The sequence below is a fragment of the Natrix helvetica genome (assembly GCF_964273705.1).
Source record: "Natrix helvetica genome assembly, chromosome: 1".
Classification (NCBI taxonomy): Eukaryota; Metazoa; Chordata; class Lepidosauria; order Squamata; family Natricidae; genus Natrix; species Natrix helvetica.
Window position 1 is genome coordinate 280,385,670 of NC_138548.1, and position 144,179 is coordinate 280,529,848.

Here is a 144,179-nt window from a genome sequence, read left to right on the forward strand (position 1 = left end):
ATACAGATTCATGCAGATACAATAGCCCTAATAAAATGGTGTATAGTGAGCAGGGTCTTAAGGAATCAAAGAAGATAATGGTGCATGCACATTGCTCTTTTTCCTACTGCCGTTACTTTGCTACAAATAAGCCAGTACATACTTTTGTACTTGAATAAATGCAGACACACAGACTGAGGATCTTGTAAGGAGAGAAGACAATTGGACATTGATGTATTTTCTATGTCTTTTCTCTATGCTAAAATCAGCTTGGTAGTGGCAACTCATAGTATTTTCTTTCGAATATGAGGCTGAGAATTAATATCATTGAGTCTTTTTTTCCAATTTGGATTTCATGAAAAAGAACTTCCTCCTCTCCCTCATTCATCTACTTCCATGGCACCTGCTAATAGCATCAGGAAGGTTTCCATTTCAGCCTGCCATGTAACTAGCCCCATTACGCAGAACACTTTGTTAGCAATGCAACTTCCAAGAAGATCTGGCGTAGGAAAATTTAGAGGTCAGAATTCTCCATTTCATACACCAGAGTCTAAAGGTAGCAGAGCAAATAGCAAGACTAGAATGGTATCTAATGAGACATGCTTAAGGTCCAGAAGAACTGATAGCCCAACACTCTTTTTCCCCCCAAATGACTACAAGGATTGTTACCATTAATTGCTGATTTCTTCCCAAACTCAGTTAGTCAAGATTCTTCTTCATTGCTGCCCTTATCACTGGGGATCCCAGAGATTAGATTTGCCTTCTCATTCTTGAGTTTTCAAACATCTATAATGGCTTAGCGTTCTGGCATGGTTTGGGGATATGTTATGTGGTTTCTTCCTGCAGGAGGGAAAGACAAAAGAGGGAAATAATTATCTAACTGAGGTTAGAGTGGGAAGTTTGTTATCACACAACTTTATTAATAGTAAACAGCCTCTCTTAGTTTGAAAAATATGGGACAATCCCAGGGAAGAGTTGTAATAGGAAGTGGTTATTTAGCAAGTTATAGTCACACAGCAATGTGTTTGTATGGGTGCATGTTTTATTAGGGCAATATTAAGATCTGGGCTGCCCAAATCAGACAACCATTAAATGGTAGCAAAATATTAAAAGTTTTTTTTTAAAAAAAAAAACATATCTTGCCTACTATTCATTAGTTGTCTATGAAACTTTGAACCCAGTTCATCAAATACATCCCGGGACGATGCTGTGATGACATGAGTTTGACACTCCTGATCTAAAATCTCCAGTCTTGAACAATATGGTAATAAATAATAGTTCAAGAAGAAAAAGGTAACATTGGAAAGTTCTTGTTATAAAAATGCTCCTGCTCATAAAAGCTATAAAGAAATAAAACCAGTCAATTCCATCAACATTATTTCAACTTACTGAGACCAGTCATTTTAGAACTCCCGTTGAATCTTATTTATGACCTCACACAAGAATACAAACTGCTTTTTTGATGTCACAGCTGAATCTTTCCATTATTCACAGGTCTGTGGTTTAACAGGAGGTAAGCATGGAAAGAGACTATCTGCTTATCTCTAAAGCATATGATTTATGGACAAAATGTTGAGCACATAATTAAGGTTCTCTAAAGAAATGAAATGAAGATATGAGATTAGATTCTAAACCTCCCAACCCCTTGAGCTGAGATATCTTTTTAACTTAGCTCACAATAAACTTTAAAAAGTGTGAGTTTTTACTGCATACTAAAATCTTTACAGGATTAATTGAAACAGCCTTCAATGAAATACTGTTCCAAAAATTATAATTGTAGGAAAATAAAGTTATTTTGAAATGGGTATAGGTAAAAATATGTAAATCAAATCCTATGTGAAAAAAACAAGATCCTTTCAATGTTCCTCTCAAATACAGTGATATATTCCAATTATATTGTTATAGCCGAAAAAAATCGGATTCATTTCGTTACCACTTAGAAAATAATATAGAAACTTTGTAAATGGTTTAAAATGGATTGAGCTATGCATGTTTCTTAGTCTTCAGCTCATTTAAGCTCTCTAACATGCAAACCTAATGGCTACAAACACTGGGCTCATTAAACACTGATTTAAATATCTGCTAGGTTAAATCAATGAGAATGTTTGACCTATGGCAAACTGTGACTTGCTTTCATTGTAAGTATACTTTTGAGATGGATAGGAAGGCACCAAAGAATCTAATTTCCCTACATTCAGATTTCAGAATATTTAAATCTTTTGTAGGGCAGGGAAAATTACAAACTGGACTAAACAAAGGAAGTATCTGCAAAAAAGTTATGTGATGTTTATAGGCATAGGTAAAACTATTTTAAATAAATGAGCAATAGACAATGTTGTTGTTAGTTACGAAGTTGTGTCCAACCCATCGTGACCCCATGGACAATGTTCCTCCAGGCCTTCCTGTCCTCTACTATTAACTGGAGTCCATTTAAGCTCATGCCTACTGCTTCGGTAACTCCATCCAGCCACCTCATTCTCTGTTGTCCCCTTCTTCTTTTGCCATCAATCTTTCCAGTGAATCCTTCCTTCTCATTAGGTTCTTCTCCAGTGAGTCCTTCCTTCTCATTAGGTGGCTAAAGTGTTTGAGTTTCTTCTTCAGGATCTGACCTTCTAAAGAGCAGTCAGGTTTGATCTCCTCTAGGGCTGACTGGTTTGATCGCCTTGCAGTCCAAGGGACTCACAGGAGTCTTCTCCAGGACCATGGTTCAAAGACAATATGGTATCATAAATAGATTTAAGCACAAATGATAGAAAAATGAAAATCTATAATATCCTATTTGGACTGCTTTGCATTCAGTAACCATTTCCATGAATGATTGAATTGAGCAGTGGAAAGTTAAGAACAATGAAGGAAAGAGCAACAACAAATGGAAATATGAAATTAATTTAGAGTTAACAACAGCTTTATATTTTTTTACTTTGCAAGTAATGATCGAGAATTGAATCCAGAAACATTCCTTGGTTGAAGTAGCAGGACTTAATTTCATGAAACACAAACACACAGAGAGACTTACTTTTTAGATGCTAACAAGCCTTCTGGTTTGGCCACATTGTTCTCCTTCTTTATTTCATGAGGGAGTCCTACTGTTAAATCTTTATATCACTTAAATATTCCTTGCTTAACTCGGCGAGCAGAGTCCGTCAACAGAATATTGTCACGTATGACCTTCTCAACTAAATGACTTGAAAAGTGATGTTTTTTAAATCTATTCCCGTGGAGCAATTGTATTCTTTTCTAAAATGATGTTGCTGTCTTCTCTTTTTAATATTGTGAAGCTATTTAGGATCATTTTTCAATTGGGCAGCTTAGAAATTTGATAAATAAACTCAGTGCCCAATATTCCCATCCTATTCTCTCACAATTTCCAAAATAACTGTTAGTAAAACAAGTTTGGTTGCAAGAAAGACTTATAGCTACAGGATCAACTCTTCTCCCGGATCTCTACAAAGGACTCAGTCCAGGGATTAATTTTGTGCAATTGATATAAAGTTTACAATGAGCTAATCCCTTTTCCAACCCCATATAGAATAACAGACATAATCCTTTCAACATTCCCATTCAATTGGGATGAATATACAAAGATGTTAAATATTCTGGAGGCTCCAATATGGACAACTTTTGAGACTAGGCAATACATTGTTAAACCCAATGTCTGGGTTTTTAAAGCTGTATTGATTTCTAAATAAATTATTTTGTTTTGATATATTTTGTCCATCTTAAAGCTGGTCAAGATGAAGAAGGAGAATAATGTAGAAGCAAATGTGATGATACATGAAAAGGCCTACAGCAAAAAAATGAGGTACAAATTAATGAAGAGACAAACAAAAAATGGAATTTCTCCATGGCAGAAAATTGAGAATAAAAAGGTATGAGATATGTTCTCGGATTCAGTATTCAGAAGCAGAAGGTCTTTCTTTTTAAAAAATTTCTCTACTAACATTTTAAACATTTATTTGTTAGAATTATACTCTGCCTTTCCTTCAGGAGTATAAGGTAGCATACTTAGCATATGATCCTCGGTGGCGCAGTGGTTAGAGTGCAGTACTGCAGGCTATTTCTGCTGACTACCAGCTGCCTGTAATTTGACAATTCAAATCCCACCAGGCTCAAGGTTGACTCAGGCTTCCATCCTTCCAAAGTGGGTAAAATGAGGACCCAGATTGTTTGGGGCAATATGCTGACTCTCAGTGACGTGCGGTGAGGTTTATGACTGGTGAGGCACTGACACAGTGCTGAGTTTCAAATATTTTTAGACTTGTGGACTTCAACTCCCAGAATTCCACAGCCAGGCATGCTCAGTTCCAATTTAAAGCGACAGCATTTGTTTTTCTCCTTTGCTCCTTCTTTCTTTTTCTTTTTCTTCTCCTTCCCCTCCTTCCTCCCTCTCTCCCTTCCTCCCCCTCTCTCAAACACACACACACACACACACAAACACACACAGAAGTTGGATTGGACTATCTCTCCTACCCCTTCCCTCTTCACTCACTCTCAAACAAACCCCCCCCACAAACATAAAAGTTGGATTGGATATCTTTTCCAGTGGCTTGAAAGCAGCTCCTCTGCCATCCCCCCCCCATTCCCCTGCTGCCTTTCCCAAACACCTCCACCATTGCAAATGCAGCCTGCTGTCTGGGTGGGAAATGCCTGGAACACAATAAAGCCCACCCACCACCTCCTGCTGGCAGGCTGGGGTGAGAGGAGAGGCAGAGAAGCCGGAGGGGAGCCGAGCCGAGCCTTCCAAAAGAAAGAGGCTGGGGGGAAGTGTGTGTACTACAGCATGGCTCTTTGCCTGGCTTCCTGCCTCCTCCTGTGGTCTCCTCAGTGCTCGCTTGTGCTCTCCCTCCCCAAGTGTAGTTTGATTGCAGGTGGAGCCACGTTGCCTTTGCAAACTTGTAATCAGTGGAGCTAGGCTAGATTTTTATATAGTTTTATCCAGCTGTGTGTGTGAGAGAGAGAAATGAATGGGGGCCTGGGGAGGAAGTCACTACACTTGGGGAGGGAGAGCACCAGTGAGGTTAAGCAGAGTCATCCACGGTGAGGCAGCAACTAGCTCAGCTTTTTCCTTTTACTTTTTTTTTCATGATGAGAGTGGTGAGGCTGTGCCTCACTTGCCTCACCTGACTGCACATCACTGCTGACTCTGTAAACCGCTTAGATAGGGCTGTAAAAGCACTATGAAACAGTATATAAGTCTAAGCCCTATGGCTGTTGCTATCTCCTTCTCTCAAGTTTTTCTACAACCATCACACTAGTTAGGCTGGGTTGAAAGAGAGTAACTGGTGCAAAGTCACTTCTTGATCTCCTGTGGCTGAGAATGACCTGGGGTGTCACTGAGGCCAATCTAACCCCTCCACCATTTTTATTCTGACTATTGATTTCTTGCACAAAATGCTGCATCGTATTTATTGTATTAGCTTACTGCCACTTATCAACAGACAAAAGATGATAGCCTTTTTCAGAATGAGTGGGAAGTATTATATGTTCTTCTGTTTAATTTTCCAGTGGACTTTCTCTTGTGTTATCTCTCTCTGTCTCTCTCTTTTCAACATTATGAACATAGATGATATTTGCATGTTATTCTAAGTAAAGGAGTGAGGGGAAAGACAAAGATTCCAATTTCTCTCATACATTCCATTAGAAATGATTACAGGTAGTCCTCAACATCCAACCACAACGGAGCCCAAAATTTATGTGGCTAAGTGAGAAGTTTATTAAGTGAGTTTTGCCTCATTTTACAACTTTTCTTGCCACATTTGTTAAGCGAATCACTGCAGTCGTTAAATTTGTCATTTGATTGTTAACTGAACCTGGTTTCCTCATTGACTTTACTTGTCAGAACGTCACAAAGGGTGATCACGTGACCCCAAGACACTGCAAAAATCCTAAATATGAGTCACTTGTCGAGCATCCAAATGTAAATCATGGGACTGTGGGGTTGCTGCAACAGTCATAAGTGTGAAAAATGGACATAAGTCACTTTGTTCAGTGCCATTGTAACTTCAAATAGTCACTAAGTGAATTGTTGTAAGTTGAGGTCTACCTGTAGATCATATTTGATACCACTCAGTTTCCAATCAATAGAATATTTAGGATCACACTAAAGAGAAAAAACTGCACCAGTCGTATATTGCAAGTCAAGCATTGTAGATTCTGTGATTCCTGATAAAAGCTGAAGGAAAATTGGCGTTTTAATCAACTAACGTTAGAGCCTTCGTCCATACCAGTGAATCAAGTCATTTCCACTTTTATAGAAAGGCAGTTATCATTAAACTAAACTAGATCTACCAATGGCTTCTAAGGGAAAAATGATATCTACACTCATTTTCTATCCCACTGATCGTCCTTCACCCTTTGAAATAGTACATTACAGAATTTTGTCTTCATCTGTCAATGTCTTCTAGAATGGCATCCACAGTCTTCAGGAAAGAAATGAAAGCACTCCAACATTAATCCATCCAGAAACTTCGAAATCCCTACCGCCGTCAACTGAAGAGGTTGCTGAGGATTTCAATATTGAGTTGACACATTTTAATGATCTGGTGGTCAGGGGCAACCCAACAACCTGTTCTGAATACATGCCTTATTATAGAACTGATACCAATCTTGTGGAAAGCCTTTCCTGCATAAACTCAGAAGTGAACCAGAATAGCCCAGAGGGAGAAGATAGAGTTCAAAGCAATTGCTGTGTTTTTAAGTTAAAATACAAAGAGTCCACAAATGGAAGAGAACTCGACACTGAATATTTCCCATATTATCGAACATATCAAGAATATTTGACCAGCTCAAATCCCTCTGAAGAAATTAAAAGCAGAGAGCAGAATGAAGAGGCTGACACTAACAGTGATGAAAAAATAAGGAGCGAAGCTGCCTCTAATGCTGAGGCTGAATGCACTAATACAGTAAGTTGCACGAGAATGGCAAAACTTATTTATATTTGATCCAGTGGTGTAACTTTCCCAATGTGGTGATCTTCGGATGTGTTGCAACTAAATTTATTATTAAATTTATTCTGGAATTTACAGCCAGCAAAATTGCAAAATTATATTACAACTGCTTTTTTTTTCAAAGAAAAAGTGAAAATTACCAATATGGAAAGTGTATTTTCCATTCACTTGGGGAATTAGAATTAAGGCATCTAATTATTTTTTACAGATAATTCTTCATTTTCAAATTTGGTAGTGATTACAATATTTTATATTTTTATAACTATCACAAATTCTTCCAATTCATTTAAACAATTGAGCAGTCTTCTTCCAACATGGGTTAGACACCTTTAGTTTGGTAATCCTACTCTTTCTATAAATGTTTTGAAGACTCTGCCCCATTTTAATTTAAAAACACATTTTAGGAACTAGTTGTTAGTTCACATAAAACCCATTTTGACAATTTGTCCATTTTTTTTTGTTTTTAGGACTTTCAGGAAAGCAGTATAACAAATGAAGATACTGGCCAATGCCTTGAGAATTTTGATTTCACTGAAACCCTTTCATCCACTAATTCCACAGTAGATTCTGGTGATTCTGAGAACTTTCTCTTAGAAGAAATATTAAACCGGACTCAATTACCTTCTTATTCCAATGGCTATTTTCCATACTATCGGACTTATGGGAAATTAATTGTTACTCCAAAACACTCCATTAACTCCAGCCCTAGTGGCAATACACTGGGATAGTTTGGGACGAAAAGGGAAGATATTAGAAAGGGAAGCAATTCCAGCTGTCTACTCTGTTGACTCCAGTGAGACAGAAGTCACAGGCTTCTGTGTTTGTTTTAAAGATGTTTGCCTTATTACAGGCCTAATTATAATTAATATTTAAATCTTCATATATGAAACTGTTATAGAATCTCAGGGGATTTTTTTTAAAGAACTTAGAGAGAAAGACATATGAGTGTTATCTTGAATGATCTTGATCTCAAAATGGAGGATTTTTTGCAGAACAGAGTGGAACAGTGAAAATGAAAAAAAAGCCCTTTCTTTATCAGAGACTATAGAAAGCAAAATATCACTTAAGAAGGGAGATGGGTTTGTTGTCCTGATTGGGCATGTTCTCAGATAAGGATGATTTTGGTTTTTTAAATTGTTTAAAACAATATGGGATTCCTCATATTGAAAGATTCCTTTCCTCTATATACACTCCAACCGTGGAAAGGAAATATACTGTAACATGTTTTTAAATAATAATAGAGTTCAAATGTAAAAGATGGAAAGTGAGATGCTGTAGATGGAAACGAATGTGCAATACATAATTCAGCAGCAACTGATTTTATTTTTGTATTGTAATCTACATTATTTAATCTCATATATCATCAATTCCACCAGAAATAGTCCCTCAAAGCCTATCCTTCTCTGTAAGCCCAATTCTACCAAATAAAAAGGAAACCAAAAAGAATTTTCTGTACATCAGCTACTTATTTTTACTGACAAATAGTCTCTGCTTCCATAGAATTTGAAGAGTTTTTTCCCTATTTATTTTAACTTTGGCTATCATAAAGAAAATTAATTTTGGGGAAAGGGATCTGGTTTAGCTCCTCACATTCAACCAGAGGCTTGTCTAGGTCTCCCAATTTTGCTTTTCCATCAACTGTTAATTTATTTATTTATTTCTTAGATTTTTAGACCGCCCCTCTCCCAGAAAGGGACTCGAGTCCCTGGAGTAGGTGTATTCAACCATATCCTTTAGGGCAGTACTCAAATTTGGGCTTCCTGCAATTCCCCAAATGGCCAGAATTGAGAATTGAAGCTCACACATTTGATGTCGAGGAAATCATGCTGAATAGAAGAAAGAAGGCTTTTCGTTACATTTTTATTCACATTTGTTTAGCTGAGTTTTATCCATGGGATTTGCAAAATGTGCAGAGGAAATTTGGTGGGAATTCTAATGAGGTGAGACTGAAAAGGTATCAGTAGTCCTCAACTTAAAACCACTCATTTAGTGACCGTTCAAAGTTATAAAGGCATTGAAAAAGTGGTTTCTGACCGTTTTTGCACTTACATCTGTTGCAGCATCCCCATGGTGACATGATCAAACTTTGAACACTTGGCAACTGGAACGTATTTTTGATGGTTGCAGTGTCCCAGGGTCATTTCCACGAGGGAGGTTTACCCCTCGTGGAAATGTGCCCACCAGGTAGCTGTGATTATCCGGGAGGACTTAGAGCCGAGGGAGTCCACTGTACCACAGACGTCTGGGTGTGAATCCCTTGTTGTGAAATGGGGCCCGGGGAGGCAGTTGGGCCTGCTGATAGTATACCTGGCTCCCCGCCATACATCAGCGACCCTGCCTGAGCTCCTCGAGCTGATCGCATCGGTGGCGGTTGAGACCCCCAAACTTCTAGTGATGGGGGATTTTAACCTACCATCGGTGGGAGAAGCATCAGAGGGGGTTCGGGAGTTCATGGCTTCCATGATAGCCATGGACCTGACTCAATTGATTCAGGGCCCGACACACGAGGGAGGTCACACCTTGGACCTTGTTTTTGTCTCTGGCCAGTGGTTGAGTGATCTGGGGGGGAGTGAACTTAACCATCACTCCTCTGTCATGGTCAGATCACTCACTCCTCCGAATTGACTTCCCTGGTGCTACCCCCCGCTGCGGGGAGGCGGAACCGGAAAGCACGAGATGGTTCCGCCCCAGGCGCCTGATGGAACCAGATAGGTTCCAAACGGAGCTTGGGCCACCTCCTGTAGTCCTGACACGCCCTCGGGTAGAGGACCTGGTGGCCGCGTGGAACAATGCGACTACCGGGGCCTTGAACCGGGTGGCGCCTTTGCGGCTTCTCCGGCGGCAACGATCCACCCTGGCTCCTTGGTTCACCGAGGAGCTAAGGGTGATGAAGCACCGCAAGAGATGCCTAGAGAGTCGTTGGAGATCCTCCCGATCCGAATTTGACCGAGCACAGGTATGAGCCCATTTAAGGACGTACCTAGTGGCATTGAGAACGGCCAAACGCCAATATTGCGCCGCTCTCATTGCATCCGCAGAGAACCGCCCTGCCGCCCTGTTTCGGGTGTCCCGCTCCCTCCTGTTTCAGAGGCCGCGGGAGGCCCCTTTACAGGGTAGGGCAGAGGAATTTGGGAAATATCTGCAGGATAAAGTCGCTCAAATCCGGAAGGATTGGGTCCCCTTCAGCAGCCCAGTGGAGACGTCCGTGGCGAGTCTTGAGAAACCTTTCTGGGAGGAGTTTGACTTGGTTGTCATCGAAGATTTGGACAGATTGCGTGGACGACTGCGACCTACCACATGTTTACTGGACCTGTGTCCCTCCTGGCTTGTACTGGCATCCTGGGAGGTTACACGCGACTGGCTCCTGGGCCTAGTGAATGCTTCGTTGGGTGAGGGGTCTCTTCCGGCCGCCTTGAAAGAGGTGGTGGTGAGACCCTTGCTCAAGAAGCCTTCCCTGGACCCTACGGAGCTGGCCAATTAGCGTCCTGTCTCCAACCTTCCCTTTCTGGTGAAGGTTGTAGAGAGTGTGGTGGCTTCTCAGTTCCCACGACATCTGGAGGAGAATGATTATCTAGACCCGCGCCAGTCCGGCTTTCGCCCTGGGCACAGCACAGAGACGGCCTTGGTCGCGTTGGTTGATGATCTCTGGAGGGCCAGAGATAGGGGTTGTTCCTCTATCCTGGTCCTATTAGACCTCTCGGCGGCTTTTGATACCATCGACCATGGTATCCTGTTGCACCGACTGGAGGGGTTGGGGGTCCGGGGCACCGTTTTGCAGTGGTTCGGCTCCTACCTCTCTGGCCGGACGCAACGTGTGTTGACAGGGGAGCAGAGGTCGACCCTAAGCCCCCTTACTTGTGGGGTGCCACAGGGGTCGGTCCTCTCGCCACTCCTGTTCAACACATACATGAAGCCGCTGGGCGAGATCATCCGTGGTTTTGGGGTGGGATATCATCTGTACGCTGATGATACTCAGCTGTACATTTCCACCCCGAACCACCCCAACGAGGCCATCGAAGTGATGTCCCGGTGTGTGGAAGCCGTACGGGTCTGGATGGATGACAACCGACTCAAGCTCAACCCTTCCAAGACGGAGTGGCTGTGGGTTCCGGCCCCCCGGTTCAACCAGTTAATCCCATCTCTGGCCATTGGGGGCATTCAACTCGCCCCCGTGGAGCGGGCGCGCAATTTGGGCATCCTCCTGGATGCCAGGCTGTCCATGGATGACCATGTGACAGCTGTGGCCAGGGGGGCGTTCCACCAGGTTCACCTGGTGCGCCAATTGTGCCCCCTATTGGACCGGGACGCCCTACGCACAGTCACTCATGCGCTGGTGACGTCTCGCCTGGACTACTGTAACGCTCTCTACATGGGGCTTCCCTTGAAATGCACTCGGAGACTGCAGTTGGTCCAGAGTGCGGCCGCGCGGGTGATTATGGGGAGTACTAGGTACTCCCATGTGACACCTCTCCTGCGCGAGCTGCACTGGCTTCCTGTGGTCTATCGGGTGCGTTTCAAGGTCTTGATTACGATATTTAAAGCGCTCCATGGCTCAGGACCTAGTTACCTGCGGGATCGTATTCTGCCCCATACATCCCTACGACCCATCCGCTCACACAGAGAGGGACTTCTCCAGGTGCCGTCCACCAGACAGTGTCGAGGGGCGGTGCCTAGGAGCAGAGCCTTCTCTGTGGCGGGCCCAGCCCTGTGGAACAACCTCCCTCCGGATATTAGGACCACCACTGACCTCCGCTCCTTCCGTGTAAAGCTCAAGACCCACCTATTCCAAATAGCTGGCCTGGCTCAACCATAACTTCATAACGCTCCTGACGGGTTTTTTAATTCGGTAATTTTATTCAATGGGATTTTAAATTGTGTTTTTTTAATTGTTTTCACTCATTAGTCTACCTCCTCCATGCACAAGTATATGTCCTTGTTTTATGTATGTATGTCTGTCATTATCTGTATTTTATTTGTTTTGATTGTACGCCGCCCCGAGTCCTTCGGGAGAGGGTTGCGGCTAACAAATAAAAATTATTATTATTATTATTATTATTATTATTATTATTATTATTATTATTATTATTATTATGTGATCACCTTTTGCAATCAAGCAAAGTCAATGAAAAAGTCAGATTCACTTAAAAACTGTCTTATTAATTTAACAACTACAGTGATTCACTTAAAAACTATGGCAACAAAGATTGTAAAATGGGGCAAAATTCACTGAACTGCCTTGCTTAGCAATGGAAAGTGTGGGTTCAATTGTGGTCATACGTTGAGGACAATTTATCACCCTCACTTTAGGCTGATAAATATCTATATTCATCTTCTCTTTAGATTATTTTCATAGGATTGGGGAGGGGGGCAACAAACATATTCTCTCGTCTTCAGCTTCTATAGGCTGTCCGTCTGCTTCAGTTCACTAAAACCCAAGTAAAGTCATAATCTCATGCCTTGTTCGCATTCAGAAATGGCAATGAGGGGAAAGTTCTTTTGGGAAGTCTAAGTCTGGTGAAGTACTGCACAATTGAGACTGACCCTGAGTTGGAGCACCTACAAGTGATATATGGAAATCTTCCCTAGGGATTGTGATGACCCGGACAAAGCATGAAGGCCACACAGCCAAATGAGAGTTCAAACTCCCCTTTAATGCTCCAAATTTCCCCCAAATGCTACCATGTTCTTGGCAAGTCCTAGAGCAAAGCGCGCACACACCTATACAGCAGCTGCTGGCTGCGCGCACTCTATCACAGCAAAGGAACAGGGAAATGAGTCCACGAAACAAGAAACAAACAATGAATCCATGAAGCAAGGAAGAAGCACTGAGTCCATGAAGTAAGGAAGAAGGTATAAAGTCCACGAAGCAAGGAAGAAGGTACTGAGTCCACGAAGCAAGGAAGAAGCAAGCAGTCCTGCTAACTCCAAATATCTGCAACGGCACATAAAACTCTACCAATTCAGCATTAGTTCCTGACAAATGCCCCTCCCCACAGCATCTCCTTAAATCTCAGTCCCCGGGTGTGCTTTGTGAAGAGGGGTGGGGCACTCTCCTCCCGAGTTGTCGGATTGGCTTGCGCTGTTCCTGCCTTCTCTCTACTCTCCGTACTTGGAGATCAGGAGGGTCCGGTCATTGCTCATTGTCTGAGCTCTGTCGCTCCTCATTTCCACTACTTGCCCTCTCTCAGTCATCCAGCCTCTGTTCCTGCCTGCTAATAAACCATCCCAATCCTGAGGGGCCTGCTGTCTTGGCCTGCTCCTCCTCCCCACATTCCTCCGAAGCCAATGAAGCCGCCCCCTCGATCTCTGTCAGCTCTAACTCCGGCTTGTCATCCTCCACAGATTTAGGCTCTGACTGGAGCATGACAGGAATTTTATAACCCTTAAATGCTCCTTTCCCTTCCTTTTCAATAAGCAGGATGTAGCACCAACTCTCCACCCCACTCCACTTTTAACATATGTGTTGGTCATGTTGAAGAATGGAGATCTTTCTCTTCCTCTTGCTGATTAACCTTGTTCAGAGGTGGTTTTTTTTTTACTTACCTCATCCTGCTTTTGGGGTCTACCTGAAGATTTGAAGTTAAGGGAATATTGTCCTTGCTAACATTTAATCAGGTTATGACAGGTAACTGGTAGAATGTGCTGGAGTAATTGAGAGTTAACTGCATCTCATTTGGATCTCCATTGGGACTTTGAATCAGATTTCAAAGATGGAGTGGAAAATGGGGTGACATATGTTGCCCTTGGGATAGAGGCTTCAATCTGGAGACCAAGGATAAGAGATGCTTTGATTTCTTTAGAACCTGAGTTACTAGGTACATGGAGAGTGGAGGAGGGCTAGCTTATACAAGCACTATCTTTCTGGCAACGTCTGCCAAACTTTCTATTTTTGGGGGATAAACTCAGATTATTCTCGTGGAAGCTGCAATCCATTGTGTGAAGAGCTTTGCCCAAATTTAAATTCTTACTAAATACATTTGCTGTTGATGTGAACCCTTACTTTCCCTCACCTTTGAAACATTAATTTCGGTAGCTAATATTTTCATTTTAGGGCAGGACAAGACATGACTTCTTCCCTTTCTGGATTGCTTATCTCTATCCTTAATTTCAACTCATCTTTCCATTCCTTTTTCTGCAATTTCAACTCCTATTTGAAAAGCAGGATTCTTCATTGCCAGATTTGTCAATGAAATGAGTTCCAAGGTTCAGACATTTTGGAAAATAAAAAACTAAATGGTCCCATAAATGATTATATATTAATATAAAGTACAAAAATAAAATATGTATACTTTAAGAAAACTATAAAGTTTATACTCTACAAAATTAGCCTTATTTATTAATTTAGCTATTATCAAACAGCCTAAGAAGTCCAAATCAGTTTGCATCTGGTTTGCAAACTATCCTGCCATCCAAATATTATATTTGGAATAACATCTGCATAAAATTTCATTGTGTGCTGTAAACAGATCATTTTCTGGGCACACACAATATGTACAAGTAGTTTTAAGTGCTTGCCCATCCTTGTAAAAGAAAACATGAAGGGGGGACGGTTGGGCCAATATTGTTAACTAGTTGTTTTCAATTATTGATTCCAAACCCCTTAGAGCTGCTCCAAAATTCATCATACAGATGAGCTAGAAAAGCAAATATTGCCTATTCTCACAATATATTTCATGGAGCTAATCGTTCATGATTTTATTACATGTTCACCCTTTTTAGTAACCCTTTGTCATTTACAATATTTGAACCCTTCCTAAAAAATCTGCATAGCTTCAAATACATAAGGACAATTTTTGAAAAAAAATTAAAACCTATGTGAAGACTGTACTGTATCAGGGCAGCTCACCAAGATTCATTATGATTTATGAGAAAGATTGTGCAAATCAATTCTTGATAATGAATAGCAATAGAAATAGTACTTAGGCTTATATATTGCTTCATAGTGCTTTACAGTCCTCTCTAAGCGGTTTACCGAGTCAGCATATTGCCCCCAACAATCTGGGTCCTCATTTTACCAACCTCAGAAGGATGGAATGCTGAGTCAACCTTGAGCGTGTTGAGATTTGATCTGCCAAACTGCAGGTAGCCATTGATTAGCAAAAGTAGCCTGCAGTACTGCACTCTAACCACTGTGCCACCGCAGCTCTGATCAGAACACATCATCCAATTGATAAAAAGTCTACATCTGCCCAATAATCTTACAGGAGTGTTTTGTTTTAACTAATCAATAAATGCCTATCCTATGATGAAAGTGAGAATGATCTTGGAAGACATGGAGGAAGGATTAGAGATGCTGCCTAGGGAATGATTAGATAAAAAGGAGTTCATTAGTAATGAACAGAAAAAGAAAGTTACAAAGGACTCATTCTAACTGCCAGGCAATAAAAAGAGACAGGAGAGACTTATACTTTCAGACTTGCAAGGTTCTGTTAATGTAACCTCATAATAAAGTCAGATGAGCTAACTTTTCTAAAGGTGTGCCAAAACTGTGTACGTGTGCGCTATTGTGTGCATGTGCATGCCCGCACATCTGCACATGCCCCTCTCCCACCCCACATGCACAAGCAACCCTCCCTGCACATGTGTGCGCAACTCCCGCATGGGGGGGATTTTCACCCTCCCCAGATTCCGGAGGCTTTCCTGAAGCCTGGGAAGGGCAAAAAATGGCCCAATGGGAAATTCGGGAATGAACTTCTAGTTTGCCCGTTGCGCCTGTTTTTCGCCCTCCCCAGGCACCGGAGGATATCCTGAAGCATGGAGAGGGCAAAAAATGCCCCAACCGGAAGTTCGGCAACATGCTATTGACATTCTTAATAACATATAATATCATATAATATATCATATAATATATCAATCAATCAATAGTATATGCATAACCTGCTTTGAAATAATAGCAGCAGCAACAATAATTTATTATCATTGTAAGTATTGCAATTAAGCACTGAGATTGGGTGGAATGTGCAAAATGCAGTAGAAACATACAGTTCAAAAGAAAGGCAACTATTTTCATTGATACTAGGAAGAATGAAAAATTGGAGCATTCCTTAACCCCTGCTAAAAATATCATGTCTTTGAGAATGAACGAAAACTTGACAAAACGTATAGACAGCCTTTCTCCCCCAAAATTAAATGTGTTTATCCTAGCCTTTGAATAGCATCATCATTTATATTAAACATAATTTATGTTATGTTAAATGGGCACTAGAAAATTAAGTAAGTTTGTTTTCCTTAACACAGTGATCAGCAAGATCATTGAGCAATGATAGCAAGAGCTGAAGGTTCAACCTCTTCACTTTCAGCAACCTTGAGCCAAAGTTCTCAACTTCTCTCTCCTTGTTTACTGTATGTATTTACAAAAACCTTTTAAAGAATTGGCAGTCCACATCAGAAGAATTGGCAGAAGTCAACTGGTAGGGCTGCAGCCCTGGGTCTTTGGGGCTGGATTCCAAGACCAAGCTCTTCTAATGAATTTCTTTGCAGAATTTCTTCACCAGCTTTCTATGATCAAAGGCAGATTAAACAGTTTGGGAGGGGGTTTAAACTCCATTTATTTACCTAGGCATTTTAATTAGTCTAGTGGTAAATGTTTTTAACTGTTTTAATATTTACTGTTGTGTAACATATGGAATCATTTGAATGTTTTAATATTTGGTTTAAAGTGCACTTTTGTTTTAATTGCTTTTCTGGAAGCACCCTTGAGCCATTAAGGCCATACATATGTTCAAAAGAAACCAACCAACCAGCCAACCTGTTCTCCCAGTTGTAGCAGGAGTGATATCAATGTAAACAGAGGAGGCTGACTCCGCTTCTCACTTCTCCAGGTTTGTTATAGTTGAGGACTATTTTCAATGCTCAACTCTTGATTCAGACTGAGGGGTCTGAAACCAAAGAATTATTTATGTAATCAAAGACTCAGAGTCCACCAATCCCATAAAGAGAAATGCTAGTATTTCGTAGATTTGAGTAAAACCTACAAACTGGGGTTTTGTCTCTTAAGAGATTTAGGTCTGTGCCTTCGTCTCAGGTAATTTGATTTTCTCGAGTTAGAGCTTAATCCAAGCAAGAGAAGAATTCAGGATTTTCAGAGTTCACCTTCCATCCCCATTCTTGAGACTATTCCACATTTAATCCCATACTGTACATTTGTTATTTTATCTTCTGCATAGCACAGTTACTAATCAGTAGTTCCGTTTTCAGAACAAGCAGGGCAGGTCCACCCTGCTATGCTCTTCAGTTGAATTTAGGCTGGCCAAACTGTCCTGAAGATAACAGATAATAAGACAACAAATTCTTATCCAAGGAAGTCAGTTGCACGTGCTTAGCATTCATACAACACCTGTTTGCCCATTCCAGTATAGATTATGACAGAAGAGATGGTTTATGCTTAGCATACTAGCTATATCCTAAAACAGATTGGATTTGCCAGAATACAATCCAGGAAGACTCTTGTAAAGAAGTCGGAGCAACTGGAGCCAGCAACAAAAATGTTGCAGTGTATCCTCTGTTCCTAACACAGAAAGAGTGATGTGAGATTCTCATAATTTGGTGAAATATGGCTTCCATCTTAATTGGCCAATGGTAGGTGTGGTTGGGAGTTGTAGTTTAAAGCTACATCTGAAGATTAGTACCCTATCTGTTCCTCCCCAAGATTTTGGATAGCCACAACTTCTTACAGGATCCTGCAAATAACAATGAGCAGACTTTTGGTAATTAATTTTTTTAGAAGGACAAAGTGCATTATAGCTTTCGCCTTTTGCTGAAATTTCCTTCTCAAAATCCCAATTTTTAAAATCCTTTCTCAGTCTGTAGGTTAGGCAAAGATTTGAACATTATAATGCAGTTTTATCTTTTTCTGCTCCAACAATATCAAATAAAAATATAATGTGTAGGTATGAGATAGGTCTAAAATTAGCTTCTCTGCACCTGGAGTTAAATTTATTGTTAGTTTTCTCAATTAGGAAAAAAAAGAAGCAAAACTACTGAAAGCTCTACAATATAGAAGAAGCTATTCATTTCGCCTATAGTTGTACAATGGAAGACCAGAAAAGTAAACAAGAGAGTGTAGTAAAGTTCCTTATTTTATTATCTAAATGTATTTTTATTCATATTTCCCCACTTCATTGTTTGTTACTTTCCATAAAATTTATGAAGGAGAATAAAAGCCTCAAAATTTTCTCCATTTGTTATGTTCAATCCAAAAGAATATCACCTATCTTTTTGCCAAACAAAATGCCTCACCGAGGGAATGATAAATATTTTGGTAAAGGCGTGCCAGATTTACTTTTATGTTTCTATCTGAAATATCTACAATTATTACTCTGAGACCTCAATATTTCAATATGGCCCTTTCATGTGTGCAAAACAATCCACAATTACTTAGGAACACCTTATGTTGTTTTCATTGATCTTATTTAATCCTTTAATTTCAGGATTCCATGAAGTTCATTCTTCAAAACAAGCCTAAACAAAATATACTGTTTTAATAATGAGTGGGACATAGGGTGTATTCATATTTTAATAATGAAATTATTGGTGTGTATTGGTGAATCATCAGCTATATTTCTCAAGAAGTTAGATCAGACCATATTTTGAGACATGTTAAAAAATCCATAATGTCTTTTGTTTCTGTATTGGATAATATTGTAACTAAACCTATCTCAAAGTGGTAGACTTCAGCTTCCCCAGCCTGGTACTGGCCAGAGAACTCTGGGAGTTGCAGTTCACACATCTTAAAGTTGCCAGGGTTGGAAAACACTAATTTAGAAGCTCTACGGTTTTCAAATCGAGAAAAAAATTCCAATAAAGTACGGCTTTCCTATCAAAAAAATACGATACAATAATACATATGAACTTTACCACCAATATATAAACTTGGGGTACTGAGTTTCAATTTTGATATTATCCATAGACTAGGTGTAGAAATTGTCTTGTAACTTGTGTTGAGATATAGTATTTGTAATACAAGGTGGCATTGCTCCATATTTTATATCATATTATTATATATTATATTATATATATAATCCACCCACCCCCAAATCCTACTTGTGGGATGGGGATTCCTGGGAGAGCTAAGTGAAGAATGTTGTGGGTGTATGCAAAATATATATATATTCCCAGCAGTCACCCAAGGTGTGAAGGTCATCCTAGCTGCCCAAGTAAAGCAAACAAGACAGAGGCAGACAATCAATTTAGAGATAATAGCAAAGCCATCAATTCATATTGTGGGGGTAGGCAATAGTAAGTCACTCCTGTATTTTTACCAGGAAAATCACATGTCATAGAGCCAATCACTTTCTCTCAACCTAGGAAGGAGGTAATGGTAAACCATTTCTGAAAAACTCTGCCAAGAAAACTGCAGGGACTTGTCCAGATTGACTCTGGGAATCAAACGTCATTGAATGGAAAAAGAGAGATATCAACATGGAAGATATATTAGAAAATATTCCTTACTTAAAAGAACCTTTAGTGCTAGAAGGTGAAGTTAGATCAGCATTCCAGTCCTTAGCAGGATGGAAGATTACAAGGGTACCCATTGAAATATGACAAGCAACAGAAGAAACAGTCAAGATTCTAACTAAATTATGCAATGAAATTTGAGAAAGTCATCAATTGTTTGGAAGTGGTCAATCTACATTCCAACACACCAAAAAAAGGAGATATAACGGCATGTGCAAACTACCATACAATATCCTTAACTTCACACACTAGTAAAATAATGCTTAGGATCATCCATCACAGCTTTGAGCCCTACATGCTCAAGTTGGTTTTAGAAAAGTCCAAGGAATACAAGACATTATTGCTAATTGGGAAAGCCAAAAGAATAAAGTATGCACAACACAACTATTAAAAAAAACCATTGACTGTGTCAATCACATTAAGCTGTGGCTCTAATGTTGGAAAAGGTGAAAAGCAAGAGGATGTTCATCAGTCAAGTAGATGGGCTCAGTTACAGTGGTAATACCTGCACTGTTGGAAGACCTGAAAGATCAAGTACAAGGATGGATTGTCCTGCAGAAAATCTACGTTGTCACTCGTAATTAAAAATGGCACATAATCATTGATATAAATAAGAAAGAGGAAATCAGGAACCATTGCAATCAAGATAAAGCTTGTTGCTTACGAAAACAGTAGATGCCATTGATGTTCATTAGATTTACCAAGTCTTTGCCAAAGAGATTTTAAGAGCAAAAGAGATTCACATACTCTAATAAGCTCTATAACGGTCTGTTTGGATTTAGTTTAGCTTTGCATATTGATCTATACAGCCATGGTCTATCAAATAAACTGTGGTTTAAAATGATGTAGTAAGTCAGGAGAACTGTGGCTTGGAGTATTTACCAAGGTGTTAAGTAATTAAGCTCCCTGTTAGGAGAGCGAGTATGCAGAGAAGCGTAATGAGAGTGATATGGAATAACATGCACAAACAAGCATACAGAGACACTGAATAGTATAAAAATATAGTAGTTTACTATGTAGAAATATAGAGGTATTCAGAGTCCAGTTACAGTCCAAGTCATACACAGTTCAGTCATTCAGTTATCAATATTTTCACTTTAACACACAAAGTATAACTAAACAGTAGCAAACCACAATATCGCAAAATACACCTGACCAGCTTCTAGCAAAACAGAGAGAGAGCTAACAGTCATTCTGGCTCCCTTTTATGGCTGCTTGAGGTAATAAACCAATTACATCTCTGAATCATTTAAAGTAACAGTAAAGTCATCATAGCTTATATACATTGCCAAGCCAAGCCTAGGGTTACATCCCTAACACAAGGGAACAAAGTTCTTCCAGCACAAACAGACTCTACCTAGTCAAGCTAATCACTGCGTTGCACAGTGAGAAAGAGTTGTGCATTAGACTTAGACTGACATTTAACTGAGCAAGAATTGATTCCAGTAGAGTTTAAGGTAGCTTTCATTCTTTGGCACAACTGCTGAGAGTAACATAGGGAAGTCTTAGCTTTGGAATCATACACGACTGAACCACTTAGCTCAGATTGTTGTGGCTCTCCAGGAAGCAAGAAGATATTTTACTCTCACTCTGAACAGCAGAAACAAGTTTAACTCTTTTGTATAAAGTCAAACAAGCTGTGTGAATGATAATGACAAATATTTTTAAAAGCTTGTTTTTATTATAATAATAGATTACTTCCTTCTATTACTCTCCCTCCTGAATATCTCAATCAGCTTTTCCTAAACTATTGCCTTCCAGATGTGCTGGAGGATAACCCAATCATCTCCAACTCTGCATAGCTGCTAGGGTCTGTAATGTAACATATCTGGAGGATAGGAGGCTGTGAACGGGATATGTGCAATGCTTCAGTGTACTGGGGCTTGAACATAGCACCTGCTTCCACTCCTTAAACAAAATGATTTCTCAGCATTGTATAGCAGCTGGGAAGAGCAGGCATGAGGCATGAGGAAGAAAACATGGCTCCTTGAAGGAGTTAGAGGTCAATGGTTTGTTTGCATTCCAGCACACTCTGAAGCACCTTTTTCAGCTTCAAATTGTTTCACAAGCCTTATTAATTTATTTCAATTTTTATAGAATGTCCTTTATTAACAGAGATGGGGTTGTGTGCAATAAACAGTAAAACACAATCTCAAAACTCCATGAAAGGGTATTAAATATGTTATAGAACAAAATGATCTAAAGTACACTTATAATAATATAATTTTTTTATGATTTTCCCTTTCTCATAAAATTCTGGATTCCCATTCTAAGCAAACTTCACTACCGCTGTTCTGAATTAATGGCATATATTTTCCCTCTAATCCTTCCATAATTGTTCCTGCTTACTAATTTTTTCTATCATCTCCACTTTTGCCCTCCTGTTTCTGGGAGAGATGATCACGCATGTTGCAGATATGTGAGTTTATTCAAAGGCAACTTTATTTTCAGTAATGTGTCCAGGAAAAGACAGTGTGTCTGCTGTTTCCAATCATTAAGGACAGATTTGGGGTGGGTGGGTGACATACTTAAACCATATATCTACTAGAGCATATTTCCATTCCAATAAGTACTGGGGTTAACCCCCCAAGCTTCAGTATTTCCCTCTTAACACCTCCCCTCCCAAGTTTAGAAATTAAAAGCATAAAGACAACTGCAAAAAATTATATTAAAGGCCAGCCTTGCCTGTTTTAAACCAGTTTAGACAACAATCCTTAGACAACAATCCTATGCCCATTTACTTGGGAGGAAGCACTGAACTCTACAAGACAAGCTGGGGCAGTACGTTTATGATTGTGCCTCACCTGCTGAATCTGATTTAATGACTTGGCTTTGAACTCTTGTTAGAAGCTCAGCTTTTGGCATTTTGCATTTATCACAGAACAACAGAACTTGACATTTAACAAAAGAGGCTTATAGAGATTTTGCCTTTTCATTTCATGCAAAAATGGAAATGATTCATTCTAAAGGAGTTAATTTGCTCCTGGAATTTTCCGTCCCAAGCTGATTTTAGAAACTCGCTAAGCTGATTTTTTAAATGTGTAACATCATTTTATATATTCATTTATCCCTGAAATGTCTACATTCAGAGCATTTCTGGCTTTCTTCACTGATAGCTGCTTGAATATTTAAGTGAAGTACATACTGACATATTCAACAAAACCTCAATTTATAATAAAATTTCCCTTTCGGTTCTTGTTCACATGAATGATTTAGGCTTTCTCCTGAGAATGGTCATGCAAATGGATACAATTTGTATTTAGATCTGAGCCATTCCCCATATACATCTGTATGGAAAATCTGGCCTAATTCCCTATAACCCCCATTAGGAAATAGAGTTATTAAAATGGTACATGACCTTTATTCCCTTGAATGTATTGTATGAAAAAAGGTATAGTTACCACAATAAGAGAATATTTGTTACTCATGGTTGAACTGTAGAGTCCTCTCTGAGCTTGGCTGGTTTTTTGGGTTTTTTTTTTTTTTTGCAGACATTAATGCACTGATGATGTTACCTAGTTTGGTAATGAAATGTCTGCAAGAAAACAACTGAGCTCAGAGATCTCAAAGAACACTATAAGTTATAATTATCCACAAAATGCAGATAAGCAGTACATTTTTGGATTAAATAAGATTTACTTTTAGGGCCAGGTAGGAATATAAGACCACACATTTGTGTTTCCATTTTCTCCTTGCTTGTGTTGTTATTTTGGAGAATGAATCATTGCATCCCCTAATCATAGTATGATTTGCCCATGCAACCATTTTTACATGCCATTAGACAACTCGGGACCTGTTGGGTCATCATTTCAGAGATAACTCCTTACACACAAAAAACAAGAATTGGTGGTTATTTTCTAGCTGGCAGGTGATGTTTGGTGGGAGGGGAACCAAAAGCCAGGGAATCTGCCAACTGCTTTTCTTAAACTTGTCCTGCTTTAGAACAGTAAGGATCGCATTAGTCACCAGTCTCATTATTGTGGCTTGGCAGTCAAGGCAGTGCAATATATTCCAACTCAAGGACTGGAGGATAGCATGTTAACATGGACAGCTGGCTGTGCCCATACAGAAAGAACTGCCAGTTTACACTTGCTCAGCCACAAGACCAAATGGAATCTGCAAGAACAGTCCTATTGAGCTAAGATGGATGGCAACCACACAAAAAAGCAATTGCCTGCAGGTTGCTTAACCCTTGTTATTTTGTTTTATTTTGCTTTCTAAATAAACTCTGGCTCTCAGGGTTATTGGGAGAAAAATTACAGTCTTATGTTGATCAGTCTTCCTGACACTTAATCATGATATTCATGACACTTAATCATGATTATTGCACACTTGAAAAGAGACAACTGAGAAAAACACACTTTTCTCCCACTGCACTATACTACAGCGAAAGATCACATCTCAATAACCTCAGTATCAAGGCCTTCCATCTACCCACAGACTCCAGTTCATGACCATTCATAGTTTAGTTGTGTAATACACATAGGGTGTATTACCAAAACTTAGATAAGCCAAGGCAAAAACTACCTTCTGAATTTTGGATCCTGTCACAGTTTTGAACTATTTACCACATGAAGGGAAAAGGTGGCAGTGATGTTACCTATTTTATTTGTTATTGAGGGCCTGCCCCCATGATGTCAGAGAAGTAAATACCTATATTGAACTATCAACACAAGCTGGATATTCTTGTGTTATTCTGGCTGCCTTGTTGCCCAATGGGAACTCTCTTGGGGGTCCTTGACTTTGTCACTTGGGTGATATTTAGTTCAGATGTCTTTTGTTGATGAGTTACTTCAATCCAATATCCTGAGGGAAAGATAAGGAACAACTGTGGAGTTCAGGACCTTCGTGGTAGCTATGATTTTGTACGGATAATCTCTGGTCCTTCACATATAGGTAGACACATGTTGAACCTTATCTTCTCCTCAGAGCAGTTATGCTGTGATCTGGAAAAGGAGGACATTGTTGCTAGTCCATTGCATGGTCAGATAACTTCCTCATCCAACTGAGATTGACTGCCACCTGAAAATTTGGTAGAGTTGAAACACCCGTTAGGAGGATTCACCCTCCCCCCACTTGGGGCAGCTCAAATTCAAAAGAAAAAGTTGAAGCTCTGTTTTCTTACTTCAACATCCTTACTCCCAAAGGGATAAATGTCTTATTGAAATACTGTTAGCTGAATGACTAATCTGTAAACCAGTGCTTTTCCTATAATACATATTCATTCCTTCAATTAAAAAATGCACATAAAGAGTTTTTTTTTTCTTTTTTTCTTTTAAAAAAGATGACATTTAAGCACATACTGCTGCCTAAAGGAAATACAAGGAATGACGCAGAGTTATGGAGAAAGAAATATAGGCTCTCTAGAAAACTAAACACAAGAGGATTGGTACATCTGCATGTCATTTCTGAAAACAAACATGATCCATTTCATTATGATAATTACACTGCCTTTCATTATTCTACCTATGTGTTCAAGTGATATTTTAATTATAAGTCTCAAAATGTATGGAGGAAATCTTAAATCTGCATATATTTTCCCTCAGACTTTGACTGATAACCTTTCCCGGAGTGTATAACACTTTATCATGTGTTTTTGAATGGTAATGTTCTCGTAAATCAATACTTTTACATAAAACAGATTCTTCACTAAAAACTGAAGTATCCTTCAAGGGACAGAAGATGGGAAGAGATCAAAACCTATCTAGATCAGCAGTCCCCGCCCGTCCATCCCCACCCTAGTGGCTAACTAAATTTTCTGGGATTTTCACATTCCCTCACCTCAGTAACTAATATTCAGCATAAGCTTTAAATTTTGTGTAAGAAATTATGGATGGGGATGGGGATAGGATAGATAGAGAGGAGATTAAAATATTAACTGCTTTGGCAATATACAATGATAAATCTTAACTCTGTGTCTATGTCTGTGGATAAACATTCATTTAAAAGTAAGGTAAACTACACCATTATCCCTAGCTCCAAATTTCTGGAAACAACAGTCTCTAATTGTAGCAGATGACCAGGCTGAGCCCGAAGGAGGGGTCAAACATGTCATCAGTCTCAAGTCCTTTTGCACCCACAAGAAATCGAAGTCCAGCCCACCTTAAATTCTACTGGCTCTCATCTACTGTCAATTTGCTTGGACCATTCTGATTTTTGTAGAGAGCATAAGCTTGCAATAAACCTTTATATTCATTTGAACTCCCCAGTGCTTGACACTAATATTATGAAAACTTCAGGCTAACACTCACTAGGATAATGTAGTACAACTACCTTTATCCACAGATTCATCTAATCCCCTTTCAAAGCCATCCAAATGAGCAGCAGCGCTGCATCTTACTAAACCCTACATTTTGACAATGTATTTATGAAGAGGTAAATGTTTCCTTTCTATCCTACATTCTCCCATTCTGCATTATTAAGTATTTCAGGTCAGCAATCTTTTGAGAAACACAGACTGTAAACAAGAAGTGAAACTTTATCTCCTTACATTGTTGGCGAGGATTTTTTTTTTTTTTTTTACAAAAACAGTAATTTCTTTTCAAAGAAAAGTAAGGATATATCCATTTTCCCCAACCTATTTCTTGATATATCTATTTCTAAATTGTATTTTACTATGTATTATATTCCCTTTGGTAGATATATAGGTCCTTAGGGGCTGGTCTCTATAAAATTCTCTTTTCCTGTTACAGATAGGTTTGAATTGCCCAAGTTGGCACAAATTATTTTTATTATTAAATTTCACTGTTAAGGTGATTATCAGGGCATAGCTAGGCCCATCTTAGTCCAGCTGAAGAATGTGAAGAAACGAAAAATATTTTTTCTGCTTAGCTTGAGTCTCAGCCAGTCTTCAGCTTGTGTGGTTTCACTGAAATGGCTGTTAGTTGGTTTTTCAGCCAGGTTATCTCAGCTGCTGTCCATTTCTGGTTGGAAGGGGAAAGCTTGTTATGCTGTTGGCACTACGTCAGAAGCTGGTGTGGCTACAGGGCTCTGTCTCTCTGCCCACAGTGCAGCTGCTCTTCTGAACCAATTCCCCCTTCTTCCAGGCCTTCAGTTCCCTGCTGCCCACAGGCTCTGACCCTGCACACTCATCAAGCCAGCTTTATCTGGGGTATCTTTTGCTTTGATCTTCTGTCAGCCGTGACACTCCCTTTCCTGCACTCCAGTGCCAACTATGTAACCCCTCCTCCTGACACACCCGTATCCCAGCCTGCCAGTCTCCTCTTTTGTAGCTTGAGAATAGGTGTGGTACAGCTAATTCAGGTCCGGCCCGAAAGTTCTGGAAAGGAAAAAAGAATGGACTTATGCAGACTGCTGTCAGCCTCTCTTCCCCTGCCTTTATCTTAGCAGAATTGTTTCTTCCCTGCATAATTGTTAACCCTTTATCATGCCTCTAATACTGTAACCTTTTCTCATAGGGGAATTCTTCCAATCTCATGATGGTATTGGTTGCCTGTTTCTCTGGACTTTTCTTGCACAGCTTCTGACTTACGTACAGAATTCTTCTGTTTGCCATGATACTCTGGCATACAGAGGAATAGGGATGGCATATATATGTATGTTTTTGTAGATTTTCACGGGTACAGGTATGTAGGTTTTGGTGTATTCGGGTCTTTTCCCGTGTAAGATTGAGAGTATCTTGGCGATGTTTCGACGAGGTCCCATTCGTCATCCTCAGGCTGATGCCTTCAGCCTCGTGCCTGTGCGAGCAAAGCATGATCGGAGCTGCCGTCCCTCTATAAATACTGGTGGGGGTGTGTAGAGTGCTGGCTTTGTTGCTGTAAGCGGATTGGTTGGCTGTGTTGTAACATCTTGATTAGTTGATGGAGTTGATGTTTGCAGATTAGTCAGCTGTTTCATAACATCCTGTGTGGCTGAGGTACTGGCTGTGTGCCTATTGTTCTTTTGTGTTGTAACGACCTGGGTAATGGGCTGTGTGTTGACCTCCTGAGCTCTATTGTAGTGATATCCTGAGTCCTGTGCTGCAACCTCCTATGGGGTTGGCTGCATTGTAACATCCTAAGCCTTTGTGTTATAACCTCCTGAATTCTGTGATGTAATGTTCTGAGCAGATGGCTGAGGTGTAACATCCCGGGCTTTGGTTTGGCTCCAAGTTTGCGGTCTGGCCATGTGTTCATGGCATGTGTCAGTTTGCTTTGTGTGGGGGTTGGAGGGATGTGCAGCAGTTGGTGATGCTGCCATGGTTTGGCTTGTGGATGGTGGTTGCATTTGGTCTATGGGATGGGTTTGGGTTTGAGTTTGGTGAGGGCGATTGGTGGTTGTGTCCTGTGTTGTCCTGGGTCCAGTGTCGGTTTTCATGGCTGGGACTAGTTTGTTGGCTAGGGCTGGTTTCCAGATGTCTGGTAGTCAGGAGGTATTGTCACGTTTATTCATGTTGTGAGGGTGTTTCTCTATTTCTGTGGCTTCCATAATTATTCTCTTGTTGAAGTGTTCAGTTTTGGAGATTAATCTGGTTCCTTCAAAGATTTCATGTCCTGTAGCTTTAAGGTGCTGGAAGAGGGAGGAAGTTTTTTCTTCTTTTCTGACTGCGTTCTTGTGTTCTGCGATGCGTGCATTTATTCTCCTATTAGTTTGTCCAATGTATGTGGCTGGGAAGATTTTGCATGGTATTTCATAGACTCCTTTTGTTTTCTAGCTGGATCTTGTCTTTGGGGTTTCTTTACATGTTGGCTATTTTTTGGTCAGTACCGAAGGCTGTCTTGATATTATGTTTGTGGAAAATTTGGCTGATTTTATCTGTGGTGCTTTTGATGTAAGGGAGGAGGGCGATGCTGTTGTCCTGTTCTGTGTCTCGGTTCTTGGGGTGGTGTCTCCTTTTGGATTAGGTTGGTAATTGTGTTTCTTTGGAATCTGTTGGCAATTAATACGTTTGTGAGAGTGTGTAATTCAGTTTTCAGGTCTGGTGACATCTGGAAACTAGCCCTAGTCAACAAACTAGTCCCAGCCATGAAAACCGACAGTGGACCCAGGACAACACAAGACGCAACCACCAATCACCCTCATCAGACTCAAACCCAAACCCATCCCATAGACCAAATGGAACCACCATCCAGAAGCCAAACCATGGCGGCATCACCAAATGCTGCACCCCCCTCTGACCCCCACACAAAGCAAACTGACACATGCCATGAACACATGGCCAGACCGCAAACTCAGAGCCAAATCAAAGCCCGGGATGTTACACTTCAGCCATCTGCTCAGGACATTACATCACAGAATTTAGGAGGTTACAACACAAAGGCTTAGGATGTTACAATGCAGCCAACCCCATAGGAGGTTGCAGCACAGGACTCAGGATATCACTACAATAGAGCTCAGGAGGTCAACACACAGCCCATTACCCAGGTCGTTACAACACAAAAGAACAATAGGCACACAGCCAGTACCTCAGCCACACAGGATGTTATGAAACAGCTGACTAATCTGCAAACATCAACTCCATCAACTAATCAAGATGTTACAACACAGCCAACCAATCCGCTTACAGCAACAAAGCCAGCACTCTACACACCCCCACCAGTATTTATAGAGGGACGGCAGCTCCAATCACACTTTGCTCGCACAGGCATGAGGCCAAAGGCACCAGCCTGAGGATGATGAGTGGGACCTCGTCGAAATGTCGCCAAGATACTCTCAATTTTACATGGGAAAAGACCTGAATACGCCAAAACCTGCCTGTGTGTGCGTGTGCGTATGTGTGTGTGTGTATGTATATGTATATGTATATGCTTTGTATTTGTATGGAGCATTTATTCCCATGGACTGTAATTAAAGTAATACTTTTAAAAATATGTCAGTGCAATTGTATTTTAAAAGTTCTCCCTTTTCATTGAATTTACAGTAAATTATCTCCAAATGTTTTGCCGTGGTTCACAAACCCCGAGCACTTCCGCCTGCAAAGCACAAATTATGCTTTGTGGTAGAAATTAACTGTTTTTTTTAATACACACAGCATCTGCCAGGAGCATTTCTTGTTAAAATTTCACACAGGGACATACTTCTGGTTTTGCGATGACTTCTCAAGAAAATGTAGTGTTTCATTTGATGATGCATAATCTGAAATAATAATAAAATATGGGTATGTACAATCTGAGATGAGAAGGTTGTGTGATTATATACAGCAACAATCTCGTGTTAAAGCTAAATTAAATGCAAAAGGTAGTTGCAATAGGTATGAACTGCTATTAAAAGTTTTAAACAACCAATTGAAACTTAACCACACAGAATCTTATTGCTCACCTTTATGCCGATAAAGAGTCCCTGGTTGTTACCTTTATAGTCCTATACGGCACAGGGTCAATTCACTTGTGGGACCACTTCTCCTTGAGGGATTTACCAGGTTATAGAGTCACCACACTCCAGGTCCTCTACCTTAAATGTTTTCACCTGATAGGACTTAGCTGTTTTTGGCAAATCATATTCATTTTGTGATCCTGCAAGCATTTTAAAAGCATCACTAGGGTAACTGTTCCATTCTCATTCTATATTTATCTGCCATTATTAAATACAGTATACCAATTTTGAGGTGATTCTAGTGTCCGCTATATTCGTTCTTTCTCAGAAGCTCATGGGTACTTTCAACCATCTATTAATTTTACTATCAATATACATTATCCAAGTGTGCATATATGTGTGGTGGTTTGTTTGTTTTTTAAACAACACTGGCATCATTATTTATTGTAGCATTTACTTTCTCTATTAAAATTGCTCAGCAATTAAATGGCCTTTCTAATTGTTTTGTGATTTTTCTGTAGGATATTCTTTTTCCTCATGACTGTTTGCCAGGGTCTGTGAGTAAACAGAAACATTTTCCTTTACAACAAGCCAGTTTCTCTTTCTTCAGCCATTACCTCAGAGTACAATCATGCCAAATGTTGGCACTAAAACAATCCCATGCAAAGAAAGCAAACAACAGAATAAAATGGATAGAAGAATGCCTGAGAGATAAACATGGACAAAACTGTAATTAACTCTCCAAAACCTCCCACGAAAGTTGAATGAAATACATCAACAATTTAAAAACAAGATTTGTGTTATGTTTTGGAAATCTGTGACTCTAAACTTGTGAATGTTAACCTATGTTGCCAGAAAAACTTTAATTCACTTCCATTTTTCTTTTAACCAAGAGATACTGAGAATCTAGCTGCATATCACATTTGCATTTGAGTTTTGAAAATATTAAATAGATGGCTATTTTTAATCAGGACCACTGCATGCAGAAAGCACTATGGTCCTGAAAAGGACTTATTCTGGACACAGCAATTTACTACTGGCACCATTAGGGCAATAGGAGCTTCGTTTTCAAAACTACAGCACAATGGATTGGATTGGGTTTTTTAATCAGAAGCGTGGAAGAATTAAACTTACCCTTTCTTTACATTCTGATCATACCGTTGTATTTTAAATGCTATTTCATTTTTACAAAGGGCAAGGCACTGTGGGCAATGTTTATAACATTCTGAGTAATTAAAGCCCTGGGTATTTTAATTACATGCACTCATTGTTTTAGCCAAAAGTACTGTAGCAATCCTGCCAGCGGCATTTGCAGAAAGAATGATATAAAAGATTATGATGCAAACCACAACTGGTTGATTCCCCATCATTTTTACATGTGCCTTCTATTTTTTACATCCATTATTTTCCTCATCTTCCCAGAAGCTACTGAGACCAGGAACCATCTGTACACTTCAAGTAACCATTTCTACTTTCCTCTTCTTGAAATATAATGAGAGGCAATTATCCTCAGGACAGCAATATGAGAAAAATAGGGCCAATTCTCCAATTGTTGTAGCTGTATTTTAAAAAGGGGGGGGGGAAAGCAAAGTAAATGGAAAGGCGGTATTATGTAGGGGATGTTTCAGGGGTTAGGTGGCTAATAAAAGCTCAGTTGTTTCTCTAACTTAAAAAGTGCATTAACTGCTGTTTTTAGTACGATGGGAAGCAAAATTTACTATTTATGAGCTCCAATCACAATTAATAAGTGCTAATTGAAATCTTGGAAATGAACACTGACACTAGTGTTTTGACTATAATTATCACAACTAGCTCCCATAAGGAGTAGACCAAATACTCTTTATTGAATTGCAATTCTATTTAGGCGACATGCAATTTTGCAACTGTTTGGAAAGGATCTTTTTCTTTGATGTGTGATCATATTGCAGTATGATGTAATCTTTTGCTTGTTAAAGCAATATGTTCATGTTTTATCTCTTTGAAATCTTTGTGTTTCTCCTTAGAAAGAAAAGATTACTCTGAATTCTGCTAGGCACAAAAGGCTATATTAATCCAAGTGTGTGAATCTATACAAGGAATGCTGCCAAAATTTGAAACAAAACAAATTCTTTAGTGTTTTAACTGTGAAGGTAGCAACTATGTCCTTGGGATGTGAATAATCTTGTTGCATTAAGCCACGGGAAGACAGGAATATTTCTGATAGATGAATTGGGGCTGTAGTTGCTATCCAGGTGGCTTGCTTCTTCCATTCTTGTCAAATTTCCAATTGCCAACTGACTTGAGAGGTTCTAGGAAAGCTGCTCCATTATAGCAAAAGGTGTTAGTAATGAAGATAAATGCATTGTTAAAATGGAGGTTCCAAAACAGCTAGAATTCAAAAATCTTATATTGAGGACCTGGAGTGAGCTCACTCTATAACCCGGTAGGATGATAGATACTCTCAAGGAGAAGTGGTCCTACAAATAAACTCACCCCGTGCCATATAGAACTATGAAAGTAATAACCAGGAACTCTATCAGCATAAAGGTGACTAATATCATTTTGTGTGGTTAAGTTTCAATTGGTTGTTAAAACCTTTAATAGCAGATCATACCTGAAACTACCTACTGCATTTAATTCATCACATTTTAATTACATTTACATTTGAATTTCACTTACTTGTTTTGTTCTGCCAGAAACAAACACTAATGTTGAAAGACAACCCAATGACTAATTCTCTGCTCTGTGAACGCATTTCTCTCGATCTCATCTTGAAAGCTATTGTTTCCCTCAGCACCTCCATTCTCTCCTAGGCCAACTGGAACTAGCACAGATCAAGTTTTGTAACAAAGCCCTCCAGCAGGTAGATTTTATTGTTTCAGTTTTCCATGAGCACAATAGTCTCCGCATAAGGTAACAGTGGCTGGAAGAACATAAAATGCTAACTGAAAGGCTACAATTGCCATAGACTGAGAGGATCAAAGAAGTAGAATAAGGTCTTTCAGAATCCCAAGTCATCTCGGTTGGACCTCTTGCATAGCAATTGCCATTTCTTCACATGAGATTTCCCTCCATTGTCAGCTATGTGAATTTCAACTGTTAAAACCTGTTTCATTCTCCCAGAAAGTCTAAGGGGCATTAATCCCTAGCCAAGAGATTGTGGAAAGTTGAGGTGTTCCTGGAATGTGAGCATTTCTGGAAGCAGGAATATGACCTGACCAAGAGATAATGAAGCAGGTTTTATTATTCATTCTGAAAGGAGATACAATACAATACAATACAATACAATACAATACAATACAATACAATACAATACAATACAATACAATAGTAGAGTTGGAAGGGACCTTGAAGGTCTTCTAGTCCAACCCCCTGCCTAGGCAGGAAACCCTATACCGTTTCAGACAAATAGCTATCCAACATCTTCTTAAAGACTTCCAGTGTTGGGGCATTCACAACTTCTGGAGGCAAGCTGTTCCACTGATTAATTGCTCTGTCAGGAAATTTCTCCTCAGTTCTAAGTTGCTTCTCTCCTTGATTAGTTTCCACCCATTGCTTCCTGTTCTACCCTCAGGTGCCTTGGAGAATAGTTTGACTCCCTCTTCTTTGTGGCAACCCCTGAGATATTGGAACAATGCTATCATGTCTCCCCTAGTCCTTCTTTCTCTTAAGCTAAACATACCTAGTTCCTGCAACCGTTCTTCATATGTTTTAGTCTCCAGTCCCCTAATCATCTTTGTTGCTCTTCTCTGCACTCTTTCTAGAGTCTCCACATCTTTTTTACATCGTGGCAACCAGAACTGAATGCAGTATTCCAAGTGTGGCCTTACCAAGGCATTATAAAGCGGCATCAACACTTCACGTGATCTTGATTCTATCCCTCTGTTGATGCAGCCTAGGACTGTGTTGGCTTTTTTGGCAGCTGAGGATAAGGAAAGCCTAGCACCTTGCTAACCATATCTTATGAAGTGGAGAAATCAGAAGCATTTGCTCTGTGCATGTGAGCCTGGAAAAAAGAAGCACTCTCTTAGACAAAGAGTAGAACGCTACACAAAGAGGAGTCAGCGGAAATCCTTCCTGCCCCCCCCCCACGCCCCATGGTCTTAACATAACTGAAGTGTTGGTGGCATTGGATTTGGACCTCAAATAAGGTTTATTTTGGAGATATGAAAAATGTGGGTAAGAAATGCTGCCTAAAGAATTCTGGATTTTTATGAGCATTATATTATTTTGTTCTTGATATTACATTGGTACGGAAATATTTTGTAGTAACTAATTCTTGCACTGTTCCTGTGTGCCAAAGCTATCAACTACCAAACCTGCAAAAATCAAGAAAAAACAGCCAAGAGTTAGAATTTTCTCTATCTCTTTGTTTCCGTCTAGTGACTATCTACATTTTTGCATCCCAGTCTGATAATCCTACTTTGTTTCTCCTATCATGTTAGAAAAGGTACCACCTTGTTACCAAAGGTGTTAAATATTTATCTCTATTAAACCATTTATATTTAATTAGAACTTTTAAGGAAAAAATTAACATATTATAGCAATTATGAGAAATTCTGGACTAGCAGCATTAAGAGGATTTAACTCTCTTTGTGCAGTTTTCCCTGATTAATAGCAACTGGAAGATTTGATTTTCTCAGAATTACATTCAAATATTGTTTCTTTAAATTCCTAATATCTAATCGCAAAAGCTTTTCACATGTTTCTGTTCCGAACTGTTAACTTGTTATGAAAGGCATGGATAAACTCAAGATAAATTGATCTTGCTGACAGCAGATGGCAGTGTGATAACATTCTTCCTTTTAGAAAAAATTAATATGTAATTCATGTCAATATTCACAGAGGATTCAGAGCATGTGGCTGAAAGTGAAAATTCAAAACATTAGCTGAAGACCTTTAATCTGTCATCATTGCATACTATGATTTCTTTTCCTAGAGGTGAACCATAAACTAAGGTTATAGATCCACACAAAGGTAGGAAACTAACACCTAACCCTTTCTCTTTTCCTGGTTTTGAGAAGGAGGGTTGGAGATTAGTGGCCTGTGCTAGCTCAACAAATATTTTTAAGGAGATCTTGAATTCTTAATTATTTGTATGCAGACAAGTATAACTAGAATTTTAAACACAATTCTAAAAAATATACACCTGTTTCAGGATGTATACATATATGTTAACTAACTACTTAACAGGGTGAGTTACTATAAATTTCTTAAAAAGGTCTACCTCTTTGTACCCAGCAGCCTGTTTCAACCCTACAATGAGTTCAGTAATGATTTATTAGTAATAATCGGTGGTAAAAAAGCATAAGCTTGAATGATGCACGTGCACAGAAAGTGTATTTAGTATTACAGTCTTGGAGCATTTAAGACTAGTAAACATTTTCTTTCAGCTTGAGGTTGCTCTGTAAAAAGTCCTTATCAGTCAGCCTGGGAGAAATCAGAGAAACTTTTAATTCAATTAAGTAATAAATTAAGCCTATTCAATGTATAATCTGGGTGCTTTTTATTCTGTCAGATATACTTGTGAAGTTATCCTTGCCCTCAGATGCCACAGCCTAACAGTAATAAACCCCTGAGATTAATTTGAGACATGCTATGCATTTCCCAGTTTTGTTCTTAATTAAGAAAGTAAATAATAATAATAATAATAATAATAATAATAATAATAATAATAATAATAATAATAATAATAATAATAATAATAATAATAATAAACAATAAACAATAAGCAATAAACTACACAGCTATGGATGAAGCAGGTAACAGTGATGCCCATTGTCATCGGGGCACTTGGTACCATGTCCAAGAATTTTACAAGATACATCAACAAATTGCAGCTTCCTGCAGTGGAACTGCAAAAAACTGTGCTACTCGGAACATCTTATATTTTAAGCAGGTACTTGGTTGATACCTGGGACGCTGGCAGCAAACTGTATCAACCATTAGCACCAGTCACTGGTATTTGTAATGCATTTTTGAATGTTCAGTTGGCTGAGTTTCATGTTTAATGAATAAAGTATATAATACTGTAATGATAATGTAATAGTAGTAGTAGTATGTAACACACTTTACATCCATGAAATGACATTGACAGGTTGTACTGCCATGAAAAATAGGGGACAGGCAGTGGTGGGTTCCGGAAGCCCCAAAAACCTCAAATAGTGGTAAGGAGCGCGGGTGGGCAGGTGCCCCCTCCGGAGCACTGTACCGGAACAGTACCTGGTGCTCCCGGAAGGCACCAGTACGCCCATACTGGGGTGTACTGGTTGTAGCCTACAACTGGGGGCGGGGGGCTATTGCAAGTCCATCAAACTGTAGAAGAAGAAAAGTGAAGTTTGAATGAGTATGTAAACCAAAGTACAAAAAACTTGCTACAGGCTGTGAAAATGGAGAACAGTATAAAAACAACAGAAACAAAGGCAGAGTATAAGGAAAAACAGCTGGATGAAAGATTAAATAGATGGAAAACCAAAGCTTTGCATGGACAGCATTTGAAAAACATTGAAGGAAAATGTGATGACAACTTGACATGGACATGGCTTAAGAGGGGAACCATCGAGAAAGAAACAGAAGGTTTAATACTGGCTGCTCAAGAACAACCACTACAAACTAATGCCATGAAAGCGAAGATACAAAAATCCACTGACAATCCAACCTGCCGACCCTGCAACAACGAAGTTGAAACTGTTTCACATTTAATATGTGAATGCAGCAAAATTGCACAAACTGATTACAAAGCTAGACATAACCAAGTTGCTAAATTAATCCACTGGTCATTATGTAAAAAATACGACTTACCTGTATTCAAAAAGTCATGGGAGCACAAAGTGGAAAAATTTACCGAAAATGAGAAGGTAAAGATCTTGTGGGACTTTCGAATACAGACGGATCATCATTTGGAACACAACACACCAGATATCATGGTTGTAGAGGGCAGAAATGTACAATGTATTGACATCGCATTACCAGGAGAGTGGAAGAAAAAGAACTGGAAAAAAATCACGAAATACCGCAACCTGGCCATCGAAACTACCCGATTATGGATGAAACATGTAACAGTGATACCTATTGTCATTGGGGCACATGGTACCGTGTCCAAGAATTTTGTAAGATACATCAACAAATTGCAGCTTCCTGCAATAACACCAGGAGAACTGCAAAAAACTGTGCTACTCGGAACATTGTATATTTTAAGAAGGTACTTGGTTGATACCTAGAACACTGGCAGAAACCTGTATCAACCATTAGCATCAGTCAATGGTATTTGTGATGCATTTTTGAATGTTTAATTGATGGAGTTTCATGTTCAATGAATAAAGATGACGATGATGATGATGATGATGATGATGATGATGATGGTGATGATGATGTTGTATATAATACAATGTCAGGTGCAAAGCATCAGGACCATTCATAAGATTGCAGCATAAATGATCTATTGAAGTCTATTCACAAAATTCTAGTCAATTACAATCAGCACTAAATTGACACTATATAAGAGTCAATGGAATTCAACCAGAGCTGGACTTGGATTGCTTTTGGCAATGTAAAAATTCTAAACTGATGATGCATTTAACTCCACCTTCCAACTTTGCCTGCTCTTCTCCTACACCACGGGTGTCAAATTCGCCGTATCACGTTGCCATCACGTGATGTTTTGTGACATTTTCCCCATCCGCAGAGCTGGAGTGGGCATGACCTGTGTGTGATGCATCCGGCCCGCGGGCTGCCAAGTTTGACACCTCTATCCTACACTTATTTTTGCAATTTCCATATTTAGTCAGGCATGGAATGAAGAATGGGTGCAATGTTGATATCACCTCCAGTTATTACCCAGCCTCCCCAGCCTTCCTGTACTCATGCCCTATTGTGTTATTTATGCCCCAGTCTTTCATTGCTCATATGTGGCCTGTGCCAGGCCTCCCAAGCCCTCCCAGCCCCACTGTACTCATACATGGCCTGCACCAGCCCTTCTAAGGTCTCCCCCAGACTCCCAACAACACTCCCCCATGCCCCTCTATAGCAGCATTCCACATCCCTATTCCTTACCTAGGATTCCTTTTAATTCCTGGTTAGTAACCCACACATCTTGTGATTATGATGGCAACCAGGTTTGCTATCACTAAATGATATGGTTACATGACATCACACTTTATAACCATGAATCTAGTCCCAATTGCCATCAGAACCCTAAGACTACCTGTATCATCCCATAGGAGGTGTATAAACCAGAGTGGCTGCTGTTTATCATAACATAATATGGCCATGTAGTGTTTCATCTTTGATGACAGATAGGTACTTGAAAGCAAATTGATTTATATTATAGAACTTGTATCCATGGCTTTAAAACAGCTATTTCCAGTCCTATATGTCATATCAGGTGCAGAGAGTAATCATATAAATTTGCTTTAAAGAATGAAGATGGGTGTTATGTTTGCATTCCTACCTGTACTGTAGAATCTTTTTAGAATCAAATTTAAAGATGGCACAGGCCTATAATAGAAGGTCTTTTTATATCTAGGCTAGTAAGTCTACCAACTGAGTCACTTACAAAATACAACTGAAGAACAATAAGGGAATACTACTACTACTATTGGTTAAAAAAAACCCTATGTGTGCCATAAGGCCTGATCCAGATGGTTATCAAATCATTAACTTCATAAACTCATAAACAATATTATTTATGATATTCTGCCTGGAGTTAGATATCACAAAAGATTTAGGGCATGGCAATTAGAAATCTCTGGGAACAGTGGAAACAGTTTAAAAGCATTAGCAATAACAAGGTGTTAGGAGGTGGCTGCAATTTTTTTAAAAAAACTATTATATTTTTAATTACTTGTTTTTATCCAAAATAAAATAGCTAAAATATAACTTCCAAACTGTTTTAACTTTGTATAGTCTGCTTTTGTATCTTGGTTGAAAAGTATTTTATTTCTGTAGATGTTTCAATATAATTGTTAAAATCATATTTATGCAATTATGTTAAATTACTCACAGGTAAGGCTTTCCTATGCAAAGAAGAATTATCTCCAGTTTAATCATTCTTTCCGACTGAAATAGGTTACCTTTGGGAAAAAGTATATGATGGAGATGATCATGCTATGAAATTCATTATCCCTGTTAATGTGTCACAGAATCTGTATCTGTTGGGCACAAGGAGCTGTGAATAACACGATGAATTGCTTGAATAGTTTGTTTATTGCTACTCGCACAGAGACAGAACCTTGCCAGACTAAAGTATACTCTACATAACCATCAGCTATATCCTGTGAAGGTTTAGGAAGAATCCTTCAAAGGCCTTTTTCTGTTTACTAAGGGCTCAAGTCCGATTTGTCTCTTAGCTCCTTGGGAAAGAACCCCTCCCTCTTGCAACTTAGTGTCAGATTCCATGATAGAATGGTAAAGAATAACCATGAGGAATGACAGTTCTGATAGGTTGGTTGCTTACTGTAAAGTCCATGAGGCACTTCCCTCTTTCATTCAAAGTACCGTATTATTTTAGACCTCTCTGGATCCTGAATGCACATACTCCACAGTGAGATACCAAATGTTTAGATTGGAAAAGAGAGATGTACATTCTCTCCAAGAAGATAGGAATTTTGTCTTTTGTGACAATTACGCAAATTGTTGTATCTCATTTTTAGTACAAATTTAGTACAGGTTGTTATATCTCATTTTTTTTGTTATATCACATTTTTAGTATCTATCTGGAATGAATATGTGTATGTATGTATGTATGTATGTATGTATGTATGTATGTATCAGTGACGTGCAGTCAGGGGAGGCAGGGGAGGCAGAGCCTCACCACTCTCGTCATGAAAATAAAAAAGAATTACTCCAGGAAGCCGTGAAAGTGGCTGGGAGAGGCGCGCGGCTTGCTTTAGCCTCCCTGGACATCTCAGCAGCAGCCCCAAGTGTGCCGATCTTGCCATTTTTTACATCGGGCGAGCCCAGGATCCTTGCAAGGGGAATGGGACCACGTGTGCAGGAGGCTCCTCAGCTCCAGCCTCAATCAGCGCAGCCGCGGTCCCCTTCATCTTGCCTCAGGAAGGAGGGGAATGGGACCACGTGTGCAGGGGAAGGGGATCGCGGCTCTGCTAATCTGAGGCTGTGTGCTGAGGAGCCTCCTGCACACGTGGTCCCATTTCCCTTGCAAGGATCACAGGCTCGCCCAATGCAAAAAATGCCTAGGTACCATGTTTCCCCGAAAATACAACCTGTCCTGCGCTCACTGACCTAGCGTTATCCCGAAAGCACCAAGTTACAGGAGCCGGGGGTGGGGAGAGCGCTCACGTTGCTTGCCGCCTTCAATATACCGCTAGGTTGGGGAGTGGCGTTCTGTCCGGCCAGAGGGGAGAGTTGCCGGGCGGCTGCTCTCTTGTGAACTGGCTCCCGAAGAGCCGGGCACAGCCTCAGGGGCGAAGTAGCCATGAGGTAACTATGCTCACGAGCAGCCTCCCGGAAAATCCCCTCTCTAGCCGGGAAAAGCGCCATTCACTGACCTGAGCAGCCGCCCGGCAAATCCCCTCTCTCTGTCCAGCAGCCGGCCCACCATAGAGAGCACTCCTAGAGCGGCCGATGCTGGAAGTTTTGGAGTTTGGAAGTTATGCACGGAGCGGAGCGGGGCGGCGGCGGGCAGCAGCAGCCAGCAGCAGTCGCCTGGGACAGCTGCGCAAGGGCTTGGTGAATGGCGCTTTTCCCGGCTGGAGAGGGGATTTGCGGGGCGGCTGCTGAGGTCAGTGAATGGCGCTTTTCCCGGCTGGAGAGGGGATTTGCGGGGCGGCTGCTGAGGTCAGTGAATGGCGCTTTTCCCAGCTGGAGAGGGGATTTGCGGGGCGGCTGCTGAGGTCAGTGAATGGCGCTTTTCCCGGCTGGAGAGGGGATTTGCGGGGCGGCTGCTGAGGTCAGTGAATGGCGCTTTTCCCGGCTGGAGAGGGGATTTGCGGGGCGGCTGCTGAGGTCAGTGAATGGCGCTTTTCCCGGCTGGAGAGGGGATTTGCGGGGCGGCTGCTGAGGTCAGTGAATGGCGCTTTTCCCGGCTGGAGAGTTTCCCTGCAACTCTCCCCTCTGGCCGGACAGAACGCCACTCCCCAACCTAGCGGTATACCGAAGGCGGCAAGCAACGTGAGCGCTCCCCCCACCCCCGGCTCCTGTAACTTGGCGCTTTCGGGATAACGCTAGGTCAGTGAGCGCAGGACAGTTTGTATTTTCGGGGAAACACGGTACCCAGGCATTTTTTGCATTGGGCGAGCCCGGGATCCTTGCAAGGGGAATGGGACCACGTGTGCAGGCGGCTCCTCAGCGCACAGCCTCAGATTAGCAGAGCCGCAATCCCCTTCCCCTGCACACGTGGTCCCATTCCCCTCCTTCCTGAGGCAAGATGAAGGGGACCGCGGCTGCGCTGATTGAGGCTGGAGCTGAAGAAATTTCTCCGTTTGGGCTGCGCCCCTGCGATCGGAGCAACCACGTGGTTTGATGACGTCACCAGCCTCACCAGTCATAAACGTCACCGCACGTCACTGGTATGTATATAGTATGTATGGGTATATATGAGTATATGTGTGTGTCAGTGACGTGTGGTAAGGTTTATGGCTGGTGAGACACTGACCCAGTGGTGGGTTTCAAAATTTTTTAGACTTGTGGACTTCAACTCCCAGAATTCCACAGCCAGGCATGCTCAGTTCCGATTTAAAGCAACAGCATTTTTTTTCTCCTTTGCGAAAGAAGATTCCTTCTTTCTTTTTCTTTTTCTTCTCCCTTCTCCTCCTTCCTCCCTCTCTCCCTCCCTCCCCCCTTTCTCAAACACACACACACACAAGTTGGATTGGACTACACACACTTTCCCCCAGCTCCAGAAGGATCCAGCCCAGCTTCACTGATTACAGGTTTGAAAAGGCAACATGGCTCTGCTTGCAATCAAACTACACTTTGAAGTTTGAATTCCTCCCCCTCCCTCCGACCCACACATACATTTCCAGCTGTTTCAGAGAGGATTTCAACTCTGCTCTTGCCTTGGGTCCTCTGAAGAAGCCCCGCCCAAACGAGCGCCCTCTACTATGAGGCAGGAGAACTGTGTGCCTCACCTACATAAGGAATTTTTAGGCTTTTAACCCTTGCTTAACTCTGCTCGAGTGATTATAAAACGCCTAAAGTAAGACTAGATGAGGCATGCAGTTCTCCTGCCTCATAGTAGAGGGCGCTTTTTAGAGGCTTTTTTAACAGTTAAGCAGAGTCATCCATGGTGAGGCAGCAACTAGCTCAGCCTGACCTCAGCTCTCGCCTTTTTCCTTTTACATTTTTTTTCTTTTCATGATGACAGTGGTGAGGCTGTGCCTCCCCTGCCTCCCCTGACTGCACGTCACTGGTGTGTGTGTACATTACTTGATTTATGAGCATTATGACTTAGTGACCTTCTGAAATTGTGACAAACATCACCAGAGCTACTTACAATACAATTTCAAAATTCTGAGGACTGACACCTCCCTCCTGCAGTCACATTATCGTATTTTGGATGCCTGGCAACCAGCCCTGATTTACAGTCATTTGCAGGATCCAGCAGTCATATGACCTCAATCTACAATTTTTTAGCTGGAAATTGGCATTTATTTCAAGTTTCCAGTAAAAAAAAAGTGTGCATTGGTCAAGATGAATTTGCTTAATGGCCACAGTATTTGATAAAAGAAACATGCAAAAAGGGCTTAAAATTGGGCACAGGACACAGGTAGCCTGCTTAATGACTGGTATGTCTTACAAGTGTAATTCCGAGCTCAATTATATAGTATAATTATAGAGTGTAATTATAGATAGACACACATCGACAATGCTAATTATGCTGTTTTAGACCCTGTGCAGGAGTGTGTGTAAACACACACACACACACACACACACACACACAGAGTTTATATTTCAAAATTTTGAGATTGCTTTTCCAATTCTCAGCATTCAGACAAGAGTTATCATTACTCGTAGAACACCCAGTGGTTTAGTTCTTTAGGAATCTGTCTTCAAATATTTCTATCTATGTACTTTCTGTGCTATTCATTTATTTCATATTCTCTTTCTGTATTAAGGGTCAAATTCTGATGTGAACGAAAATTTAGCATAAATAGTAACAATGGTGGAAGATACACAGGAACAAATCTGATAACAATTGAAGTGCTGTTAGTAACATGGTCCCAAATCAAATTAATCATGCATGATAACCCTATGGAGATGAACAATGGTCCTGCATTTGAATCTTTTCAAAGTAATTGTGACTGAGAAACAGAGGAGTGTAGAACATGCATACATGACATTTGAAATAAAAACAATTTACAATTATAAGTCTTGGTCACATCTTGGAACAAAAGGAGGGAGCTAAATACAGGAATAAAAAGGAAAATTCTCTTCTCCATGAAGCTATATAATGTGAGTGCCTATCTGAGTAGTTCTACAAGTGTTAGTATTTAAAGTAATGGGTTAGTGTAAAACAGAAGAAAAGGGACAGCCGTGGTCCAGAGACCAGGCATGTGTAGTGATGTACAAGCTTTTATGTGTTACAAAACAATTTAATGTTGTTTCATCTCAGTCTGGCTAGAATGCATATATTAAGGAGCTGAAAAAAATATTAAACATATAACCAATATAGCTAAAACATCTGGAAATTGCGGGTTGCAGACAAAAGAAGCTATGGGTAGTCCTTGATTTACAACCACAATTGAGATTGGAAATATTGTTAAGCGGTTTGATCATTAGGTATGGTATTGCATGAATATATCCAATTTTCTGGTGTGTTAAGCAAATAGCTATGGTCATTAAGTGAGTCATATGACTGTGACTTACGACCTTCCTTGCCAGCTTTCCCATTGACTTTGCTTGTCCAAAACCAGCTAAACTGGTCAGAAATGGTGATCGTGTGACCGCAGGATTGTTTAAGTTCTAGCTGATTGCCAAGGGTCTGAATTGTGATCACATGACTGTGAGGACCAGTCATATGTCACTTTTTTCAGCATTCTAAATGAATGTTCATTCCTTTGAATGGTTGCTTAAACAAATGGTCTTAACTTGAGGACTATCAGTATTAAATCTCACATAGAACTCTAGTAGCTGTAATTTAAAAGTATCCTAAATTCTATACATTTATAAAAATTAAAATATGGGGATAATAATTAAAAAGATCAGTGGCATTAATACATATATTTCTCATACGTATATGTTATATTTTCCTATCAGTTTAAAATAAACTTCCTTTATAACAGAACTCCAACTCAGAAGCATGGAAGAATATCTTGCATTAAAGTTAGTGAGCTGGGTACCAATGTCATTAAACTCAGTGTTACATTAAAATGTAACGGGACTTAAAGCATGATTAACTTTTTTCACTTTGATTTTCATTAAAGGATTTGATTAAGCTTTTCAGCCCAAATAACCCTGAAACCAGTTTATATGTATAAAAATCAGCAGCACCAACAGCAAGGAAACACAAATCTTGAGTTTACAAGTTAACAACCCGTAAGACTGTAAACTTGGTCAAAGGGGGAGGATAGAACAAAGTTCAGACCCCAGTTTTATAATGAAGTATGTCATATATGATGGTAATCTGGATATAACTTTTGACAATGAAGATACTGAAGTGGTGGGTATCTTCTGCCTTTGACGATCAGCTATCAACAGCAAAGGAACCAACAATCAAGAAATATGACATAGACAAGGGTTTGATTCAGCACCAATGAAAGTCTGGGAAAAGCTATTCAGTTGCCAAAAATGTTATATGTACTCTAGGCTATAATCTACAAAAATCAGAATGACACCAGCATCATTTTTCCTGTGACAGTCTATGGAAAGAGGACAGAAAGATTATTCCTGTTTTTTGAACTTTGGCATTACAGAAACGTTTAAATTTTGATACTAGAGAAAACTCCTGAGAGTACCATGGAGAGCTAAGAAAACAAATGAATCCATTATTATTTAATCCAATTTGTGATTAGAGCTTTCCCCCCTCCCTTCAATTCCTATGAAAATACTATTAAAATATCACATCTTCTTAATGTTTCAGTTACATCTTCCGTATCCCAATAAATCTTCTTTTCATCCTTTTTCTCCTATCCTTTCAGCTTCTTGGTGATTCTCAAAATCTGCTTTAAAGGGTCCTCAATTCAACAGAACAGTTTTAAAGAATGCAGGCTCACTCTTTTCTAATAGCAGATACTGTTCCACCACTGGATGAACGCAGTTCTATTTCAGCCATTGTAAATTCAACCTAGGGAGGAGTATCATAAAACTTTCAGGTTATAATATTTTTTCATCACCATTCTTCTGAAATGCTGTAGTCACTTGGATGGTTTTCACTCTGAACAATTTAGTTTCCACATATACAATTTTGGTTTGGTTTGGTTTGGTCTGGTTTGGTTACAAAACCAAATATACAAGACATAAAGAGTTCATTATTTTCTACATTGACAATAGATTACTTATTTGCCTTTAATTAGTAACATGCTAGAGTGACTTCTGGAACCTGTGGTTCTTATTGTACTGTCCCTTTAAGCTTTGTGACTATGAGGTCACTTTGTGCTTTGAAGGCACTTTTGCAGGGAAGAGCAACAGAGACTGGAATCGAGTTGGTTGAGCTCTGAGCTTGTTGAAAGTTGTCAAAGAAACCACTGCTCTGCAGTCATAATAGGATAAAAAAACAGATTTAAAAGAGGCACATTGAGACTCTCTTCTGTTGCTTGCCCGGTGCTGAAGGAGATGAATGTAACCGCATCACCCAAGACTAAAACTGAACAGGACTGCTTAAGATATGGTAAAACGGGCAGCTTTCAGTTGGATGATTTTATAGCTGGATGGGTAGGAGGTAAGTGATTCATGTGGGAATAATGTGAAAAATACAACAAAGGAGCATTAAAAAGGGGCACAGATTTAGTTGGACGTTGAACAATTCTGAATGTAACATTTTGCACACATAGAGTTCAGTGTATTTCTCAGCCATTTGTATGGTTCCGTGAGTATAATTTACCCAATTACCAAAGAAAACATCTTCTGAATTAAGCAGTAATTGCTTGTTATGAACATTCAGTCCTATGATCTTTCAAAGGTACTAGATCCATAAATCACAGTTGGTTCAGGAGAGGAAAACACAAGCAGGATTAAGTTTAATGGAAAATTACTCCGGTTCCTTCCCCATTTCACTCATGCCTCTAATAAAGATTCAATAAATATCTCCTAATTAATTGAACTATGGAGTCAGATCCTGATGTTTAGACAGCTGGTCTAATATTGGCCAGTCAGAAACCTCCGTACAGCCACTCCTTTCATTAACTGTTGGTTTGACTAGAGATCAAGATAAGAAAATGTGGAAAAATACCAACATTGTCTATCAATTTCACTGCTGGTCCCCAACCTATTGACAATCTAATGCTGTTATGGATTCAAATACTCTAAACTCCATAACTCCTGGAGAATGGCAACAGAGAGATCACTTGGCAATCACAATTCATCTTCTGTAGTTCAGGTCTGTGTTGAAGGAAGCATTACAAGCCACTTATATACTCATGATATGATCTCCCAGCCATATACTCATCTATTATGAAGTACATTCCTTCAGAGTTAAGGTTATAAATGCAACTAGCAAGTGGCAAATATTGTATAGGAGGCGATAGTTCCTAAATTCCCAAATGATATCATGGTTATTACATAACTGAAGATAAGTTGTATATGTACAAATGATACAGCAGGTCTGAAGTCACAAAAGGCTTTGGGGGTGAAGACAGCATCTGTCCAAAGATCTAAGTATGGCAGATGCAATGGTTCTACTTCATTCCTGTGCTTTTCAAAATGCACAAGGATTCTGGCATTTCCATTACAATCCATCCTTACCCCTTCCAAATTTTGCTCTTTTATTTCCTCTTCTTGCTAGAATAGATTCTGCATCCTGTGTTTGTAACTTTTTGATCTTAACATATAATATACTCAGAGTATTAATAGGACAGAATTCAAAAAGTAATACTACAAGATAGCATGCCATGATTAAGGCATTTTCGGTTTGGAAATCCGTCCTGTAAAGATGTGTCACCCATGATACATGGTAAGATTATATCTCAGGTGATTCTGACAAGTTTAGCTAGTTTACAGTCAATTTTTAATTCCTTCCCTTTATAATTTTAGTTTAGTGTCAATATATGAACTTTTCCAAACAAATTAGTCTATTTGCAACACTAGATTCCATGGGGAATGTGAAGTTGTACTCCTCCACTTTCATATTAATGTCTTCAATTTCATATTAAAAAAAATAATTTAATATTCCACGGTGGTGCGGGTTGAGAAATATGACACACTCCTAAATTGTAATTTGGAAATCACTTCTATTTTTCAGTTATACACATCCTTTTCTGTTATCAGTGATTCAGGGGAGATTTTTGTGTAATTAGATCCATACACATATGGAACAATTAAAGGTAATTTGCAGAATGCTAAAATGGGGCAGCATCCATAGAAGACTTTTTGGAAAATCCCATTATTTCCCTGGGATGGTCAAAATGCCAGTACTCATGGTGTCTAAATGTGAATTAAAATTCCCATTTATTATATTTAGAAATAGGAGGTATGGGTAACTTTGTGGCCAATCCTTGCATTTAGGACCTTTACAAATTGGTAAAGCAAAGGAAAGCTAAAGTAAGATCATAAATACAGTTGCAGTTTCATTTAGTGACTGATTTGGTAAAGAACTGAGTTGCCATTTGTAGTCACTAAACAAGGACTACCTTCAATGTTAAGTTAAAATTATCTATTACTAACTATACATCTTGTTGAGATATAGCAGCCTTTTATAACATCTGCTTTTCTGTTATTTAGGCTTGATTTTAATATTATGGTCTAGTGATTCCATTTTTTTTCAGAGCTTCTATTTTCTAGGGATTTAACTATGCTAATTTTAGTCTTGACTATCTACTATGTTTTCTGAATATCTGCATATGTCTTCTCTTCAACTCAGAATTATACATTGGCACCATCCATGGGGTATATTGAGTTATATATTGTGTTTCAATGGTCTATATATAAAAAAGTAGAGTTGCACATGCTGACATGATAAATAAGTTCCTGCATAGATTCCATTACTTGATGAACTTACTACCTTAATAAAATAACTCTGGAGGGAGAGACAGTTATTAACACATGTGCTTGAATAAAGTTTATATATATAAAAATATATGGCCATGTTCATTTGATTCTCTTAATCTTTTCACCTGGGAATTATTGTATCTTGTTCAACATGCTTGGTGGTTATCCTTATTACTGGTAATAATAATTTTCCAGTAATAGTAATAATAATTTACCTGTAATGTACTGGTAATAGTAATTTACGCTCTTTATCTATAAAGTCTGACATTAAGAGCTTGTCAGTGCAATTTAAATAATCAATGCAAGACTCATAGTTGGCTTGTGGCTTCATGATAGCAAGCAGTATACCTCATTATTTTATAGTCCCGGTAAAACAATTTTTTTTTAAATTGCCAGTTGCCTTTGGTTGCAATTTGTGTAGAGTTTCTAGCAGAAATTGTCAGAATATGCTTAGTTTGACTGCAGTCAGTATAGAAGATAATTGGGAGAGAAATATGGAGGGTGATAGTCTTAGCAAGTGAAAAATTACTATTTTTTCTGTTTCTTCTATTAATTAAGTGGATGCCCCATATACGCCCATAAGTATGGAAAGTAGGGATTCAAAGGGTCTTTTGCTTTTGGGAGGGAGAAGAAAATAATCTTTGCATTTTCAAATTCAGGTTATATTGCACACAGCAGTCTCGACTGCTCCTGATCTGTATTCATGCTGGTTTAACTTTAAGCTGCTTTAAGACAATACTGTCTACTCTGAGATACTTTGTCAACATTCTTGCAGGGCAATCAGCACAGACAGCAGCTTACCATGCCCTTTCATTAGACCAAGAGTCTCCAAACCTGGTGACTTTAAGACTTGTGGACTTCAACTCCCAGAATTCCTCAGCTAGTCTTAAAGTTTCCAAGTTCGGAGATCCCACAGTGTTAAAATACATATACATACAGGCATAATAACCAGTCTTGTATTAGACCCTGCTTATCTGGGTGTTGAAATTATAGTTGGGTTTATCCTTGTGTTATGAAGTTAAGCAGTTTTCATTGTGTCTTTTGATTGCTAGTTGATGTGCATTGATGTACTCTGCTTGTCTTCTGCCTGTCTGTCCTACACAGTGGTTGTTAAAATTCTTATATTTTATGTGGTACATGACTCCTGTTTTTATTTCTTGGACTACTAGATCTTCTGATTTACTTAATATGTTTTGTAGGGTATTAATTGGATTATGTGCTAAAATGATGCTTTGTGGTTGTATAATCTATTGATAATTTCTAAGATGTTTTAAAGGTATAGCAATGTTACCTTTTTCATAGCTCCTATTAGTTGTGCTATAGTGGGTTGAGTGATCAGGCACTTTCTGATAAAGTTGGGTGCTGCCCATTTTGTTGGAAGATATTGTATGGGTGGCCTGTTTCCTTTTCTGATATTCTGTATTGTTGCTAGAGAAATCCTAGAAGCTCAGCATTCAGACAAATCAGTTACCAAGCAGAGATTATCCAGATAAACAATCAAGGAAAACACAATATTCTAATCAATGAATCATCACCACCAATGCTGGCTAGGCAACTTACTGTATAGAAATAGAAAGCAAGTCCTATATACACAAGCACTGATGATGTTACCTAGTTGACTAATGAAACATCTGCAACCAAAGAACCTGTCAATCTAGAAAGGTCACATTTCTTAATATCCGATGACTCCTTGGACAATAATACTGTCAAGCTGTAAAAGGCTGTGGAATGAATGCTTTGGAAAATGTAAATGACCTATTTCCTTTCCAGTACAGATAGCAACAGTTATACGATCAGTCATTAACAGCAAATGTCATTTACTCATATAGCCAGAAATAAACCTCTTCTTTACAGAATATACTTTATGATAGAAAATAAGCCCTCCCCAAAATAATGCAACACAGCAGCAGCCATGAGGTGACCATGCTTGCTGCCTCCTGCACCTCAAAAATAATAAGATCTCCCCAAAAATAAGGGCAAGTACTTATTTCAGGGGTCAAAAGAAAATAAGACCCTGTCTTATTTTGGGGGAAACTAAGTGTGTGTGTGTGTGTGTGTGTGCGCGCACACACACACACAGAACCATAGAGACAACATAAAAAGAAGAAACCAGCTCACAAGTTTCCTAAGAACAGGTCTTAAAAGCCACATGTCGTCCCCCCCCCCCCCACAATAGCAACTTTTCTTTCTTTCATATTTCTTAGAACTTAGGCGGAACCTACTGCTTGGGGGCTGCCTTGCAGTGGCTCCTATGTGCTTCTCTACTGGCCATCTATAGTTCCAATTGTTTCATCGGTCACATAGTTCTGACAGTGGGAGCCGAACAAGGAAGAATTGGGATTGTTATGGCAACACAAATGCTGGGAGTGAATAGAAAAAAATTCTTTTGTTGTTTTTCCCCCCATGAAACTCTATAATTATTATTTTCAATTTCAGGAGCTGCAGGTGTTATTGTGGGACATCCTTTGGATACAGTAAAGGTTAGTGTATGTATGCATGTAATTGATGTAATTCTTGCACATGTAAAGAAAAACCATTTAGCATGAGGAAGAATTGAGATATTTTCTCTGGAAGGGTATATTTTGTGTGATTAACACCACCCATAAAAATTCTGTCCTGGTTTAATTACAGAGCACATTCATAAAGCTCACACGTAGTATGTGATTGTGCACATTAATACTTTTAGATGGATTGGGGGAATCTGATACTAAAGCAAAAAATTAGGATTATTAAGAAAAGTACTGGCAATGCAGAATGCAGTTAAGTCCAGAGTGATCTTGCATACGTTTGAGTAAATTAAAAGGCCTTTATTTTCCCCCTTTCTGCCAAAGGGATTAAGTTTATGTTACATTGAAACTGGGATTTTTATTTGGAAGCTTATTCCTTTTGGGAGGTTATTGTAATTATGTCAAACTTTTTTTTTACACTGGTAGTTATAATTTAAATATCCCCATGAAGAAGTTGACTTCTGAATAAGTATGTTCCATCAGAGTTCAGGTTCTTGATTTAGCACCCGATCACCAGCCGTTTATTTGGATGTATTATGATACAACTGAAGAATCACTTTGGTGCGTTTGGATGCGATTAGAAGGAAACTTTTATTAATGTGGGAATAAGTCCTGAGATTGTAACAAGCAGTTTATTTTCTTCATTCATGGCCTCATACACTTCGTGGTGCGCATTGATGCAATATGTAACAATTACTAGGTTCCCATGAATAGGATTGGGGTTCTGTATGCTTGGAGGATTTTAAAGACAAAAGTGCCAAAGTACAGTGTTTGGTTGAATGCTCCCCTTTCCTGTAATAACTGTGCCAAAGAACTAATCACATTTGTGTATTTACAATTTGCTGTGCTGTCCGTGAATTTGTCTGGAAGTGAGGTCTGAAGGAATATGTGCTTTCCAGTTCTGCCAAATGGATGGCTTTACTGTCATTGCTGGTAGTGCGTGCTAGGAGTCAACAATAGACCTTGTGGGAACATTTTTGCTACGTTTCCTACTTTTGCTTGGGCACAGCCAAGAAACAAGCCACACATCGTTCAATACAACTGTCAAGCTGGCCCCTTCTTTACTATTGGATGTTGATGCAGCTTGGGAATGGCAACTAGGCAGCTTTGTCCCATTTCCAAATCAGCAAGGGAAAGGGAAAGATCTTAAATGGTGAATGAAGAAGCGGAGTCATAGAGCAATTCAGTACTTACTGATTAAGTAGCAAAGGTGCATCCTGAGGAATAAGGGAAAGAGAGCGGAGAGCTGTGCTGAATAGCTCAGTGTATTTGAATGTGGATTATGTCCTAGTACAGCAAGTCTCTTCAAATCAACAAATAAGGCATAGAGATCATGCTCGAAGTGAGTACTTTGACTCTTTGCAGAAAACTTTGGGCCCAGTTAGAAACATGCCAGGTTTCAATAAACAAGAGAATAACACGATGGTCAGGGAATAAGGAGGATTTGGAAAGCAGGTTAAGTATAACCTGGATTATAACATGACTACACTGGATTGGTTTGGAAGGGGGGGATGAGAGTGAGTGGGGCGTTCCGGTTTCACAATTATTGTGCTGTTGATCTGAGGAATAACAAACCTGCTTCCTAAAAAATGTACTGCTTTTTTTTGGCATAGACCTCAGTGCAGTAGTTAATGTTTACATTTCTTGTAGGTCATCTGTGAATACCCTACACAAACATTCTGTGAGGGATTCCTCTCCCACATAAAAAAAAAAAAAAGAGGTGGTGGAAGTGATGGCAATAAGTTTACTTTTTCCAATATTGTGTCATTGCAAAAGCAGCCGTGTGCAAATAACATTGATCACTAATTAGTTGAGTTAGTGCCAGTATTTGTCTAGCCTGAACCTAGACCACCCACTCTGAGGAGCGAAGCCCCTTGGCGCTGTTTCTCCCCCTTTGTTGCTGAGGTTTCCTGGCTGCTTCTCTCTTTCAGATATCTGGACAGCAAGAAAGGCATAGCCCACATACATTCTCCTTTATAATGCAAGATGAGGGTTCAGGGATAGGGCAACAAACTGAGCGAAAACAAAAGGAGACAAGTTTGCTTCGTAGCTCTTCAATATCTCAAACTGATTTGGCTGCTTAGTACATTTTCCTTATCACTACTGGCCTCCTGCTAATGAGACTTATTAGTGGATTTTCTCTTCATAGATACATTGTGGTATTTCTTGATAAGGTCCAGGGAGACATTTATATGTCTAAAACAACCTTTTATCCTGCATGCCTGCCTGCCTATCTATCTCCCCCCCCCCCCCACGGAATTCATTTATTTTATATTAAATTTGCTTATCAGCACAGCTATCTAGGTCCAAAACACTGTATGTATTTGGATTAGTATGGTGATACACCTCAGTATAGATATTGCAAAACCAATGAAATGCACATCTGTTAGGTCAGTGATGGCTAATCTTTTTATCGTCATGTGCCAAAAGCGTGTGTGCATGAACCTATAATGCAATGCATGTACAACCCCCTCACACCCTGCACATGTGCACACTTCCCCTGTGATCCCATGTATGCATGACCCTATGTTCCCGCCCATGCATGCATGTGTGACCCCACACATGTGCATGACCCCCCCGCATGTGCATGCATTTCCCGCATGCACCCAGCACATGCGTGGCAGAGACCCGAAAACCAGCAGGAGACGCGGACACATAGGCGGTGGACCTGAGCTGGGGCAACGGCTCACGTGCTTGCAGAGAGGGCTCTGCGTGCCACCTGTAGCACGTGTGCCATAGGTTCGCCATCAGGGTGCTAGATTAATCCTCCCAACTATGGAGGCTATGTGGCAATTTTGTATCTATCACAGTGATACAGTGGTCTATATGTAAAAAGGGGGGGGGGATAGAAGTTTACAGGCTTTGCCATGACTGCTAGTGAAGTGATTTTGCTGAGAAAACGATTCTTCTTTTCTTTCCCACAATTTATCCCAGGAGTCTAAAATACATAGGCCTCCTTTTTATCCTCACAATAATTCTCTAAGATAAATTAGGCTGAGAATTGGTGATGAGCCCAAACTCACCAAAAGAGTTTTATGGCTGAATAGGAACTTGAACTGGGTCTCCTATTCTAAATCAAACTTTTCTAAAATAGCCAATTTTGCACTCATTGAAAGGATCGGCCTTAACTTGCAATTATTAGACATCCAGAATAAGGAACTTGTTTTCAGAGCGTCCCAGGATAAATGATTCTTGACTACAGAGGTCGGGGAGACATTCTGATAATGAAACGCCTGTCTAACCCTTCCAGGCTCAATTTCAGACAATATTATTGTGAACTGCCCCTAACCACTGCAGAAACTGGGATGCTTAAGAGAGAAACACTTAGATGCCAGCCAATCTTCTCTTCAGTAAGAAAAAAGAAACAAAACATTCTGGCAGTATTCTGCTTGCTGAGTGGCATTTCTTCATCCTCTGTGCTGTAATCATTGCTGATATGTCTGGAGTATTTTCTTTCAAACCTATGCCCCATGGGAAGCTGGGACTTGGAGAGCCAGATTCTCAAATGATGAGAGCACAATCATTATCATTATTGTTATTCTGTATATGACAAAAGAAATAGGGGAGATATGCATATGCAAGAATGTCAGCCGTGGCAAATAATCTGGCAGGTCTCATTTGCATTCTATTTGCAAATCTGATAGGGCTCATTGCATTCTGTTGTTGAGTTGAAATATCAGTCTGCAAGAGCTTCAAGATTTTTACGTGATTCTTGCGTTTAAGACTTGTTATTTACAGCTGCACTATAACTTTATACCTTATTGATCATGTAACACAGGGATGTCAGACTTGATCTCATTGAGGGCCACATCAATGTTGTGTTTGACCTTGGGGGGGGGAGTGTGCATAGGCAGGGTGGGTGTGTCCAGCTTGACATCACTCGTGTCATGGGTGCCTGTGGTGCTTCAAGCTCTGTGCCAACGAAAACAGGCTCCCGAGCTCCATTTTTGGCTGTGACAACTTCCTGCAACCTTCTGCCAGCGAAAATGAAACTTGGGAGGGCTGCAAACTCCATTTTCACTGGCAGACTGGTGATTTGCAATTTCTACGGTTGTCCCATGGGCCAGATCTAAGCACTCTGTGGGCCATATTCGGCTCACGGGCCTTGAGTTTGACACGCCTGATCTAACACAATAGATTTACTCCCACCATTTATGTTAACTTTATAAGCTTCCACCTGACACCGTTTTCATTTTTCCAGCCCTCGCTAACTCTGTTTTCATTTTTACCAATTCATTTTTAAATAAGACTGTACTAATAATAAATACATTTCTTTGTGTTACAAATAAAAGCAAACATGGTATTCAAGCATATTATCAATTCAAGCTATGAGGAAGGGCATACTAAAGCAATAATGTAATAATGGGAGATGAATTTCTCATAACCACTTTACTTGTATTTCTTTTGATAATGTATCCCACTCAGCATTTGATCCTTATCTTTTTCTTTTGTATGAGGGCATATATTATTTTTCTGCCCAAGTAAGGCAATTATTCATGTTCACTTTTGGAATGAGCTGTTCACAAAGGTTTTCTATTCTTCCTTTCAAACCATGAATCAATACATTAAACAGCACTCATTTTGGCACATGGCTTTGGCGTGCCTCCTTTGTTAGAGCTCTTGGCCATGAGCAAAACTCAATGGCAGAACATAAGATTTGCCTACAAAAAGTTGCAGGTTCAGTCTCAGATTATGGCTGGGTAATACTCATAGCTAGAGGTCCCCTGCTAGTTACTATAAAAAGTAGCAAGTTGGAAAAACAGCGATCTGGTTCAATACAAATAATTTCCTATAGGGCCAATCATAATTTGCAGTTATGTAGTGGAGAATATATACTGTCTTTTTCGGAGTATAAGACACACCTTTTTCCCTGCAAAAAGAGGGTGAAAATCTGGGTGCGTCCTATACACTGAATACAGCATTTTTGGCCTACTGAAACCCCACCCTTTGCAAAAATGGACGTGCAGAGGATTTGGAAGCCATTTATACTTGTTTTTGCCCCCCCCAGCCCCCAGAAGCACTCTACCAACCCTCTGCATGTCTTTTGTTTGGCAAAAAAGGGCCTTTTGCTTGTTCCCCCCCCCAAATCCCAGAAGCACTCTACAAGCCTCCCAAAGCTCAGCATGCCCCCCCCATTTTTTTTGCAAAAAAATGAGGTGTGTAGAGGTTTGAGAGGCCTGCAGAGTGCAAAAACTTTTTTAAAAAATTTACCTCTTCAAAATCATGGTGTGTCTTATACTCCGGTGCGTCTTATAGTCTGAAAAATACGGTATATATTCTCCACTTTCCTTTATAGTATTCATACATACATACATATACTTACACATACACAAATGGTATCCAGACCTGTTTTTCCAACACAGAGATGACTACCTAGATAGTTTCAGACCATCAGGCGTTTTCAAGGAAGCTGTATCTGTAAATTGTAATTAAATGTAATTAATCTGTATATTCAATGCAGAAGGGTATCCATGGAGTTCCCAAACCCTATAATTCTACAAAATTCTACATCGCAAGAAGTGACATTGTTTTACTAAACAACTGCAAAGATAGTTACCAATCATAAGATGTGTTTAAAGATATTTAAGAAAGCTGAATAGATTATTCTGAATCAGAAGTGTGCATAAAGAATTTAGGAAGATGACAATTATAAATCAAACAAATTTGCATAATACTCAGAGTTCATGTTTTTCATTTGCATAGTATTCTGACAGTGAAGATTAAGCTATTATATACACTTTTTATCTTTGGCAGACACTTGATAGAATGCACGTTTTTCTTTCATTTCCTTGTTTTTTTCTCTTTTGGAACACAGCATAGATTGGAGTAAAATACAACTGTTCTTTGTTAAATGTGAGCTCTCGGTAATTGCATTTCATAATTGTATTTTTCTGTAGACTCGCTTACAAGCTGGGCAAGGCTATGGAAACACACTTAACTGTATCCGCACTATATACAAAAAGGAAGCTGTAAGTATGCTCTTGTGTCTGAAACATATCTATACAGAGAACAAGTGAAGTTTTTGATGTGCATTAATTTATAAGCATTGTCGCCAGACAAATAATATTCAAGATAATGAGATTCCTTGAAACCAGTATCACTTGTACAAATGTTTAATGCTGAGATTCCAAAACTGTTTGAATCTATGACAGGAATACAGTCATCTAAAAGATTCAGAGAAGGTTTCAACTAAAATTCTAGGTCATGGGTTAATACCATCTCCCTATATTAATAGAAGACATCACCTATTAATATTTTAATCAACAAATTCATGTACTGATAGCACATCAGTACTCTGACCACATAGCAAGAACACTCAAAATCAATTCTGATTTGCTATTTTGCTTGTATATTGTCTATCAAGTAAAACATTTATGGTCCTCAAAATCTTCAAAAAGTTTGATATAAGTAAATCAAATTAAAAATTCTGAAGAACTGAAAACAATTAAGTTTTTAAAAATATGATATTGACAGCTTCATTCTCCTAAAAAACCTTTCATAATTAACTTGGGACTTGAAAATACTGTGTTTCCCCGAAAATACGACATGTCCTGATAATAAGGCCTGCGGCACCTTCGAAATGCCAGGGAATGGGGTTCTGCACGGCTTGAGTACGCTCTGCCGGCAGCTCACCCACACCCATAGAGCGTATGCCCAGAGTGGCCACTGCTGGAAGACTCAGTTTGGAAGTCGCCGAAAAAGACATGCTGGGATGGCAGTGGCGGCAGCAGAGGTGCCCTGGCTCTGTAGGGAGAGCTTGGCCAGGACATCATGAGGCTGGGAGGTGCGTGAGAGAGAGCTGAATGGCAGTGGAGTCATTCACTGGCATTTCGAAGGTGCCAAGCCATGGGAGCGGGGCGGCGGCGAACAGGTGCTCATGCGGCTTGGCGATACTCTAGGTCAGTGAATGGCGCTGTGCCCGACTGGAAAGGGGGTTTGCTGGGCGGCTGCTCGTGAGCGTGGTTACTTCATGGCTCTTTTATTGCGCTGCTGTGACAGCGCAACACAGCCATTCACCCATGAGGCTGTGCCCGACTCTTTGGAAGCCCGCTCGCAAGAGAGCAGCCACCCGGCAACCCCAAAACAATAAACCCTCCCCTCATAATAAGGCCCAAGCCATATTTTGTAGGTAAAAAGAAAATAAGACCCTGTCTTGTTTTCCGGGAAAACATGGTATATATTGGGCACTTATACCACACCTTGTTTACATCTATTGGGATTTCTGAATGCCCAAAACACATGAAGGAGCGAAGTATAGTTTGCCTGTTTATTAATATTTTTAATATTTGCTTGTTCCCTGTTCTCTAGGAAACTCGTGTAGTTTTACAATATATTCTAATTCCATGAATATTGTATGTAATATAACCTGAGTAATCTATGATAGTATACAGTTACACACACACACACACACACACACACACACAGAGTGTTTTCTCAGCTCTCTTCTGACATTCCTACCCATGCAGTAAGTACTCTGGCATGCATTTTGCAGTGCAGGCTGTGGGTGTTTAGATGTAATCGAGGGAATATGATGTTTCCCCTTCACATGCCACTATTACTGGGTGCAAGCAGTCTTTCAGGTTTCAGATCCCTCCTGCTTTAGTTACAATAGTTTTGACCAAATCATGCAACTGAAACAGAAGCAAAATAGAATCCACTCAAAGATATTAATAATAACGGTGTATGTGGAGCAGTTGTGGTACAGTGATTAGAATGCAATACTGAGGCTAACCCTGTCTACAGCGTGGAGTTCAATCCTTATGGGTTTCAAGGTTGACTCATATTTCCATCTTTCCTTGGTTGGTAAAATGAGGACTCAGTTGTTGGAGGCAATATGCTGACTCTGCTTAGGGAGGGCTGTAGAGTACCATGGAGCAGTATAAATCTAAGTGCTATTGCTAAGTGATATGTGTCTGTGGAATAATGTCACATGTGGAAAGCCCCTATCTTTTCCTCACTATTGAGTAACTAGAATTTTAGAACAAGAAGCATAAACTATCGTAGAGCTGAAGAGCATCCCAAACTATTCTCCTGATAGTGAGCATCCCCTCACTATTTTCTGAGGCAGTCTGCTCTACCATAAACAGTTGACAGTGTTAGAAACATTATTTCTAAACTTAAGCTGAATTGCCCTTTCTTGACATTTGAAAGTCGGGGGCAGCAAATAAATTCATTCCATCATCCATGATTTCTTGCTTCAGATATGAAGATACCTATCTTAGCAATCCTTAACAATCTCTTGAATATAAAAAACACAATCAAGCTTCCCGCATAATGTAAACTCAACACACTGTAGTTCAATAGTTAAATATACAAACTTATCCTCTTATCGTATCATGAACATTCATAAAACATTTCCTTTTCCAGTTTAGAACTATCATACAGTGTATCTATTGTGTTTTCGTTTTCGCTTTATGCAAAAGCCAGACTTACTGATAAAAGGGGAAATCAAAGTCTTTTATTTTACCTTAAACAGAACTATTACTTGTCCATACATTCTATGCATGTCTGGGTTTTCCCCTCTGATATTAAAAGGCATCTTTTTCATTCTGTTTTCTTTTCTAGTGCATCTCATATAACTAATCTCACTCTTGAGGTGAAACTCTCCTGATGTGCTCTACAAGTTTCTGCTATCAGATTTTCTTTATATTAGGTAGTTTGTTCTTCCTCACTGGAATGGAGTTGTACCTTCAGTATGTACTATATGATTGTTTGATCGATTGACTGACTGACAGGAAGATAGATTTTTCTGCTTAAACAATAACAAAAAGAAAAAGCTCATCAAAACAAAATTAAAACATAGAAAAATAAAAGAAGTGTAAAAATGAAAGTAAAGAAACAAAACAACTTTTTCCTATGAAGTTGTCCTGAGAAAATGTCCCATGAAAAGCAATGGAAGGAACTAGGAGCATTCAGTCTTGAGGCGATTGTGAGGGACTCCATAACACACTTTGAATACCTGGAAGAATTCACATAGAAGACATCGGACATCTCTATTCTTTCAAAGCATAAGACGTGGAATAGATTATCCAATTAAATGCTATAAAATAAATTCTTAGAAGTAAAATCAATTCCCCATAAAGAAGTGGACTCCCCTTTACAAGTTCAAGTAGAGGCTAGGCATCCTTCAGGATGGCATTACTTTAATTTGGACTTTGCTTTTAGCAAGGCAGCTGGACTTGATGGCTTTAATCGTTCCTTCTAATTCCATGATTCATACCTCAATGACTTCTAAAGATACAATCTGCTTTTCATTACTGATGCTGCCATTCTTTCAGAAAACTTGGAAATCTGGTACCATATGGCATCATTTTGCATTTCTTAGTGATCTTTGGTATTCTACAATACTCTATAACACTCTATGGGCATAATTTATTAAAATATTCTCAAAATGTTCCATATTTAGATTAATGCTTTTAAGTGTATACATCAACATCTGATTATAACATTAACCCTCCCTTTCCAACTGACCTATTCTCTTTTAATATGTTATATGTTATTATGATTCAATTTCTATATTTGATTTCTACCTGTCATTCGACCATCTTCTGTACTTATTACTCATCTTATTTCAAAAACATTGCATGCAGTTGGGTGAAAGAGAGGTGTTGGAAACCACGTGTATTTATTATGTTGATTTTTCTTGCATTTTGGGAGTTCTTCCACTGTCACACTGGTTTTATACATATTTCACTTTCTAACACTTGAAATCATGCTTGGGTAGTTTTTTGAATTTCATTGCTCTTGATCAGCTCACAAAATTCATACCAAATGCACTTTTCTGCTCCTTGTAAGAGATAATTCTTCTTATGGTAAATATTTTTCATCACAAAAATATCCAAGAAACAAAACTTTTTCAAACAATATTATTGTGTAGTCCTCTACTCAGAGTGTTTCCCTGTCATCTTAGAATATGCCTATAATAGTATATTCAGAACCTAAGGTGACATTCTGGACAGCGGGATATTCTCTTGTCAATTAAGATCATACCCTCCTTGACAATTTATACAGATTTTTTTTTTTTTTGCTGTTAATGAAAGACTGAAGACTATTTTAACTAGGTGACTATAAATTAGGTTTTAAGGTAAAGCAATCCAGAAGCTGAGATCTCTGTAACCTTGTTCTGTTCTCTTTCAATAAATCTTATTAAAAGAAACTCTGGGAGAATCTTGCTTTCTATGAAAGTGGATTGCCAAAAGCTTGACAGTGGCCTTCAACAAGAATGTCAAAGAAAATGATTTCTGGAGTACTACAAAAAGAATTACAAAAAGAATTCAGAAAGATCTGCTAACATTTCAAGTAAGAATTCCTGGTGCTTAACAAAATTAACAGAAGTCTGTTTTTGTGCTTTCTGGTTTTAATACCTATATATTTCTAATAGATAGTATTTGTAATGGCAAAATATATTGTATATAGAGATAAGCATATGCATTTTCCCTTTCTTTTTCCCATCCACTTCCTTTCTTCTGGATCTCTTCAGAAGAAAGCACAACTGATGAAGAAAAAAAGGAAAGTTAGAGAAGCACAAGAACATATATGATGATGCCATATAGTACAAAAAGATAGTGACTGTGTAAAGATCATCATTATGGACAATTAGGAACTTATATATTTTCCACACCTCTGTTGTTGAAAACACTATAGTTTCTAGCCCTCAGCACCTCTTCCTAAGTATGTCAGTGTTTTTATGACTTACGAATCAGAGACCCTACACAAAAACGTATGTTCTTATGTTCAACTTCTGCTTTGTCATAAAAATTAATGATGCTAGGAAAGTTCTTAGATAAGTTCTTATTGATTAACAAGTTAATATACAATGCCCCAATACAATGCATCCCTCAATATAATTAGGGGACGTCTGGATGAAAACCAGAAGTTCTCTAGTAACTACATAATCTGCCTTTTTATTAGAATCCAAGAAATCTGTTTCTTATATCCTCTATATTGTTCCTTTATGTAGTTCACGGTAAATTAACTCATAATTTTCTATATTTCATCAATTTTCCACATACTTTTTGTTCCCATTAAGTCCAGCCTGTTGACAATGGAGCAGACCAGAGCAGAATTTCTTACGCAACACTCATAGGCTACTTATTTCTGCTAGATATGGAAACTAATTCAGTTAACAAAACTCCGCATTGGTGACAGGAAGGGCATCTGGCCATTGAAACACTCTGTTAGCTCCATTTAGTTGCCCACACTCCACTCCTAACTTGCAAGGATTATGGGATCGTTAAATGAAGATGATGATAGAAACTAACCCAGTGCTATGGTTCTACCAGTTCTCAACTAATCCTTTCAAGATCTTTCTACTCGTTTACCTTTTGAAATAAATTTCATGTCTAACTTTGTATATTTATTAAACTACTTTTTTTTTCCATTTTTAATGTAAACAACACATTCTGTTTTAGATGTGGGAGGAACTGTAATTAACCAATTATTTTACATTGTTAAAGTGCATTGACTGCAAAATTTATCTAACATTTGTCATTAGCAATATTCAGTTCTTAGATTTTATGTTTTGTGCCCTTCAGAGTCTCCTCTAATTTGCTAATTTAAAATCTTAATGGGATACAGATAAGATTTTTAAAAACTAAAATTATAAGGCAATGTCTTGAATGTGGAATACAAGTTTTCTAGCAAGAATAAAAACCTATTTAAAAGCTGTCATTTGGCTCTTAAAGGCAATGAAACAAATGTAATTTATTTAAAGTTATTGGCTACCCAACTCCAGTGGAGCAGTATTCACATCCTATTTTACTTTTCTTGCAGGTTACTGGTTTTTTTAAGGGAATGTCTTTCCCATTAATCAGCATTGCTGCTTATAATTCATTGGTATTTGGTGTCTTCAGCAGTACCCAAAGGTTTATTTGCCAACATCGTTATGGGAATCCTAACCATCTTCCTGCACTTACAGATATAACTTTAGCAAGCATAGTAACTGGGGCTTTCTCAGTAGGAATTGGTTGCCCAGTTGATCTAGTAAAAATAAGGCTACAGATGCAGACACAGACTTTTCCTAAGGGTAAGTCCAGAATGTACCTTTGCTTTTTATCATACCAGTTTAAGAAACTTCCTTTTTATCACCTTGGAATTCCTAAATTTAGGGTAGAGTTAGGGCAACTGGATGGAGCTGAGCATTTACTGGCCAGATGCCTTCCTGACCTCATGCGGAGTTCTCAGCAGACACTTTTCTTCTGTGCCCTTGATCACAAGAAACATCTGCCACAAGAAACATCTGCCACTACCTAGGATTGAATTCTCAGCTTTTGAAATGGGAGGCAAGCATCTTTCCCACTAGGCCACCACACTATTCTTTTCTCATACCAGTTATGTATAATATTAGGATAGGATAGGAAAGGATAGGATGTAACCTGTCATGACATCAAAGCCAAAATTTATATATTTCTATTCAATGGCAGGACACAAGTCTGTATGGGCAGAATTTGCATCCTAATATCACAAAACATGTGTCATCATTTTAATGCAACCTTACTTTGTTTTACACGTTGATTATTCCATACAATTATTCCTATAAAGCAATAATACAGCTATCTCTGAAAGAATTGACTTTAGCAACCCTCAGTATATAAACAATATTGTTGAACGTATTAAATAAAACTTTATGTCATAAAACACAGTTGCAATACAATTACACTTGTCCATTCAGTATGAATATTGTCACATTGGGTTAAAATCACATATCATTTATTTTTTTAAAAAAGTTATGTTAACTTGTATTTTAAAATATTCACCTTTTTTAATAATATGAGCCACCAATAGCATTGTACAAAACAAATGTTGATGGTCCATGCCGAGGTCAATAGTCTAGCATCATTTTTCAGAGATCACAACCAGATTTCTTTGGAAAGCAACCAAATAAAACATGAGAGAAACAGACATGGAAAAAACTAACATACCATCACTTGCATGGGTACAATTAATACATAAAGTCAGAATGAAATTTGTTAGTTAAAAGCAGTTCTAAATCAAGTGAAAGGGATGAAAGGATGAAATGTGGGTATTTGAATTCCATGAATGATTTTCCTTTTTTTGATTTCTGGTGGCACCATACTAGTGAACCTAGATCTAGGAAGGGCCTTAAAATAGAAGCTATCAGCCATCAATTTGCTGTATACCCGCTGGCCATTCTAGTCCTTTGGCATTACCTCCCCTCTTGCAGAAGTATCCCTACCCTTTTAGGTTTCTGGAAGGCAGTAAAGACCTGGCATCCAGTAGTAGGTTGCAGGCGGTACAGCTCGGTACCGGCGTACCAGAGCCTGCCCGGAGCACCGGGTATCGTTCTGGTACAGTGCTTTGGAGGGGCGCCCAAACGCCAGAGCTCCTTACCTGTCCGTTAAGCCTTTGGTGCTTCCGCGCATGGCATGCACGGCACCTGTGTAATGCTCCTGGAGCATCGTGGAGGCTTGCGGAGGCGTTGCAGGCAGGTGTGATGCATGCGTGCACATCCATGTGGGCGACGCTGGGCCTATTCCAACCGTACCAGTTGGAATGGGATCCGGAACCCACCACTGCTGGCATCTCTCCCCCTCCTCCCTCAGCCCAAGGATGCTAGGATGGGAGTTGAGCTGGAAGTCTGGTTGGTCTGGTCTTGGGAAGAAGGGTACTTAAGTTTTCATCCTTGTTTATATGGATTGTTGTGAGTTGCTTCAAATAATAATATGAGATAAGTGGCTATATGGGCAAGTAAATAAAGTAAATAAATAATCAAACCAGCTTTCAGTTATTATAAAGTGGTGATTTAAAACTCCAATTGCCTCAATGGGTTAGTTAGGCAGGGGGGGAAAGCAATAGGTAAAAAGAAATCAAAACAAATCCACCCCCTGCCCCCTAAACCAATATACATAGCAAATCTCTGAGGAATTATTTGTATCTGATCCTGAAATTTCCTTTTACTTCTTCTCTAGCCACCCTGGAAATGAAGCACAAAGCAACTGGCATTTCAGTACAGGCTGCCTACCGAGGTCCAATTCACTGTGTCGCTACCATTCTCCAGCAGGATGGTTTGTCAGGCCTCTTTCGAGGTACGACTGCCATGCTTCTGAGGGACGTCCCAGGATACTGCCTCTACTTTATCCCTTACGCATTGGTTTCTGCCTGGATCACTTCAGAAGAATGTCTTTCTCCCACTCCCTTTGCAGCGTGGATGGCTGGTGGCATTGCAGGTATGAACTTATTTCTCCATGTGTTATTTGGCTGGGTTCACATTGTTATATTGGGCCTTAATATGGTTGGTTTGCTCTTGCATTGGAATGATAAATAAACAGACTGGCTGTAGGCTAGCACCTTGGGTAATCTAAAACAAATTAAAATATTATTTAACGCTCTTAGCGCAGCATTATGTATGCATGAATGAATGCAAATACTGAGCTTAACTTCATTATACCATAAAATCCAGTTCTACCAAAAATTGCCACTTGTTTTAGAAGACTCTGTTTTGGGAAGAGTGCACTATTTCCTTGAAAAGCAGTGCACTCTTCCCAAAACAGAGTCTTCCAAAACAAGTGGCAATTTTTGGCAGTCCTGGATTTTATGGTATAATGAAATTAATAATATATATATGGAGGGAAATGCTTTTCAAGGGTATGTATGTATGTATGTATGTATGTATGTATGTATGTATGTATGTATGTATGTATGTAATGTTTTTCTTTCATTTTGCTTGCTATAATTGTCTGAAACATAATGGTCTTAAGTACAAAAACACTAGAGGGGCTTCAGCAAGTGTAAGACATAATATAAGCTAACATAGTCTTATATTATCGTAGTGCTTTATAAATTCTAGTATTATTTATATCCTTTTATAGTTATTTATCTTTGTTTATAGCACTTATATTATTTATTGCAAAATTTAATTGTAATTTTATAGGATTTTTTTTGCAGTTTATACTTGTACTTTGCTTTTTCGCTTTAATAATTTTATCTTTATTTTATTATATTATTATGAATTTTTATATTCATTTCTACTTTAGCATAATTGTTATTAACTATAAGTTGATCTGTGACCGAAAAAATTGATTGATTCAGAGTTACATGAACAGAATTGAGTGAAAAGATAGTCTACCAAGTCACATCAGAGAATCTAGATGCAAAAAAAATCAAGTTATCATTCTGGTGTGTACTATTCCAGTAAAATTATCAAAAATATTCAAGGATGTTTACACTGGCAAGGGTACAAAATGAAAAGATGATAGTTGAGATTTTGAGAATTGTTAAAATACATAATCAGATCTATTTTTCTTTTACTAGAAAAGGGGAAGAAGTATCTCTGAGGTCAAGGTTGTAAATTTGATTTAATGTTATCATAACATGCATCAACTCAATGTAAATAAAAAATGATCTATTTTTTTAAAAAAATTTTCATGATTAGCTAATTTTTTAAATACAGAAATGGGGAAAATCACAGACTTTTAATGTTTTTTCTCTTGTAACCATTTCTATTCAGGAATTTAATTTATAAAATAACATGAAACTCTTTTACCGTGTCTGCCAATTTACTTTGAATGATAAATAGGAGTTCTACTGAAGTCAGTATTTAACCTGGCCAATTATTTTCAAACCTTGGCACTGGCTCACATAAAAGCAAAGCCAGTTATTGGTTAACGTGAATAGATTTTTCCAACATTTCACAAGAATAGCACAACCTAACTGCATTCCTCTAAGCCAGTGCTCTGTAAAAACATTCACGGACATAGAGCAATGTGCAAAACATAGATTAATTTATAACATACACTCCATTTATCTGAAACTCTGGGTGTTTGAGGTATGCAAAATTCTAAGATTATACCATGTTTGAGTGCCACTCATTTATTTTGAATGTAAAACTTTTATAGGTAGTCCTCAACTTACAACAACAATTGAGCCTAAATTTTCTGTTGCTAAGGCAGGTATTTAATAAGTGAGTTTTGTCCCATTTTACAATTTTGCTTGTCACAGTTGTTAAGTGAATCACTGCAGTTGTTAAGTTAGTAACACACTTGTTACATGAATCTGGCTTCCCCATTGACTTTGCTTGCCAGGTGGTCGCTACAGGTGATCACATGAGCCCTGAACACTGCAACTGTTAAGTGTCTGCAATTTGACCATGAGGATCTTGAGGATGCTCATTAAGTTACTTTTTTCAGTGCCATTGTAACTTCGAATGCTCACTAAGTGAATGGTTGTAAGTCGAGGACCATCTGAATATAAAAAGAGTTGCTTCTTTTAAACTTTTTCTTTTTTTAGGGTTGATTCCTAAAAAAATGTTTAGGGTTGATCCCACATTACATCTACCATTCAACATCTAGGCATAGTTCTATATATCTGGAATGCATTTGTTAACTGGAAGCTTTTCTAGTTGGCAAAGGTGGGATGACCCTACACTGTTACATTAATAATAAATCATATAAAGCATGGAGATGTAGTATTATTCTATCCCAGGGGTGAAAAATTAATTTTCCCAAGGGGCCACAAGGGAAACTGAGACTGTTGTCAAAAGCCCCACCCTCCACCCCAATGATGCCCTGCCTCTGACAATGACCACTCCCAAAGTTAATACTTCACTCGCCTGCCACCAACACCCCTCTGCCAACGTGAACGACAGGCCAACCCCCAATGATTTCCTGTCACTGTTGGCTGGACTGGAACAGCCTATAGACCAGATGTGCCCCGTAATCCATAAAATGTCCAGTAAGAAGAACTTTTCCTTCATTTCCCATTAGTCCCATTATCTGTTCCTATGGGAAAGAGATGGCAGCATTCCTGCAGATATTTGGACCATCTCAATTATTCCATGCCCAAACCATCATTCTCTAACAGACGGAGGTGGAGCATTGTGATTCCATCACAATGTTTCTGCAGGGAGACCCTACATAATAATGTAGTTAATCCTAATATAATTGTTGAGAAGAAACATGGTTGTTTGGTAGGAAACAGGCCATAATTAGGAGTGGCAAAACTTTTGATCCTCAAAATACTTGGACCTCAAATATTATTGTGTGAACATTAAAATACTAAATTACTAATATAGAATATATTAGACTACTGAACAAGGCATTTGTATTTTTTCAAGATTGGGCAATTTTTAGTACTATGTCTGCACTATTGCTTTGCGCTTTGTTCTCAGACTATGATTATGAGATCTTTATATTGCAGAGCCTGACCAAAATATTACTCTCCCCCCCATAGAAATGTTAATTTTATTCATGTAGTTAAGCACTAGTAGCCTGGTTTTTTTTCCCCAACTGACAAAACTAGGTACACCAAAAAGCAATAGTTGCTTTTATGTTTTGTCCATAGGCTGACTGTGAAGTTTCTAGTTCCTAAATATGGGGAATACTAATCCTTCCCAATACCTGTCACCGAATTTATAGAAAAAATGGTCTAGGGGACAATGAAATTGATCTAGTTTCTCATTTTTGTCTGCCTCTTCCGACCAGGAAGTTGGAGCACTTGCATCATGACATTGTTGCACATGTATCATTCTCACACTATCTGAGTTTAGTTTGAATACCAGTGTTTTGAAGAAGTTTGAAAATACTTATCTCTTGAAGGAAGAATTCCAGAATTTTTTTGATAACAGAACCTAAAATAACTACATTTTAATGGGTTTTTTTTTTCAACAGAGCCCCATTAGGGCATGTTTTCAAAAATATTTTCCAAGTCATCACTTTGGTCATTTGTTTAAATAGGATGGGCTTCAGGGTACCAGTCAATTTGTACTACCAATGCATCCATTTGTAAGGCCTTCAGTAAGACTTCTGAGTTCTTAATGTTTTTTATAGCTGGAAATACACAAAGCATTTCAAGTGCTTTTCTAAAAGTATGCTTAAACATTTCAGGTTGTGTCCCAGCAGAACACAACCAATACAAAATAGTCTGATCAAGAACCTGGAGCAAACAAGGTTAAAGTATTGAATGGATGGTCTTTCTACTAAAGCATTATCTAAAGAGGCATTTTTGAGATTCTAGAGAAGTTTTAGCTATATTTCAGTGTAAATTAATTTTCTCTATTAATTATACAAGTAGCTTTTGCTTAATGACCACAATTGGGACTATCAATTCGATAGCTACTTTGTTTCCCTGAAAATAAGATCTCCATGGATAATAAGCCGAATTGGGCTTTTGACGGCATGCACTAAAATAAGCCCTCCCCCCAAAATAAGCCCTCCCTGAAAATATTGCAATACAGCAGCAGCCATGAAGTGACCACACTCGTTGCCTCCTGCACCTCAAAATTAGGCCAAGCGTTTATTTTGGGGATCAAAAGAAAATAAGACCCTGTCTTATTTTCGGGGAAATACTGTAAAAGATGTAACCAATAATCAAACCATCACTTCACTATGATGGACTCATCTCCTGTAAGAAATGCAGGAACTAAAAGGGAAATATTATTAATTTAAATTTTAAAAGATTGAAAACTTTAATAAAAACAAATTTACATGATCCTAGTCTAATGCCGGGGCACATTGATGGCAGGAATATTTCCAAACAGCAAGTAATTAATGGTAATGGACCTCATTACTCCACAGTCATTAAATGCATCACCTACCACCATTAAGAGAGACATCATATAGTTGCAACTTGCAATTGTACTTCCAAGTTCTCCATTGATTGTTTGCAGAAACCAACTGTGAAGCATGCAAGTGGTAGTCACATCACTGAGGGTCACTGCAATGGTTGCAAACTGCTCATCAATTGCGAGGTGCCCAAATGGTAATCACATGACCATGGAGATGCTGGATGGTTGGTTGTGAAGTAACTTTTTCAGTGCCATAACTTCGAATGGTTGCTTAAACAGGGTAATCATTAAGCAAGGATTACCTGTAACAACATTTCGCCACTCGTTCCCCACCTTAGCAAAATTGCTTCAAAAAGAATTTCTCCAATTCCTTCGCCTCACAAGATATTAAGCCAGCTATTCGGTTTCATAAATGAATTCAAAATGTATTGTCTATCTGATGACTAACATCTACCAATTTCTCCCTAGGAATCATATCTTGGGGCACAGCAACTCCTATGGATGTTGTGAAATGTCGTCTCCAAGCAGATGGAGTTTACGTAAACAAATACAAAGGAGTCATTGACTGTATCTATCAAAGTTACAACAGTGAAGGTCTAAAAGTAAGCACTAACCTTTTGAGAATGCCACCTCAATATTGGCAACAAACTTAATATGAATAAATTATCCATGGGAAGTAGGGGAGCACGTGGGGTCAGAATGATAAAAAGCATCATCACACCACTAACTTTAGGCATGCATGAATATCGTGTAGAAAAAAAAAGTGATACAAAAATGCTTTCATTAAACTGATCCCTTTACCTTTCAACCCACCAATGGATATTGATAAATATACCGTAGATATACCAAAAAAAAATTCAGTAAAATTATACCATAACATTTCTGGTCAAAATATAATGAGTAGAATTCTGGCCATTTTCTCAGGTGTTTTTTAAAGGTAATTTAGATATATGTACTTTATATGGATTTAATTTTATTAATGTTTTTCTGCTTTATATTTAGACCTTTTATTGTAAGCTGCCTTGATCAAATACATAAAAATGGAGGGGAGGGCATAAATTTAGTAATTTTAAATATAAATATATTCAGAATCTGCAGCTATGGGACATTGGTGGGTTTCATAAATTTAGCAATTTTAAAAAGAATATATATATATATTTGTGTTACAACCCCTGGTATGCCTAAATATGGGAGGAAGGTCACTACTCCCTCTTTCTGTCCTTCGGCTCATCACAGAAGACCATGCAGGCAGAAAACCATATTTTTATTTTTAATGTTGCCTTTTTATATTTGTGTTGTATTTGTACTGATAAATAAATAAAGGGAGACTAGTATAGATCTATTTCGAGCTAATTAGCTCATGCGTACTTACCACCCGCAACGCTCCAGCTGCTTGGCAGAGCATCACACAGGCGCCGTACGCTCTGTGCACATAAGCACATCGGCTCAAATACAGGTAAGGAGGGCGGGTGGGCCCTCCAGAGCACCGTACCGGAACAGTACCCGGTACTCCCAGCAGGCACCGGTACACTCGTACCAAGGTGTACCGGTCATATCCCACCACTACTATGAGATCAAAATAGCTAAATGGAATCAGCACCACTAAGAAGTCTCATTCATTATGTCATTTGAAGCAATATTGCCATACCATGTTACTCAATTGATTTATTCAATTGCTGCATCTCAAGCAAAAATGTATTTCAAGGTCACTGACACACAAACAAACAAACACAGCACTTTAGAAGAATAGTTGCTGCACTTTAGGCAAATACTAGCAGACAGGAATACAATTGAAATGCTTAGTATAAAATGCTTACCTGAAGGGCTGAACACATCCCAAGAAGCAATGGTGTTGTCCATAGAGATTCCAAAAGTCACAGGATTCCAAATCAGTAATCAGATGGTTCAAGGATTAAGAGCCACAAACAAGAAGCAAGAACACAATTCAAGAGCTGGATAGACAAATGGTTGTTTAAAGAAGGACTCAAGCACAGGAGCTAACTAAATCTGCAGCACTGGCTGCAATTACTCATGCCTTGTTCCTTGTTTTCCTTCTCATTGAGGAAAATTGCTCTGCTTACTTCTTTATGTACTAACACCTGGGGCTTATACCTCATCATCAGATTGATCCAGTTGAACAGGAGATGCCTATGAGCGATCAGGGTCAATTGAATCCTGGCTTATTGATTCCTGAGGCTGACAATTCTGAAGCATAGGCTCAGCTGGAATAATATCTCCAGAGTCAAGTTCAGACTCTGAATTGTGGCTCATAACAACATATGAATTTTGAAGATGGCAACAAAAATATAGGCAACTAAAAGTAAATCAATAGGGATTTCACATGTGGATTCTCTCTTTTTCTTACAACGTGTTACTGGTAGTAGATCAGTGGTTCCAACTCAGTCCTCCTGCTATGTTGGAACAATTCCTGGAATGCTCAAGAAAGTCATCCCAGTTAGCTGAAGACTTCATACAATTTCATATATCAGCTCACAAACTCAGGTACAGCAAGGAGGGGGGGGGGGAATGATCTATTAGAGGTCTTCCTCCTATGCAAACAGCCACTAGTATTTTGAGCATTATCGTTCATTGAGATAGTTGGTATCACAAAATAGCATGATTCTTATCAAGAATGGAATGTGTATCACTCTGAATCCTTGCCCAACAATCCCAAGAAGTACTGGAGGTAGGTTACGGGATTGCTTTGGAAAGCAGCTTCCAAACCATGATGTGCACAACCCTTTATTGAAGCAAAACACCCTTTCAAAGCTTCTGTATTGGGCAAATGGAAAATGGAAAACTGTATTGGGCAAATGGAAAAGCCTGATGTAGGCTTTTGAAGCCTACAATGGAATTGTTTGAAGTAAAGCAATGGAATATAGTGATCATAATTCTATTTGTCTTTTAATCTGACTAATGAAATAAGACTTCTTTTTTTGTCCAAATATAAACATAAGACTTTTCTGTTAGGATGCATATCATTTTCCAATATAATTTCCCCCTGATTTTACCTTCCGTAATTAGTGGAAGTAATTGGTATTTCTCTTTGTATATAATGTGTCCTAAATATTCCAGTTTTCTTTTTTATGATCTTCATAAATTAGGCTTTCTTTTTGAGGAAGTGCCTCATTTTGTATACATTCAACCATGGTATTTTAAATAATCTATAAATCCAAGTCTTCTGATAGCAACTGGTATGGTATGCAACTGAAAATACTGCTGCCTCCTCCTGAATTCCCACAGGAGAGAAGAAGAGGGGGGGAGACGGACAGATGACCGGATTTGTATATGGAAGACAAAGGTGCCAATCTCATCCTGATCACTTTGCAGCACCATGGTTTTAACCTGATCCTTTTTGAGGGCAAAACATTGCTTTCTGGCTCATATTTTGGTTACAGTGATTCATCAAACAAGTCACAGCAACAATATTTATGATGTGGTTTACTGAGTTATTTCTAATATTATGTCTACATCTGATTTATACTTGCTCTGTCTTGAGGACAGCTGCTTCTCTTTTTTATCTTCACTTCACTTTCCCTATGCCCTTAGGACCTCACAACCTTTTGATAATTAGTCTCTACTGAAATCAGAAACATGGAGACATTGCTTCTTACAATTTTGAGGTAGTAAATTAACCCCTGCACACATACACACAACACTCAAGAAACTCTAGAAAGCAGGCCCTAAGCATATTTTTTTTTTAAAAAGAGAATGACTAAAACAACTCTCCTGAACTGTAACACCCTTTCAGACATTTACCTCCTCCCTGAAAAAAAAAACCCTTGGCCTCCTTCACATGTGTGGTCAAGTCCTTCTTTTTGCTCAGCTTGCGTTGTTAAGTGTGACTCTCATCCCCCCCCCCAAAAAAAACCCACCCATCCCTAATCTAAAGGATATTTTAGAGAAAAATCTGACCAAGTTATTGCTGATATATTCTGCTTTCCCTTTCATTTTTAATCAGTAATTAGGGATGGCTGATTCCCCTTCCATTTATTTGGATTTAGATCAGCAAACATTTTTCCTTCAAGCACTAATGCCGGGGCGGGGGGGGGGGGTGAATCCAATCTGTTTTGGGCTCTGTTTGCAATCATATTCATGAGAACATTATATGAACATGACCAGAGCAAGGAAATAGGAAAGAGTTTACTTCCATCTATGGAGGGAAGCATTATGGGTGCTAGCTCAATCAAATTACTGTAGTGATAGTCTATAGAATAAAAATCAGTCATCTTGTTTGCATTTTCACAATAGTAAAGTATTACATAATATTAATGCAACTCTTTTACTTAGAACTCTTCCCATATATTACTATCAAATATTACAGTGTGAAATCTATGCTGATACATAAAAAGAAAGGCAATTGATTACGTTTTGCTGGAAATTAACTTAGCTATTATGATCTGAAAGTAAATATGACATGAATACACACACACACATACCCTTTGGGTTCAAAGACGGCACTTTATTGTGCAGTTCATCTGTGGACAGAAGTGGCTTTACAGTCAAAGTCTGAAAGCACAGAATCTATAGCAAAATGGGAACACTGGAAGGCCATGGTTATAATAACTATGGGTGTTATTCTGTGATGCTGCGTACCCTTTTTTATCAGTTTTAGGCAGTGCCTATCTCCAAAGCCAGTTCTACAGGATTAATATGTGACACAGTCTGGTAAAATACTTTGTCTTGTTCAGGCTGATAGTCAGGTCAAAGAGAATAGCAGCATCTGAGAATTCGTTTTTCCACACCTATGCACCAGGATCACACAGTCATCAGTTTCCATTTAAAACTGTTAGTTATAGAAACAATAAAAATATTATAAAATAATGTTTAAAGAAGAAATACATGCTAACAATAACATGAACACTATATTAAAGTTTCTGGGCAGATTTCATTGATGCTGGAATAGCATTATTAGATGTCCACTGGTTCTTTCTAATAGGAGTATTTCATAATCAGAATGTAACTGAAAAGGTTGTCAACACTACGTACCTTCATCATCTTCAAAAAGGTCTCTTGAAGGACTTTTCATCCTGATGTCATTATTGAGCTATCTAATCAATATCTCCGTAACTAATCTTCCTTCAATTCTACAGTCTCGTGAGTTCTGAAACCATCTTTTTATATATAAATGTTAAACTATTTCAGTTTTGTGCATTGGTGCCAGAGATAGGTTGCTTCTGGTTCGGCCCAGATCGAGTGAGCCGGTAGTAGTGGTGGCGGGAGGCATGTGCAGAAGGGTTGCACAAGCGCGCCTGAACCGGTAGTAAAAAAATTGGCAACCCGCCAATGTTCCCTCTAATTTTTTTTCAATGTGAGCACAAAAGTATAGTGTTTGAGCGGCACATTTTTATGCCTGAGCAGCACCTGAATTTTTTTCACAGGTGTCACCTAAGACAACAACAAAATCAGTATTATTTGAAACTCAAAGTTATGTTTATTCAAGGTACCCGCTTAATTAAAAGTGTTATATAGTATCACTTAACAACGCTCCTGCTTAGCAACCAAAATGTTGGGTCAGAAACTCTGGCATTTGAAGCACGCAAGTCTTAAAGCTGTCAAGTTACAAGATCCTTGCATCCCTAACCCTTTAGGGAAAAAAAACCCCAAGGGGTCTTCAAACTTGACAGCTTGAAGACTTGTGGACTTCACCTCCCAGAATTCCTCCTCCAGTCATGTTGGCTCAGGAACTCTGGCATTGAAGCATGCAAGTCTTAAAGCTGTCATGTTGCAAGATCCTGACACCACTAACCCTTTAAAAAAAAACAACCCAGGGGTCTTCAAACCTGACAGCTTGAAGACTTGTGGACTTCAACTCCCAGAATTCCTCCTCCAGTCATGTTGGCTCAGGAACTCTGGCATTGAAGCATGCAAGTCTTAAAGCTGTCAAGTTGCAAGACCCTTGCACCCTTAACCCTTTAGGGGAAAAAAACCCAGGGTCTTCAAACCTGACAGCTTGAAGACTTGTGGACTTCAACTCCCAGAATTCCTCCTCCAGTCATGTTGGCTCAGGAACTCTGGCATTGAAGCATGCAAGTCTTAAAGCTGTCAAGTTGCAAGACCCTTGCACCCTTAACCCTTTAGGGGAAAAAAACCCAGGGTCTTCAAACCTGACAGCTTGAAGACTTGTGGACTTCAACTCCCAGAATTCCTCCTCCAGTCATGTTGCGGCGACGTCATCTGCGTGGATCTGCTCCATCTTCGGTTTTTTTCACAGGGGGCAGGGCTGCTGCTGAAGATGCCGACGAGCCCCTGCCACCACCAGAATAACAGCTGCCTCCTCTTCCTCCTCCTCCTCCAACAGCACCACCACATTTGCTGCCCGGCGCTGCAGTTGAGGTGAAGCCAAAGCTCCTGCTGGCGCCCCTGCCCGTGGCAGCGGCGGCGGCGCATCCCCCTCCACTTGGAGCACCTGAGCTGGGCACCGCGTTACCCCTGCTGCCCCCTCCTCCTCCGCCGTGCTTTTGAGAAGCCATGAGGCCTTTTTCCTCTGCTGCGCCCCCTCCGCCGCTTTCCTATTGGCTCCCGCGGCCTCATGGCTCCTCAAAAGCACAGCAGAGGAGGAGGGGCAGGGGTAACGCGGGGCTCAGCTCAGGTGCTCCAAACAGAGGGGGAGGTGCCGCTGCCGGCGGGAGCTTTGGCGGCTTCACTTCTCACTGTCAGGAAATCTGCCGCAGCGTCGGGCAGCAAATGTGATGCTGTTAGAGGAGGAGGAGGTGGCAGCAGATATTCCGGTAGCGGCAGGGGCTTTGAGGGTTTATTTTAGCCGCAGCGCCGGGCGCAAGCAGCTAGGATTGGCCGCCCACAAAGGACCTCCCCGGGCTTGCTTTGCTGAACTAGCGTCAGTCGCCCCGCACTCACCAAAACAAGTCCGGGGAGGTCCTTTGCAGGCAGCCAGTTCTAGCCGTCTGCAAAGGACCTCCCCAGCCTCCGGCGCCTGTGAGAGTACAAAACACTGCGCGGCAGTTGGAAACTGCTGCGCGGTGTTTTCTTGCCACCTGCGCGGCCGCGCAGCCGCACACCTTAGAGGGAACAGTGGTTGGTGCACCTCTATTTTTAAACCCAGAATCTTATGATTGTTTCTCTCAAAGGTGGTATGTGTGTGTATACACACACTTATAAGCAAATGGGAAATTTACTGTGATAGGTCTGATATGAGAAACATTTATTCACGTTTTTACAAACACTGAATTTTTTTCCAAGCTTCCCAGAAATGTTGACACATTTCCTCTTTTACATTAAAAGAACTGTGAGTTGTGAAGATAAAATTTTGTAGCAAACTCTTTTTCCTAATAATTTGGACTATGGGTTTATGATACTAAACCAGATGGATTTACTATATTTCTTAGAAAAAAAGAAGAAGAAAAGCTTTCGGAATAGGATGTTGAATCACAGCGTAGGAGGAAAAAAGTAAGGTTAGCTTGAGCCAGTACCTGAGAAATAGGTTATGGGAAGAATCCACACAGTTGGAAAACCAGAGCACAATGTCTGCAGACAGTGTAGTGTTACAGTGATTTTTGATTTTTACAGATGTACTGTAATAAACTGGAATCAAAGCAGGATTCTACATCTCACATAAGATCTGAAGCCAATCCTAAAATGGGGCAGAACATTGATAAGTAAAGTTATTTAAGGAAACTGAATTTTATGAAATCTGAATACTGCTCAGACAACCTAAGCCTGAAGACAACAGCCTTGGACTTCCCTATATTGAAAAAAAATTGGAACCCTAGAAGAACTTGTTATTGCAGAGTTGATAAAGGGAAAGTAATAGAGAAAGGTACCATCAAGCTTGCATTCCAATTTGCAGTACTGGCAAATAGTCACGTATCCACTGTATTTTCAGATCCTTGAGTGTCTAAGCAATTGGAAACCTCACTGTGGGAACCTTTGATGTACTACCCAGAATCTATCAACTGGCTCTCCTTGTATTCTTTGTGTAGGATTATAGGTTGCATGCTTTCCCCTTGTAATTGCAATATTGGATGTTAAAAGGACAGCTATTTAATGTCAATAGATACAATGCAGAAACTTGTGGGAAATCATTTAGCTGAGCCCACTCTTTGTGTTTCTTATAAAATAATGATGAGAAAATAGACCTTTGTCAATATCTGGTTTTTCTTTCCTGTTCAAATAATTTCTTCAAAAAATATCTGACAGACATAACATTTTCTTTTTTCTCACCATCAGGTCTTTTTCAGAGGTCTTACAGTGAATACAGTGCGAGGATTCCCTGTAAGTGCTGCCACATTCCTTGGATACGAACTTTCACTCAAAGCCTTAAGAAAAGAAGCAGAGACAAATCCCTGAATTCTAGGTCAGTCTCACACAACCTCGAAGCACTTCCAAATATGCTCCATCAGTACAATCATCTGAAAAAGATGAATGATGGGTTGGATATCATGGACAGTATCTGGTTGTTCTGCATCTGTACAAACCATGTTTTTGGCACTAAAAAAAAACTTTTAAATTGTTTGAAATTCTGTTATTTGTGGGGAAAGACACACACAAAGGTCATTTAACAGGAGGCACACTGCCCGCCCTCAAGAAAATTTTAAAAAGCAGTATATGAAGGTTAATGAAAAGCAATGCTTCTACTTTCACAATTTTAATTTAATTGGTGATACTGTAATTAATAAAACAGACAAATTATTCTTGAAATGAATCCTTTTGTTAACAGTATTTATTTCTTCATGCAATGACCACCATTTGCTGCACACGTCTGCCATTGATGGGACAAGCTGCTTAAAAAAAGGAACAACCCCCCCCGCCCCCCAATACTTTTTTCTCTTGAACTAGATCCTGGCAGCCTTTTCCATTTCTTGAGACAAACAGATACCCACTGTTCCTTCGATTTGGGGAAAAGGATGGAAGTCAAATGGTACTAAATCTACTCTGATATGAATACCATATCCAGAGTGTGTCTACTATCCTGCATCGGGCTTTCGGTGACCTAAGATAGGCCCATGGCTGTCCTGAACACCATGAACTCCCAAGCCATCTCAGACCCCCCCATTCCTAGGAAAGGTGGATTAAAGTTTTTCTCAAAACTATAAGTCTGAAGAACTCCCATCACTAACCCTGAACTAGCTGTTTACATACTTTTTTCTTCCAAGCAAATATTTTTGGTTCACACAAAAAAATAACAATCTTCTATGAAACACTTTAAATGTTTTGATATTTATTATTTGAATTGTAGAAAGCAGCAGCAAAGTCAAATCTCATTTAAAAAACCCAGACAAATAAGACGCTTGTCTCCTCCCACTACAATGTGAGAAAAGACTTCAATGGAATACAATTGATAAAACTGAGCTTCCTAAATTCACTCTCATCCATATTACCAGTGATGCCATATAATATGACACCTAACAATAAAGGTTTTAAAGAAAATTTGCTTGAGGACTTCTTATGGATTAGATGTGCACAAACAGGTTGATTATACCTTTATTCTTACACTGCCTACAGTTGCAATGCATGAAATATGTGGTTTTTTAATGACTGTAATGAGCTTGCCCATTATGGTTGTAACTCGTTACAGTCTTAAAATGGGTTGCCAATGTGCCCGACCCAATTTTACAATTTTTGTTGTTGCAGTCATTCAGTAAATGTCATTGTAATTAAGTGAACAATGGGTTTACTGCAGTTTTGCTGAAAACTAGTATCTGCTGGTGTCACTGTGGAATGTTGCAAGCTGCTGTAAATGTTTTTTATGTTTTTACAGAGAAGATCTCAATCTGGGTTATCATTTTATTGTATGTTTTTATTACAAGTTCATCTCATGTAATGTAACACTTAGCATACTATCTATCTTTATCCAATCCACTTTCTGATCTCATCAGGTGTTTTAACACCTAAAGCTAATTATTTGCATTATTCTGAATTTCTTTTTGATTTAATGATTGTTCTAGCTGTCACAAATAATAGATCAATTCCAGCTTCCACTTTTTCTTAGTGATTATAAAGCAGAGTAATTGCTAGCTGTAAGTGTACTAACTAAAACATAACACTGACATCTACTGGTTTCCACCTATTACAGCACCCTTTGTTAGAGTGGCAATTAGAATTGGCAATTTTAATACTTTGTTTTACTATAGTAAAAAAAAATGAATGCACTAATAGCTATTGAAAATAGGTGATAAATGAGAATTCCCTTTAACAGAGATGATGAAACAAGATAAAGACACTATACATCACATTTGGCTGCTTATGCAAATCTGTTTGATATAACCACTTTGTTGTCTTGCATTTGGAACTTTTTGTTAAAAATTACTCATGTTTTTACTGTAGCAGCATTGAAAAATAGCCTAATTACATCAATAATATGGCAGTACCCTCCTGTGGCCTAACACAGCATTACTATTTGTAACAGGAAAAGAACAACAGAAAAACAACAGAAGTCTAGATGAATTGTTGAATAGAAGAAAAGTTAGGAAACATTTACGAGTATTCTATGCCAGATTAAAGCAGTTTCGAATATCTGCATTCCCAATATCAGCAGAATTGAAAAGCTAAGATGGTTTATTTGAAAATAGGGCAGAAGACATATTGAAAATGAATCAAAAATGCTTCCGACCTCAAATGATCACAGCATCTTTCAGATTTTATTAAAGCAGTTGTGTCCGTCCGTCCGTCCCCCCCCCCAAGATTCCCATTTGAATATCATTAAAAAAGCTGCATCTCTTTTCAGGTCATGTGTTAATTAAGTGGTCCCAGGCTACTGAACACTTTCCCCCTTTTCTCCTCTCTCTTTTGAAATTGGAGGTGCAAGGCTTTTTTAATTGCATCTGAACCTGAAGTAGCTTGCCAAGGAGATAATTTGCATTATTTTTGACATTTCAAGCTAACAGAAGACAATTACTATTCAAAGAACTTCTGGAGTTTTCTGAAGTTGAAAACAATGGCAGGGTGGAAGTTCCCTCAGTTAAAGTATTAGAGGTCAGATTAAAGAGACCTAAACATTGTAGAAGAGGTAGAACTGTGTATATCACAGGTAACTCATCTTTAAGTTAAATGAGAAACTTAAACTTAACATCCTGAATTTAAATGAGAAATTCATTCTCACTTTGTCATGCTGAGAATATTGCAAGGACTCAATGTGAACAGCCTGGTAAGTTAGCAACTGCTAAAAAGCAATGGATGCAAGGCCAATCTGACTTGTTTGGCTATTTCACATAGATGGAATTGTAGTCATAGGGCTGGAAGGAATCTCAGAGGTCTTCTAGTCCTTGTCTTAGGCAGGAGTCCTTACTCCATCCCAGATAAATGGTTGTCCATTTTTTTTCTTGAAAACCACCAACAACACAGCACCCATAACTCTAGGAGGCAAGGTGTTCCATTGACAGACTGTTCTGTCAGGAAGTTTTCCTTACTTTCTGGATGGATCTCTCTCTGAACTTCCACCCATTGCTTCTTGTCCTACCCTCAGGTGCTTTGGAGAATTATTCAATCCCCTTTCCTGTGACAGCCCTTTTGAGTATTGGAAAACAGCTATCATGTCACTCTTAACCCATGTCTTTGTTAAGTTAAACATTCCTAAGTTTAGCCTCCAGATCTCTCATCATCTCTATTCCTCTTCTCTGCACTCTTTCTAGGGCCTCAGCGTATTTTCTGTGTCGTGGTGATCAGAACTGGATGGAGTATTTCAAGTGTGGCCTTTACTAGTACAATACAGAGTGGTACTATCACTTCTTGTGTTCTGCTATCCCTGTTGATGCAGCCTAGGACTGCATTGGCTTTTTTTGTAAACGGCAACAAACTGCAGGCTCATACTTAAGTGGTGCTACCCTCTCACAGGTATTACTGTTGAGCCAGCTATTACCTATTTTGTACCTATGCATTTGGTTGTTCTTGCCTAAGTGTAGGATTTATTTTTCTCACCACTGAATTGCATCTTATTCGATGCATCATTGAATCAGTTTCTGTGCATTTGCAAAGGAATGTTTGGATGAGTAAAATGTTGGGTCAGTGCCACCAGTCAGAAGTAGGGTCTACAGTGCTTCCTTCAGATGCATTGAAGGAGTTCTTTCCTCAAACTGTTATTGAAAGAAAACATACATTTAAAGATTTCCATAGCCCTAAAAACTGCTGAGTAGATTCACTATCCATATACCCATGAATGAGGCAGCTACTATAGCATCTTCCTCTGCTGGATATAGACAAGTTTTGGCCTATTTAAAACAAAGAGATTTCTAGGGGAAATGTAGGATTAAGGAATGGGGCTGATTTACCATAACTTGAAATCTCCAGGAAGTTAGAGAATGTTTCTGATGCCACTATTAAGTCCTGTACTTCTCCAAGCTAATCCTGGTTCCGCTATTACTTTCTTGTGTGCGTATTACTTAAAATTCAGCTATGCAGAATTATACCATTTGGGATAAGAGACTCTGGCAATCAAAGTTGCCTTGAAACCTGGTGTCACCATTTAGAAAAAGCCTGCCACGAGGGAGAAGTACACACTGATCATCAGAATTTCAGATTATTTACAAACTGCTATAAGCTCAACCAGGATCAGATGATAATCACTGTTCTTATTTCAACTTCTGAATAGCCAATAGCCACAAACTAATGCCCCTGAATACAGAAAGTTATGATTGCAAAATATATATCTCATCTCAAAAATATCATCTTCTGGAAAAAAATTCATAATCATTGTGGTGGCTTTGGATCAGCAATAGAACCCATGATACAAATTGTCCATCATGGAATTGAAAGGTATTCCTAGAAGACATTTTCAAAACTTTCATCAGCTTCTTGCAGATGAATAGACATATAGTTTATTCATAGGCATATTTCAAAACTGCATTTTTAATACAAATATAGGCACCATTATTAACCATCTAGATAGAAGATTCCATAATATACCAGTCATTTCCTGTTTTTCAGTACAGAAGCTCATGAACCAAATGAGTTTGATATTATCATTACTCCAAAAATGCCAATCTTGTTTTAAACTATAATAGCACCAAACAAGAATATTTGTATAAAAAGTAATTAAAACCCAGTCAAAAATTAAATAGCTTCCCACGTTTATTAATTATATTAAATTAACTACTGTATTTTTCAGAGTATAAGACGCACCGGAGTATAAGACGCACTCAGGTTTTGAAGAGGCATTTTTTTTAAAAAAGTAGGTAGGTAGATAGAGAGGGAGAGAGAGAAATACAGTAGGTAGGGGGAGAGAGAGAGTAGGTAGGTAGGTAAAGGGATAGAGAGAGAGAGAGAAATAGAGAAATACAGTAGGTAGGTAGGGAGAGAGAGTAGGTAGGTTGGTATAAAGGTATAAAGGTAGATAGAGGGGGGGAGAGAGAAATACAGTAGGTAGGGAGAGTGTGTAGATAGGTAGGTAGATAGAGGGATAGAGAGAAATAGAGGGAGAGAAATACAGTAGATATGTAGGGGGAGAGAGAGAGTAGGTAGGTAGGTAGGTATATAGGTAGATAGAGGGGGAGACAGAGAGAAATACAGTAGGTAGGTAGAGAGGGAGAGAGGGAGGGAGAGAACGAGAGAGAGAGAGGGGGGGGAGGGAGGGAGGGAGAAAGAGAGAGTAGGTAGGTAGGTAGAGGCCATTTTTTTGCTCATTTCTGCCCTCCCCAGCCCCTAGGAGCTCTCTGAAAGCTTTCATAAGGCTATGCATGGCCATTTTGGTGAAGGGGTGGGGCTTCGGGTGGCAAAAAATGCTGTATTCGATGTATACGATGCACCCTGATTTTCAGCCTCTTTTTAGAGGAAAAAAGGTACGTCTTATACTCCGAAAAATATGGTAGTAGGCTTATAATTTGCTGCATAACTTCTATCCACTTTTGATTACTTGGAAATAACTATTACCACTGCTAATTCAATAAATGTATATGACACTGGGCATAATCTTATAATCTCATAAGCATGACTCTGGGCAGCTAATAGTAAAAAACAGGGAAAAACCATGTTTAGAACAACAAAGATAACATAATTTAGTAGCCAAGAATACTCAGTAGTGGTGGCAGTAGTGGGATTCAAATAATTTAACAACAGGTTCTCTGCCCCAATGATCAGCTGCGTAGGTGGGGCTCAGTGGTCATGTGACTGGGTGGGCGTAGCCAACTCAACATCATTCACATCAATGGTCGCTTCAACTTAGCTGTTACAATGTAATAAAGGTTAACCAGAGAGGCAGTTTCTGTAAGCAGGGCAATAAAGATTGGGCTAGAAACAACACCAGAATGTTTCCTTCCTGCCTTTCTTACAGGATTAGCTCTGTAATGTGGAAAAAACAAAATGAGATTTCTTCCAACTGGTTCTCCCGAATAGGTGCGAACTGGCTGAATCCCACCACTGGTGGGTGACAAAAAAGGGTCTTTTCTCAGTCCAGCTGCCTGGCACATTCTTGTGGATGGGACCCAGATCATGCCTCTCCTACTGGTTATGGCCCCCCGTTTAATGTCTTATGTATGGCAAATCCCAACATTTGAGTTGCCACTCTCCCTGTCGTTGTTATGTGCTTAGTCACCATTCTATATTTACATGTTGTTTATCATTATGTGTGTCTTTCACTTTTTTATTTGCTTTTATGTTATATGCTAACCAGAGTCAGCTATCTGAGTTGGGTGGCCTTATAAATCTTAGAATAATTAAATTAACTCTGACTTCTGTGAGTGAAGAGATATCTTTCATATATTCCTAAGCTTTTTAACTACAAATGCTTCATTTCTTACACCAATGTACTCGAGAACTATACTGTTATTTGCTTGACAACCTAATCTATTTTAAAATATTGGAAAGTATGGCAATTATTTTCCAAAACAGGTCAAGAGGAAGTAACATCAATTTTACAAATAAAACCTGACTTTTTTTTCCTAAAAAGCTATTCAAAACTTCTACAAGGTTGGGTATTTTAAATCTTGACAAGCAATCCAAATACTTGCCTAGGTGATTTTTTTTTAAAAAAAGAGAAGCAATTATTTGTTCTAAAAATAAAGAACAAAACAAGTTGCCTAAACCATTTGAAAGAATATTTTTTAGTCAGGTGGTCCTGAAAACTGCATTCAAGAAGGTGCCTAATAGAGTTATTAGTCACCTTCTTGAATGTGACATACTAACCTACTTCAAGGATATTAACGTTGTTCCCATTTCTGTCTCTTTGGCAATTCTAACCCAGTAGAACTGCAGTATCTAATTATAGTAAGATTTAGTAATCAAAAGTTGGATTGATAGTTGAAGCTAATTCTACTACTGGTAAGTAGAATAAAATGATATAATTTTGCAGAAGCGTACATTGTTTTCCTACTCCAGCCCAATAATGTACATTTGTATTACTACTGTAAGATCCGTCTACATGTAGTTTCCAAAACACCCCATTCTATGACTTGTATCAAAAAACATTTCATTGAGGATGTCAAGGAAATTCTTTTCTGCAAATGTATTTGCAGTAGAAAGTAGTTTCTCCCAATCTCAAAATTCAAGAATAAGTTCCTGGGAATTTTTTTTTTTAAAAAAGTGGTATATGTTAGAAGAATAAAATGAGGCTATTCTGTAAGAAATCCTAGGACACTGCAGAATGTCCTAGAAATCTGTAAGTAATAAACCCTCATTTTATGCTGAGCATGTATATCTGTATAAATAAATATTGTCTTCAGTGACCTGCTTCCAAGGAAAGCCAAGCACCGGCACCACTGAAGCTCCTCACAGTTCAGAGATGAGTGTACAAATTTAGCTATTCTGACTGGAGCAACACACAAACCTATATAAATATTCACTGACCTTTTAAATGTGTAATAAATACAAAGTAAACCACCCTACCTCAAAAATGCAAACAAATTCATACAACAAATTAAAACTGGGTGTAGTACAACTGAACAAGAGTGATTCTGCCCAAGACTGGAGGTACTTTGATGAGAAAAACTTCCTTGAGGATCCCATCTTCCATAAACCTAAGGAGTGTAAACAATGCTACAGCCAATCAATCAAAACTTCCAGAATTATGATTTTTCATCTGCAGAATCCCAACTCCCTATTAAAGAGGTCAAATAGCAAAGAGGAAATTTATTTGTCTCTGGAAGAGTGCTTGTTTAACACATTTCAGTAGTTATTTGTATATCATCCCTACTTCTGCTGATAAAATATGGGCCACAATCACCATTGCTAGAAAAATTAAGTGATACCCATAGCATTTTTTTGTTATACTAAATATGTCATAAACTTAGAAATAGTTTAGAACCAATGAGTATTTCTGAAATAGCTACCCCATAAACTTTGGCAGAAATAGAAGTATATTAAAAAAATATTTGATATCTATTAGATCTGCAAGAAAGATTTAAAAGACTTAACCTCCACACAGATGAAAATGAAAATACTCCAGCTCCATCTGCAAAAAGCTATACGCTTGTATCTAATAAAATCAGTTGCAAGGTTTTCAAAATTTGAATGAAACAAACGTCTAATGCCTGCCAATCCTGTTTGCAACTCCCAATTGCTGAAATTAAGACTCCATGTTAGAATATGAAATATCTTCATTTTGGTGCAGTAGAAATGTCTAGTTGATGCAATATTTTTTTCACACGTTTTATGTAAATGTATTTTTATATAAACAGGCAAACATGTTATTTTGATTAGTGAATACCTCAAATCTAAATGTCCTTCATACAAGTTTCATTATCGGTGGATCTCGTTCCCTCCTAGGGTAAACGTCTTACAGCCTCAATTTTTTGAGGGTTGCCTACAAATCAGGTTTGACTCTTAGCAAATGACTGGACAAGTCCCTGCGCTTTTCTTGGCAACGTTTTCGGAAGTGGCTTGCCATTGCCTGCTACCTAGGGCTGAGAGAGAGGGACTGGCTCAAGGCCACACTAATCGCCACCTCCTTTCTAGCCTGGCACCTTAACCACGCCGCCAAACTGGTTCCCTTATAACCTCAATTACCAGCGGTAATATTACAACTGAATAGCGCAACGCTTGCAGCTAATTCATAAGTAAGCCCCGGAACTCAACGGGAGTTTAGTTCTTAATAAAGAAAAATTATGCAATTTAGTGATTTTTATTTTTTTAAAAAAAACTGCCTTTCAAATTTGAGAATCGTCTTGACGTTTTGGTTCCCTCTATCACGAAACGTTTTGCATTAACTCCTCCCCATATTCCCCTTTCTTCGAATCTTTGCTTACAGGCTCTAACCCCCCACGTAAAAAAAAAAAAAAAGCAAAGCAAAGCGACCCGCTAAGTTTCCCGACGTGATGAAACCACGCTTTCTACCATCTTGAACGCCCACAAAAACCGCTCCGAGCCCAAAATGGTAGCAACGGTCACGTGGTGACATTCCACCCCCCACGGTCCGCGCATGCGTTATTGTCTTTCCTTCCTTTCACCGGGGCAAAGGCGGGGGAAGGGGATGATGGAAAGAAGGTAGTTACCTTCGACGTCCGCAAGGGAGCAGAAGCGAGCGTCGAGAAGTTCCAGCTCCCGAATCTGGGTCAACCAGGTGCGTATCAGGCAAGCGCCTGCGCGGAAAGAACACGTCGGTGGGCGGGGGGAACTGCTGTCAAGCGGCAACGCCTACTCCAGCCCGTAGTCGCGGAAGTGGGTCTCGGGTGGCGTCGTGTGCGGCTCCTTTGCGCCCCCCCCTCTCTTCTCAGCCGCTGCGCTGCCTACATCCCGGCTGACGAGGAGCGGCCATCGACGTAAGTTGAGGGGAGGGGGCAGCTATCATTCTAGGCGAGGAGATCTGGCTTCTGCGCCAGAAGCCTGGGCCTGGCTCTGGGTCCGCGGAAGCCGGTGAGGTCAGCAGAGATTGGAAAATAGAGAAGGAGCCTCGGGATGCCTTTGGGCATCGACAGTGGGCTAGGAGGTCCGGGATAGCGGCGGGGACGTAGCTCGGGTGGGAAGCTTCCTTTCTGGCTGATCAGCCTTCCTTGCTAGGCTCCCCGGCCCAAGTTGCACTCTGGCTTGGCGGCTGTCAGTGGATGGCCAGGCAGGTAAGCTATCCCTAGGAAGAGCTTCGGGGGGGGGGGGGATTTCAAAGTCGTGGTTTGCAAGCGAGGGCTGGACGGTTGTGTGGCTCATCTGACACCTATTATCTTCTTTGCGAAGATTTCTCCCCGCAGGAGAAAAAACTTTGATGCAGGTAAAACGGTAAACAAAAAAGGGAGGAATGAAATGGGGAATCTCTCGCCTAGAAGCTCGTCCTGGACACCTGCTGTTGTTTTTTAATCGCTGTTAGGTCACTAAACATGAGAGGGGGGGGGGAGGCAAACGAATAAGGCCAAAGCCGTGAATTTTGAGTGCGATGGTGACATATGCATACAATAAAAAGATTATAGTGTCAGAAACCTAATAAGGGTCCAAGAAGTGACCTGAGGCTCATGGAGTAAAAAAGAAAAGAAAAGTCAAGCAGTAGCCTAAATAAGTAATTGTCATCCATTGTCTGTGATTCATTATGAACTGAAAATCTGCTTGATGTAAAATTCCATGTCTGTGGGTATGCTTCACGCAGCTGTTTGTAAACACTTGTACAGCTGTTAGACATAACTGCACCCCCCACAAACACACATAACGTCTGGCCAGTGCATCTTGAAGATGGGTTAAGAGTATACTTGGGTGCTTTCATTTTCTATGACTTTTATTGCTAGCATGTTACAAAGGTTAATGGTTCTATCTTTTTAACAGTGCCATTGTATGGTATTATTTTGACATGTATATGCATATACAGAGAAATATACATAAACATTTTCATCATGAAAGAATACATCTAATATGGTGGCTACAGTTTGTCCTGGCAGGTTTTGAAAAGGTGCAAATGAAAGAATAACATTGCAAATTGGAGTATGCAAACAGACTTTGAGAAAAAAAAATGTTCTTGTTTATCAGTGTCAATATATAATTGGATGTAATTTGTTTTTAAAATGCATTTTCTAATTTTTTAACACAAATTATAGTTATTGAAGATAAACAATTACTACAGTAATCCATTTAGTTCTCCCCAGGGAGAGTGCAGAAAGAGAGGATGCAAAATGCCAGAACAGAGGCCCGTAACATGAGATAACTATGGGGCAGCACAGCTTATATCAATCTGCTTGCCTCCTGTCTCAAATATTAATAGCATATTAACCTGACTGTAAGGAAGAAATTATAGAATTAATTTTTCCAAAATGGGGAAAAAATGAATTCTCTATGTAAATGAGACTAGAGTCAGTTGTAATGATGATTGCATTCTTGCATTTTCTGAAACGTTGAGAAGACTGTTCTGAAGTAATGTTTTGGGAGATTATAATATAATTTCTTTGCTGTTTTATATAGCATAGAAGTGCAAGCAGGCAGATGCAGGTGATTGCCTCATGGCCACAATTAACCATTGGGATGAACATCATTCATCCAGCATTGTGTAACGTGGACCAGCATTTTAGGTAAGGAAATACTCCTATAGAAAGATTTTTCAAAGCCTCACTTGGATTTTTCATTAATATCAAAATATTATTCACAAAAATTTACTTATATGTTTTTCCTCAGAAATGTGTATGCTGTACCTAACAATCATCTTCATTCCAGTTTATTGCTATGCAAACCGAAAAGGTATCTTCCGTAAGACAATCATACTGTATATCTTGGAAAATATTGGAATGGGAGAGTCCTGCAATTCCTATAATAAGATTATATTAATTTAACTTTCTGGTTAATTTAGCATTTAATATATTAATGGATATTACATCCAAAACGTCATGACTATCCTGTAGCCAGTTTCTACACTTAGGTATATATTTACTCAAAACATATCTGACTTTCGGTGAAACATTGATATTTGGGCTTTTTTCAGTTATTAAAATAAATAACTGATCTGCAGAGACATTTACTAAATCACATTTTTAATTAGTGTGTATCTCTTCAACCCTGTTCAGGTTGAAATTTGAAGTTGGCTTCAACTTCAGTAATTGTAATTAAAATTAAAAATTTTCTGAATTTGGATGCAATACTAAATTGCATTTAGCAAAAAAGCGAAAGCAGAATCTTCCAAAGTGGATTACGCTGCAACAGGTTTGCCTATTTGGTTCTTATAATGCTAAATGAGTTTCTTATGCACAAATGAAATTGTTCTCTTTCTTGCTTCAGGGGACAAAAAGATGCACACAGTATATATCAGGGCCTAGTTACCTGCGGGATCGCGTCCTGCCCCATACATCCCTGCGACCCGTCCACTCACACAGAGAGGGACTACTCCGGGTGCCGTCCTCCAGAGAGTGCCAGAGGGCAGCGCCCAGAAGTAGGGCCTTCTCTGTAGTGGGCCCCACCCTTTGGAATGACCTCCCCCCAGACATCAGAACTACAACCGACCTTCGCTCCTTCCGTATGAAGCTGAAAACCTACCTGTTTCGACTAGCTGACCTGGCATAACTCTACAACCTCCCCAGCCCAGGGCATTTTTAATTGTAATTTTAGTTTTTAAGGGTTAATTTCACTGGGGTTTTAACTTTTTAAGTATTGTAACTTATTTATTTATTCTTACCTCCTCTATACGCTATATAATACCTTTGTACGTCGCCCCGAGTCCCTGTGGGGAGAGGGGGCGACTAATAAGTTCAAGTAATAAATAATAAATAAATAAATAACTAGCACTACGCTGTATTCCTACAGCTTGAGAAACGCAGTATAAAGTGCTGAAGGAAGGGTGTTAGGGCATTTGCCATTCAACACTCACAGAGTCAAGAAAAGGGGAGTAACAAATTGTTTGGGTGTGTTAAGTTATTTACAAACTATCCCAAACAAACATGTATGGCACTTTTCTCTATGTTGAATATGTTATTGGAAGCTGAATGCTAAAAGTCACAAGAACATATATTTTTATTCCTGTCTTTACCTGTTTCTTAAATTTTCACAAAATTGTAGTTCTACTGCTTTCTTTTAGCTTCCTTTCCTAGAATTTCCAGATAATACTGTAAAATTATTAACTGAGAGCCTTTATATTCTTTATATTGATATTAATCAAAGTGCATTTGCTTGAAGAACTACATTGGATTATTACAGATGAGCTCAGTATGTAATATAATTTTTAATAGAACTGTATAGAATAGAACTGTATTGTAATATCACCAGTGCAATCAGAACAAATAATGATTTGCAGATAAAATATGCAGTTCAATTCACTATACTATATATAAAAGAAATTAGAATGAATTTTCTTGTCCAAGTAACGTCATCTTTAAAGAGCTTAAAAAAAACCTCAGAACCTTTTCTGTCAGCAAATATTATATACATAATATAGATTTTGTAATTTTTCAAGCATGCACTTGAAAGGTATCATCCGTAACATTTTTACGAATATGGGCAATCTGCTAAACCACTGTTAAATAATTCAAAGTACAGACCTTGTGGTACTTTGATATCACAAGATATCCATGATATCTTTCAGTTTCTTCTTTAATTATCCTGTTTCCCTGAAAATAAGCCCTCCCCTGAAACTAAGCCCTCCCCAAAAATATTGTAACACAGCAACAGCCATGAGGTGACCACGCTCGCCGTCTCCTGCACCTCAAAAATAATAAGACATCTCCAAAAATAAGGCCAGGTGCTTATTTCGGGGGTCAAAAGAAAATAAGACCCTGTCACAGAAAGGTGTTCGTGCTAGGCAGGAATTTCCACATTTTCTGAAGTATATATGTGCACGTGTACCTCTGATTCAAGGCAGCTGATTTGTGAAACTAGCCATCAGGCTGGAGTTAATTTAACATACTTGAATCTATTTGGGTATATATTGTTATATAGTAAATATTTTGTTTTATTTATTCTGAATAAAATGCCAGGTAAAGTTTTATGATCTCTACAATATTCTGCTTTGTGCTTAAATTGGCTGAAAGGAAATATAACAGTTTTCTGTATTGCAGAACCTAGCCAGTATTTTATGTCCAATTATAATACATATTATTGCTGAAATTCAAGTACAATATGTATAATATCTTACTTAAAGCATTACTGTAATATTAAGAGTGGTATAAGCATTACCATGCATTAATAGAAGTCATAGCGAACTTATTAATGTCCTCAGTGCTAGAGTGGCCCAAGTGATGTTATTTTCTGGAGGGTTTTATGATGGAATCATACAGTGTTGCCCCAAAAATGAGACCGGGTCTTACCCAAAGGAGCAAAAATTAGGGCTTATTTTCCAGCTAGGTCTTATTTTTGGGGAAACACAATAGTTGAGGCTCTTGAGTCCAAATACTACAATTGGGAATGCAATGCTGTGCAACCAATCTGTTGGTAAAAACAGATTGAATACAGAATATCTGTTGGGTACTTTCTGAAGAGTAGAATTTAAGGACACCTTCTTCTTCTTCCCAGTTAAAAGTATTTGCTGACTGGAAAGGCCAAACATGACTTTGGGTTATACATCCTGGATCCAGAAGGGCATAGCATGGAAAACTGGTTGGTTGGTTGGTTGGTTATTTATTTATTTGTTTATTTGCTTATTTATTTATGTGGGTCTGCTGTTTAGCTTTTATTTAAACTATTGTATTCAGTTTTAAAACTTTGAAAAATAGCAGAAAAGTTTATACAGGCTTGATTTTCTGTTCGGTATCTACATATAGTGTATTAATACACACCTATTTCAATCAAAGGATGAGATGATAAAACATTGGTTGTTTGTGTGTGTGTGTTTGCTTGATTGCATGTTTTAAGACAGGAGTTGTATGTGGACTCTGCAACCCTTTCAGGGCGGAGCTCAAAGGTACCCGACTATGATTCATACATCAGACTCATTTGATTTTACAATGCATGTACAAACATGCATACTTGTAAGGATTTCTGGGAAGGATATGAATCTTGAACCTTATCCATAGGCTTGCTTATCATAATCCTTGCTATGTATTTCTTCTGCCGGATGGTTGCCTGTATGTATTTGAAAAAATGATAACATGAACATTATAATTTCTTGAACTTAATCATGTCTCCTCTTATTGGTAAGTTTTCGTATGTCCATGTAAACTACTACAAACTTTCATGCTAATTCTCTACCGCAGTATTGCTAATTACATTCTGTGACTTATTTACTAGTCATTCTAATTTATGTAATAATATTAATGTATATATTTATATACATTTCAAATATAATATTTTCTTCAAAATATTTTAAAGTGAACTTAGTGTATGCAACGGTTGCTGGAGTAACATCCCCGGTGGCTGAACTCTTCTGACCACAGAACATACACAGCAGTGATGATAGCAGTAGAGATATCTTCAGCAATGTTGTCCCTTGATTGAAGGTAACTGCATTTCAGAATGGTCTGAACCTTTGGATTCCAGTCCACCTTGCCTCTAGAAAATACCATGATTTGGGCTGGGAGGGAACATATTTCAGTATTTCAAAAGTATTTGGCTATAGTGGTCCAAGCTTTAAAAAGGATAGCAGGCTCTGGTGATCTGAAACTAAAGCATTGTTGAGCTCTGTTATCGGCCAAATTTAAGCCATTTCTCCCCGCCCCACACATACACACACACACACACACACACACACACACACACACAAGACTTTTACGTCTCTCTCTTACTGTTTCTACAACCCACTCCATATTATTTTACTTCTATCCCAGTAATCTGTTTAAGGGTTTCACCCAAAAAGAGATTTAAATTATGAAACTACAACTATTAATTGTTTAATTGGCACACTGATTTCAGGAAGGGAAATTGCAGCTTTGTTAAGGAACGAATACATGTGTGTATGGCAGTAGTTGAGCTTAATATACTACTACTAATAAACTATATTATTTTTATTGTATTTATTTATTTTATTTATTTATTAAACTTTTGTTCCGTTCATCTCATTAGGAAGCGAGTCTGATTGCTTAGATTGAGTGTCAGGTGTCTTACATCCCTAAACTTGCTCTTCTATAAAAGGTTATTTTAAAAAAAATAATGCATTTATAGATTACATGGACAGAATTATCACATATGTGATCATCTAGGATTTGAATGCCCTGTTATATAGAGGCAGTTTGGTATCGTGGTTAAAATGCTTGCCTGAAAACCAGAACTCAGTTGTAGCCCTGCCATAGGAATGAAAGATGGCTGAGGGAGTTTTGGTTGGTTACTCTGTCTTAGCTTAACCCACCTCACAGTGTGTTTGTTGTGGGTAAAATAGAAGGAAGGAATATTATGTATGTTCACTGCTTTGAATTATTTTTAAAGACCAAATAAAAATCTAATAAATAAACATCTCACGGATGGATATACATTATTGGAGACATTTTATGTAACATCAATTTGTACTCTGAAATAGTATGCATAGAATAGTTTTAGAACCTTTGGTGTATAGTAAAATTTCTCTATATATATATTTCATAGGTCAAAGAGATGCAGATAGGGTTATGTATTCAGATACAACATTTCCATTCTGTTTTACCATGTGCATGCATATAAAGTTGTACTGTAATATATGTAGTCTTAATCACTTCTTGTTGTTTTATTCACTTGATTTAAATTTCAAACTATCAATTAGTCATGCTATAACAGACTAAGCTGATAATGAAAGTCTAGTATAGTTGATAAAATCACGAAATTATTAAATAAATTTGAAACCATTAATCCTAATTTTTATTTGATTAAAAGCTTTCCATCAAGGGAAGTGAGAATGCCATTTTGAAGATGTTACTTGCCAGCTGCAATTTAACATGCAATTAATTAGACAGTTTTAGTTAGACATTCTTACTTAGTCAATCTAACAAGTTAATAATCGCTGGAGCCTAAAGAAATATAATTAACATAAATACTATAAAAAACAAATGTCTCTATTACTAGAAGCTTTGTACATTTTAATTATGAAGGGGGAAAGAGGATACAAACACTTCAATAAAGAAATTTACATAGTAGCTTTTTCAACCAATCCAATGTTGCCCTTTTTAATTGACATTTTTCCCTTTAATTTTTGTATCTAGATTCATAGGTCTTTAGTACCTATGCATTCATTTAGTATTAAATGTTCTTTGGAATTTAAATCTAGGAACTTGTATATACAAGGCATGTGTCATATATTTCATCATTGTATAAAATTAAGCATACCGTATTTATCGGCGTATAACACGCACAGGCGTATAACACGCACCTTCATTTTAAGAGGGAAATTTCAGGAAAAAAATTTAAATTTCAAATAAAGAACTTTGAAGCAAAATAAGGGTAGCTCAGAACTTTTTTTTATTAATATTATTACCACTTATAAGGTAAATAATGTAAAAGGACAGTAAAAGCAACTATGAACACTGCTGCTTTCACTGCTACTATCTTCCACCCTCCCTTCCTCCTTCCCTTCCTTCCTGCCTCCCTTCCAGTTCCCTCCTTCCTCTTTCCTCCTGCCTGCCTGCCTTCTTTCCCTCCTGCTTATCTATGCTTCCTTCCTTCCTTGCACCTCCCTCCCTTCTGCCTGCCTGCCTTCTTTCCTCTTTCCCTATCCTCTTATCCTTCCTTTCTCCCTCCCTCCTTCCCTGCCTTCCTTCCAGTTCCATCCTTCCCTCCTTCCTTTTTTTATTAACTTTTAGTCGGGAGTCCGGGGAGAGGAGAGACGGCTCATCCATTCTCTCCTCCTCTCACCCACACCCCCGCTGTCTAAAGCGCTTCCTTTCGCCCGCCCGAGCTCTTCCGCAGGCGAAAGAAAGCGTTTTAGTCGGGTGTCGGGGAGAGGAGAGACGGCTCATCCATTCTCTCCTCCTCTCGCCCACACCCCGCTGAGTAGCGCTCCGCGATCCTTTTCTGTGCGCCTGGCGTTTAGATAGATAGCCGGATGTTTTAAACGCCAGGCGCACAGAAAAGCAGCTGCTTTTGGGGCTCCGCAATCCTTTTCTGTGCGCCTGGCGTTTAAAACATCCGGCTATCTATCTAAACGCCAGGCGCACAGAAAAGGATCGCGGAGCGCTTCGCCCCAACAGCAGCTGCTTTTCTGTGCGCCTGGCATTTAAAACATCCGGCTATCTATCTAAACGTCAGGCGCACAGAAAAGGATCGCGGAGCGCTTCGCCCCAACAGCAGCTGCTTTTCTGTGCGCCTGGCGTTTAAAACATCCGGCTATCTATCTAAACGGCTGCTGTTGGGGCGAAGCGCTCCACGATCCTTTTCTGTGTGCCTGGCGTTTAGATAGATAGCCGGATGTTTTAAACACCAGGCGCACAGAAAAGCAGCTGCTTTTGGGGCGAAGCGCTCCGCGATCCTTTTCTGTGTGCCTGGCGTATATCGGCGTATAACACGCATACATAATTTGCCCCCTATTTTTCGGGGGGGAAAGCGTGTTATACGCCGATAAATACGGTACTTTGAATATATTTACTTGATTGAAGCTAACATTATTTATCCATTCAATATCAGTAACCTCACCCTCATGGTCAAAATTTCAAAATGTTGCCAATTAGAGAAAAAGTGTAAAAAGAAATAATCCTCTATTTTTTAAATGGGTCTTTTTGTGGTACAGCAAAAATAAGAAAACTTATTTTCTGCTATTAAGCAGTTTCTTTAAGTTTTAGTATGCCTGTATGCATTTATTCGGTTTATAGCCTGTTCCCGTCTGCTGATGCTGGGTTGTATGGAACAATTAAAAATGCACAATCATGTAGAATAGCAACTAGAAATATGATTCAGGAGTCATGACTAAAAATGTTAATAGTTGTAAAGAAAGTCTCCCAAACAAGAGGCCAGTGGAACAATCCATCCTCCTTGACTTTATTGATTATTTCAATTTCTATGGTTGCCTAGCTCAAATTCATGACTAACAGTCTTAAAAGAAAAAGATAAAGGGATTTTTTTTAAAAAAACCAGGAAAACAAAAATACTGCACATAGGGTAGCTACTTCGCTAAAAACAAACTCATCAGACATAAGTTGACATAACTAATGAATGTACTCAGCCCCACCTCCTAACCCCCAGACTTGATGGAACAACCCATTTCTTAAAAGAGAAAGGGCCAATCACATAATGTGCAGAATGCTATTTTAGAGAAGGGGAACAGTGACTGAAAGTCCATATTTACATGGCCCTAAAACATGAGACTCTCTAATAATAGGGGACATGTGAGGAGCTCGCAGATCCTAGCATGCAAGTAGCTATTGAAGGGAGAAAGTGATCCTGCAGATATCCAGGCCCTGAACCCTGAATGGCTTTCAAAGTGATAACTAGCACCTTAAATTGTATTTGGAAGCCAACGGGTACTAAGAACATCCATCACTACCCAAGCCACTGCATTCTAAACCGATTGCAGCTTCCAAATGTTCTTCAATGGTAGTTCCAATTACAGTGCACTACAGTAGTCCAATTAAGAAGTGGATAAGGCATGAGTGAGAGTGAATATTGGCTGCCATTCCAGAAAAGAGCTGTCTAGATGGTACAGAGCAAAGGCATCTTAGCCGTAGCTGCCCTCTGCTCCTAAAGCAGAAGCTATGAGTCTAGAGGATTCCCAAGCTGTGAACTAAATCTGATCAGGGAAGTGCAAACCTATTCAAAACTAATAATGGAATCTCCCAGGAAGCAGCTGACTTTCCAACCCACTGCCATCTTGCCGGATTTGCATCTTACTCTAATCCTCCCCATCTAGACAAACAGCTTCTAGGCATCTGAAAGTATTCAATAGTGTCACTTACTCAGCCAACAATTAAGATGTACATATTGGTATTGTCCGCAGACTGATTAAATCTAACCCTATGCCACTGGATGATCTTACCATGTGGATGATCTTACCATCATTTATCTAAATAGGAATGGGGGGAAATGTAGGGTTCAGGGCACCTCTCAAGAGGTTTAAGGTTTGATTTCTACCTCAGTCCCTCCACAGTCCTTTTGGGAATGTGGGTGCTAGCATCGCCAAGGCCACTACCATCTACTTGAACATTGTGAGCACTCTTACAGCCCCATTTGTGCACGCATATGCACGGGTAAAGGCCCCTCCCCCCAGCCGCCAACCCAGAAAGGTTAGGGAACTCTTTGTTATGCTATGGGTGTAGCAGTTTAATCCGCAGTTACCTTTGTGGCTCCTCAGATCTCTGTGATATCTGAGATTGCATTGCCAAAATTCAATGGCAAAATAGCTGACTGATTGCCAACTTCCTAAAAAGGAGTGAAGGCAGGAACCTTCTGAGAGGTAAACCATCTATATTCTCACACTCGCTACCATTTTTAGCACAATGGTAAGCCTTTGTAAAGAAAATAATGATAAGGGAGATTTATGAAGATGAATAAATCAAGTGTGATGGAATGTAGTCTGGATTCCCGGGAAGGAGAGGTTGCATTCCAGAGGAATAAGAGGCAGCTCAGTCCAAATATTCTGTGTGAGAGAAAGAGGGTGAAGACAGCCACTCCCTGATAATTTTCAGAGTATATGCTCAATATTGAAAGAGTGTTTGGTTTGGCAAGATTGATGTCAAAAGTAAGAAAGACACGTGATTCTTCCAAGCACATTTCTTTAGTCTTCCACACCTAGAAGATAGAATCTTTTCAAACTGATTCCTCTGGAAAGCACCCCTTTCCTCCTGGGAATTCAGACTGCTACATTCCCATCACCCAGGAAATCACTGCTAGAGAAACTGTTTTCATTTTCAAAGCCCTGAAAAAAATCGTGAAATTGGCATTTTCAAGACTTGCCTTGAATGTAACAGTGGGATTTGGAACAAAGAGTTGTGAGATTGGCAGCTATATAAATGAAATAAATTGCTTTCCAAAGGCCTATGGTTACAATTTTACTAAACCCAGAGAGCAGGAAGTGATCTTAAAGTCAGCCACAAATTTTCTTGGATGAAAGTAGAAGACAACCAAATGACCAGTGTAAAATTGGAGATTTGAATGGTAACCATTCACCCCTCAGATAGGGCATAATCTTTCTAAAAATAAGGATTTTATAAATAATGATTAATATTGTCAGATTTTGCATTCTAAAAATCCTTTAATTATGTCCCTTTTTTGTTTAGCGATCAGCTGTATTTGAAAACTTACAGAAAGCTTTGTCAATTCTACACAATTCAACAGTGTTTGACGTGATTTTTTTGTTATCGGTATGAAGAGGATCAAGGAGACAGTTAAATATGAAAATCCCATTCTTCAAACGCTAGAAACAAAAAAAAAGCAAAAAACTGGTTTTTATAGCTCAATGTTTGCTTCATCTCATTCTTTCAACTTGATTGACTGGGGAAGCCTGCCAATCCATGTAGTATTACAAATCTTTCAGTATCTGCCTCTTGTTGATCGCGCTCGGGCATCTTCAGTCTGCCGAAGATGGAATGAAGTATTTCATATCCCTGATCTTTGGAGAAAGTTTGAATTTGAACTTAATCAGCCTGCTACATCTTACTTGAAGTCTACTCATCCCGATCTTATTCAGCAGATTATCAAGAGACATGCTAATCATTTGCAGTATGTAAGCTTCAAGGTAAGGTATATTTTAATAACTCTGAATTTTGTTGTATTTTTTTACACCTTGGATTTTCATTTTCTTTGGGAGGTGGTTTTGTGGGAAAGCTTATTTTATATGTTACCTTGAAGTATTTTAAAATTTACACCCTTTTCCCTTCAGCCGTGATGTGATTCACAATATGCCCCAGTTGTTAATTTATTTTATACATACATACATACATACGTACACACACACACATACAATATGTGATATATATATATATATATATATATATATATATATATATATATATATATATGTGTGTGTGTGTGTGTGTGTGTGTGTGTGTGTGTGTGTTTGTGTTACAACCCCTTGTATGCCCAAATATGGGAGGGAGCTCACTCCTCCCTCTTTCTGTCCTTCGGCTCATCACAGAAAACCATCCAGGCAGAAACCCATTTTTTTATTTTTTTTAATGTTGCCTTTTTATATTTGTGTTGTATTTGTGCTGATAAATAAATAAAGGGAGACTAGCATAGATCCATTTCGAGCTATTTAGCTCTCATCAGCTAGCCATACCCTTACTGGGATTTGAACCTGGGCTGTATTACACACTAGGCAAGAGTCTTAGCCACTATGCCACAGGCTTCTCCTCCTTTATCAGCTGAGCCAGGGAAATAAGTATGTGTTTGTGTTACAACCCCTGGTATGCCCAAATATGGGAGGGAGCTCACTCCTCCCTCTTTCTGTCCTTCGGCTCATCACAGAAAACCATCCAGGCAGAAACCCATTTTTTTATTTTTTTTAATGTTGCCTTTTTATATTTGTGTTGTATTTGTGCTGATAAATAAATAAAGGGAGACTAGCATAGATCCATTTCGAGCTATTTAGCTCTCATCAGCTAGCCATACCCTTACTGGGATTTGAACCTGGGCTGTATTACACACTAGGCAAGAGTCTTAGCCACTATGCCACAGGCTTCTCCTCCTTTATCAGCTGAGCCAGGGAAATAAGTATGTGTTTGTGTTACAACCCCTGGTATGCCCAAATATGGGAGGGAGCTCACTCCTCCCTCTTTCTGTCCTTCGGCTCATCACAGAAAACCATCCAGGCAGAAACCCATATTTTTATTTTTTTTAATGTTGCCTTTTTATATTTGTGTTGTATTTGTGCTGATAAATAAATAAAGGGAGACTAGCATAGATCCATTTCGAGCTATTTAGCTCTCATCAGCTAGCCATACCCTTACTGGGATTTGAACCTGGGCTGTATTACACATTAGGCAAGAGTCTTAGCCACTATGCCACAGGCTTCTCCTCCTTTATCAGCTGATAAAGGAGGAGAAGCCTGTGGCATAGTGGCTAAGACTCTTGCCTAGTGTGTAATACAGCCCAGGTTTAAAGGAGGAGATGTGGATATATGTGTATTATATATATATGTATGTATGTATGTATGTTTCGGCGAGGTCCCACTCGCCATCTTCAGGTAACCACCAGCCTGAAGATGGTGAGTGGGACCTCGCTGAAATGTTGCCAAGACAATCTCAGTCTTACATGGGAAAAGACCCAAATACAACAAGACCAGAATACTATTTTTTTGGAGTAAAAGACGCAACTTTTTCCCTCAAAAAAGAGGCTGAAAATCTGGGTGCGTCTTATACACTGAATACAGCATTTTTTGTGTCCCGAAACCCTGCCCCTTCACCAAAATGGCTGTGCAGAGCCTCTAGAAGGCTTTCGGAGTGCTCCTGGGGGCTGGGGAAGGCATAAATGAAAAACGGGCCGCTTTTTGCTCAATTCCCCCCCCCCCAGCTCCCAGGAGTACTATATAAGCCTCCTAAAGGCTATGCATGCAATTTTTTGACAAAACAACCCCCTTTTTGCAAAAAACGGCCCGTTTTTTGCTCGTTTTGCCCCCCCCCCTCCCGGAGCACTCTGCAAGCCACCTAAAGGCGTATTCATGCCCGTTTTTGCAAAAAATGGGCCATTTTGGGGTGATTTGCAGAGTGCAAAAACTTTTTCTTTTATTTGCCTCTTCAAAACCTTGGTGCGTCTTATACTACGGTGTGTCTTATACTCCGAAAAATAGGGTGTCCCCCCCCCCATGCTTCAGAGCAGAGGGTGTGGGAGGAATTGCTGGCAGCAATCTACATTCAGCACAAGTGAATAGACATATTTACATATAGACAGAAGCAGAGTGAAATTTGGATCACTCACTATTTCTCATCACTATTTCTAATTTTAGAAATCTGTGGGAAAAAACATGTAAGGGGCTGTCTTCGACTGTCTCTTGATTGAAGTTTTAGTGTACTTTCTTTAAAAATGAATGGATCTTGATCACCTGAATAGTATGTCAGGCACATCTTAGTAAGTGCACAGTGACTCCTTGTATTTCTTATATTTTTAAATGTACAGGTCGAACTTGTTTAACAACTGCCTGTTTAGCAACCTATTTAGCAAAGGTTGAAGTTACAATGGCATTCTAAAAGTAAATTTATAACCAGTTCTTGCACTTGTAATCATAGCAGTATCTCTCTGGTCACATGATCAAGATTTAAAAGTTTCATAAGCAGTAGGCTTTTACAATTGTTGCAGCATCCCACAGTCAAGTGATCATTATTTGTGTGCTTCACAGCTGACCTGACTAGCAGAGTCAATGGAAAAGCCAGCCTTAAAATTGCAAGTTGTGGTCACATGATGTTTTCCTTAATGACCGTATTACTTAGTTGCCAGGCCCTGTTGTTGCAAAGCAAGGACCACCTGTATTCAATGTATGCGTGCTTGTCTGAAGTGCTGTATCAGCGTCTATATATATTTGTGCACTTTTCTGTTCAAGAATTGTAGTTGATGACTGGTTAACCTTAATTAGCTGATGAAAAGCAGTACTTAGTAGCATTGAGGATCAAAGGGTTCTCATATGCTTTAAAGCTAGCAAAGAAGTGTAAAAGGAATGGCAGCATGAGATAATCTTTATCTTGATGAAATACTGTTTTTTTCCAGGTTGACAGTAGTACCGAGTCTGCAGAAGCAGCGTGTGATATTCTTTCTCAGCTGGTGAATTGTTCTATCAAGACACTTGGCTTAATTTCAACAGCAAAGCCAAGTTTCATGGACGTTTCTAAGGTATTGCTTGCAAAGATACGAATTATGGAAAACTGATAAATACAACTTTTATATACAGTAGCTGCATATATATTTGGAAGCACAATCTATAGAATTTTTCTCCTGGTGTGTCACCTTTGAAGAACAAACTTCTGGTACAATAGGAACCTTTACAAATTGAGGGGGAAATGACTTTTTGTACTCCTCTCTTTCTGCTGCAGTTCCTTGTCATTTCTAGAAGATCCATCAATCTTTGGGAACAAAGTGAAGAAGTAGCTGCAGTATAAAGATGTAATTAATGAATTTGTTTCCCATCCTTTTCCATTTACCAAATCAAACATTGCTGTACAAGTGAAGCAGCACAGTTGGGTACCACCCTATAATTTAAATAAGCAGGTCCTGCTGTGAAAACCTTAGAATCTGACAAATACTAGCATGAGAAAACAACTCTTGTGACCAAAAGAATTCTAGTTTTTTTTTAATATATTCATATATTTAGTTGAAAACAGTACATTAGTAGCATGTTCACTTGATGATCAGTACATAGACAAAAATGGAAACTACCAAATTTGAAAAAAATGTTATGAATGGGATGAGGTTGCTGAAATAGAATCCTCCAAATCCATGTTCTTTAAAAGATACATTGTATATCTCCTGTGTCATAAAATAGTTTTGTAAGAGTCTGGAATAGTCAGGTGGTATAATACCATTTCAGTTGCTTCTGAAAATCTTAGCCATTTGCCCATCCATTTATCTGCAGATGTTTACAATTGTACTGCATACTTCTGCTAAATTAGATAATTTAGCAGAAGTACACACACAAGATGGTGTACTATAATTCAAATCATTAGCCACCATGATCATGCTGACTAGAGTTGGGGAAGTTTTAGAGCAACATTCCTGATAATAAAATCTACAAGAAGAATTTTTTTTTAAAAAAAACATCCTTATGTGATTGGACTCAATTCAATATAATTCCAGTGAACTTCTACTTAAACTGTATTTCTTCACAATTATTTCAAATCAGTTATTTCATAAATAATTATAAATACTTCATAGTAATTCTCTTCCCACAATTCATTTTCTGTTTACCTCTCAAATTTACTGCAGTCGATATTCAATTCACCAGACGGGGTGAGGGGTAGTAATCTATTGCTCAACACTTTCCTATCATCTAAATCTAAACGATATAATTAGTTTGGCAAAATTAGTTTGGCAAAATCTTTTGAAAAAATTATGCTATTACCAGAGTATTTGATTTTGATCTGCTGAGTACAATACAATACAATACAATAGCAGAGTTGGAAGATCTTTAGTCCAACCCCCTGCCTAGGCAGGAAACCCTATCCATTTCAGACAAATGTCTATCCAACATCTTCTTAAAGACTTCCAGTGTTGGGGCATTCACAACTGCTGGAGGCAAGCTGTTCCACTGATTAATTGTTCTGTCAGGAAGTTTCTCCTCAGTTCTAAGTTGCTTCTCTCCTTGATTAGTTTCCACCCATTGCTTCTTGTTCTACCCTCAGGTGCCTTGGAGAATAGTTTGACTCCCTCTTCTTTGTGGCAACTTCTGAGATATTGGAACACTGCTATCATGTCTCCCCTAGTCCTTCTTTCTATTAAACTAGACCTACCCAGTTCCTGCAATTGTTTTTCGTATGTTTTAGTCTCCAGTCCCCTAATCATCTTTGTTGCTCTTCTCTGCACTCTTTCTAGAGTTTCCACATCTTTTTTACATCTTTTTTACTGAATTCAGTATTCCAAGTGTGGCCTTACCAAGGCATTATAAAGTGGTATTAACACTTCACGTGAACTTGATTCTATCCCTCTGTTTATGCAGCCTAGAACTGTATTGGCTTTTTTGGCAGTTGCTGCACACTGCTGGCTCATATTTAAATGGTTGTCCACAAGGACTCCAAGATCCCTTTCACAGTTACTAGTGTTGAGCAAGGTACCACCTATACTGTACCTGTGCATTTCGTTTTTGTTGCCTAAATGTAGAACCTTACTCTTTTCACCATTGAATTTCATTTTATTAGATAGTATCCAATGTTCAAGTTTGTCAAGATCCTTCTGTATCTTTAGCCTATCTTCTGGAGTATTAGCTATTCCTGCGAGCTTGGTGTCATCTGCAAATTTGATGAGTTTCCCATTTATTCCCTCATCCAAATCATTGATGAAGATGTTGAAGAGTACTGGGCCCAAAACAGAGCCTTGGGGTACTCCACTGCATACTTCCCTCCATGAAGATGCAGTTCTATTGAGGACTACACGTTGAGTGCGGTTGGTCAGCCAGTTACGAATCCATCTGGTGGTGATGCTGTCTAACCCACATCTTCTACTTTAGTAGTAGGTTATAGTCTACCTTATCAAATGCCTTACTGAAGTCCAAGTAAACTATATCAACGGCATTCCTCTGGTCCACTAATTTTTCAAATTATCAAAGAATGCAATAAGATTAGTCTGGCATGATCTGTTTTTGACAAACCCATGTTGGCTTTTGGCTATTACTTTGTTTGCTTCTAGGTGTTCGCTAATTCATTGCTTGATTATCTTTTCCAGAATCTTTCCTGGTATTGAGGTCAGGCTGATAGGTCTGTAGTTTCCTGGATCTGTTTTTTTCCCTTTTTTGAAGATGGGAACCACATCAACTCTTTTCCAGTCCTCTGGTAGTTCTCCAGTGCTCCAGGATCTCTGAAAGATATAGTGATATAGTGATCTCGTCTGCCAGTTCCTCAGAACCATGGGGTGTAATCCATCCGGTCCTGGTGATTTGAACTCATCTAGGGTAGATAGGTGCTCACTTACCATTTTCTTCCCTATTTCAACTTGTATTCCTAATCTGATTTTTGTGGTGCTGTTTTTGATAGGTTGGACTGTTTTATCCCTTTGTGTAAAGACAGATGCAAAACATGAGTTAAATAGTTCTGCTTTCTCCCTGTTGCTTGTCACCTTCTTGCCACTTTCTCCTAGCAATGGACCAATTGTTTCCTTAACTTTTTTCTTGTTTTTAATATGTTGGAAGAAGCTTTTTTTGTTATTTTTTACTTTTGTGCAAGCCTTTCTTCATTGTGAGCCTTAGCTTTCCTCACTTCATCTTTACATGCTTGGGCTATTTGCTGATATTCTGCCTTAGTTATGTCCCCCCCCCCTTTCCACTTTTATACTTATCTTTTTTGTCTTTCAATTTGTCAGAGAGTTTTTTATGCAGCCATGCTGGTTTCTTTTGGGAGCTGTTATTTTTCTTCTTCATTGGTATTGTGCTAGACTGGGCTTTTGTAATAGAGTAGTTCATTATAGCATTCAGGCCTGGTGTACTTATAAATAAAGAAGATTCATTGATTGTTAAGAGTCTACTATTCAATATTAATAGCTCTAAACCATTTACCTTATGTGTATTTTATGGTAATGACTCATTAAATAGTTTTAGTTAAACATCCCTTTTGAAAAAAGTTCTTAAACAGCTTTTTAGAATTATGAACCAACAGTATTACCCCTTTTAAGAAAAAAGTGCAATGAATTTCTAACTGTATAGGAGATGTATGTGAAATGTTTTCTTTCTAATTTATTTGAATAGGCTCATTTTGTATCAGCACTGACAGTAGTGTTCATCAATTCCAAGTCATTATCTTCCATTAAGATTGAAGATACACCAGTAGATGATCCATCCTTGAAGGTCCTTGTTGCTAACAACAGTGACACTTTAAAATTGCTTAAAATGAGCAGTTGCCCTCATGTGTCACCTGCTGGTAAGTAATAAATCCAAGTAAACAAAAATGCAACAGTGTGGCAAGAGTGATGAACCATTCTTATTGTATTGCCTTTACCTTTTGGTTTCAAAGTTATCTTACTATATATATGGTTGAGGGATAGTTTTGCTCACTAGATGAGCTGATTTTTTTCCCATAAATTCCTAGTTAAATAGGCATTTTGTTTATTTTCAGATCAAATTAGGTAAAATTGCAAATTAATGATTGTCAAAAGATTTCACAAAAATATCAGTGGATTGCAGAATAAAATTTATCAGTGGTTTCATTTATGCAGAATTAAAACTGCATATGTAATGGAACCAAAAACCCTCCTTGCATCACATTTATTTCTTCCTGGTAGACAGTATATCTTTCTGTGAGCAATTAAATCTTTGTAGATTATATCTATTATGCATGGTTTTGGACTGAAGCTGTATTGAAAGAAATTTCATTGATTTTAAAGATATTTTTTCTAAATGATTAACACAGTATAACAATCTTTTTGTTTAGAACTTGTCACTGCGGAGAACCAAAATGTTGAATGATAAACCCATTGAGTTGTTGACAGTGTTTCTTTACTGAATTTGCAGATGCGTTTTCTGAACAGAGGAAACAATGTAGAACTTCTACCCATCACTTTCATGATTTTCCCCCCATTCAGAATACATACAAATATTTGCAACTTTGCTGGTGAATATGAGCACTATAGCATAAAAAACCTGAAGTATATTTTATACGCTTATGTTGAATTTTCTGTATTTTTTTAGGCATTCTTTGTGTTGCTGACCAGTGTCACGGCCTTAGGGAGTTGGCTCTTAACTACCACCTACTAAGTGATGAACTGTTGCTGGCTCTTTCAAGCGAGAAGCACGTTAACCTGGAACATCTCCGTATAGATGTCATAAGTGAGAATCCTGGACAGACTGAATTTCACACCATCAAAAAGCAAAGCTGGGATGCGCTGATTAAGCACTCCCCTAAAGTCAACATTGTGATGTACTTCTTCCTGTATGAGGAAGAGTTTGATGTATTCTTCAGAGAGGAAACTCCTGTAACTCATCTTTACTTTGGCCGTGCAGTAAGTAAATCAATGCTTGGCCGCATTGGATTGAACTGCCCAAGGCTTATTGAATTGGTTGTCTGTGCTAATGGTCTTCAGCCTTTGGATGATGAACTCATTCGCATTGCTGAACGCTGTAAGAATTTAACTGCCATGGGACTTGGTGAATGTGAAGTTACCTGCCGAGGCTTTATTGAGTTTGTAAAGATGTGTGGAGGCAGACTCACAGAACTGTCCATTATGGAAGAAGTGCTCATTCCAGATAATGACTACAATCTGGATCAAATTCATTCTGAAGTTTCCAAACATCTTGGAAGAATCTGGTTCCCTGATATGATGCCTACGTGGTAAACTGATCAAGCCATAAGACTATACTGGTCAGACCTGGCTGTACAGGATGTTGATTTCTATGCAAATAAGCAATTCTGAATCTGAGATGTAATAGTGAATTATTTTTTTCAGTACTTCATTATGTAGTGGCAATACCGTGCCCCTTGAGAAATGGAATATGGACTGTACTGAAGTATATAGATTGGAAGTACATCTCTTAAATATTAAGTGCTTAGAGCAGCGATGGCGAACCTTTTTGGGCTCCCGTGCCAAAAGCGGGGGGAGCGCAAGGGGGTCGTATGCAGGCGTTCCATACCCATAATGGTATGTGTGCGACCCTCCGTTGCGCATGCGTGCAAACACGCCCTGTGCATGCATGTGACCCCTCCCTTTTGGCCCGTGATAGACCCGTTTTTCACCCTCCCCAGGCTCGAGAAGCTTTCAAGGAGCTTGAGGAGGGTGAAAACAGCCTCCCCCACCCTCCCGAGGCTCTTTGCTGTCTCTCGGATTGCACTGGGGGAGAAGCATTTGCAATTGGTGTCTGCCCCCGCCCGCCTCCCCCACGGCAGCTTCTCCTTCTTCTGGCTGCTCCAGCATCCCAGCCAGAAGCAGCACTGTGACAGCCGCTGGGGGTGAAGGGGTGGCGGTGGCAAGCATGGGCAAGGGTTTCCTTCCCTCCCCACACGAGCGGGCTGCTTGCACGGCTCTAGCCCGCAGTTCTAATGAAGATCTGCAATCCGGAGCGCTGCTACTTCCAGCCGGGATATATTTTGCCAGACCCTTGGTGGCGTCTTTATGCGGTTAGCTCGCCTCCCTGCCAGCAGCTCATCCAGCGTCCCGGCTGGAAGCAGCAGCGCAACAGTTGCTGTTACCAGGGGCGAAGGGGTGGTGGTGGAGAGAACGGGCAACCACCGCCCCTTCATCCTCTCCCCAACAGCGGCTGTTGTGCTTCTGCTTCCAGCCGGGATGCTGGCAGAGGAGCTGCTGGCGGAGAGGTGAGCTACCCACATAAAGACACCACCGAGGGTCTGGCAGAATATATCCTGGCTGGAAGAAGCAGCGCAACAGCAAAGGAGTAGCGATGGCAAGGACGGGCGGTCCCAGACGTCCCTCCCTCTCCCCCACCCTGCCTCAGCAGACTTCTTCAGAGCTCCAGCCTGCAGCTCTGATGAGGATCCGCGGTCCGGAGCGCTGCCGCTTCCAGCCGGGATATATTCTGCCAGAAGCCTTGGCGGCGTCTTGATGCGCGTAGCCCGCCTCCCCGCCAGCAGCTCCTCCACCAGCATCCCGGCTGGAAGCGGAAGCGTAACAGCCGCTGTTGGGGAAGAGACAAAGGGGCAGTGGTCGCCTGTTCTCGCCGCCGCCACCCCTTCACCCCTGGTAACGGCGACTGTTGCGCTGCTGCTTCCAGCCGGTGGCTGCCCGGTTGCTTCTATGCAAGAAGCCCACTCAGGCGGGGGAGGGAGGAAAGCCCCGACCACAGCTCTACTAAGAAGCGATGGCCAGGAGCCCCTCTCTGTGTCTTTTGGCACGCGCAGCCGTTGCTCTTCCTGTTGCTGGTTTTTGGTGTCCATGCGTGCCAGGAACCAGATCACCAAATGGCCGACACGCATGTGCACCCTGGAAACAAAAAGATCATTTTCCTAGCGTGCGCATGCGCACCGGGCGACTCCATTTCTGCTTTCTGGCACGCCAATGCGTGTCAAGACCAGCTGGCTGCTGTGCCCGAACCCGGAAGAGGAACTGGTGATGGCTCCGCGTGCCAGGAGAAATGGCTCTGCGTGCCACTTCTGGCACGCGTGACATAGGTTCACCATCATGGGCTTAGAGTATTCTCCAATGAATTAGAATAATTTAAAATTATGTCTTCAATTGTCACAGACATCATCTAGTATAAAGTACTACAGTGCTAGTATTGTATCTGACACAATTGGCTTTCTTTGGTGTCCCAAATTTTAAACTAAAGCTTGTTTTTCCTTTTCCTCTAATGAAAACTGATGGTAATGTACAAACTTGTAAAAAGCAGCAGTGACACTTTTAGAACTGTGGCAAATGTATGACTGTGCTACAAAAGCTAGTGTTATAAAAATCTGCCTAAACATTCTGTATAACAATAATAATCTGCTTCTTGGCTGCAAATTGCAGGAATGTAAAACTCCAGATATTGGGGTTCTGTTACTTGTTAGTGGAAGAGAAGTATAGATCTGAGAATTAAGAGTTCAGACAAAAGGGGAAGAGTCTATATCCCCCGATGAACCTCTTAAATTTCAAATCTTGTAATTTGCCTTACTGAATTACTGAAAGTAACAATTGTTGTTAAATGAGAAAAACATACTTGAACAATTCTCTAAAGTTCAGATAAAGCTATCAGTATGTAACATTCTGCATCATGGAAAAATCTAGCAATTTAATTGTTAGTGTTTGAAACAAACCCAAGTAAAGTCATCTCACCAATTTTTTTTCAGTGAGCAGTTTTGTAATAACCAGATCATAATGCTGTGTATAAACTAATGTCAGAATGTTGATGTACATGTGCAAAAATAAAAAAAGTATATGACATTAATGTATTTTTATTACTATCACATATATTAACAGATATTTATCCAGGTGATCAATCTAAAACATCAATAGATATAAAATTAAAATAAAACTTTATATCCCCTACAGTTAATAGCTAAGATGTATCAAACCAAAATACATACATTCACATTTGAACTAGTTGATACAGAAATAAAATTAAATGCAGGATGCTCATTTATTTATTTGTTATTTATTGATTATTATTTATTATTTATTTATTTATAAATAATGTAACTGCAACCTTCAAATAAAAAATGTCACCTTTTGGGACTCAGGAAATATGTCTACTCTGTTGCCATTTGGAATGATTTCTCTGCAGACTTTTTTGTGGCTCCTACACTCCTCTTGTTATTAAAGGCCTTAAGGACAGAGTGATTATATAGCTACTGATTTGGTTTTATTTAGTTATGCTAGATTTATGATCAATGTTTTGCTTTTCTGGTCAGCTGTGTTCTTTGATAGATTGGTTTTTAATTGTAAACAGTTTATAATCATGGAGCATGATGTTTGATTGTTTGTTTGGTGGCACAGTGATTAAAGTGAGTATTACAGGCAAACTCTCCCAACAGTCTGGAGTTCAATGGGTGAAATCAACTTACCTTTGCTACCAGTTTGCAAATGTGAGTGTGCGCGCGCTCACCACCTCTGCACCTGTGCAGGATCTTCCGCACATGCGCAGAGCATCAAAACATGACGAGCCTGCTACCGAGCATTCCTGAAAAGGTAAGTAGAATAGCGGGAAATTGACGATTCTAGCTAATATAAATCGTGTGTCACAGCTGATCGTCGTAAATACCGGTTTGCCTAAACTGGTAGCATTTTTTTTTACTACCGGTTCAGGCGAACCAGTCCAAACCAGCAGCATTTCACCCCAACCCTAACCGGCTCAACCCTAATTGGCTCAAGGTTGATTCAGCCTTCCATTCTGCCGAGATCAGTAAAATGAGGACTCACATTGTTGGGGACAATATGCTGATATTATAATCCACTAGAGAGTGCTGTAAAGCACTATGTGGCAATAGATAAGTGCTATTGCTATTTATAGCTGGTTTAAAATTGAGCCAAATTCCGTATTTCTATTTTATTTTAGGAAGTAATTTTAATTTATTAGGAATTTCTTTTGGTATATGAATATATTCCAATATTGTCCTTGTATTATAGTCTACATTTAAATATAAACTATTCAAAAGAATCAGACCTAACAAAAGAGGAGGTAGAGTTGCATTATACGTAAAAAAAATTACTACATCTCAGAAATGCATAAAACCAAGGGTAAAAGCCTCTTTGAATGCATATGGGTTAAAATAAAAGGAAAAAAGAATGACATAGGTATAGCATAAGTAGAGCAATAACTGCGAGAGGAGTCCTAGTGAACAATCATTTAAACTATGAGCCAGCAGTGCACTGCAGCCACCAGAAATGCCAATGCAATTGTAGGTTATGTTAGCAGAGAGATAGAATCAAGAGCATGCAAAGTGTTAGTACCGCTTTATAATGCCTTGGTAAGACCAAACTTGGAATATTGCATCCAGTTTTGGTTGCCACAACCAAAAAAGGCAGAGAAGAGCAACAAAGATGATTAGGAGGCTTGAGGCTAAAACATGAAACATGGTTACAGGAATTGGATATGTCTTATCACCAGTAGCCTCCCACCGTCCAGTACGATCCCACAGAGTTGGCCGCCTCAGGGTGCCGCCGGCCAGACAGTGTCGGCTAGCGACCCCCAGGGGGAGAGCCTTCTCTGTGGGAGCGCCTTCCCTCTGGAATGAGCTGCCCCCGGAGCTTCGCATAATCCCTGACCTCCGGTCCTTCCGACGCACCCTAAAAAGTTGGCTTTTCCAGCAAGCCAGCCTGGCCTGAACAAAATAAAATAAAAGCTTGATTTAATTGTTAATTTTAATCCAATTTTTAAAATGTTATTGTTCATACAAATTGGTTTGTTGGATACTCTATCTAGATAATTTCTTTTTAACTTTTGTAATAGGTTTTTTTTTTTAATGTTGTACGCCGCCCTGAGTCCTTTGGGAGAAGGGCGGCATATAAATCCAATAAATCTAAACCTTATCTAGTGAAAAGAAGAACTATGGCTGACATGAGAGCAGTGTTCCAATATTTGAGGGATTGTCACATCGAAGAGGGGGTTAATCTATTTTCCAAAGCACCAGGAGGCAGAACAAGAAGCAATCGACGGAAATTAATCATGGAGAGGAGCAACCTAGAACTAAGGAGAAATTTCCTGATAGTGAGAACAATTAACCAGTGGAATGGGCTGCCTTCAGAAGTCGTGGTTGCCCCATCACTGGAGGTTTTAAAGAAGAGATTGGACAGCCGTTTGTCCAGAGTGGTATAGGGTCTCCTGCTTGTGCTGGAAGTTGGACTAGAAGACCTCCAAGGTCCCTTCCCACTCTGTTAATCTATTTAACCCTCTTTCTACCCTCTTTCTGGCTATCATTGTTTCCAGGTGTGAAAATGTCCTAATGGAGGAATTGCCTCATCGTATGGTCCATTGCAATTCTATTAAATCAGGAAAAGTCAACGAGGGAAGAAACCTGGTGGGAGAATGAGTTAAATGTCAATATGCTGCAATCGTATGCTGTTCATCCATCAGAATTTTGCTGAAAACGTGTATGAAAATATGTTTGCATTCCTCCCTATCAAGTAGAGTTGTTGCAGTGGGTGGGGAGGAAGCAAAATAAATGTGTGGCAAACATTACACCATTTTAGAGGCTGCCATGAAGTTGCCATTGCAATATATCATAGGAAAAAAATCTAGATAATATTTTATACATTAATTCCAAACAGAGAGATGATTAAACAGGATGCCTTCAAAGGATTCCGCTTCATGGAGGACATATGAATCAGACTGAAAGCTTACTATACCTCATTAAGGAAATGTTTTCTTTTATCGTGTCCTATTCTTTTCTGAACAAAGGGCTTGCAGGTTTCCATTGTCACCACTAGATGTCATAGAATTATTAGGGCGCACTTTCAGCTTCTCAACACAGCCCTGCTCTCTTAGGAGGGTTCCTACATTTGTTTAGAGCTGAACTATTAGGAAAGCAAACTCCATAGATTGGAAAAAGTAAAGCTGAAAGGAAAGAAGTGACTGTTCGGAAAACTCAGGAAGTATTTGACAGTTTTAAGATGGTTTTGGTTTTAGACGTATTGAAGCGTCATTATGGAAACCTGGGAAATATTTTCAGAGTCACCAGGGGCAACCTACTTATTCATTGCTGTTTGACAGACAAATAAGCAATATACATTTCCTGGTGAAGCAAACATGCTGATATTGAGAAACAAAACTTTGCCTGACCCCGGAACTGAAAGTTGACCAGCTGTTTGCCATCGTCCCCCAATACCAAGGCAGTTTGAGTACATTTCAAAAAAATAAAAGTGTTTTTTCTGCTGTTTCCTTAAACTTGTGGCCTTTATCAGTTTTGCTGCTGCTGTTAAACCTTTTTGCTACATTGGCCGATTGGTTTGGCACAAGATTTCAAGTAATATTGAATTTAGGGTGATAATTCAAAACCACTCGAGTCTTACAAGGTGTCCTTGCAGAGACATGAATGTGAATCTAGGGCACATGTGGCACGCGGAGCCATATTTGGTGGCACGGCAGCCATCGGCAGCTCTCAGCTCCGGCACATGCATTTTTGGCATTTCGGAAAGCCTCTGGAGTCTAGAGAGGGTGAAAAACAGGCGCAACGGCCCAACCAGAAGTTCATTTCCAAATTTCCAGTTGGCCCGTTGGGCTTGTTTTTGTCCCTCCCCAGGCTTCAGGAAAGCCTCCGGAACCTGGGGAGGGCAAAATCCCTTCCACACACACATGGGGGGGTCACTCGCGCTTGCGTGGTGTGGTGTCTCTTATGCATGCGCAGGGCGGCAGGCACACACATGGTTTTGGCACACCTTTAAGAAATAGGTTAGCCATCACTGTTTTAGAGTGTTATAGTTATTGGCCAAAAGCCTTCGGTGAGTATATAAATCCAAACAGTGTCATTTTGTTTTTCAAAAATAAAAATAAAATTGCACTGAGGTCTCAAGCACTGCAAAATCGTTGCCAACGGAGTTAAAAGTTTAATCGTATGCAGGGAGTAAACATGCTGAGGTTTTCTGCTCCCTGTGTTCTCTGCAGTACTTGGTTCCTTTTGATTGCAACCCACCCATCTCAAAAAATGCAATTTGATTCAAATGATGCTCCTGCTAGATAAACAAAATCATCTCACTTCATACGCAAATACATTGAATATTTAACTCGGATATCAGGCAAGCTAATCCTGGGTAGTAGTGGGACCACCAATTCATACTGGAAGCTGCACATATAAAAAAATTGGTGGTGGAACAAATTGCATGAAGGTGAGTAAATTAAACTATTGAACTCTCAAAGTAAGTTCAACTATTCACATTTTACTCATAAATATGATTGTTTGTAAGAAGCCACTTACAGATGCCGACTTCAATACTCATATTTTAAATACCTTTCATAATGTATACAATTACAGTGGTGGTTCTATTTATGTCTGTGTATTTGAATTAAAAGCACACCAATGGAATCTGACAAATTCTGAATCTTGGGGCGAAACAACAATTTAGGCCTACTTTCTTTTTCCTGGGATAGAATAGCCTGACACGTATATTTCCACTGTAATAGTTGGTATTGCTGTGCTTGTTATCACATATCTTCCCTAAAACTGATAATGGTAATAAATAAACACAATATTCTAACATCAGCTTTTAAAGGTATCCCCAATTTTAAAAATCAGTTCAATAATGTTCAGGAATAGGAACAATAAATCTGAGCTTCTTCATTTATTCTATCATTTCCAAATGCATCTTTTATTTTTAACTTCAAATAACTACCAACATTGTCTCCATAAGATTTTTCTTTCCCTGTTGCATTTTACCAATAAAAATAGCATAGATGTATATGCATTTTAAGGGACGCAGTGGCTCAATGGCTAAGACTCTGAGTTTGTCGATCAGGAAGGTCAGCAGTTCGGTTGCTTGAATCCCTAGCACTGCATAACGGAGTGAGCTCCTGTTACTTGTCTCAGCTTCTGCCAACCTAGCAGTTCGAAAGCATGTAAAAATGCAAGTAGAAAAATGGGAACCACCTTTGGTGGGAAGGTAATAGCCTTGCGTGCGCCTTCAGCATTTAATCATGCCGTCCACAAGACCATGGAGACGTCTTCGGACAGCGCTGGCTCCTCGACTTCGAAACAGAGATGAGCACCACCCCCTAGAGTCGGGAACGAGTAGCACATTTGTCCGAGGAGAACCTTTACCTTTACCTATATGCATTTTATATAATACATTTCTGTATTCATTAAGGGACATCATTGATGGAATGATAGAATTGGACTGGGGAAAAATCAAGTGGAAATTCTCAAACAGTCTGAATATCATTTGGCCAGTTACTACCATTTAGCCAAGCTGAACTCGTAGGTTTGTTATAAAGTTTAAATGATTGTGCTTGCATTGTTTCTTAGAAGAAAGGCAGAATATGATTCATAAGTAATACAGCTGTTTTTCCTCTCTTGAACAATGTTTAATTTTCTTTTCACTGCAGATTTTTGTAGATTTTTTGTTTACTTTATTGCATATGTATTACAACCATCATATGTTGGCCTCAGGAAACCCTGTTTCAAGTTATGAATACAGCCATTTTTCCATTAGGTGAAGGAAGGAGCAATTGCTTGAAGTAAAACTATCATAAGATAACTCCTTGTTGTATATCCTTCAAAATTATTTTTACAGGTTTTGGAAAATTATATAAAGCAATTTCCTATGGCAATTTCTCTAATATAGTGGGAGCCACCTGAAAACTCTCAACTCAAGGAAGGGAAAGAGAACAGGCTGTATCTGCAAACTTAATTTGAAATTTCTCACGGCTCCAACTTTTTGGTAGATAGCAGTTAAATAAATTAGTTGAATGCATATATTTGATAAATAAATCTGGAGCATGCAAAGTAATAAAAATAATATAGAACAATTAAGGGAAAGGTGGGTCAAATTTCTATTAAAATTAATTGGAGATATATTATTATAAGGTTTACTCTTTTCAGTATCTTGTCTATCCTTAGTTACTTACTGGTAACCAAGACTTAGTAAACAAAGTAAACTAAGATTAGCCTATACTTCCTTTGTCAGCTGACTGACTGCTTCACTTCTAAGTAACATTCTAAGGTCATACTCTACAAAAGCAGTAAAGCTGAAAAAAACTATTTTGTTTTTGTTTTTAAAATGCTCCCTTTTTATAGTATAGCTTTTTGTTAAACTAGCTCATTTCAGTAGCAACTTTTTGAGAAACCTGTTTCTCAAAAAAAACATAGAAACCTTTTGGAGATCATAATGGAACCTAGATTAAAGCATCCTATTTTTAAATTATTATGAGCTGATTTTCCTCCTGTTTTGCTAACAGTGATGTTTTTTATTGTTCTCAGATTGACAATGCAGTTTCCCAAACTTCTCGGTTCCCATTTCTGAGCTGAATGGTAATTGAAAAGTACTTCTCTAAACTTATAGTGTTTCCACAGTTGACAAGAAACTGATTGCTGTTGTAATTGAATTTCTACTCTATGGGAGGACAATGGTGCTGCTAATTTGCTAGATTAGTCCAATTCAATGTATTTGCCTCAAAAGTTCTCAGTACTTTCTTATGTACATGATTTAATTTCCTCACTTTCAACATGAATTAAGAGTTTTCAGAGCTGATCTGCCTATTTTGCTGTGACAGGCCACATCAATTTTAGCCACAAACTGATTGCCAGGGTCTAAAAGCTAAATTATGACATGACGTGAATAACATGTAGTGTTAACCATGTATGAGATCATTTCCAGGAATCTCTTGAAATGTAGTAATGTGAGAAACATCTGGCCAATGTACAGTTGAATTTGATTTAAATGTGGAAGCCTTATTCCAAGGAGACTATGTATTTATACATAAATCATGCTCTTTTCAGAGAGTTCCATTCAACCACCTCATTAGACATTGAAAGTCCAGAATGTCTCCAACATTTTGATGCATATTAGTTATGCAATTCCAATTCTACTTTAAATTATTTCCTAAGTGGGCTTTTTCCATTTTTTTTAATATTACTTGAAGTCCAAATTATATTCTGTCGAAAGATCAAAGATTAACACAGACATGTGGTTAACAGTACCTTGAACAATAGGACCCAAAGATTAATGAATCTTTCACTGATCTCTCTACTTCAATCCATGGCAGTAGACGTTACTTCTAGAGTCCATAGTGTCCTCCTACATGCTGAACCAATTGCATCATCGTTGCCTACTGAACCAAGACCATTTTTGGAGACTGAGCAGCCTTGGCTTTTAAGGCAGACACTGTGATTAACTGAGGAGAAAACTAACTGGATTTGGTACAACATTCTATACCTAGATACTCACTATAAATTATAATTTCAATATGTGTGTGAGTATAAGTTTCAGATTTTCTCATCTTATTTGGAAAACAGCCTTATTGCTAAATTAAGTTTATTTTCATTTTATGTTATTTAGAAGATTGAGACGCTATCTTACCTCAGAGGCTGTAGGCAGTAAGATAAGATAGTAAATAAGATAATGTAATAAACTACATAAAATGAGCCATAAAACAATAATAGTAGGCAACATCTCCAGTGGCACAGAACTGACTTGGCTGTTCCTAAGGACAAGTCTTTAATTGTTCTTCAAATGTCCTTCACAAGAGATGCATTCTTGTTTCAGGTGATAAGTCGTTCCATGGTGTTGTGTTCCAACCGGCGTGACCAGCAGATGGCGCTGTACCAAATGCCTCTGATTGGTCCAGATGCGCCTGCTGGCCGGCGGGACAAATACTGTTCTCTTATTGGTTCCCCGTCTGACAGCTATCCGTATAAATAGCTGTTAGACGGGAGTTGCTCTGTTCTGTTCTGTCAGAAGTTACCTCTGTTAAATAAACGTTTATCGTACTGCAGCCTCCTCAGTTATTGCCGCCTCAAGTCTTAAAACTGGCACCGAGGACTGGTGAAACAGACCCACACCAGGTTCTACCTATGGCTACCCCTACACTTTTTTCTCCCTTCCGCCCTGAGGCTGAATCATGGGAGGAGTTCCTTGAACTCTTCTAATGCTTTCTCTTAGCCCCTGATCTTACCAGCCTCTCGCTTGACAGAAAGTGGGGCATTTTTCTGAACTACTGTGGCCCGGAGATGTTTGCTACCGCTTGGTCGCTATCTGCCCCTACTTCAGTCCACACCATGCCATGGGATCTTCTTCTGAATAAGCTCAGGACCCACTACGAGCCCGCGCCATCCTGGTTCGTGCGGCACCAATTCTTCCAGACCGCTGTGTCCAGACTGTGTCCAGACTATCAGTCACTACATGGCTGCGCTTAGGGTGGCTGCCATTAACTGCGAGTTTGCGGACCTTGATGAGGCACTTCTCGAACAATTTATCTACGGCCTCAGGGATGTCCATCTACACCGGTGCATTCTCTCTCGCTCTGAGCTGACCCTCAAGATAGCTGTGGATGAAGCCCGTGCATCTGAAATGGCAACCAGTCCACACCTGACCTTCGACGGTTTCCTCCACCTACGGCTCCGGGTTTTCCTGCCTTTACTGTACACCACCAGCAAGCGTCTGATACCTTCAAATCTGAGTTGGACTTGGCCATTGACTGTTTACAAACTCTGTCTCACAAGGACGGCCGAAACTGCCTCAGTTGCGGGAGCCGCCACCTTTGCTCCTCCTGCCGTTTCCGCTCTGCTATCTGCTGCAAATGCGGCAAGAAGGGTCACTTGGCTTCCGTCTGCCGTTCTAATTCCTCCGACCCTTGCCCTTCTGACCTGCCTCCTGCCATCTGCCACCCATCGGCGCCTCCTTCCACGCGACGCCAAAACTGCCTCTCCATTGGGGACATCGATGAGTCATGACCCGAGTGGGTCATCAACTCGGCCTTTTCTTCTATGGGGGGGTCAGGGTAAGCTACACCTCAGCATTCTCCTTGAAGGCCATCCCTGCTCTATGGAACTTGACACGGGATCCGCCGAATCCATCATGTCCTGGGACACCTTGACCACTCTTCTGCCCCATGTCCGCTGATATCAGCTGGCTCCTGCCAACTGTCGCCTCAGAGACTATCAGGGGAATCCCATACCATTACTTGGCTGCGGCCATTTCGTTGTTAGCTATGGCTCTTTCCAAGGGTGCCTGCCCCTTCTAGTGGTTCAAAACTCCCTAGCCTCCTTGCTGGGGTTAGATTGGTTTTGGGCTCTGGGTCTCTCTATCTCAGGCATCCACTCCACCCGCTGTTCCTCCTATTCTGGAGACGACCTAGCCTCCCTCCTCTCCGAATTCGAAAATGTGTTCTCCCCTTCATTGGGCTGCTAAACAGGGACACCCATTTCCTTAAACCTAGACCCTACAGTTGCTCCCATTCGCCTTAAGGCTAGGCACTTGCCTCTTGCCTTGAAGGCAAAGGTGGATGTGGAGCTTGACAAGCTCCTAGCTCAGGGGGTCTTAGAGCCTATCGATTTCTCCCCTTGGGAAACCCCTATTGTGGTTCCTTTAAAGTCCAATGGATCCATTAGGATCTGCGCAGACTTTAAATCCACTGTCAATAAGGCGTTGCAAGCCCACCCTTACCGGGGTCCCTGTTGTACAACATGTGTTGCACACCCTGGGCCATGGCAAGGTTTTCGCCAAGTTAGACCTTGTGCAGGTGTATCAACAGCTTCCCATTGATGACGCTATGGTGGCTGCGCAGACAATTGTCATGCACCGCGGGGCTTTTAAATGCTGGCGGCTTCAATTCGGCATCAGTGTGGCCCCAGGAATTTTCCAGAGGTTAATGGAGCGGTTGCTCCATGGCATTCCTGGGGTCACCCTATATTTTGACTAAGTCCTGATCGCTGCCCATGACCGATCAGGACTCGCCAAAACACTACGGGCCATCTTACTGCGTTTTCGCGCAGCTGGCCTGCGATTGAAAAAGTCTAAGTGTCTGCTGGGTGTTCCTGCCATTGATTTCCTAGGCTATCTAATTGACCAGCACGGCGTTCACCCATCCCCCTCTAAGGTGGACACTATCCTCTCTGCCCCGACACCAACGAATAAAGTGGAGTTGCAGGCCTTCTTAGGCCTCCTCAACTTTTATTCCTCCTTCATCCCTCATAAGGCCTCTCTGGCGGAGCCGCTCCACAGGCTGCTGGATAGCTCCGCTCTGTGGGCCTGGATGAGCCGTGAGGTGCATGTGCTCGCAGCTGTCAAACACTCCTTGATAGTTCCCCCCTTATTGGCACAATATGATCACAATACACCTTCCTTTAGTCCTTGCCTGTGACGCCTCCCCCTTTGGCGTTGGCGCCGTCATTAGCCATTCCTACCCTGACGGCTCAGAGGCCCCTATTGTGTTTTACTCCGCACCTTATGCAAGCCTGAGCGTAACTACAGCCAGTTGGATAAGGAGGCACTGGCCGCCGTTGCGGGAGTGAAACACTTCCAACACTATTTGTATGGCTGTCCCTTCTCTCTTGTGACAGATCACAAGCCTCTCCTGGGGATCCTTGCCGGGGACCGCCTGACCCCTCCTATCCTGTCGCCCAGGATGTCCCGGTGGGCAGAGTTCCTGGCTGCTTACTCTTACTCCCTCATTCATAAGCCAGGTTGCCATATGGGCCACACAGATGCCTTGAGCCGCTGCCCTCTGCCCATCAACATCTCCGATCCTGCCCCCACTGAGTCTATATGTCTCCTTGAGGACCTGCACCTGCCCATGTCCACCTCGGACATCGCTCAGTCCTCTCTCACTGACCCTCTCCTCTCCTCTGTCCTTAACTATGTCCACTGGGGCTGGCCCTCTAGCTCCGGGGAGTCACCTTTCCTCCCATACTTCCGCCGCCGCACATAACTGTCAGCCCTGCAGGGCTGCCTTCTGTGAGGCAAATGCGTGGTCATTCCTACCTCTCTTCGCCATGCAGTGCTCACCCACCTCCACGAAGGGCACCCTGGCATAGTTCATATGAAAAGCCTGGGCCGTAGCTATGTTTGGTGGCCTCCCATGGACGCTGACATCGCCGCCTGGGTGCAGCATTGCATGCCTTGCCAAAGAGTGCGGGCAGCGCCTCCCACCGCTCCTCCCAGGGACTGGGAACAGCCCAGAGCCCCCTGGAGTCACCTCCATGTCGACTTCATGGGTCCTATGGCTGGTCACACCTTCCTCATAGTCGTCGACGCCTGGTCTAAATGGGTCGAACTTTTTCCCATGGCCAGCACCACCTCTGGGGCCACCATTCGCGTGCTGGATTCCCTCTTTACGACCTCTCCCTGACATTCTTGTCTCGGTCAATGGCCCCCAGTTTACCTCTCAGGAATTCCAGCACTACCTAGCGGGGTTAGGTATACGCCATGCCCCTGTTGCCCCGTTCCACCATGCAGGGAACAGTTTGGCAGAACATGTTGTTCATTCTGCCAAGGAAGCCCTCAGCCGCATGGCTCCTCTGCCCTGGTCAATACCGGTGTCCACCTACCTACGGTCTCAATGCACCACACCTTGCCCTGCCACAGGAAAGAGCCCTGCAGAGCTTTTAATGGGCCGGAGACTATGCACCACCTTAGACCATTTACATCCCCTGTACACCTCTGTCTCTTTTCCCCACCTTGAACCCCTAGGGCTTTTCTGGTGGGGGAGGGTGTTTTTGCAAGAAATTTTGCAGGTGACCCAAAATGGGTACCCGGTAGCATTGTAGAGATAACAGGGCCCTGTTCCTACAGAGTCCTCCTCGACGATGGAAGACATTGACAGCGGCATATAGATCAGCTTCGGCGGCACAGCCAGGAGAGGCCTTTGGACAGCCCAGGCACTCCAAGACAACCAGGCCCTACCAACGCCGCCTACCGGCCAGAAACTCCAAAAAACACTAGCTCCGAGTCCGCGCCTCCCGTCACGTTCTCGTCGGTTGCCTTACCTTCAAAAGCTGGCAGCATACTCGGGGTTGGGCCTTCAGTGCCGACGCGCCAGCATGACGGGCTCGACACTCCTCCTTCGGCGTCGGCCACACCTTTGGTGAGAAGATCCCTGCATGTGCACAGACGCCCGGATATCTCCGAGACTACGCTTGCTCAGTCCAGGGGAAAGGGCGGTTGTATTCCAAACGACTCTGATTGGTCTAGATGCGCCTGCTGGCCCGTGGGAAAAATACTGTTCTCTTATTGGTTCCCCATCTGACAGCTATCCGTATAAATCGCTGTCAGACGGGAGTTGCTTTGTTCCGTTCTGTGAGAAGTTACCTCTGCTAAATAAACGTTTATCGTACTGCAGCCTCCTCAGTTATTGCCGCCTCAGGACTTAAAACATGGAGTACAACTGCCTTACATCCCATCCATCCTATTGTAACTCCTGATAGGAGGGGAGTTTAAACAGGTGCTCTATTCATCTGGGCTAGGACAGAATTTGAGACAGGTAATCTGTGACATAGTCAAGGATCAGCCCACTATAAGGAGGACTGCCTTTAAAGTCAGGGCATATAAAAGTTTGTGAGAATAACTTTGAGGAAAAGCTGAAGCCAAGGTATGGTCAGATAAGAGAAATAGTCCAGAGCATGGATGGACATTAGGAAAGCATCTCAGATTGGACCCTCCCTAGTTTTCTTTAGGATAAAGATAGGGAGGAGAGAGGCACATCAGAGTTGTAAGATTCTGTTATGGTAACTATAATAAATATAGTTTTATTATTTATGACTTTGGTGTTCACATCTGGTGAAAAGGCACTAATTCTTGAATATGTTGGGCCAGCAGATCTATCAGGCCCAACATATTCAAGAATTAGTGCCTTTTCACCAGATGTGAACACCAAAGTCATTAAATAATAAAACTAATAAAACCCAACTGCCCTTAACAAACTATTGCCTAAATCAGTGTTTCTCAATCTCAGCTCCTTTAAAATGGCTGGACTTCAACTCCCAAAATTCCCCCAGAGGGAATTCTGAGAGCTGAAGTCCAGCCATTTTAAAGGAGCTGAGATTGAGAAACACTGATTTAGGCAATGTGGCGGAATGGTTTGTTAAGGTAGGTTTGCATTTTAGTGATTTATGCTGTTTATTCAAAAGGTTGCTTTGTGTCACATATGTTAATGAAAGGTTGTCAGCTGCTTTAGATGAATTCTTACATAGGTCTATTATAAATTAAACACACACACACACACACACACACACACACACACACACACACACACATGATGGCATTCTTCCGAACTGCACACATCAAAGTGGTCATGCTTTCTCTGTTGAGATGGTAAGCAGAAGGCAATCTGTGAATGATCTTTTACATTCATGGTATTTAATTTTTGAGCCAGGATAACACCAAGGGATAGTGAAAAACAGTAAACACACCTACTCCTCTCTCCCACCCACCCCCCAAAATAGCCGTTCTTTCCCCTTTCCCTATCTAATTGGCTGGAACTATACAACCAAGGTCACAAAGAAGTCAAAGTACCTTGTGAGACAATCTCATGAACTCAGAATTTTTCCACTTCTTGTTTTTTTAAGCCTCATTGACTCATTTCCCCGTATTCCTCCCCCTTCCTTTGACAAGCAGCAGCCCCCAGCCACAGCAGTCAAGTAAGTAGGAGATGTCTCAGCTTCCCAGGAGCCAGACCATGCCCTTGGCCTCTTTGCAAACCAGGAACTGCAGGCCAAACTAGATCTGGACAGGGCTCTCCCTGCCAACATGTTTCTTGTCACAATCCCAAAGAAATCCAGTTCTCTTGATAAATTAACCTGACAATCATAAATTACCTGATCTCTGTAACTTTTTTTATGTAGAAGAAAATCATTGACTTCCCACAAATGTTTTATCCCACTGCTCTGCTCCTCCAAAATGTTTTCTCTAGAATAATTCATGTTTTAGCTTTTTAAGAAAATGTTTATGCCTGTGATACATGTTACTTCTTCTTTACATTACACAAGTTGCATCATATTAAAGCTGATCTCCATATTCTTTAAGCAACAGCTTCCCAGATACAGTGAGGTCAGTGTTGTACTGTGTTTCCAAGCAAAAACGTACACAATGTATGAGATGAGTAGCAATATACTGTATTGATTACCATGGGAATTGCTTAACTAACTGTATATAAAAAGTTCTTCTGTGGCATGTGGTTGATTCTTCAAGACAAATCTTGATATTTCCCTAACAGATGCATCATCAGATTTTTCTTCTTCTGAAAAGTGTAATATTTAACATTAAAATAAGACAATGTTTGGTGTAGCCCAGGACACATGGAACACATTGTTCTTTTTCCTTTTGGGCTGCAGAAATCCTATGTTCTTCCAGGCACAGAGAAGGAAAAGTCTCCAATCATCTGTAGTGACAAGAGTGAGGAAGATGAGAAGACATTTCATGGAATGTGTCAGATGGATTTGAATCTGTAGAACCCTAAGTTTTACATCAGTACTTAGCAGTGGTGGGTTTCAAACATTTTTGGAACCTCTTCTGTAGGTGTGGCCTGCTTTGTGGGAGTGGCTTGCCAGCCATGTGGCTGGGTGGGAGTGGCTTACCGGGTGGGAGTGGCTTACCAGCCATGTGACTGGGTGGGTGTAGCCAACTTGTAAAATGTGGTGAAACTCACTTAACAATGCTCTTGTTTAGCAACCAAAAAGTTGGCTCAAAAACTCTGGCATTTGAAGCACGCAAGTCTTAAAGCTGTCAAGTTATAAGACCCTTGCACCCCTAACGCTTTAGAAAAAAAAACTGGGGGTTTGAAACTTGACAGCTTTAAGACTTGTGGACTTCAACTCCCAGAATTCCTCCTCCAGTCATGTTGGCTCAGGAACTCTGGCATTGAAGTGTGCAAGTCTTAAAGCTGTCAAGTTACAAGACCCTTGCATCCCTAACCATTTAGAAAAAAAAACCCAGGGGTGTTCAAACTTGACAGTTTTAAGACTTGTGGACTTCAACTCCCAGAATTCCTCCTCCAGTCATGTTGGCTCAGGAACTCTGGCATTGAAGTGTGCAAGTCTTAAAGCTGTCAAGTTACAAGACCCTTGCACCCCTAACCATTTAGAAAAAAAAACCCAGGGGTGTTCAAACTTGACAGCTTTAAGACTTGTGGACTTCTCTTGTGGAGAATTCCTCCTCTCGCTCTTCATCTTGATGCTGTGCGGACGGGCAGGGGGAGGGAGCTGGAACCGGTTCTAAATGGCACTGTAGATTTGTGAAACCTCTTCTATAGAAGAGGTTAGAATTGGCAGGAACCCACCCCTGGTACTTAGGTTACTTTGAAGTGCTTGCTGAATGCAGGAGGAAAATTAGCAGGAAGGGAGGGAAATAAGGCTTTTTAAAAAATTTCAATCCAATGTAAAGATTTCTGAGGTTCCCAACCAATTTGGGTAAAACATAGCCTAGTCCGAGAAGATCGCTTTCTCCATGGGAAGCAGTGAAAGGATTAACAATATACATTCAAACAAAATCATTCTTTGTGCGTTTCTTCCCATGAATACAGGTTTAATACAAAGTCTCCCAAGCAAAAGTTCTGGATTGGAAAGTTGTATGGAATTTCAGAGGTTGCATTCACAGAACACAACTGGGTGATGGTGATGAGATGATGATGATATCATTGTGTATGATTCTCAACAACCCTATGAACCAGCTATGTCTACATTTCCCAATCTTGTAAAGCTTCTTTCAGTTTTATGTTGTGGCTGGTGTCAGATTTGATTCCTGAGTAAGACCTCTGCCCATTGATTTATAAGCAAATGGCTAGATATATTCAAAGTTGCCATGGTTAATAGGAAACTGTTTCCTTTATTTCAGGCTTGTTTTTACAGAATATATATATATAATACTTTATTTACAGTCACAGACCAAACATAAACAGTACAAAAGAGACACAGCAGCCAGTCGCCAAAAGCCCAACTAAGGGAGGTTACAGCTCTCTCCTCTAATGGTCACAGCTCTCAAGAAAAACCTGGAAACCTGAGAGGTGATGTACGAGGAGACATCCCCAAGGCAATGCACATACAAATCACAGCCATCAGGACCAGGAGGGACGATTTCAGGAAGAGACAGTAACCTAGATCTGTCCACGCTATACATAGGGCAAAATAGAAGGACATGCTCCGCTGTCTCGACCTCGGCTCTGTCACAAGGGCACAGCCGCTTATTAATCGGGAGCCTGTTGTAACGACCATCCAGAAGTGCTGAGGGCAAGACATTGAAGCGAGCTAGGGAAAAAGCTCTTCTATACTTGGGAATGGTTAGGGTATAAAAATAGGAAGCCATCCTCAATCCATAGTTATTAACTTGGTTGAGAGTCAGGAGGGAGCAAGTTTTATTGGCTCTGGCTCGTAGATATTGTAAATCAATGTCCACGAGCCGTTGGACTATCCTAAATTGGGCATCCTTGAGGTCGTAGTTTCCCAAGGCATCCTCCGTGAAACCCAGCAGATGAAGTTTCTTCAGCAGCTCTTTCTCCCAGCGAGAAATATGGGAGTCCGTAAACACCAGGGAGAGGTAGCTGCCAGGAACTGCCAGAAAGAGCACCCGAAACCACCATTTAAAGGTGTTTATCCAGACCATACATTCCACCGATCGAATGCCTAGTTCCAGGTATATCGAGGCAAAACCAACACAAGGGGGAAGACCCAGAAGTTTTCTAAGGAAAGCAGCCTGGGTTCTTTCAATGCAGTCCTTGAAGCCCCGTATCCATATGGGAATGCCATAAAGAGTTTGGGCCAGCGTTTTGGCTTTGTAAATACGTAGGGCAGAGGAATGAACTGGCCACCCTGGGTATAAAAGAATCTTAAAATCTGCTGGTGACTACAGCAGGCCGAGTTCAGCACCTGGGTTCGATGTCTAGTCCAGGCACCAGTCTTCTGAAATTGGATACCTAGATACTTAAAATGGAAAACCTGCTTAACAGCATTGCCACTGATATCCCAGTTATACAATTTCCGGGCTCTAGTAAACACTAGTATTTTTGATTTATCATAGTTAATGGCCAAATGGTTTTCAGCACAGTAGGACCCAAATGCAGAAAGTAATCTTTTCAGTCCTGGCCTTGACAATGAAAGGAGAACCGCATTGTCAGCGTAGAGAAGAAGCGGGATCTTTGTAGTTGTCAGCTTCGGGGCATGGGACTCAATATGTCCGATGTAACCAGCCAGGTCAGATAAAAATATATTAAATAGAAGAGGAGGCAGGACACATCCCTGCCTTACTCCATTCTTAATCGGGATAGGGTTAGAAAGTTCTCCCCGCAGACCACACCTGACCTGGCTGGAGGTCTGATTGTACAAGGACCTAATTAAGAACAGCAAACGTCTGTCAATAGAACTTTTAAGCAGTTTTGACCACAACAAACCCCTAGGGACTGAGTCAAATGCTGACTTTAGGTCGATGAAAGCAGTGAAGAGTTTGCCACCTGGTATAGTGGTATATTTGTCAACCAGGTGCGCTAGGGCAAAGCAGTGATCTAGTGTGGCACAGCCCGCTTTAAACCCAATTTGTTCAGCGCCAATGATATTGGATTCCTCAACCCAAGTGAGGAGTCTGCGATGAAGATATTTGGCGTACAGTTTCCCAATAATGGAGAGCAGGCTTATGGGGTGATAGTCAGCTGGGTTGTTTCTATTTCCTCGTTTAAAAACTGGCACAATAATTGCTAAGCTCCAGGAGGAAGGTACTCTGCCAGAGGAATTAATATGTGTAAAGAGTCTTGCCAAAAGCGGAATCCATCATTCAGGGTTGGATTTTAGCAGATCAGGGGGAATAGCATCAGGGCCAGGAGCTTTGCCTGGCTTAAGTTCGGAGATAAACTCGGTGATCTCGGCATGGGTCACAGGTTGCCAGTCAGGGGTTACAGGAGATAGCTGTGGGTCAGGCACGGTTGAACTTGCTGACGCCTGGTAAATTGCCAAGAAATGGTTTTCCCAGTCTCTGTTAGAGATGCAGCTTAGAGGGAGTTCCCGATGGCCTGGCAAAGAGCTGGCAGCAATTTGCCAAAATAATCGGGTGTCCTTCTGCTGGATAGAGAGGAGAAGTAAATCCCACTTCTCTCTCTCTTTAGCTTTCTTTTTCTTAGCAATTAATCCTTTGTACTCCCGCTTCAGGCGGTAGTAGTCCTCTGGCAGGCGTTGATCCCCTCGGTTGCGGTAGAGCAGGTAAACCCGTTTAATCTGGTTCCTAAGCATCAAGCAGTCTTTGTCAAACCAAGTATTACTTCGTGATTGATATAGACCACTCGGCCCACAGATGGCTCCAAGCTCCCTTTGGACACTGTTAATTAGTGATTCAAAGGCCAAGACTATCTCCGAGCCACTGCTTGCTAGTACCTGATTGTACAAGTTGAGACACTCCGGAGATGATAAAAAGGAGTGAAACTTTTTTTCAATATTGGGAGACCATTTGATCCTCCTTGTGTACGAGGCCACATAGGGGTCTAATATCTGACGGCCCCTAGGGAGATGTATATTTGAAAAAAGCTCAATGATTGTAACCAGAGGGTAGTGGTCACTCTGCGTAAGACAATCCACATAAAAAGCACGGACTGCCTCTCTTAAGGGTCGAGGTACCAGTACAAAATCAATAACGCTACTCCCACGTAAGGAACTAAAAGTAAATTCGCCAGCCAGATCACCTAGGGTACTCCCATTAAGAATTATCTTGTTGTGTTGGGCTGCTAGAAGGGCTAACTGGATGCCAGCAAAATTTGTTAATTTGTCCTTAGAATGTCTGGCTGAAGTCAGATGGCCTATGGCCTGGAGGGTTTCTTGTGAGTAGAGTGCCTCTATCGCTGGAGGGACTTGAGCTCGCCGGGGGAAGATAAACGTTGAACACCAACAGTTTGCTGCGTCCTTTCTTAATTAAAAGTGCCATAGCTAAAGAGCCACAGGAGGGTAGTTCCACTGTCTCCACTTTCAAAGAAGTAGAGACCAAACAAGCTAGACCACCTTTAGGCCTCCCTGCCGTAGATTGTCTAATAGCGGCCAATGAGATGGCCGTAAACCCTGAAAAGGATATCTTATCACAAGCCCAGGTCTCCTGAAGCAGAATGACATCGAATGAGTGGATATAGTTGGCAAATTCTGCAGTGCCGCATCTTCACCCCCAGCCTGCAATGTTCCACGAAAGGCACTTGAGTGTGCAGGGCGGGGGGGGGGAACCGGGTTTACTAGTCATTCTGTGTTAATTTTTTCCAGAGCACCCTTTGGATCCAAAAAAATACATCCATTATTAGATGGCAAGGTCATCCTCTTGGGAGGCAGAGGCAGTGGAAAAGAGAGGGGAGGTGAGCCTTGCTCGTGGGGCTGTAAGACTCTAAGCGCACTCCAGTTCGTACTTGTGGCATTGACTGGTTGCTTAGTTGGAAGGTATTCGGCAGTGTCATCAAGCAGGGTTTGAGTTAGCCCTGCGTCTCCAGGTTTATGAATTAAACTTTTTGGAGGAAATGCCAATGGAGTGTCTGCTGGTAAATCAGTGTAAAACCCCTGAGGTCCAAAGGAATCCTTGTCAGAGATTGATAGACTCCGAAGCTTGGACTTAACTGCATCCAGACGCTTTATAATTTGGGCTCTTTCTGATTGAGGGAGCGCTCTAAAGGAGCCAAAGAGCTGCGTCTCCTCCTGGTTCCAAAAGCCGTCTTGACACAGATCAGTCCCATAGATAGGTGGAATCCCAGAGACATTGACCTGGGACCTGTCAGCCAAGAGACCTTGGGTGCCCTGAGCTGATGTCGCTTCTTTTGGGGCCACCTCTTCCCAGCTGATCAAGTCGAGGGAAGCTTCTTGGTAAGGAGGAGCAGTTAGCCTACCGTCTGAGAGAACGCCAGCTGAGGGTTGTGCAGAAGTAGGTATATAGCTAATATATGGTGCATTGTCTGGGATAGCATTCGAAGTTGGCTCATTGATATATGCCACTGGGGATCTTTTGGGGGCAGTAAGTCTCCTGCCAGTCACAAGTTGTCAGTTGCTCAAAAGTGGCTTAGTCAATATGTCAAAGGATCTTAACCAGGATCCTCTTCTGAACAGTAGTTTTGGAGTGTTGGGATTATCGAAACTATGCAACACTCTGGAGCAGTATTGAGAGGAGGGTAAGGGTTCGACCTTCTTGAGATCATCAGCTTGGAGCCCCAGTAACTTAAATAGGTGACCCCTTGCCAGCTGTGTTGAACTCCAGTAAGGTAATTTGCTATTAATGGGGTTAATGATGAGGGCCACCTGTTTTGGCTGTAAGACCAGGCGGCTATTCGCATCATAGGATGCGGAATTCAGATTGTTAATAGAATTTTGTTGACCAAGATTTTGTTGGCCAGTGCTTTTCTTGAAGCTTTCCCTGGGGTTTGGTAGGGAACACCTTGTCGCCACCACCGACTGCCGAGCGATCTTCCCAGAACACCCACTGGTAATCCAGGAGACTAAGTAGTTTAAAGTACTTACTATTCTATCAAGCTGGAGCTGAATGCTCGCTGTAGTTTCTGGAACCAGAAAACATTGCTGAGCCAGAAGCTCTACAAGCGTAGGCTCATGCAAGGGGTGGTTAGGGGCTGCAGTTTCAGGTAAGTCTTCATTCTCAGCTCGGGGGGTGGCACCTTCAGAAGCTCCCTGACCAGAAGGCTGAGTCAAAACAAAGTCCTCAATCTTAGATTGCTTCAAGAGAGGTTGAAAAGCCAAGTCAATGGGAGATCTGCTCCTTTTCCTTGTCTGCTGCCCAGTTCCCTCTCCAATCATTTTCAGGGCCTCCATTGGGGCAGGGCCGCCAGAAAGCGGTGGAGTTAAAGTTGGGATTTCTAATCCCTTATCCCGGCATGGAGCTGGCTCGCTTAAAGTTGCTGAGTCATTTGTCTTCCGAGTATGCAGAGGGATCTGTGAGTCTCCCAACAGACCTCCCAACTGACTCCCCTCAGGCTGTGCTTTCCCAAACAGTGCCGAAGCCCCACAGCTGTCCGACTGGGGAAGGGGGGAGGATGCACAATCCACAGTTGGGGAAACAAGCCGACAGTATCCATCAATTCTCTGCTGCCCCTGCAATCCAGTCCCACCTTCCTTACTGCTTGGTGAGCGCTGTGCCGTCTTTGTTTTCTTTCCCCTGGAAGAGGCCATCCCGTGGTTCCAAGTAGACCTGTCTTGGTCTGTTTTATCACTTTGCAGTAGAGAATTTGCAGTGTCAATTATCTGAAAAAAGTCTTTTATCTTGGGTTGTCTGGGCGTTGTTGCAGCCATGGGTAGCAAGTTTGTTGCTTAGTAGAGAAAACTTTCCTCTCATTCACCAAGGGCTTTACTACCTGGAGTAAAAACTGGAGTAAAAGCTGGAGTAAAAGATGAGCCTCTCAGGTAGTAAACTTAAAAAATTTAAATTTAAAAGTTGAAAGTTAAAAATTGATTAAAATAGAAGAATGTTTTTAAGAGGATTCAAAATAGAGGGTAACAGGAGAACAAATATGGATTAATGTTACATTTATTAGATCAGACACTCTAATTTGTCTCAATTTCCCTCCCCAGAAGTAGCTCATAATGTTCTGTGATAGCCAAGGGCTCATTTTGACTCATTCACAATCCTGTAATGTGGCTTTTGTAAGTATACCGTGGCCAAGCTGGGTTTTAGGATTGGGTTTTGAAGATATCTAATGGTGGTCTAGATGATTGACATAGTAGGCAAGAATGGTAGAGAACTAATGTACCTGAAAGTGATATCAAACTACATTCAGGAATACATAGCACTACAAAAAAATCACCAGACTGTTAGAGAGTGATATGGTTGCTGGGTGGAGGATAAATGACAGAAGATGATGGAGGAACGTGAAGGAGATCAAAGGAGACTGGGGAAGTGCAAGAAGAAGCAGTAAGGTTTGTGATGGTGTTTCATGCAGAGGAAAGAAAATGCTGGATAGACACAGATATCAGAGACAGTTGGAATGTATTTTTATGTAGGAGATGAAAGCCATCCCAAAGAGAAAGAAGATTGGCTGTCAGAATGAAATATACCAAAATCAATGGTGGAACTTGTTGAGGACACCACATTGATTTCCACTAAGCTTCTGAGTGCAATTCAAGGTTATGGTTTTAATTTTCAAAGCCCTACTTGGCATGGCAGCTATGTATCTTCTGGTCGAAGCCATCCAAGGTGGAACCAAACCATCCAAGGTGCATTCCTCAGAAGATGAAACCAGGGTGTCCCAGAGCCATCACGGGAGACAGGATAAAGGCTGAAAGACGTGTATTGGTTGCAACCCTTTGAGACAGGTTGCCCTAGACCAGTGATGGTGAACCTATGGCATGAGTGTCACAGGTGGCACGTGGAGCCATTTGTCAGGGCATGCGAGGCGCTGCCCTGTCACCTGGCCAGCGCGCATGCGCGTGCTGGCCAGTTGAGTTCACCCCTTTTAAAAGCCATTTTTTGCCCTCCCCAGGCTACAGAGGCTTTATAGAAGCCTAGGGAGGGCGAAAAGAGCCCCCCCTGGAGGCCCTCCGGAGGCTTCATGAGCTTCCCTGAAGCCTCCAGAGTGCGAAAAACCGACCCTATGGGCAAACCGGAAGTTCAGGAATGCACTTCTGGTTTGCTCGGAGGGTCGTTTTGACTGCTTCAGAGGCTTCAGGGAAGCCTCTTGACAGTCCCAGAAGCCTTCGGAGCGCTTAAAATGATCCTCCGAGCAAGCCGGAAGTGACTTCCGGTTTGCTTGGAGAGTCGTTTTGACTGCTTCGGAGGCTTCAGGGAAGCCTCTTGACAGTCCCAGAAGCCTTCGGAGCGCTTAAAATGACCCTCCGAGCAAGCCGGAAGTGACTTCCAGTTTGCTTGGAGAGTCGTTTTGACTGCTTCAGGGAAGCCTCCTGAATGTCCCTGAAGCCTCCAGAGGGCTTCCTGGGGGGCGGGGGAGGCTGTTTCCGCCCTCCCCATGCTCCTATAAAGCCTCTGGAGGCTGGGGAGGGCGAAAAAAGCATGCAAAAATGGGGGGGTCGCACCTGTAGTGCGTGCATGCGCACTGGGGGGGTCGCACATTGCATTATGGGTGCGGCATGCCTGCACACAACCCCCCTGCGCTCCCCCCACGTATGGCACATGAGCCAAAAAAGGTTCGCCATCGGTGCCCTTGACGTATGGCCTGCACTTCCTTGGCATTCTTTAAGAAGCACTTGAGTTCTTCCACAGGCATTTGCAGCCTAACTGATAGGAAAAATTAATGTAATAGCATGGTTTTCACTCTCATGTGTTATTGTTGTGTTTACGGTATTGCTTTTAAGCTGCAGAGGATAGTTGAAAAAATAGGGAAAGCCTGCAACCCAACTTCCCATTATCTAGTAATGGAAAAACATAAATGATGTCCATAGCACCTGTGAGTTTTATTTAAATAGGATATAATTTTCAGGAAAGGTAGAGCATTTGTGGGGGGGGATGTATGCAACATTTGTAGAATTGGAGCAGCTGCTTTCACATTTGTTCAATAGCCATAGTTGGTCAGACTTCTTCCACAGCATTTTCAAAGCTTCCATTAACCAAGGATTGATCATCATAAGGACAGCCAAAGTCATCTCCATGCCAATCAGAATCTGAACCCTTATTAGAAATAATTTATTTATTATTTATAAATTTTATTGGCCACTTATCAAATGGGTAACACTGGACAACTTACTGTCATTAAAATATGTGTAATAGCCATCAGAGTAGACATTTAGATAAGACTCCATTTGATGAATAACCATTTGATAACTCTACAATTTGATAGATGAGGTCCAAACACTCCAAGATAAGGCCTCATCACCGCTTCCTTTAAATTGTTAAAACCCCAGCTGTCATAGAAAGAGATGACACTGATATGAGATTCTGCTGGTAGTAAATGTATTTATCACTCTCCTGCTCCTTCTACTCCTCACATTTTGCCAACCATTGCAAAGGCTGGGATCATAACTGCAAAGATTACTCTGAATTGAAGATTGATTTATTGATTTCTGCATCCAGTGTCTTTGCTTTCCATTAGTTTAAACCGGGGGCATTTTCCCTTCCCCCAGTCCTACTGAAGCCTACAGAGTGGTTCTGGAGGCTGGGGGAAGGCAAAAATGCCTCTGTTTTTGTGAAAAATGGCCCATCTCTGGGGCCTCTCTGGGACTGGCATTCGCACACCATTTAAAAAAAAGGGGGGGGATTACATTTTTTCAATGAAGATTGTTCTGCACAATCTTAATTGAAAATAAAGATGGATGCGCCCAGGATAGAACCAGTACAGCCACATGTCTGGCTGAGTTACTACCTATTCGGCCAAACCGGTAGGAACCCACCTCTGCCAAGGGATGCTTAACAGGCCTTAAATCACCCTTTCAGTGGCCGGTATAACTTTGAATGGTTGTAAAACAACCAATTGCAAGTCAAGGACTGTCTGCAGACTGAACCTCTGAGCAATATAACAAGAAGAGCTCCATCAAGCATTTTTAGCAGGGAAAGATATGCTGCAACTTGAGTGAGGTTGAAAGAAGTAAACACCTGTATCCCAAAATGTTCCATTGCATGCCTGGTTTCTAGTCGAAACACAATATTATTGCATGTCAGCTCAGGCTGACGTTCCATTGAGTTAAACTAAACCTATCCTTAAATACGTGTTTCTAAGACAACCATTTTAAGTAACATTCGTGATCCAAGTATTTGCGTTGGGCCTTTTTTGCTCTGAGCGAATGTTTTGCTCTACTTCTGTTTTACTCTTCAATATTTATGTTATACAGCATGTTTCCCTTGCATGTTTATGTTATTAGAAGCCACTACATTAAACAGTCTAGATTCAGAAAGTGAAGAGTTTACGGGTTTTAATAAGTTCTAAACAATCCAAACAATCTAAAGCAATAAAACAGATCAGATCAAGAAGATTCTGAAGCCAAATTCCCGGCTTCCTAGATCTTTTTCAACAATAGGCATTCATGATTTTTAATTCACTTAAAGCCAAGGATAAATTAGCATTTGGTTGCCATCTCTTCAGACTGATTCCCTGCTGGTCTTTTGGCAATTTATGGTATATAATACAATTTATTTCAGAGTAAGTGTGTTTAGGATTTTAGATCAGATACAGTGATACAACAGATTCTAGATAGATTCATGGAAAAGAAAAGATCCGAGCATAACTTTGTCAGTCATTGGCAGCAGTCTTTAAATATTAGTTGCAAAGCAGCAGCAGTGTAAAAAAGATGCCACCTAGTCCTGCTTCCCAAATGCATTCTTACTAATAAAAATGGTAGATCAGATTAAAAATTAGCCTCAAATCATTGATATTGCTATGACATCACAATTGTGAGGTAATCACTGAGTGCCCAAATCATGATCATGTGACCTGCATTGATGCCATAATGGTGCCATCTACAAGGACACATTGTTACGTAGCCTTCATTTAGCATTGGTATAATTTCAAACTGCCACTGAGAAAGAGAACTTTAAATAAGGACTACCTCCATATGGTAACAGTGAGAGGATAGGATTTAGCTTGGTAGAAATTCAAGCTGTATATAATCCAATGGTTTCCTCTAATTATTTTTTTAAACTTTACATCTTCCCACTAATTCTATTAGTAACTGCTGTTCTGATACTTCATTGCATGTCACATTTCACCTCTTCTTCTTCTTTTTTTGTAACTGTATAATTTCTAACAGATTGTATAAACGGAAATTGCCAAAGGACGAAGATACAAAAAGCAAAGTAGATAATAAACAAGTACTAAGAAAACATAAGCAAAACTATTTAAACAACTGGTAGCACATTTCTTCCTTTCTTCCATTTATTTTCCCAACTGTTGATCACAACCTAAATATTTGTACTTTGACCATTAAACAGGGAGATTATTGCTAGACTTCTTACAGTAAGTCATTTCATCTGTTCATTTTGACTACTTAACTTTTAACTCTTTTCCTTAAAAAAAACCCCACATTCTAAATGCCTGAGTTTGCCTTGCTGTGTAATGTCATACATAAAAGAGCCATTCCTGTTTAAAATACTAACTAAATGTATAACTACCGTCAGTTTTGTCATTGCTGTATTTTCTCTAATTCTGGTCTCCCAATCTTGTATTGTCAGCAAAGTTTCATTTTTCCAATGTTGTGCCAGATTTGTTTTTGCAGTCATCAACATATTACTCAGTAAATTGTGATACTTTTCATTTAATATGTTTTCTGGAATTACACTTCATAAAAATAATTGTAGTTTCCATTCAAATTTTATGTTTCATAATTTTGAATGTTTTGATGTATTTTCTTCCAATACTTTTGATTTCCCTTCCCTTCCACCACATGTCTTCTTTCTTTGTTGTAGCATTTCTAATATATATTGTATGTTGTTAACCATTGATGGAAATATATATCACCTGTAAAATATCCTATACCAAGTTTTCCTTCAAATTATAGCTCAGAGTAAATGTTATTGATTTTTTTCATAGCTTTTCTCATTGTTCTACCACAACTACTCTGCCTCCATGTCATATTACAATAACAAATTATGCATTTTAATATATGATCTCAGGTTTGTGTAAGACAATACTCTATTGCAGGGGTTCTAAACCTTCCCAATGCCGCAACCCTTTAATACAGTTCCTCATGTTGTGGTGACCCCCAACTATAAAATTAATTTCATTGCTACTTCATAACTGTAATTTTGCAATTTTCCGATGGTCTTAGGCGACCCCTGTGAAAGGATCGTTTGACCCCCAAAGGGGTCGCGACCCACAGGTTGAGAACCGCTGCTCTATTGTGTGACATAATTCTGTTACCTTTCTGAAGGGCTCTCCTTTTTCCTTAAAGCTGTTTGTTTGTTTGTAAAGACAACAATCATGGTAAATTCCTTCTTTCAACAAACAGTTCCTACAGTGAGTCCAGTGGTTCTCTACCTTTTCTTCACCATGGATCCCCTTTAAATACTTTTTATGGCCATGGACCATGCCCCCAAATCCCCAAGACTTAACTCAAGATCATAACATTTCTTCAAGCCTTTGTGGATTTCCTGTGATGACATCATAGTTCCCCAGGGATCCATGGACCACAGGTTGAGAACCACTGCTTAAGTTGGTTTGCTGAGTTATAGATATATCATATTGGCAAAGGTAATTAAACCCTTCTTACTGTATAATAGTTGTCCTTGAAATAAAAAGCCTTTGACAGTAACATTAATGCTGTGATTGCTAGACTTAGCCCCATTTTTGGATGGGTCAATATTTTTAATAAACTTTGCCTTACAATAATTCATTTTTTCTTTTGTTTCTTTATTTTACACATGCCTATTGTAGAGAGTAAGAGATGATTTCGACAGAAATATACGAAAACTAGGCAAAATGGGCTAATTTTTTTTTTCTTAAGTACAGAGCATCAACTGGAAGTGGATTAAGTTGAAGTGGATCAAGTGGAAGTGGATCGAGTGGAAGTGGATCAAGGAAAGGCCAGCCTAATTCACAAGAGTTTAAGAAGAAGAGTTGAAATGCAGCATGATCAATTCTTGCAAGATTCTGCTATTATTGTTGTTCATCTCAATAAAAAGTGGTTTTAACCTTATGGTGGAGATGATTTCCTGGACTGGTCATTTAGTGAGGCTAAGATTTATAAAGTCCTTTGACTGAGCAGCTCCTTCTACAATTGGTATTCTTCTATTTGGGCATTTTATTCATTATGTTATTCATGATAGACAACTAACTGAATAATATAATGCAAGTTTAAGTCATATTTTTGAGACTTGAAAAACATTGAATCCTAGTTTCATTGTTTTTCCTGGTCCATCAAATCTATTGATTGTTTTTTTTCCAGTCCTTTAAACTTTTGTTTGAAATTGGAACTGATGCAATTTTGGCACAAGAAGTTTATTTTAGGAATATATCCATTTTTACTGTTGAAATAAGTCTTAGCCAAGAAAGATTTAGGTTTCTCCACCCATTAAGCTCTTCTTTTCTTTCCATAATTTATTGTAATTCTTTTGATATATGTCTTTATTGCATCCTACGAATAGAGACCCAGATGTTTTCCTGTTACCCCTCCCCCACAACTAGTCTCTTTTTTAACAGTCTTCTTCTCCCCCCCCACCCGAGAACGTATCTTGGTATTATCTTTGTTTTCTTTTCATTAATTCTGTATCCGTGTAATGGCTAAGCCTTTGATTGTTTTTATCAACTGTCATGTGGAACTGTAGTTACATAACTATTAATGCTACACCATTTGCATAACATTTCATTTTATGCTCCTGTCCTTTCTGACTGAATTTGATCCCACTTATGTGTTTGTCTGTTTAGATCTTATCTGCCAAAAGGTCCACAGTAATTACCAATGGAAGAAAGTAGACACCCTTATCTTGTTCTTTTACTTAATTACTTACTTACTTACTTACTTACTTACTTACTTACTTACTTACTTACTTACTTACTTACTTACTTACTTACAAGCTTCTGGGGAATATTCCACTTGCTGTAATCATTGCTTTTGGAATTTAATATATACTCTGTCCAAATTTAAAAGGCTATTCCTGGATTTATTTTGTTTAAAACCTTTACTGAGAAAGTTCACACCAAATTATCAACCATTTTTATATTATTGCCACCTTTTAAAAAAGTTGATTTACTCTAATGCATTTATTATAAATTTGCTGTTGTTCTTTATGTTCCTCATGAGAATGTAGAACCTGGTTTGATCATATATATTATTTTGAACATGTTCTTTCTCAGAGATTCAGCTAATATTGTAGTGAATGTTATATAACCAACAATCAGGAAAGAAATTGATCATCTGTGAACACTAACCAGCAGTCAGAAGACATGATGAAAATTTTAATTTCACAACATATGGACTAACTTAACTATAGTTTCAATTGAGTCTATAACTGGGAAAATGTGACAATCCTAGACCAAGCCAAATCCAAAAATGCTAGGGAATTTCTAAAAGCTTGGCACTCTGACAAATTAGCTATCAATAGACACATAGACATAAATGATATCTATGCAAAAGAGACAATCATTCAGCCCAAAAAGGAACTGCCCAAAAAGGATAAGAGAGCTAAGTCCCTGGGAGGAGCCTATCATTTTCAAGTACCAGTGGGGCGGATGAACGTAAATTAGCTCCAAGATTAATGTCAGACCAACAATCAAGTAAACAGTATCCCAAACAAAGAACAGCCAAGCAAGCCAAAAGTAAATAGCTCAACCGAAGAATCTCTAAGACTACCCCCACCAATACTGGCGGGGGAAGCTAGTTAGAATATAAACTAAGACCAAACCCCACTCCGTACAACTGTCAGGGCAGCCTCCATCAGTAACCAAGAAAGAAACCACTCAACTCAATTTTTCAGAATTAAGAGTACTTTTATTGGTTATGAGTAGATAGCAACTAGGCAAAGCAAGATTAGAGGCAAAAGCGTGCGTAATCATAGATATCAATATGTGACCCAACTCCCTCCCCCTGGTAACCCCATCCCCTAGTCCAATCCCCACACCCCACAGGTGTCATGTGGGCTGCAGCTTCAAAACCCATCATCAGGTTGGTATGCCGGATGGTTGGCCTTGGCGGCAATTCCACTATCTGCAGCATGAGCAGTAGATGGTGAGAAAACCACTCCCTTCTTCATTCACTCCTGTGCTGAAGCTTCCCCTCCCAAATACCATGTCATCCCCCCATCCCCGGCAGCCGAAAGCAAGCAGCAAAGCAGAGGCTGACAACAACACTGATGATGTCTGGGTAATGAAACATCTGCAAGCAGAGGCTGACAACAACACTGATGATGTCTGGGTAATGAAACATCTGCAAGCAGAGGCTGACAACAACACCGATGATGTCTGGGTAATGAAACATCTGCAAGAAAACAAGCAAGCTCAGAGAACACCAAGGACCCCTCATGTTAACCCTGAGTTACAAATATTCTCCTTTATTGGTAATGTAAGGGTTATGCAGAGAACTATTTCCTTCTTTAAAGGAAAGGTTCTTTCATATGCAAAAGACATTAAAGACTATCAGTGAACTGAGTGGGAGTGGCATCCATAGCATGATGTGCGTGTGTCTGTGTGCAAATTTCATGATGTGGAGACATGGACAAATTACAAATGATCAGTTACTGGAAAGTATTTCTCTTTCTCTTGCCAAAGCATCTGTAAATCTAGGCTGACTCTTGTAAAATGAAGCTAACAAGATGACTTACCTCTGTAATAAAAAAATATTCTTGTTCGGTAGTAGCCATATTACGCTATATGTAAAGCATGTTTCAAAGTCGGCTGAATTTTCCATTAAAATACATCCTAAATGTGATCATCCCAGCTACTGTTCCACTATGTGACATCTGCTCTCAATTTTCATTTCATTTATATGAATGTGTTATGAATTATATAAAGGTTATAGTCCTAGCCTCATGTGAACCAAAACCTAATTGAACTGAATTCTCTGTATTTGATACCTAGGGCAAGTACATGTGTTGCATCTATTTACAGTGGATTTTGTTTTTCTTGACTTATGATAATTGTAAATAATTGTGGGTGAAATCCAAAGATGAGTTTCCATGGAAGGAACTGTTTCCATAAGTAGCACAAAGAAAGGTGACCTTCTTATGAATGCTCCCTCGAGGATCCCTCCCCAATCTGCTCAATAATGTTGAAAAAGCTCCAAAAGAAAGTAGAAGATGGAAAAAATCCTACTGAGTTAAAGACTGTCCATCTGTGCTGTTTCACCCGCGTGTTATTGCATATTTTATGTCCAACTTTTGCATGTAAAACAAACATGCATCATATTTTGACCATTGTTATTGCTAAGGTTATAGAGTTCATTCAGTGCAATGATGTATTCACTTTCTAAAAAGTTAATGCAGTTCCAAGTCCATCATTCAGACTTATTTTATATTTTCTAAATACTTTATCTATCATCATTTCTTTCTAAGAATATCTGGGATTTGGTGGTTGGTCTGGGAAGTGATAAAAACTTCTTAAATTGAACTTGATTTCTGGTGGTTCCATAGGCACATCTGTAGACATTTATGATATTGACTAGTGGCCTCTCAGGTCTGACTCTGCTTGGCTTTTTGAAGACCAGCCAAGGCCAATTAGATTGGATGCCTATGAAAAGAAAGTAGGCGTTGCATAATACAGGCAAGACCAGTCTTTTAAGTATCTCCAAACGTGCTTCATGATCTGGGGCAACTCATTTTCCAACATTTGTCCACACCTAAATGGGGGTAGTGGGCTCTCCTAGTGCTCAGGAGGAGATCCAGCATGGTCGCAATCATCTCTCTTGCTAGGAATCACAAACTGGGCAGCAATTTTTGCCAGCAAAGGGCAGCTTGAAGATTATCAATTAATGTAGTTTTCTGAAGCACAGAGAATGGTCACTGGTGGTTGGAAGAGAAATGGCAACTCTTCCATGGAATTCTTCATCCATAGGCCTGCAGCAGGGGTGGGTTCCTGTACCGATGGGTACTGGTTCGCTTCGTGTGCGCTTTGCTCACTTCGCACGTGTTAGATTCGGGCAACGAGAGGACAGACTCCAGATGATAGTGACAAACAGCTCTTTATTAGAAGGTAGTAGTGATCCAGCTCAATACGGGGTCGTGCAGCTCCCCTTTTATGGGGAGCTGGCAGACCTCCCGTCCAATCAGAACAACCCCTTGTTCCCGCCCTAGTGGCGGACGTGAGTGGAGACTACAGCAGTTTATGCTAATATTTGTTCCTCCGTCCTGGTTTGGGATTGTTGATTCCCTTCGCTTGGGAACTGCTCCATTCGTACGTTGGCCTCTGGTTCCACCCTTGGTTCCGCTGTGCCGTAATCGTCTGCGATTGGCGTGTCGGGTTGTTGTGTCGGCGATCTTTCCAATGGGATGAGATCTTCGTTTGATGATCGTAGGTTGGAGTGTGTCAGGCGACCACGAAGTTGGTCGATGTGTCTTTTCCAGTTCCTACCATCTTCCAGTTCTAACAAGTAGGAACGAGGTCCAGTGATGCCTATTACCTTTGCCGGAATCCACAGCGTCCCCCCCTGCATAGTTGTGGGCATATACCAAATCACCTATGCTAAAATTCCAAATTTTGCTCGTGGAGTCTGGGGGCGATGTGACAGAGTAATTTTGGTGTAGCCGGTCTACCCAAGTTTGCACTTGTCTGATTACGTTGTCCTTGGCAGAAAACCTAGCAACGTCCACGGAAGATACCGGCCCTGTGTCCAAACAGTCAATCAAAAGTACCGGTATTTCTGGAGTGGGGTCGGCCAACAGTTCTGGTAATGGGCAGCGGCTGAGCGCGTCTGCGTGCCCCAACGTAGAGCCCGGTCGGTGTACCAGTTTATAGGAGTACGCAGCCAGGAAAACAGTCCACCTGGTCATGCGTGGGGATAAGGAGACCGGTGTGGGTCGGTTTCCAGCCAGTAGACCCAGCAATGGTTTGTGGTCCGTTATAAGTTCGAAATCGTGACCGTAGAGATATTCGTGAAAACGCTTGACTCCCGCCACAGCGGCTGCCTCCCTGCCCAGTTGGCTGTAGTTGCGTTCCGCCGAAGACAATGTCCTTGAGTAAAATGCGATGGGGGCTTCGTTTCCGTTTGGCATCCTGTGGCTGAGTACTGCGCCGACGCCGAAAGGTGAGGCATCGCAAGTTAACACCAGCGGTAGGGTTTGGCTGTACTGGATTAGCAGAGAGTCGGCCGTCAGCAGGCGCTTGACTGTGGCGAAAGCGGCCGCCTCGGGACGTCCCCAGGTCCATTTGGCGTTCTTTGCTAGAAGTCGGTGCAAGGGTTCAGCGACGGTAGCTTTCTGCCTGAGAAAGACGCTGTAGAAGTTAAGAAGTCCGAGGAAGGCCTGCAACTCGGTTTGATTTCATGGTGTGGGGGCATCCTGAATTGCCTTAATTTTTTTCGATGTCGGGTGTATTCCCAGTCCATCGATCCTGTAACCCAGGAATTCTACGCTGGGCACATTAATTTGGCATTTTTCCTTTTTCAGGCGGAGACCCTTTTCTCGAATTCTGCCCAAAACAATCCTAACACGCTTTAATAGTTGCTCCTCATTTGCAGCCGATACTAAGATGTCGTCGAAATAAGGGACAACTCCTGGTACGCCCTGCAAAAGCTGTTCCATGACGCTTTGGAACAATCCCAGAGCAATGCTTACGCCGAATTGTAAGCGGTTGCATTTAAAAGCACCCCTGTGCGTCCCTATGGTTTGGGCCTCTGCCGTGGCGCTATCTACTGGCAGCTGCTGATACGCTTGTGCCATGTCTAGTTTTGCAAAAAAAAAAATCCTGGCCCCAACGAGTGCAATTGGTGCTGTACTATGGGCACAGGATAAGCGCTCTGTTGGACAGCGACATTAATTGTGCATTTATAGTCCGCACAGATGCGGACTGACCCATCTGGCTTAACCGGGGTCACGATTGGGGTTTCCCAGCGAGCGTGGTCCACTGGTTCGAGGATTCCTTGCTCTACCAGCTTATCAATTTCTTTATCAATTTGGGGGCGGAGCGCAAAAGGCACTCTCCCGGGTTTGAGTCTGATAGGCGCCATGTTTGGATCCAAATTGAATGAAATTGGTGTTCCCACATACTTACCAAGGCCGGGGCTGAACACATCCTCGAACTCCTTAAAAATTCCTTCGGCACTGCTGTTACCCACGGCGTTGATGCCGGTGACTTCCAGCCCCAGGGCTTCGAACCAATCCAGTCCCAGGAGGCTCTGCAGTGGCGCGCTGGCTACGGTTACAGGCAGTTGGGCCGTGATGTTTTTGAACTGGACTCGGAACGTGCCTTGACCCACGATGGGGACCCTGTTCCCCTGGTAATCGCGAAGCACGATGTCTGGTGTCCGCAGTTGGTGCTTCTTTAGGTTGGGAATCGCCTTCTTCATTGCTGACCACGAGATGATCATCAGCGATGATCCCGTTTCTACTTCAAGCTCGCATGGGGAGTCCTCCAGGAGCACAGTGAGTTTCAGCTTTTTAGGCCGCTTTGTGCGGACCTGTCCTATCGTGGTGAGATAGGTTCTTAGTGGTTCTCTCTGGGAATACTCTCTCTCGGTTCCCTGGGGATACTCTCTCTCGGCTCTCTGGGAATACTCTCTCTCGGCTGACTCCCTTGGTTCTCTCTCTGGGCGCCCTTTGTTTTTCTGCCAAGCCCCTGGGGTGGGCTTCTGTTGGCGATAGGATGGCGGTTGCCATGTTGTAGCAGGGACTTCGCTCCGACACACCTTTGCAATGTGTCCAACCTTTTCGCAACGCTGGCAAACAACATCTCTAAAATGGCAGGTAGACCGGGGATGATTCCCTCCACAACTTGCGCAGGGCGGCAAGCGGGATTCGAATTTTCGCACCGGTTTCGTGTGGCTACTGCGCATGCGATGGCTGTCTTCGCACTCGCTGTCCTCGGTCTCCTGATCGGTGGCCTCGTGATGCACACGGGTCTGTCTGGTTCCGGATTGGGGTGCGCTGTACCCGCGTTGCAACGTCTCTGTAGATCTGTCTGCTGATTCCGAAGCTCTTGCCTCATCAGTGCGATTTGCAGGTTTAAGTTAGGTTTGGCCAACAACCGTTTCTGTAAAGTAATGTCCCGTAACCCGCATATGAGGCGTGCTAGGATGTGCTCATCCAGATCCCTGAATTCACAATGCGTTGCTGCTTTTCGGAGCGCTGCAATGTATTGGTTGATGGATTCATCCGCCTTCTGGTTCCTCATGTTGAATTCGTGGCAGCGAATGTGGCGGGAAGGTTTTGGCGCGAAATGCGTTTGTAGCGTTTGCTGTAGCGCCGTCCATGTTACCGCCTGGATGGGGGTTGGCTCCGATAGATCCCTGGCCGTCTCGAAGACCTCTCGACCGCAGTAGCTCAGGAACATATTCTTTTTCCGGGAGTCCGATACTCCCATGAGATCGTTTGCTTCGAGGAAGCATTCGAATCTCAACATGTAGGATTCCCAATGTTCGGCTACTGGGTTGTATGGGGTTGGTGAAGCGTGCATCACCATCTTGCCTTTCATTTGAATTTGCCGCGCTGAGATGGCTGCCGGAATTTCCGCCGAAATCCGGGGCTGGATCGAATCCGTGGATTCTTGCTAGTAGATCTTCGTCCTATCTGCCTCTCAGTCCCATCCTCGTCGCCAGTGTTAGATTCGGGCAACGAGAGGACATACTCCAGACGATAGTGACAAACAGCTCTTTATTAGAAGGTAGTAGTGATCCAGCTCAATACGGGGTCGTGCAGCTCCCCTTTTATGGGGAGCTGGCAGACCTCCCGTCCAATCAGAACAACCCCTTGTTCCCGCCCTAGTGGCGGACCTGAGTGGAGACTACAGCAGTTTATGCTAATATCTAACAGCACGTGCATTGCTCACACATGCACAGTTGACTTTAAATTGTTCTGCCCATACGCAGAAACATGCCGGCAATGGCA

At 40.3% G+C, this 144,179-nt stretch overlaps 2 protein-coding genes and 1 long non-coding RNA gene across 8 annotated transcripts; 2 read left to right on the top strand and 1 right to left on the bottom strand.

Moving 5' to 3' along the window:
- The first annotated feature begins 45,121 nt into the window (after nucleotides 1-45,121).
- Nucleotides 45,122-77,373, top strand: SLC25A48 (solute carrier family 25 member 48). Its single transcript, XM_081939121.1, has 7 exons — nucleotides 45,122-45,453; nucleotides 50,154-50,197; nucleotides 56,122-56,193; nucleotides 61,997-62,249; nucleotides 64,153-64,410; nucleotides 69,213-69,346; nucleotides 76,932-77,373. The coding sequence occupies exons 1-7, from the start codon at nucleotides 45,348-45,350 to the stop codon at nucleotides 77,049-77,051; spliced, it is 987 nt and encodes a 328-aa protein (XP_081795247.1). The 5' UTR covers nucleotides 45,122-45,347; the 3' UTR covers nucleotides 77,052-77,373.
- On the bottom strand, nucleotides 52,118-86,189 carry LOC309385056. Of its 2 annotated transcripts, XR_014174152.1 has the most exons (7): nucleotides 86,120-86,189; nucleotides 84,604-84,646; nucleotides 76,926-77,020; nucleotides 76,175-76,335; nucleotides 70,562-70,696; nucleotides 55,548-55,640; nucleotides 52,118-52,237 (listed from the first exon to the last, which is right to left on the bottom strand). It is a non-coding gene; the product is annotated as an uncharacterized lncRNA (long non-coding RNA). The 2 variants fall into 2 exon arrangements; XR_014174153.1 differs by lacking the exons at nucleotides 76,175-76,335; nucleotides 76,926-77,020; nucleotides 84,604-84,646; nucleotides 86,120-86,189 and having other exon boundaries at nucleotides 70,562-71,511.
- A 39-nt stretch (nucleotides 86,190-86,228) lies between these two features.
- LOC309385026 (F-box/LRR-repeat protein 21-like) lies at nucleotides 86,229-107,120 on the top strand. Of its 5 annotated transcripts, XM_081939072.1 has the most exons (8): nucleotides 86,229-86,386; nucleotides 88,002-88,108; nucleotides 91,032-91,115; nucleotides 91,827-91,954; nucleotides 97,625-98,082; nucleotides 101,046-101,168; nucleotides 104,725-104,896; nucleotides 105,664-107,120. In XM_081939072.1, the coding sequence occupies exons 5-8, from the start codon at nucleotides 97,711-97,713 to the stop codon at nucleotides 106,305-106,307; spliced, it is 1,311 nt and encodes a 436-aa protein (XP_081795198.1). In that variant the 5' UTR covers nucleotides 86,229-86,386; nucleotides 88,002-88,108; nucleotides 91,032-91,115; nucleotides 91,827-91,954; nucleotides 97,625-97,710; the 3' UTR covers nucleotides 106,308-107,120. The 5 variants fall into 5 exon arrangements, with proteins under 5 accessions (XP_081795198.1, XP_081795196.1, XP_081795197.1 ...); XM_081939070.1 differs by lacking the exon at nucleotides 91,032-91,115; XM_081939073.1 differs by lacking the exons at nucleotides 86,229-86,386; nucleotides 91,032-91,115 and adding an exon at nucleotides 86,415-86,680.
- Nucleotides 107,121-144,179: the final 37,059 nt, after the last annotated feature.

Coding starts and splice junctions, on each gene's coding strand:
- LOC309385026 (XM_081939072.1), top strand. CDS start 97,711: ATGAAGAGGATCAAGGAGACAGTTAAATATGAAAATCCCATTCTTCAA. Junction 98,083..101,045: donor TGCAGTATGTAAGCTTCAAG/GTAAGGTATATT, acceptor GTTTTTTTCCAG/GTTGACAGTAGTACCGAGTC. Junction 101,169..104,724: donor GTTTCATGGACGTTTCTAAG/GTATTGCTTGCA, acceptor TTATTTGAATAG/GCTCATTTTGTATCAGCACT.
- SLC25A48 (XM_081939121.1), top strand. CDS start 45,348: ATGAATGTAACCGCATCACCCAAGACTAAAACTGAACAGGACTGCTTA. Junction 45,454..50,153: donor TATAGCTGGATGGGTAGGAG/GTAAGTGATTCA, acceptor TTTCAATTTCAG/GAGCTGCAGGTGTTATTGTG. Junction 56,194..61,996: donor CTATATACAAAAAGGAAGCT/GTAAGTATGCTC, acceptor CTTTTCTTGCAG/GTTACTGGTTTTTTTAAGGG.